Genomic DNA, 144179 nt, shown 5'->3' on the forward strand with positions numbered 1-144179 from the left:
TCAGAAAGCTGCGCCACTTCAAAGTATACCGCACAGCCCATAAAACCGGCTTGTAATTGGCGATTTAGAGCTGTTAATTGATCGTTAAAATAGTCTACCGCTGGGAAACGGAAAATTTTCTAATGTTATAATATATCTACCATCGGCGGGCGAAACTCTTTCCAAATTCTTTCTGCCTCCTCTACTTTGTTGGTTGAACCATCCGTACGTTCACTGCTTATTGGAATCGACACAGTAATCAACAGACTCGGCGGTGGTCAGTTTCATGCCTTCTGCTTTCCAGTCGGCGGAAACATGTTTACATCTTCATTCTAAATGGATTGCGGAGAAGTTAGTTTTTATTACTTGTGTGCACTCATGGCTATTTTGGAATTCATAGGATCGGGTTTATATTATAAGTAGCTTTTTGGAAAATATTATTTATCATAAAATTCCAAATATAAATTTATTGAAATGTTTGATTGAATGTAAACATTAAACAAATAAATTGTGCAAATCGTAACGAATCATGCATTCTCATATTTCAGCATCATAAGTAGCAATTATACGTCCCTTCGAGTTAAAATTTTCTTCATAATCCCGCGGGAATTGTTTATCGTCAAAACATGCACAGCAGCAAAAAAGTAATTTCAGTTGATCTCCTTAAAAGGAATTCGTAACTTTGAAAACACAGAAGAACTTCCCTTTGATTGAACAACGCACATAAAAAAACAGTTTCCCAATGTCAATCCGAAGCGTACACCAATGCCATATCTCAACTGGGCATTTATGCTTTTTGCCACCGGAGAAAAAAAAAACAAAATCTCGGTGATTTTCATTCTTTCTTATGCTCGCTCATGAAAAAATACCACTGACAAAAAGGTAAACTTTTGGGGCCATCCATTTCAGTTGCTTTTTACCGGCAATCAAAAAATTCGTTTTATACCACTCCACTTGCGGGAATAGGGATCAACCACAACGAATCACAACGGGCCAGCGGCCAGCAGTGGGAAAAAGTTCACCGATGAACTTTTTGCTCGGGTTCCATATTATTTATCTCCGTTTCATTTGTTTATTTTTTTCCCCGGATCAGCTTGACTGTCCGTCCAGTTGCTGGGCTGGCTGGCGTGATCTCTCCAAATGTATCCTCCTTCCCTTCCGTTTCTGTTCTCTAAGGGCAAAGTGGAACCGTGAATGGGAATCAACGCCACTAAGTTAACATGCCCGGTCTGGGTTGAAGTCAAGATACTTTAGGATTTTATGGTAGCGTCTTTCCAAGTTGACATTATTAACAGGTCATATTAACCCTGATAAACTTGCAGCATTAGGCCTACTCGAATTGTTTCTTGGAATGTAATACAACGTCAATTCGTTGCTGTTGTGCTATCTTATGGCAAGCGCCATTTAGCACATTTCGAGAAAAACGATTTTTAAAGTTTGAAGTTGTATATCTCGAAACTTATAAATGGTAGATACAATTCAAAGAAGACAATTGACGCTTCCATCTATTCTGTATCAATCTCTCAAATATTACGAAGATCGGTTCACTATGTTGCGAATTTTTATTATAAATGTAAACAAAAGTCGCACTCACACGTGTCATAGGTGTGTATTGATAACAAAATTTGTATGGCGTGTCATAATCATAATGCATGGTAAATTTTCCATAGAAAAATATCATCAATTACTAACTTTACTAGCTTCATTTGGTCTATTAACAATCTGCAACGCATTTTGAAGAAAATGATTCAGGTCACTATTTCAATACTGTCAACATCTATATTCGTTGGGATGCTATATAAAATGTCATTACATTTGACGAGGTATTTCAAGTTGTTCTGCAAAGCGAATGATTCTGCTTGACTAATGTTTTGAACATAATCAGTAGGGGAGAGTGGGTACACTTGATCCCATTTTTGTTTTTTTCTCATAAATTTTCAATGAAATATAAATTTTAATTGAAAAAATCGCCATGTTGTAGTCAATTCGAATTGTAAGAGCTATGAATAATGTGCAAATCCGAATACCATGTCCTGTCAGTAATACGAACATTTTTTAAAATCATGCCAAAACGAGGTTTTTGTAAAAACGTGTGGTAACTTGATCCCCTGCCTACTAGGACTAAAGAAACAAATCACACTATAGACACGAAAGTTCAGCTAACCACCTAACCTGGCAAATTAATTAATAAGACTACCTTTTTACAACAAAATTTAACCACAGTAGAAAGTCAAGACAAGTATTTGCGGTAAATCAGTGCTGTTTAACTGGCTTTTCCAATCATTAATAGCTTATACCATGATTTGTTCACGGAAAAAAACATTTTAGATCAAATAATAGTGTCAGGTACTTTATGAAAATGATGTTTTTCTCTTCCTATACATTTTGAAAGTGTTTGTGAGAACTAATGATAGGGATCAAAACTACCCAGTGTTACAGGGATCAAAGATACCTGTTATATGAGGTAAACAAAATTTAAATTTTTTATGCGTGTTGTAAAACTTTTTATTTGAAAAACGTGTTTTTCGAGACAAAAGCCTTTAGAAAGTAATCGTACTTGAAAATATTCATAAATAATTAGATCGACGATCTCATGCAACCATTCAAAAAATTTGTAAAAAGATCTTCGGGATGGATTTAACCCATTCATGCCTATGTTGTTTGTGGATAACAACGTTAAACAGCTATAACTTTCGATTGAGACAAGATTCGCTCACAAAAATAAGTAAGGCTAATAAATATGATTATTACCTTTCATTTGAGTACTAATAGTTACAAGGATCAGCTCTAGAACTGAAGTTATTGCAGTTTATCAGATTGGATTCCAATGGAGCAGTGCTGCCAGAGACAGTAAACGTTGAAGACGAAAAATGATTTTTTCATATATCTTCGTTATGTTGCAATATTATTGAAAACTGATCAATTTTATCAATTTAGAGTGTCTCAGGCTACGTTTTCTACGCAAGTGGACTATTGTAAATATTCTAGGAGAATTGTATTGAGCATTGGAAGGTAAAAAATGAGCAGCTTCTAGCACTGCGAGGGAAGCACCTATCTTTATAAAAAAAATGGCTTTTCGTGTTCCTTGAACCCACCGTTTCCAAGGAAAAATAGTTTTGGAATCTTACATGCGCTAGAAAAAAGTTGGGCATGAAAGGGTTAAACACATATTTTCTAAAATATTACATAACTTTTCCAAACCAAATACAATACATCAGATTTGTTTTTTAAACATCATAAACGAGCAAATACTTCATTTTCTTTTTATATTTTAATAACTTTATGCGTATAAATTATGAGATATGGCCAGGGAATCAAATATCCCCAAGGATCAAGTACCGTCATTCTCCCCTACCGCATGACGTAAATGGTGGAATTGCACCGCATTAACTTCTGCTACGTTGGGCTTCATGTTCACTTTCAACATTTGTTCCACTTCACGAATGGATGGTCTTACCGGGTATTTCGAGTAGTCAACAGCAACACAGTTTGCCCGCAACGGGTCATACTCATTGGCGTGCGCACGGGAAAGTTAGGGGGGCTATAGCCCACTCCTAATGTTTTGCAATTTTTCGATAATTTTAATAGGTATGATTACAATGTTGCAGACATACGAGAAACATGTGAAACTACTTGCATATCTCATTTTGTTTAAGCATGCCATAAAATCTTAAAACGACTCGATAAAAACAACAGTTGGCGTAAGTTCGTTGAAATCAAGAATCTCTACCGATAACAAGATAAGGTTGCTGAGAGAATGCGGTAACTGCAGCAAAGATTCGGTTACCGACTTAAACATACAACAGTGCTGGTGATCAATTTCATTTTTTGCTTTGCATTAAAATTGTAAACTTTTTATTGCAAATGATTAATGCAGTCGATAAAGACATATGTGGCGGTTCCAAGATGTATTACATGGAAAGCGATAACAAAAGAAACTTTTAACTTTCTTCTAAAATTTAAAAGTAATATAACCTTAGAAAAACTTTTGGAATTATATAGATGTTATTTTTTTTTCCTTTCAACGGCGTTAAATCAGCTAGAGATTAATAAGTAGAAAAACCTGTTTTAATCCACCTAGCGGTGCAATTGTGTCTTTCTCAATCATGAACACGAGAATGTTTGCGTTGTTTATATTCATTAAAAGATTTCAAATGCATATATTACATTTCATTATTATACATGACATGAAAAATATACAAGAAAAGAAATCATTATTCGAGTTCTAAAATTTTGTAAAGGAAAAAACAAGTGAGCTGCGTACAATGCAATCGATTTACCAACTACGCTATGCCCGCCACCAAAACACGATTTTCTTTTTTTCTAATTGATTCTCAGAGTTGCTCAGAAGTTGTTCAGAAGTTTTCGTTTGTTTTCATTTTTTTATAAAATCCATTAGAGATTCACCAGATTTCTTTTTATGAATTGAAAAAGTAATTTCTTTTGGTGAAAATCTCGGTCAGAATTCACATATTATTCTGAAAAATATATATAAAAAACTGAAATTTAAAAAATTCAAAGTGAAATAAAAATTGTTTTTAAACCTAAAGTCTGCAGTTGAAAAATGTATCACAAATAATAGAAATCCATTGACCGATAGCAAAGGCCATCCATATTTTGTAATGCACTATAATCTACATCATCAGTGGCCATAATCCATTACCAAATCCTGGTGAGATACCGAGACAAAAAATATATTTCGTGAATATTTTGACCTGATTACGCAAAGTCAGATTTTAGTTTTTTTTATATTTTTCCACCTTTCGAATTCAGTTCATAATACTTTTTTTTATTTATTTTATTTATTTTTTCTTTCTTTGTTTAGTTGTAAAACGTTAAATTTAATTGGTCCTATAACAACTGAAGCAAGATAATTTTATAGCAGGCGGCCCACAGTGGCGGATTTTCCTAAAAATCTAGCCAAAAGTCGAAAATGGTTTTCATTGACCTGCTATGGTACATACCGTGGTTTTTTTTGGGGCGCCGATTACGATTTTGATGTCAGATTTTCAAAATTCAAAATGGCGGATACAAAATGGCCGACATTTAAATCTAAATATAAGTGAATTTTCACGAATGAAGATTTAATGGTTCCAGTGTATGCCAATAACGTTTATAATGTATCGAATTTTAAATGGTGTGTAGTTAAATGATAGAATTTGCATTGAGAGGTTTGGGTGTCTAGGAGATGTTGCTTTTATGAGAATTGATGTTATTAGGCCATTTCAAACTATGTATTTTGAAATATTATACAACATAGTTACATAAACTTGTAAACTATCTGTACAATTATTATTCACTCCTTACGATTATTATTCAATTACTGTCCGACGCGTATAATTCTCAAAGAGCGAAAAATAGTAGGGGAACCCGGGACTATTCGGACCTACTTAAGCAAATCGCCCTTTTAGGTGGATAGATGTGAAAAACGTTACCGGTCAAAATTGTTAGTTTGAAACATTTTAGTGCCATAAAAGGTTAATTTGCACCACTCAATGGCAGCGCTATGTGACGATTTGTGAACCTCTGCGTTTTTCCATCCTTTTACAATGTAGGGGTAATTCGGACCTCCCTACGGGGCAATTCAGACCGTAATTTTTTCTTTAATTTTTTTTACAATGGAATTATGTTTATCTATGAATTAATTACAAGAGACACTCCTTAAAAGGCAAAAAAATAAATTGCTTTACAAAAACTTAATCTGGTATGTTGTTGTAGCGTGTGCAATGGTGTGCGCAGCCGCAAGGCGTTGAACGGTAGTTGACGGAATAGGGGGTTCGAATAGCCCCGGACGCTCATATCGCACAAAAGTGGTGAGCGTCTCGAAAATATCTCTGTTTTCACACAAATAAAAATCATTCCACAAAATAGGAGCCTCAAGCTTTCCCAAACACTTACAATTTATTTTTTCACTTTTATTTGATGCTTTAATCACGGTTTTGCCTTTCTCATATAGAAAGGTTATGCAATCACTCTGAAAAACGTCAACCTAATCCCGGTGGCCCGGAGGGCCGAGTGTCATATCCCATTCGACTCATAATAACGACAAATAATGTCACTCATTTTTCTTAGAGATGGCTGGACCGATTTGCCCAAACTTAGTCTCAAATGAAAGGTGCAACCTTCCCATTGGCTGCTATTGAATTTTGGATCGATCGGATTTCTGGTCCGGAATTACGTGCGAATTAAGAGTGCGGCCACACAGAAATTTCTAAAAAATTTAGAATTTTTATTTTTGATGCTAAATGTCTTCAAGGTGCATGAAACGTCGAGATTTGATGCAAATTCGAAAAAAAATTTGACGACGATTCACTTTTTTGGATTTTGGCACATTTTTGCTTTTCTCATATAGAAAGGTTATGCAATCACTCTGAAAAACGTCAACCTAATTTTTTTGACTCGCGTAAGGTTTCTGGATTTTAACAGAGGCGTAGTTGATGGTTTAAGGAGAGGGGTTACACCCCCCCCCCCTCTACTGTTCACTCCCCTCCCTTAAAAATCTTCTTAAATCACCCTTCAGACCACCACCCCATCCAGCTCTCATACCTCTCCCCTTCAACCCCATCATCTTTAAACCACCTCAAAGCATACCAATTTAAGCTGGGGAGTCGTTCGTTCATGGGACTTTCGCCCTCCTCACATACCCACCCCCGCATGACAAAATGAGTTAGCAAGCAGATAACATTGATCTAATGCTGATTAGGCTAATGAAGTACGATATTTTTTTGTTTCAAGTGTTTCACCGTCGACACGTAGCTCATCAAGTTCGTGGCTGGCAAGCCATTGTGTATAAGTGCAAAGTGTACTAAGAATGTAATGGACATTTCCACAATTATGTTGAACATAAACAGCCTCCGTGCCATAGTTTAGAGAAATGAGAAAGGCACAATTGCACCGCTAGGTGGATTAAAACAGGTTTTTCTATTATAATGATTTTTTGTTTTGAGAATGGCAAAACAACGAAACATGTTGTATCTCCTTTCTACAAAGAACAAAGAATCAACTTCAGCTCTCAAAATTAATGTTTTCAGAATAGCGGTTCCACGATTATGTACGATAGTCAGAACGTCTTGCTATTTTCTGAGAAATTGAGGGGATCCGAATTACCCCCACTGTCTTGATAGCCCCGGGTTCCCCTATAATTCTAAATTATAGAAAATAAGCCGATTATGCGACGGTATACATGGAGTGGAAATTGACAACAAGTTTGCTTGCAAATTGCAGTAACTAAAAATGAATATGACAAAAACACGAAAAAAGCGAAATTCACTAAGATTCGTAGTTTTATTTAAATTGTTAGACCAATAGTTTGTCCAAAGTCCATTACTACGATGATGCGTCCATTTAAATCCATGCATTATACTTGGTCAAAACATGCGTGTACTACTTCCTGGTATAGTTTTGATCAACAACCTCTTGTTGTCATGCTTGCTGACATACTACGACTAACAACCTTCTCACAAACAAATTTGCCAATCTGGAGTGTACGCCAAGGTGAGTTTTTTGGTCAAATCACGACTTGAGATCCCAGTATTCTTTTGTACTACTTTACTGATTTTCGCTCGTGGTATTCAGTCATATATTCCACCTTTAAATTTGTTTTGCTTTGCATGATCAAACGTTATAGTTTTCCAGTAACGTTTCAGCGTAGAATTCATAATCGATTTTTGAAATTTGAAACTTTTGGCGATCACTTCTGTGGACCTCGTTGGTTTTCAATATGAATGACCAAAATAACCAAAGTTAGTTACGTCTTTTGCGTTCCATTTTTGATAACTTATGAACATGTTTATGAATCTCGATGAAATTTTCACCACTAACTACACAATTCTTCCTGATCAAAATGCAGTATTGTGCAACTAGCTACGACAACCGGAGGCGCAGCAATTATTAAAAGTACGAGTCCAAATTTTAAACTGAAAATCTTCTAATCCGTCACCGTCTCTAGTTAATCAAAGATTACTCAAAAACGTGTGTTGAAACCGTCTGCTACAAAAGCGTGAAAGTTATTGACATGTTTTATAGACAAACAAAATAATATCTTATGACATCAATACATATAAATAAAGTACAATCCGTCAGTATAACTTTCCATTGTTTGAAATATGAAACCGGAGCTTTTATCAAAATCTAGTTACACTTGAATAATACTGATATTTTTGTTACAAGGTACAAACAAATTTCAAGTAATGTTTGTCTGCTGCCTTGACGGTGCCATCGTGTCATCGCAGCGATACCGGAAACTGCGTCAGAGCTTCATGAGAGACTTTTAAAGCTAATACAGGACTTTCAGGTATGGATGTGGAAAGTTTTATTCTAGTATAGGGCTATCATGCAATCGAACTGGACCGTAAAGCAAAACATTACGGCCAAAATCGCTGGTCTGAAAGAGGTATGATCAGGATCTGAACAAATTCAATAAATTCATCTGAAGGGATGATGAAACGTATGTCAAATTTGACTTTAAACAGCTTCCGGGACAGAAGATTAATGTTGGCAAAGATTTCAGAAGTATAAAATTGTTGTTGCAGACAACTTTGCTGGAAAAATTTATAATCTGGCAGTAAATTTGCTGTTATGGCCGTAAGACTCTGATTTTCATTACACCTAACAATATGAACCGAGTTATACATTAAGGATTGTCTGAAAACCGCCAAGTGGTTAATTAGGTCTTAATGGGGCCCTCCCTAGTCTTCGCCAGATTTGGCGAGTAGCTACTACAGTAAGAATGCGCAATAGGGATCTTTGGGGGTGTGCGGGTTAAGGCATATTATGATGCAGATTAGTACCGTGAGTTATTATCTCAGTCCATTTCCAGTTTTTAGGCCCGAAACTATTGAGAAAAACATTTTTTAGTTTGTTTCCTTTTAGGACAATAACACATCCAAACCCGTGCGACTTGCACGACTCTATAGGTTGCCTTATCAGATCTACCATAGTTTGCAGATGAAACTTGGGATGGCAGGCTGCTAGCGGATTGACAAAGTACCAGATCATGCTGTGTGGGGTGCTGTCCCGGTTAACAATGAGGCGAACGAGTTATTTGCAGTTACGTCATTTAGTCGGACAACTGTCAGTTTGTTGGTTGAATTTAATTTGTTTTTTTTTTTAATTTAAAAATCAGAAAAGAATAATTAAGGTTTAAGAATGATATGAGTGCACTTGTAAGGACCCCTGATATCAATAAATACGAAAAACTGGCACAATTTTTGCAAATTAAAGATCGCTATAGCGGTACCGAGATAATGACGTCAACGTCCTTGAGAATGGAATGAACTCCCTAATCTGCTCGAAGTATACAGGAAATGCACCCAATCCAAACCTATAATTCTATAAATATTTAGAATGGAAACATCGCTAAGAATGCTATTTCAATGACCAGATGCTAGAAAAAAGTAACCGGTGATGTTGATCAGCAGCTTGTGCAGAAAATTAAGGCAGGTATCAAGCCAATATTTCAAATTTTTATTCGAGAGGGATAAAAACCACAAAAACCCACAATGTATCTAGAATAAATACATAAAATTTTCTTCTAATAACGTTTTATGCTAAATTATACTTCCAATGTAGCGATGCGTAAATGCATAGCGGTTTCAAATTGGCTTTACTTTTTGCAGGATACATAATTCAAATGATACAAATTTTTTTTTAAATAGTTTCCTGTCAGCTTATACGAAAACACAATTTTAATTATTTGAAAACAATTTTCATGCATCCATAGTTTACGAGTTATCTGGGATTGAAAAACTGTCAATTTTGTAAACTTCAAATAAATCGTACTGCAAAAAAGTGAGGATTATTTTATATTGAAGTCCACGAGAAATTTTTTTCGAGGAAATTGAAAATGTTTTGTGTTAGTTTTCAAGCCTTATTAAAATAGGAAGATAGCAAGATAAATACTTTGGTTGCCTTTTTTTAAGAAACCAGTTTGTAGATTTAGGAAATAAATAAAACAACATAAATTTCAATCACAAAATAAAATAACTGTTTTACAATCGAATCTCTAGCAGAAATCTAACTGATAAGGCTTAATATAACTGAAAGTTTTCAAGCTGTTAGCACCACACCCCCCTTTAATGGGAAAGGCAGCGCACGCCTATGGTCATACTCTTGCTTTGTATTGTCACTCATTGTTTGTTCACGTTTCACATACTAGGTACATAGAAGGAATCATTTTTTTCCTTTGCAATTAGACCAAGCTGTGCGCGGGTAAATTTGATTACTTGCCCTGCTATAGCAGCGGAGCGATTTCTCGCGTCTCGGGCGTTATTAATTGTAATCTCCAGGAAAATCAGCGGTCTCTAGAAATGAAAATGCAAAAATGTAGGTTTACCCATACTAATCTACACATGAATTTCAAACGCAATGCCAACTACATCCCTTTCTCCCCTTTTATGTTGTCATTGACAATCCATTTAAAGCAGAGACAAAATTTTCCAACAGGTTGAAATTGTAATTCTAAATGTTTTTTTTTCGTTTATCGCCTTCAGTGGATTCTGCTGCTTTTTTCCTCTTCCTTTGGGGGTTTGTACGAGCAACATTGGGTCGTGTGACCCAGCCAGACATGCGGAGATAACTGTTTAAAATCGCTGATGGTCACTAGCTTGTGGCCCTACGGATGATCTTCCTCCACTGCCTTACAAAACTGCACGGTATAGGTAGGTATATGCGAGTTTTTGTACGAGGATCCGCCGGATATTTTTTTTCTTTGACCAGAACTCTTCGCGCAAAATGTACACAAAGAAAATTTGGTGATCAGTCAGACTTTTTCCTTTCTCATGACACGGCGGGAGCTGGCGAAACTCGAGGGGACAAGATTTATGGGCACTTTGATAAAAAGAATATCTCGTTGAAATTTATTTGCAGTTTAATGGATCATCCTGAAGGGAAAACAGAGCATTTTCGGGTAAGAACAACTTTTTCGCATAGGAAAGTCCGAGATTCAAAAGTTTAGTTCACTTCTAAGCTGAAACCAGCACAGCACTTTTTCTACATTTTCCAGAACATTGCGCTTAAATAACACCGAGGTTGCCTCAGATTTGAGGGTGTCTCTTAATCTGTAAGCATCGGCAGAAGAACGAGGTCACAACGTTCCAGCGAAGGCGTTTAACAAACATTAAACACCAGATCTGCTACGGTAAGCGCGCGTAACTCTCCGTGGATGCCATCATAAATCGTTCACGTGTACATCTCCACTATGACAGATTATGTCTCATGTTCCGAGCTTTACGCAGTAAATGATGGAAGTTATGTTCGTACGCACCATTTGCTGTAGTGAAATGCGAGAGGTACACTTACAGCCAAAAGATTGAATCTATTTAAATTAAAATTGTGTCACCGTCTTGTCAATTAAGTTCTGCGCACTCGTTGTTATTGTCTAGATAATAATTGGATCCGGTTTAGCTAGGTTCGGTTATTTTGACAGTAGTCGAAACATATAAGGATAAGATTCGTTTAATTTTTGACAGAACTGCCAGACTTTGGAGTTAACTGAGTTTATGAAAACTGCTGAATTTTTTAACGCATTATTAATTATATCGTTTAAAGTTAAAAAGAAAAAAAAACTTAATAGCAATTTGACAACTAAAGACATTCACCATGCAAAGAAAAGATAGATACAATAGTCAATATTTTGACTGACCGTGTTAATATGTTTATGTAATGAATAGATAAAGGCGTAGGCGTGCTCACAACTACAAGCGTACCGTGTACTTTCGTATCTCAAAAAGTGCGCTCTACGAGGTATTAGAAGAAATGCATTTTTATGAGCAACCATATATTCACACTGAACTTGATGTCGAGAATGTTTATGTTTGCCGAAAAATTAAACTGCTTCTTGCTCTGGTATAGCAACCCAATGCTGGTTCACCTACGCCAAGTTTTGCCTCTGGTTCAATTTGACCTCTGCGATCCGGCAAACAGGTCATTGGTGTGATTTAATGACTTTTCAAACAAGGTATTATACGTTTTCGGAAGCGGGGTAAATATATATTGATTCGAAAGATCAAACGAACTGTTCATTCAATCCATGCGATTAATGCTAGGAAAGTTTTCAGAAATTGTACTCTTGAACTAGATTTACGTGGCAGCAATTCAACTACTGTGATATGGAGTAATGTTGGACTCGTGAATATTTTACCTTTTTTACATTTTCGCAAACACCAACGTTGGACCATATAGACAAACGAGAAAGAGTGATTTCCGTGATAAGTGGATTCCAGTAAAGTGACTCAGATACTATCTTTGAAACCGTAAATTTTTGTTTTAGGACTTAACTTCATCCAACCTAGACTGACCATATCAGGTGAGTAAATACCAAGGACAGTCGTAGAGGGACATCTCCAGCTGGCCGATGCAAAGTAATTCACGGTACTACTCGTTCGAACCTGGTAGATTTTTCCCCCCAGGTAGTAAACAATTTCGCGTTCAATTTCTGCAGATAGTTAAAAACAACCGAAGATCTCTTGCGTGTAAATGAGATCACCGAGCACTTCTTCAGATTACCCCAACTGGAGCTCTTCTATATCAATCAACAAAAACTGGATGCTGATGTTGGAGAAATCTTCAATTTTGAATTGAGCGAATCATACGAAATATCTTGAGATCATCCACGACGGACAGTCTAGATGTACATCATTAAAGTACAGCAGAAATATCAACAGCACCAGGTGCCTTCCTTGGGGTATTTGTTGACGTTGAAGTAAATGTGGGTACCTGGCAATCCCTTTTCCTCGATACGTGAGGTAGGATCAAAGTTACTACAGAACTTGTTATTGATTTAATATATCTGCATTTTAAAGATCGTTATATCGTAGTTCATTTTATCAAATGTGGTGCATTGGTTGGTGTAAATAACATCAAATTAATGGTGACATTGCATACTCTCTATTATGTAGGATATTGTAGGATGTTAGGCACAGAAGGTTAATCGCTGTCAAACGTCCAGACATGAAGTAATATTGATCATGACCATAATATTGCTGGCATTGAGCCTAAAAAGGTTCATCGAGTTTTGTTATGAACTTCTGATCGATATACCACTGATAAGAGATGCTCGAAACAAGGGAGTCGCCAAAACGTCGATGTGATTTTTAAAGTTGTTAAGAAAATCCACGGGATCTAGGATTAAAAGACGGTTTAAACCAAGAAGAAGCTCAAATAATTATCGTTTCATTTAATCGATAGCGCTCAGAGTTTGGCCCACGTTCTAAACCGGTTCGACTTGTTTACATTGCGACCAGAATGAATCAAGCGAACACTCGAAGACTTTTCTATATCCTTTCGAATAATAGTAATTACGAGGTGATCTTTGTAAATACATACACCTGTTCACGTATTCATAAAGATACACTTTTTCAAACATAGTATGTGTTCCTATATAATTTTGGTGTATCTCAAATTGGTTAAAATTTCAATATTTTAAGACCGATAGGAGTTTGTGGATCAGACAAGATCGGAAGAGTTCGAATGTTTTTTGGATCAGGAATTAGGAATCAGTAGCGACTGGTTCAACCGACACATTTCCCATGATAATCGGAGATTTTTGCCTTGCTATGATTTGTCTTTTCTTCATTTCCCTTATGGGCAGAATTGAGAAAGTGGTATGGTTAGGGATAAGGAAAAAACGACATTGAAAACATAGACAATATGGAAATATTCTTCGCTCCCAATGGAAAAAAAACACTTCTCGATAAGCGGATATATCAACAGTGTTGATTCAACACCCCCGAGGGGATATTGTGATAACAGAACGACAACACCCCCGAAGAGATATTGCACAACTTATCTTTGTTTTGACATCTCGATTTCGTAGACAGAAGCTACAGCGTCTCCATTTTCTTAACACATGCTCTATTTCCGGAAAGTCGAGCTCATGTCATGAAGTTTGACATGCCGCTAGGTGGGTTTTATAACCGGTCGAAAAGTGTCCTTTTTGACGGAGGAACCAGGTTCCCGGAATACCCTGGGGTGTGGCCAATTCGACCAAAATCCTCAGAATGTTTTCCAGTGCATTTGTTTTGCAAAATCATAAAGTTTTATTTGTCACAAGACGGGTTTGAACACCGGTATGCATGTTTTTCGTTTTTCGGAAAGGGGGATAATCCCAGTACTCCCAACAATATATCCGGAACTACGGTCATTTCCGGAAAGATGGTCTTGGTTCCAAAAACTAGATAAATTTTGTGATCGTTTCTAAAAAACCGCATCCAGTTTGGTTGGAACCCGGCTGAGTACCATTATTTTGAAATTTAATATTTTTAATGAAATGGGGGCTGGGGACGTAAGAGCTAAACCGATTTTGTTTTAAAAACTATCGTCGTGACATTTGGAAGCCATAATTCAGTTTACAACCCTTTTTCGGCAGAAAATTTAGAGAACCTTTGTCGACACTTGAAAAATACTGCTGTACTTTCTCTGTACCCGACTTGATTCTTCGAACTTCCTATCAAACTGCCCACCAACCAGGATTATGGAACTCTAGCCTCATCAAAACATCAGTACTCTCCAAACATTTCCTGGGATTCCACGGAAGGTAAAGGTAGGTATTTCTCTAGTGAAGGATCTATGGCTCGACCAGAGCTCAAAAAAATTTACATCCCTGCGTGAACTTGAACGAAAACGAAATTCAATTCATGCCCGCTGCGATAAATGAAATTTTTGGTTCGTTTCCCTCGTCATTCGTTCTCCCGACGCAGCGCATTCAGGTTCGGACATGTTCGGTTTCAGAAACAAAGTGAATTTTGTTTCAACGCTAGCTCTGAGAGGGATTATTGAGAAAAAGTGCACCAGATATAGATTATGCAGTTCACTTATGCTCGAAAATGTAAAAGATGCTAACTTCTGCCTTCATACTGTCGACATAATAACAAATGCATGCTTTGGTTGGCGAATTTTTTATCTCCTCTGCACTTAAGCATTCGATTCTGCAATAAAATTTCAGTCAGTTGGAAAGTGAATGAATGAGGGAGCGTTGAGTCTGAATGTCGGTTTCGGTAAATGCAAGCAGAAATAGGTAACAGATTTTGAAATTTCGTTGCGCTGGGTTCGACAATAAAACGGAAGTCCCTGCCTTCTCACTTATCTCTTCCAGGTCAGCTTTGTTCGTTAGCCGGAGAGAACCAACAATACCATACCTAGCCTAACTCACTGAAACTGGGGGTGAATGAGTTAGGAGGGATTGAAAGGAGACACTCATGAAGATCTTGTACCAATAGTTGCAGTAGTGGGTTATACGCCTAACTAAGGTACCAACCATCAACAAATATTTTTTGATCGATTCATCGCACTGAAATTATGCGACAATAAAACAGTTATCCTTGAAATTTGCTCAACTAACTATAGAAAAAATGATTTTCTTTGAATTTTGAGCTCCCTTGCACCTATAGTTGATATAGTGTACCTATAGTTGCAAGTCCCATAAGAAATCAATGGGATTTGCAACAATAGGAACCGAAATTAACGCTTGTACCACTATTGGTACATGTGTTCCTATAATGGTACAAGCGGTTTTGAATACATAAATTGGTTATTAAACCATATTTATATTTTTCCTATGAAGTAGGGATTGAAAACTTTCGTTTAATGTATTAACATTAACCATAGGTCTATTCATCGATTTTTTAGCAAAAGTTTTCCTTAAGTATGCGACTATTGGTACATCCACCCTACCGCGTTTGTTCTAGATTATCATGACATGCAAAAAACACTCATTTTTGAAATCTCAAAGGCCTCCTATTGTGACAAATAGCAAAGTAAGCTCAGATGCCAAATTTCATATCACTTGTACAATTTTAGACCTCCGCCACTTTGCTTGAAGTTTGTGATATTGGTTTCATGGGAAAATACAGTGTGTCCCACATTTATACGTTCACCCTAATTTCTCTTAATAACATTTTTTCTATTCAAACAAACTGCACCATTTTTACGTTTGTTTTGAAGCTTAATCAACGATGTTTCTCGAAATTTAGAAGTCCTGGTGCATTTTGTTCGTTTGTTATAGTAGTTTAAGTGAAACAAGTGATGTCCCACATTCAAAAGTTCACCTTGCTTTTTTGACTTTCTTATATAGAAAGGTTATGCAATTAATCTGAACATCGTCAACCTAATCCCGGTCTATCCCCACATCACACACCATCCGTCCCTAAACCCACCTTCCCTCATCAGTTAACCCCCCCCCCCCCAGAAGAAAATTTTAGTTCGTCCTAAATAAACTTCCTTATTAATATGGTCGCTAGCAGCTGGACATTTCATAAAACAGTGAATGGAATAAAAAAGATTCCACGAATAATTCTCCAAATTTTGTGAAACAATTCACGGGGAAATTTCATTATCATGTTGCATGAAATTGTACATTAGACATCTCCACATTTTGAAAAAGTTTTGAAATATGCATCGGTCAGCTCAACTTCTTGTTCTAGGTGTGAATTTAAGAACTTTTGCCAAAAATGGCTTAATTTGGACATGATTTAGAGGTGTCTCCAAACAAAAATCGTGTTTTTGATATGTTTCTATAGAAAGATCACTTACACTCTGATTTAATAGGCCATACATGCCCACATATCATCAAAGGTTGTTCCTTAGACATATCTTAACATGTTTTAACAGGTGAACATAGCTCTAATCGCACTAAAAAATTTGTTAACTGGATTTTTATATAGGAAAGTATATCAAAACCAAAGAAATTTGGTAGCATTTTTTCTTGATTTTGGTATTCTTTTCTATATAAAAATCCAATTAACAAATTTTCTATTGCGATTAGAGCTATGTTCACCTGTTAAAACATGTTAAGATATGTCTATGGAACAGTCTTTGACAACATATGGGCTTGTAAGACCTATTAAATCAGAGTGTAAGTGGTCTTCCTATGAAAACATCAAAAACACGATTTTTGATTGGAGACACCTCTAAATCATGTCCAAATTAAGCCATTTTTGGCGAAAGTTCTTAAATTCACACCTAGAAGAAGAATTTGAGCTGACCGATGTATATTTCAAAACTTGTGGAAAGGTCTATTGTACATGATTAGCGATATCTTCTACATATCACCAGCACACAAAATAGATTGTTAATCATGTACTAGGCATCATGAACCATGAATGAAACCACGAAAACATGAATAACATTTAATGATTTCGTGAACTATTTCACAAAAATGAAAGTGAGTTGTGAATTATACTAGATATCATGAACCAGTTCACGAATACCTGAATTATATGTCATAATTTCGTGAACTATTTCACGAGCAAAATGTGGAAAGGTCTATTGTACATGATTAGCGATATCTTCTACATATCACCAGCACACAAAATAGATTGTTAAAATGTGGAAAGGTCTATTGTACATGATTAGCGATATCTTCTACATATCACCAGCACACAAAATAGATTGTTAATCATGTACTAGGCATCATGAACCATGAATGAAACCACGAAAAGATGAATAACATTTAATGATTTCGTGAACTATTTCACAAAAATGAAGGTGAGTTGTGAATTATACTAGATATCATGAACCAGTTCACGAATACCTGAATTATATGTCATAATTTCGTGAACTATTTCACGAGCACGGATATTATCCAGAATATTTTAATTTTATGAATATTTTAATTTTGTGAACTAAGGCTCCCTACTATATCTATGAAAATCATTATGAGTCAACCTTTGGTTTTATGAATAATGGTCATAAAGTTGTGAACTAGCTCGCGTACTGAAAAACGCATTAGAAATAACTTGGCGGAAACCGTGTCTGAAGTTCACAAAACAAAACAAATAGTTGCACTAAAATAAGCGTTATGCGGGCGTTATTGAAGGGAAATTGAACATAATTATAAAACACATGATTTTTGTTCATGGTCCTGTTTTCATAACGTAAAAACGTGATTGTTCCAGGATTCATGGCACTTTATTCACAATTTTGAGAACATATCTTTTCCGTGTAGTTTGGATTAATGAGAAAGGCACAATTGCACCGCTAGGTGGATTAAAACAGGTTTTTTTTTCATAAAAATCACTAAAAGAATGTTACTTTGTGAGCCACAAGTTTCTAAATTTGGTGACTACACGACTGAGGATAAATTGGACAAATTGTAGAGCTGAATTGAGTGTGTAGTTCATCTTTTAACTCCAACCAAACTGTCAACATTGTAGATGCCTTGTTGGCCGAAAAAATTGTTGTCAATTGTTCGCCTCAACAATTAGTCTTCATACACGGCACTAACTAAATAATACCTACAGAGTAGTAGGGTAAATATGTAAACACAAACTTCGGGCAGCCGCGAGGAAGTTTGAAGGAAACATTTCGAAAGCAAAACGCATCGTACCGATCCGATGTGTATACCGGCTGATGTCCTTCACTTTGTCAACCAATGACAAACGGACCCCACCAGACGGTAATACCAACCGGACCCTCCGATTTGCGTGCGCGCAAAACCGAATCCCCGAATGATTTACGCATCAGCGCTCCTCGGTGTAAAATGCTATTAAAAAAAACCTTTGCCAAAAAGTTCGCCATTCGTGCATTCGCATGCGCTATCTTTGCGGGGGATGTCCATCAGGCCGGCGGCGCGTCCATATAGCCTGAATCAGCGCAGAAACAAGTCGGCAACACAGGCCCGAAAAAAGGGAGCAGCAATAATGTTGCTAGTGGCGCAGATGCGCGAAGAACTGTTTGCTGTTTGCCGCTGCAGCTGAGAGCCACTAGTAGTGTTTGAAGATCTGCCGCCGCCGCCGCCGACGTTGCTGCTGCTGCTGCTGTTGCTGAGGCTGCCGTTGCCGACGGATGTGGAGCGAAACTTTAGAAGGAAGCAACCTGAACCCGGGACGGTGTACAACATCCACATATAGTTTGCTGGTGGGTTCTCGTGAAGAGAGAGTGTGTTTCCTGGTGCTGAGAGCGCCGATTTTACTCCGCCGCGCGTCGAATGAAAATAAACCGCAGTCAGATAAAATCCGAAAGATAATTAGTATTTAGTTCGGGAAGTGTGCTTGAACCGGCCAAATGTACTACGCGATATTTCTCGGGAACGGCTGTGTGCAGTGATCTGACGCGAGAACTCCGCGCGCGTGAAAGTTTTTCCGCCCCAGAAAATACGCCGTCCGGCGTTTCGGGGTCAAGTGAAATCCACCACTCGCCGAGGTGGTCCCTTTCGCGCAAATGGTGGTCTCCAGGTGGTGATCCGACCGCAACCGGGGCCGGGGAAACTCCTCGGGTTAGTTCACACGCAAGTGTCTCCCGGCCTCCGAAATTAATGTCTTCTTTTTCACCGAAAATGACTTCCAAAGTGAATAATTACTCATTGACACAGAGCGATTGGTGGTGGGTTGTAATCATAATTAAGGCCAGCAGCGAAACCACGGTTGTTCCTCGATCGCACAGACAACAGGTCCAACTGATCCTGAACACGGAAACGCAGCATCACCATCAGCGGCAGCAGTTCGTGTGATATTAGCCGGAGGGTACGAATTTCGGGAAAAAAATACTTTTGCTCTTCAGTCTGAAAAGTCCAGTGCCTGTCGTAATTGATTACTTAGGCAAGTGACGCTTTGAAACTCGGAACGAACAGAAAAAGAAAACAAACTTCGACCGGATCACGACTTAATTAAAATTCAATAAAACCAATAAAAAGGAAAAGTGCAGTGAAAAGCTCAGGTGTCCAAGTGAATCCAACGGCAGCTCACGTGAAAGTACTCGCTGATCCGTTGCTGCAGGGGCGCTCTGACGGTGGTCATTGATTGTTTGTGGAACCAGTCGCCCGTTCGGGTCGGGTCGGGTTGGGAAACGGTGACGCTGGCCGCGGTGGTGGGGAGTAGTCGCTATAATCGCTTTTTATAGGCTGTGATATTTGCTGCCAAGGGGCGGCAAGTTGTGCGGTAGCACACAAGCAGAATCCTCCCGTGACATACAACCGCGTACTCGTCGTCGTCGTCGTCGTCGCCAACGGAGCACTTGGTAGCACTACAGAGTAGCAACATGCGTTTTGTGCTGATTGCAATTTATTTGATATTAATTATGCCCATCACTGGATCATGGTGGTAAGTATGGTGAAATATACGATCTTGGGGTGGAAATTTATGGACGGCATGGGTTTCATTTGTTTTTTGTCAGCTTACAATAAAAAATGTCATATTTTGCAATGAAGAATTTTAAATCATTCTGAGGTTTCATTCGTTATGCTCGAGTTGGTACGAACTGTTGTCGGATCGACCTTGGCCGCAATTAAGCAGATTTTTTATTCCGACATTCATCAAGGCACAGTTTATCGGTATCCACAACTAATCCTAATTGTTTTCCACTGCGTTATTGGTTTTCAATATAATTTTGAATTTTTTCGGAGAAAATTAAAGAATTCAGGATTGTTATTTAAAACATTACTCACTGTGAAATAAAATTACACGACATTAAAGTTTCGCAGAATTTCGAAACGTTCTTCGTCTTTAATTGATTTATAAAAATATGTATTATATTTGGTTTTTCCATGGCAGTGCCAGATAAAGGAGTGTATCCCTAATTCTATTATCTAGAAAAATAGACTCAATTATTTGAACAGGACTCTTCAAATGCTGCACTTCACTATTTGACATACTCATCGCCTTTTTAGCAAGAAATATAAAGAGTTCAAACTATCACTCGTAGAATGCAGATAGTAAGTAAGAAATTTCAAGTTTTGTTCAACTAGAATGTTTTGTATCTAATCAATGAGGGATTCCATGAGAAACCGATCGACCGCAAAATATGACCATCATCGATTCGAACGAAACTTTCGGTTTATGAACTTCCATGATTTTTTCAGGCAACTGCAATGTTTTGATGCAAGAGCAACTTTTCAAAAGAGCGTAGACGTTTCTACGCGCTTTATTTTCCAAAAAAATAGGTCGTTTATTCTATTTTATAAAGCAAAACTATCTGAGAACGAGTTACCGGAAACGAATACTTCTTTACGAAAAAATATATGCACTGAAAAAAATGTCGTGTCATGTCAAAAACTTTCAAAATGCGATAGTTTTCGAGATATTTGGACATTTCCTATAACTTTCCCTTTGACATCAAGGCGATATTGTAAACTATTTGAAAACTACATGAGCACAACCAAAATATGATTCCACTATATAGCTTAAGGGGTTACACGACAGTAGAACTTTAAAAAATAGATTTTCTATTGTTAGTGCTTTAGGGTGTTAAAAATGATATTCCAAAACATGTTCAAATTTCCAATTCAGCCGCAACGCCTCTAATATATATCCGGAGTGCACTGAAAATTTTAACCGCGTTTTTCTCGAAACCACTTTTTTCGAGCTGGCCGGAAACGTAGCTCGAACAAATGATTTTTTATCGCTTTGAAATTTTCACAGTATATTCAAAATTGATTTCTCCAGCGACGTACTTAGGATTTTATTTTTTTTATTTCTTAACTTTTTTTAATTAACAATTTTGTGTAGGTTTTGATGACATTTTTGGCGTTTTTTCACGTAAGGGGTTATATACAAAGTTGTGGCGAAAAATTGAGATAGGTTCGTCATTTTTTAAAGCGCTTTGTGCAAATTTTATTTGAAAAAGCTAAAGACAGATCGTTGGTAGCACTATCGAAGATAGAGAAAATAAGTTGAATTAAAAAAAAATATTGAAGGTTGACGGAGTTATGGCCGATCCCCCGAAGCGTGTTCTTTAGCAGAGGGTTGCGGTGAACGCTCTCCAAGCCGAACCACTCAACTGAAATCCAAAAACTAAAAATATTATTGAAGTAAAATGTCTTGTGGTGCACTTGAACGGATCGATCTCCCAATAAATTTCTTTTTCTTTGCGAATAAAAAATGTTGACCAAAAAATTGAGGTTTGTAATGTTCAAAATTTTATCCTTTTTTATTTCGACTATGTTAGTCACATTTTCTTTTTTTACATTTTAACGACATTCAATTAGCTAGAGATTACTGGGCAGAGAAAGTTATGAAACTTAGAGCCATAGTACTCAAGTGAGAGCAAGGATGTGAAGTAAACAGATCGGAAAACTAGAAGTGGCAGGGTCATTAGAACAGGCTTAATATCGTACGGGCTTAATATTTGTCTTCTGTTAATGAGGGTCGAGATTAGGCAGAATAACTACGAATCACCCGAGTTCACTAACATGTGTCCTGATAAAGGTAGACGTGTCTATCTTTACCGTGACAACCGACGGTAAAGATAGACGTCGTGCACAAACGTACCTTCCCCTCTTCCTTTTCCACTGATCATCTGTTTCAGGCCCGTAGCCAGGATTTTGTTTCGGGAGGGGCTTAAAACTTGTTGCATAAATGTGTTAATTCTGGTGACTTGAGATAGTCACTTCAAACTGAATATAATTTTGAAAATTTCTTAGTGAAACCAGTTCCAAAACTAAGGTAATAGACAATATGTTGTCTGATACAAGAAATGGTATAGTGCATCAACGAATTCTTGCTTTTGAATTTGGTTTTTATTCTTCATTATAAGCTACCATTTTCACCGCTGGAATTTGCAAACTGGTCTGGTGGTAGCCCCCATCATACAACTTGAAGCCAAAGAAGTGAGGCTGTCCAGCGCAGATTCATACGATGTGCATTACGTCAATTGCCTTGAAACGATACGCTGAACCTGAAACATACGACGATCGTTGTCGATTATTAGGACTACACAGTTTAGAAGATCGTAGATCCGCATCGTAAACTACTTTCGTGTCTAAGCTTCTTATGGCTGAATATGATGTTCCCGATCTTCTATCACAAATTAACCTCTACGCACCACCCGAGCAAACGAAAAGCCCATAATACCCCCATGCTCATGGGGTTTGTCATGGGTGTTTGAAATGGGTTCAACCCATGAAAACACCATCACCATGGTCCGGTAGATCCCATATAAAATACCATATGTTGGTGTATTTATGGGTTATTGAGACCATTTTATGGTGTGTTGATGGTTGTGAATTTTGGCACGGACCATGTTTAAGTTCTTTCCAAGGGGCTATATGGTGTTTGAACCCATGAGTATTTGCTCGGGCAACCCGTGTCCTTTGTTCTCGAACATTGCTGCACTTAGAAATGCACAACACTAACTACGCTGCCAACAACCGATATTATAAATGACCCGTGGCTTCAACGATTTTACCGTATCTTCGACGTCGTCATCAGTTCTGCGCAAGCCACTTTAGGTCATTTCTTTTTATTATAGCTCATTAAGACTCAACTATTTAAATAAAAATACAAATACAGGAGAATGTCGAAATTCGCTCAAAGTCTTCTGATTAGGCAGGCGATTTGTAGATGCGCAGAAACGGTTCAACTCCTATTCAACTCAAATTTATAATAATTTTCAATTTAAATGATGATACAAGATTATTTTCAGACAAGTGAGAACAACTAATTATTTAGACAAGTGAGAACAACTAATTAAACTAATTATTTATTTAATTTAATTTATTTTCTAGGCAATTCTTCTATTAGATCCTTGAAACTATGGCAAAAGACAGACTAGTAATTTTGTTTGTTGACATGTAAAAAGCGTACAAAAAATACTACTGATTTCTCTACAATACTATAGCTATATACTAAAGCTGTATTTTCCCAGATTAAGCAAATATTATATTTGAGTACACGAAGCTTCCAGGTTTCATTACGGAATTCATGGATTTTTGGACAATACAAAAGAGATGTTTCAATGAATTAATTTACTAAACTAGCCGGAATTTTATCTACTATAGGACTGTTCACTAATCGAAAGGAAATCCCCTGATTACTGTTATCTTGCAATTTACATAAATTTTGTTGAATGTAACAAGAGCTTGAAATAATTGACATCCCTGCGTGAACTTGAAAGAGAACCGAAATTCAATTCCTGCCCGCCGCGATGAATGAAATGTTTGGTTCGTTTCCCTCGTCATTCATGCTCCCGACATAGCGCATTCGGGTTCGCATATGTTCGGTTTCAGAAGCAAACTGAATTTTGTTTCTATGCTAGCTCTGAGAGGAATTATTGAGCGAAAATGCACTAGACACAGATTACGCAGCTCACTAATGCTCGAACTGTCCACATAATATCAAATGAATGTATTTGTTTGGTGAAAGAAATTTATATTTCCTCTGCACTCAAACATTCGATTCTGCATGGAATTTCAGTCAGTAGGAAAGTTAATGAATGACCGAGGCGTTGAATCTGAATGTCAGTTTCGATAAGCAGAAATAGTTAACTAATTTTGAAATTTCAAAGCACTGAATGTAACATTGGTGACACCACTGGAATTAATCGAAACTATAAATATGGGCGGGCTAAATAATTTTAGGATCACACTTGCTTCCGACAAATCAAAGAAAACACATCGCACTTGCTTCTCCGGTGCCGAAGACACTTTCTTTCAAATTTCTATGTTTTTAATTTGTTGTAATTTATCCGATTTCAGTGAACCTTTTGCAAATTTTTTTTGTCAGCGGCAGTTTTCGTGATGCGAAGATGCCTTCAGTTACACTTTCTAAGTCAATTCAAACAATCTGCTCAGTAATTGTTTCGTTTTTAATTAGCTCAAGTTTTTTACAATCATCATCAAGATTGGAAGAGATACATGATTATTTGAAGAAAGCTGTAATGCTTTTTGATTACAGGTTTGTTTTACCAAAATTTAGGAAACAATTTCAATTAACGTTGTTCCACCTAACATTGAATGTTGTGCGTATAACGAAGACATAATGTGTTTTCGAAAATGCCGTTTTATTCAAACCGAATTGAAAGGATCAGAGCGAAATTCCGAAAGCACTCGTTCTTAGTGCATAGAAAAGATAGAAGAGGTGCTCTTGAGGCTTCTTAGATTATCTGATTCTTTTTTCCTCCTCCGAGATTTCTGATCATCTGTCATTTTAGTCCAAAACGAATAAAAAACAGACCATGAGACTGCTAAATACTGAAGACATAAAATCGAAATTATTGGATTAATAGATTCAACCAGTCACAACATTTTAGTCGCAACAAAATTTTTAAATAATTCATAAGTGAACTCGGTTCAATGCTTTAGTCAATCGAAACAGTGGCTCTGTTATCTAGTTATATCTATTTCCAACAATGAAAATAATAAAATGAGTTTTACCAGTTGTCCACCAAATCTCACGCAAGCTCTTAACCATTGCACGTAGATACCTGCTTACGAAGCAGGGAAATATTTTTTCCGCACAAACTGCGTATAGGGTGTCGTTCATATCTATCTCGCTATTGAACACTTCCGTGTCATAATCGTGGTTGCTGCCTTTATGTTCGCAAACATGCTTGGTTGTTGCCTTTATGATTGTGAATTTCCTCAATGACTGTGCTGGCTGTAGATTTTGAGATATTGACGCAGCTTTTGTCGTTGTCAATATTACCTGAACGTGTACCAAATATTTGGTAATTGTTTGTGTTCAGCGGTAAATAAATCGTAATGTGATGTTTTTTCACTGGAACGTACTAGTTTGCCTTTGATATGTGCAAAGAATACTATGTGTAATTACTATCGCATTATGTTTTGTACTGCATTTCTCCCATATGTGATCTGTGATATATATCTGCAAGTAAGCGGTATCCGATCTTGTAACCGAACATTGATTCTCTCACCGTCCATTTATATGAAGATCTTAATTACAGCATTGTCACACACAACCATTAAAATTTAATGGCTTTAAATCATTCAAAATCAGTGATTTTGCCTGATCCAATTTGTTGAACGCTATGAGAGCAGAATACTGGTAGAACTCAATAAAGGTGGCTATCATATTTTCACCTTCAGAAAATGTTCCTCATCACAAATACTCGGTCTTATGCGAATCACGACTAATCACAGTATTTGGCAGGTGCACCACTTCTTGCTTCTGCAACTCACTCATCTCGACAGATTACTAGGGCATAGTATAGTAGAAGTTTCCTTTGTTCTTCAGACAAGGAACACAACATAAAAGTAACTTTATTTGTCGTTTGCTTCACACCGGTTCACTCTGAGGAAACTCGGCATCGTTTTTTTTTTGTTTGTCGTAAAATTTTCATGTCGTCGGCGAAAAAAAGGCGGGGTCCTTGTAATTTCAGATTGACGTCATTAAAGTAGAGGAGGAATATTACTGGACCGAGGTGGCTTCCTTGTGGGATGCGGGAGATGTAGTGAAGAATGGTGCAGATAGACAGTCCTTAATGCTGATTAGGAATTGCCTTTCATCAAGGTAGGAACGAAAACAGCGCAGGAGTTGTCCCTGAATACCGAGTTTGTCCAGCTTCGCTATTGCGATATAATGGTTGACTTTGTCGAAGGCCGCCGATAGATCCATGTAAATAGCACCGGTTTGCAATCCGTCAGTGAATCCATCGAATGCGTATGTTGTGAACGAGAGCAGGTTGGTCGTTGTCGATCGTTTAGGCATAAAACTGTGTTCTTGAAATGTAGTGTTGGCAGTGATTTCTGATACTGAACCTAAACACGAGATTCCCCGATAATTATCAATGTTCGATTTGTTTCATTTTTTGTGCGCTGCTTTCCAGCAGGAAGGGAATGTTCCAGTAGTGAGTGATAGCACGAAGACTCGCTGAAGTGGTTCAAGAAGCCATGTGATGCACTTTTTAACAAAAATCGAGGGAATGTCATCAGGGCCCGGGCAACTTGATGCTTTTAGCTTGAAATTTACTGCAAGAGTGGCAGCTTTATCGACGCTAATTTGGTTGATGGTTCGTCCTAAAGAAAGAGTCTCAAGGATTTCCAATTTTTGTACATTTGTTACTAATATTTTAGAAAATATGGGCTCACTTAAATGGAAACAATACTTTAATTAAATTCCACTGCTAATTTCAGGAAAATTGTTAAATAAACGGGTTTCAAACTTAACGATTTGTACTTAACGAGTCGTTGAGTTTATTCCGAAAATGGCCATCGTCAGACGTATTTGAAGGAGCCTGATCAAAAAATAACAATTAATCCTCCGGAAATCGCGCATATGGCAACCTGAACGAGCAGCCACCGATGCTCTAAGACGATTTCGCTAGCTTTTCAGAGCAGCGTGCACTCGGTGCACTAGCGCGACTACCGGAAGATTAATTGCGAGTTTTGCTCTGATCTGGTATATGAGCAATGAGCATAGCTGTCTACGAAAATCTATCCAAGATCGCCTAAAACAACTCATAAAATTAAGATCGTCGCTGTTGTGCTATCTTATGACAAACGCCATTTTGGTAAACTTAGTTAAATGTGCCACATTACTTATCTGAAAATTCTCTACAAAGTGGCGTTTTCAAATTTTTCAAAAATTCTACATGGTTACGTAGATATAGCGAGAAACATGATGAGAAATCATGAGGTTTTTGCTTCAAATCACTGTATCTAGGGATTTGCTCAAATTATAGAAGTTTTATATGTTTTATTTGTAAAAATGTCTGAGGAACACAAAGGCATAAAAATTTTCAAAAGAAAAATACATGAGTTGTGAGGGAAATACAGTTTAAGTTTTAAACTGGAAATATATTATATTTGGAAAAACTGCAACCAAATATAACTATTTTTCTAGATTTCCTGACTAATTTCCTTCAAAATGCATCTCACCGATTGTTTATAGACCAAATGAAGCCAAAGATATGAATTTTATTTATGATTTTTTTCTATGGAAAATTTTCCATTCACGGTTATGACACGTCATACAAATTTTGTCATCAATACACGTCTATGACACGTGTGAGTGCGATTTTTGTTTACATTCATAGTAAAAACTCGCAACATAGTCAACCGATCTTCGTAATATTTGAAAGATTATAACATAATAGATAGAAGCATCAATTGTCTTCTTTAGATTGTTTATTCCATTTATACGTTTCAAGTTACTCAATCTAAAACTTTAAAAATCGTTTTTCACGAAATGTGCTAAATGGCGCTTGACATAAGATGGCACAATAGCGACGAGATAGTAAGCAGTTGACTATTTTTTTCTGACAATAGCGAGACTCGATTTCTTGGTCAGGGCTCGTGGAATGTGTGGGTAGTATGAGTAGTACTACCTACTCGAAAATTACCGAGGGGGGAATTACCGACTCGAAAGTTTCGAACAAACCAAAACCTAAGATTAACCACGTATGTGTCTTGCGCACACAATTCTTGCGTTGGAAATCCTCGATCTAAAACAATTGCATATTTTTATTCAGATACAAATTTCTTTGCATTACATTTTATTTTTTGAGAATATGGAGTAATAATTAAGTTTTTTTTTTGAAATTTGGAATTATTTTTTATATTTATACTCATGGGAATACATTTTGACACATCTACATCTTAAAACAAGGAGTTCAGATTGGTAGACAAAAAATATTAATCCAACTTTATTCAGACTATGGGATGCAGTTAGAAATATTTTTAAGCACAATATATACAATTTGTAATGTTGTAACATGAACAATCATTTGGTTAATAATTGGAACAAGACGAAATAATAACTAGACAATTAGTAGACTTTTTATAAGGAAAGCAAAAGATTGTTAATTCCAACATCAGTAGCAGAGAGAGCGAGGAGAGGGCGGACAAAAATAACAGGGATAAAAAGAAATTAAACTTGTAGCTTTGTAGCAAACGGAAGATCACTATCAGGACATCATGAACCGGATCGCCGACTGGCCTCCTTGGATCCGCTGGGAACTCTTGGGACCACATTTCCAGGTAGCTGTTTAGCAAGTCAACCAAAAGAGAAGATATAAATAAATTTGGATGATAGCCAGCACATCTCGAACTAGAACCAGATCGAAGGGATTCGTCTACCGGAGATCTGGCGCTACAGACATAGAAAAAATCGTGTAAGTTTACGTCTCCTGACCATGATATATACGAGCATCAAAAATTACAAAGCTTTACGTTTGATTTTAATTTTACATGTCGTTGAATTTTGCAAGTCACGTAATTTTACTCCACATATGAAGTTTGTTTAAAATGTCGAGGAGTGTAATTTTATGGCACTGCGCATGGAAAATGCATCTTTCTTGTAAAATTAAACAGAACACGGTTATATTTCGTCATTTCGTCAATTACGGTTTGTTAGATTGTGGCATGTTTGGGATTACCTCAACGGTAAAATTCAGATTTTTTTGGTGTGTAGAACGCGTAGGCGTACGACCAGACAACATGTTTAATGTCGCGATAGCTGTCATCGCAAGCGCAGATAATACTCTCCACCACCCCAATACACCGGAGATGCGCATTCAACGTATAATGATTGCCACCCGAAGGAAGTCACGACCTTCCTATTTAACCAAGGTTGGTTGATGCCTCTGGGATTCCTAAACTTCCATTATCCCACGAAATTTGCCAATTTTCGAGCGTCCGCTGATAAGAAATACTAAAAAAATCGTTAAAGCTGTGCGATCGTTCATAAATATTACCTTCTAATGCCTAAGTGTCCGCCTTCTCATTACCATTCTAATCTAAGTGCCACTTTTCTCATTACCCGGAATATAACAATGGGAATGAACTCAAACTAATATTTGTATCAGGCAATCAGGAACGATTTTAACATAAAGAATCAAGGAACGCCCATATTTTCTGCAGGAAAATAAAGAGTACTTTCCATGCACCATCGGTCGAAGCGCCTACTTGGAACTGTAACGATATGGACATGGTCCTATAAAACCATAAGTTTTGTGGGAAGAATGCTAAGCGCGATTATCTTGCTGTCAGATAAATTTGTGTATTTGAAGAACAAATATTACGTTTATTTCATTATAATATTTTGATCGCGAAACGTTTATCATTTGAATGTGAACCTTCGTAGAATGCTGTTGTCGCCGATAAAAGATTCTTAGTTCCATGTATTCCGAACAAAGACCGAATCGAGTACACAGCGTAGGGCCCAACTGTCAGACGAAATATTGTTTCTCTCGTTAATCCGTTGACAAACCGGTGCCAATAACCACGTCTTTCAGTTTTCATCAGGTTTTTTATTAGCGTTTCTAACGTCGCGAGCATTCGAAAAAAAATTGGGCGATCCGACGTTCAAAAAGTCCTCATAGGACCTTATCGCATACAATTCTGAGCACTCTCTGACAATAACGGAGTGGGAAACCGTCCACGGTTGTTAGCGCCGGATATTCGTTTTGTCTGACCTTTAGTCGCAGTGTAGAGAAACCAGCCAGTCAAAATGTTGGACGCTTACACCAGAGGAATTTCTTATTTTGATTCGATTGTTTCGGATATAGTGGACGCGTTGCTCTTTCGATCAATGACCACACTAATGAGGTAGAGTACAACGATAAATCTAACGTGCTTGGCCGCGCTAGTATGCATTCGTTTTATTTCCACTGTATGCAAGATGGTCATATCGAAATTGTCGCGAATATCACGCAGTAAGATAGATCGGTTATCAGAATGAAGACAACCCCATGACATAGCGTGGCAGTTGAAGTCTTCTAAAACCAGCTGAGGTCCAATGTATATTGAAACAATATCAATAAATTTTTGTCTATGGTTCGGTTTTAACAAGCGACATTTTCCACACCGCACTTTCCACACCGTACTTTATTTGCAACGACGGCAGTCCATGCCGGCAGTACAAAAAGGCGATCAAATAGTTGAGCCCTGTTCAAAAGAACAAATTTTGGAAGAACAAATCCGGCGAAAGGCTCGAAATGAGGCTGATGGAAAATGAGTTTTCATTTATTTACTCCTCGATTTTTGCTGAACGCAATTGCTTGCATTCCAGAATTTTCACTGACTGAAGCACAGGGATCAGGAAGGAGCACTCCCCATTTCGCAATTAAGGCCCTTCTCGGAGACTACACCATCAGTCTCTACTTCCCGGGCGGGTACGTCGACAAAATACTTTTTCGTACACGGTCGAGTGTTGTTTAGTTAGATCACGCGATATATCGATGATGTTAAATGGCTTGTCTTTGGTTCGGAAGTGGACCATCCAGGAGCCGGTTGTATTAGATATAATTGGCATCGCAAATTAGGCTTATCGGCATTATTTTTGCCATCGGAGAAATATTCAAAACGACCTCCACTACCTTCCCATTAGTCAACACTATCATGCAGGCTTCAGTACCCGCGAAAGGAAGGTTTTATAGCAGGAAACGGAAAATCAATGCAACGAAACTTAATAGAATGGAGTAATTGGTACTTAGTTGTGGAACATTTGTAGAATCTGTATTCTACAAACACATTTTCGTTGAGCCGTCAGACATACAGCCCTGTTAACAAAAGGTGTTTCCAAATAGTCATGAGATATCAGGGAATTTTAATTTTCACTGACACACGCCTTAGCTGCACTTTCGTCAATACGGGGAGAAATCACGCTAAATCTTACTACCCACTCGGGAAAAAGGTGTTCCGCCGGCCCTGTTCTCGGTACCCTCTTTAATTGTAGTGCTCTGCCATATGGGCCCTGCGTGCCCCTTGTCAAGTTGTGCTGTAATACGAGGTGATACTTGTTGAAGTATCTCATCATTGCCTCCGTTGACGAGACGTGTCTACTACACCGGTTAGGGTATAATAATAATAGTGATGATAATGATGATGGTGATGATGATGATGATCAGCATCATGTGATGACCAAGATCCACCATACAGACTGTTTATGTTTACGCTAGTTGAGCCGAGCAAACAAGACCGAGATTGCGCGCAGCAGCCCCAGTTTGTTCAGAGGGGAACTCTTATCACAACGTCATCGTTAATGATATAACCTGGGCAAGGTAGTCAGTTTGTAATATTTATAATCTCGATGTTTTCCGAACTGATCGCAGCTCACGTAACAGTCTCAAGGCTACCGGCGGCGGGGTACTTGTGGCTATCCATCGTCGATTGAAAGCGCAACTGATTGACGATACTTTGGGGGTCTGTGTCGAGCAGGTGTGGGTGCGAATCAAACTGGCTGGCTACGCACTTTTTCTTTGCGTGGTTTATCTTCCACCGGACCGCACTCGCGATTCGACATTGATTGATTCACATACTGAGTCACTGGAACGGATTTCCACTCAAGCAAGCCCGGTTGATGAGATCCTGATTGTTGGTGATTTCAATTTCTCCGGATTAAAATGGCGCTCTGCTTCTGACGGATTTATGTTCGCTGATCCCGAATTGTCATCTTTTCATGCTGGTATCACCAGTTTGCTTGACTGCTACAGTCTAAATCTGCTACGCCAAACGAATAATGTGGTGAACGAGAACAACAGAATCCTTGATCTCTGTTTTTCGAGCAAATCTGACTACGCGCCAAAAGTTACCGCAGCACCGTTCCCCCTGGTAAAGACTGTTAGACATCACCCTCCCCTGCATATATTGCTTGAAGCGATTCGAGTGAAGCATGACTGCAATGCTTCTGACACCGTCAGCTATAATTTTAGAAAAGCCAACTATAATAGCATTATTGACTTCCTGTCGAATATCCACTGGACTGAAATTCTCGACAATGATGATGTCAACGTTGCAGTGCAGACCTTCTCCAATGTTATGAGCTATGCTATCGATCGCTATGTACCCAAAAGAAGTGGCCTTCAATCTAAGCACCCAGCGTGGTACACTGCCGAGCTGAGACGGTTAAAAGCGACTAAAAGAACCGCTCTGAAGAAGTACTCCAAGTTTGGGGGCTACGTGCTGCGACAACACTACGTTCATGTTAACCAAGTCTATAAAAAGACATCGAAGCGTTGCCATGCCGATTACTTGCGAAACGTGCAACGTAAGTTGAAGTCCGAACCTAAAACATTCTGGAAGCATGTAAACGAGCAAAGAAAGGAATCCGGGTTGCCTTCAACGATGAGCTATGGAGGACGTATGAGCTCTAGTTTACAGGAGATCTGCCAACTATTCTCTGAAAAGTTCGCGAGTGTTTTCTCCAACGAGAAACTGACACCGACCCAGGCTTCACGCGCGGCTCTCAATGTACCTCAATCATACCAGTCTTTGAACTCTATCAATATCGACAATAATATGGTACAACTGGCGATTAGCAAAATGAAGGCTTCAACCTCGGCAGGCCCAGATGGTATACCAACTATTATTCTAAAAAAATGCTCTGCCGGTCTAATTGAACCTCTTTGTCATCTGTTTCAATTGTCGCTATCAACCGGAGTATTTCCCGAACTCTGGAAATCCTCCTTCATGTTTCCAGTTCACAAAAAAGGTGATAAAAAGGTAGTTGACAATTACCGTGGTATTACAACGCTAAGCGCAGTTCCTAAGCTGTTTGAAATGGCTGTGTTGGAACCCATCTCCAGCCACTGCAAACAGTATATCTCCGAGACTCAGCATGGATTTATGCCGAAACGTTCAACATCTACGAATCTTCTGTCGTTCACAACATATGTTACAGATGCTATGTCGGACGGCCTTCAAACTGACGTTATCTACACGGATCTTTCAGCTGCTTTTGACAAGATAAATCACGCTATTGCAGTGGCAAAATTGGATAGACTTGGCTTTGGTACTAATATTCTCCGTTGGATGCAATCGTATCTCAGTGATCGTCGTCTAGCAGTCAAGATAGGTGATTGTGTATCCGAAGAGTTCTTTGCTTCATCTGGTATTCCGCAAGGCAGCCATCTCGGTCCATTGATTTTTCTTCTGTATTTCAACGACGTTAACTTTTGTTTAGAAGGGCCACGGTTGTCTTTCGCCGACGACCTCAAGTTATACCATAGAATACGGAATACTGATGATGCAGCTTTCCTTCAACGCCAACTGGAAACCTTTGCGGAATGGTGCGAGATCAACCGAATGACCCTAAACCCCAAGAAATGTACGGTCATTACGTTCTCGAGGAAAAAAACGCCAATTCGATTCAACTACTGTCTAGCTGAATCCACAATCGACAGAGCGAATTGCGTCAAAGATCTCGGAGTTTTTCTCGATGAACAACTGACGTTTAAACAGCATATCAGCTATATAGTCGCAAAGGCATCACGCTGTTTGGGGTTCATAATGAGAATATCTAAGCACTTTTCAGATATTTACTGCTTGAAATCTCTCTACTGCTCACTCGTTCGATCAACTCTGGAATATTGTTCAGTTGTGTGGAACCCTCAATATCTCAACGGTGTCCATCGAATTGAGACAGTACAGCGCAGATTTGTTCGGTTTGCCCTTCGTCGATTGCCTTGGAGCAACCCTCACCAGCTGCCAAGTTATGAAAGCCGGGGTTTGCTTATTGGACTCGATACATTGCAAGTGCGACGGGATCTATTCCGTGCTATGACAATTTCGGATATTTTGCAAGATCGAATTGACTGCCCCGAGCTTCTCAGTGCGATAAATATGAATGTTCGCCCTCGCGCCCTTCGCAATAATTTATTCCTCCGATTACCTCTTCGCCGGACTAACTATGGAGTAAACGGTGCCATCATTGGTTTGCAGCGGACCTTCAACAGAGTGTCATCCGAGTTCGATCTTCACATTCCACGTAGCAGATTACATGTTGACTTTTTAAATAGATTAAGAAATTATCATTAGGACCACACTGTGTCTGTTGATATTAATTAATTATAAATAAATTATAAATAAACATTTGTAGAATCTGTATTCTACAAACACATTTTCGTTGAGCCGTCAGACATACAGCCCTGTTAACAAAAGGTGTTTCCAAATAGTCATGAGATATCAGGGAATTTTAATTTTCACTGACACACGCCTTAGCTGCACTTTCGTCAATACGGGGAGAAATCACGCTAAATCTTACTACCCACTCGGGAAAAAGGTGTTCCGCCGGCCCTGTTCTCGGTACCCTCTTTAATTGTAGTGCTCTGCCATATGGGCCCTGCGTGCCCCTTGTCAAGTTGTGCTGTAATACGAGGTGATACTTGTTGAAGTATCTCATCATTGCCTCCGTTGACGAGACGTGTCTACTACACCGGTTAGGGTATAATAATAATAGTGATGATAATGATGATGGTGATGATGATGATGATCAGCATCATGTGATGACCAAGATCCACCATACAGACTGTTTATGTTTACGCTAGTTGAGCCGAGCAAACAAGACCGAGATTGCGCGCAGCAGCCCCAGTTTGTTCAGAGGGGAACTCTTATCACAACGTCATCGTTAATGATATAACCTGGGCAAGGTAGTCAGTTTGTAATATTTATAATCTCGATGTTTTCCGAACTGATCGCAGCTCACGTAACAGTCTCAAGGCTACCGGCGGCGGGGTACTTGTGGCTATCCATCGTCGATTGAAAGCGCAACTGATTGACGATACTTTGGGGGTCTGTGTCGAGCAGGTGTGGGTGCGAATCAAACTGGCTGGCTACGCACTTTTTCTTTGCGTGGTTTATCTTCCACCGGACCGCACTCGCGATTCGACATTGATTGATTCACATACTGAGTCACTGGAACGGATTTCCACTCAAGCAAGCCCGGTTGATGAGATCCTGATTGTTGGTGATTTCAATTTCTCCGGATTAAAATGGCGCTCTGCTTCTGACGGATTTATGTTCGCTGATCCCGAATTGTCATCTTTTCATGCTGGTATCACCAGTTTGCTTGACTGCTACAGTCTAAATCTGCTACGCCAAACGAATAATGTGGTGAACGAGAACAACAGAATCCTTGATCTCTGTTTTTCGAGCAAATCTGACTACGCGCCAAAAGTTACCGCAGCACCGTTCCCCCTGGTAAAGACTGTTAGACATCACCCTCCCCTGCATATATTGCTTGAAGCGATTCGAGTGAAGCATGACTGCAATGCTTCTGACACCGTCAGCTATAATTTTAGAAAAGCCAACTATAATAGCATTATTGACTTCCTGTCGAATATCCACTGGACTGAAATTCTCGACAATGATGATGTCAACGTTGCAGTGCAGACCTTCTCCAATGTTATGAGCTATGCTATCGATCGCTATGTACCCAAAAGAAGTGGCCTTCAATCTAAGCACCCAGCGTGGTACACTGCCGAGCTGAGACGGTTAAAAGCGACTAAAAGAACCGCTCTGAAGAAGTACTCCAAGTTTGGGGGCTACGTGCTGCGACAACACTACGTTCATGTTAACCAAGTCTATAAAAAGACATCGAAGCGTTGCCATGCCGATTACTTGCGAAACGTGCAACGTAAGTTGAAGTCCGAACCTAAAACATTCTGGAAGCATGTAAACGAGCAAAGAAAGGAATCCGGGTTGCCTTCAACGATGAGCTATGGAGGACGTATGAGCTCTAGTTTACAGGAGATCTGCCAACTATTCTCTGAAAAGTTCGCGAGTGTTTTCTCCAACGAGAAACTGACACCGACCCAGGCTTCACGCGCGGCTCTCAATGTACCTCAATCATACCAGTCTTTGAACTCTATCAATATCGACAATAATATGGTACAACTGGCGATTAGCAAAATGAAGGCTTCAACCTCGGCAGGCCCAGATGGTATACCAACTATTATTCTAAAAAAATGCTCTGCCGGTCTAATTGAACCTCTTTGTCATCTGTTTCAATTGTCGCTATCAACCGGAGTATTTCCCGAACTCTGGAAATCCTCCTTCATGTTTCCAGTTCACAAAAAAGGTGATAAAAAGGTAGTTGACAATTACCGTGGTATTACAACGCTAAGCGCAGTTCCTAAGCTGTTTGAAATGGCTGTGTTGGAACCCATCTCCAGCCACTGCAAACAGTATATCTCCGAGACTCAGCATGGATTTATGCCGAAACGTTCAACATCTACGAATCTTCTGTCGTTCACAACATATGTTACAGATGCTATGTCGGACGGCCTTCAAACTGACGTTATCTACACGGATCTTTCAGCTGCTTTTGACAAGATAAATCACGCTATTGCAGTGGCAAAATTGGATAGACTTGGCTTTGGTACTAATATTCTCCGTTGGATGCAATCGTATCTCAGTGATCGTCGTCTAGCAGTCAAGATAGGTGATTGTGTATCCGAAGAGTTCTTTGCTTCATCTGGTATTCCGCAAGGCAGCCATCTCGGTCCATTGATTTTTCTTCTGTATTTCAACGACGTTAACTTTTGTTTAGAAGGGCCACGGTTGTCTTTCGCCGACGACCTCAAGTTATACCATAGAATACGGAATACTGATGATGCAGCTTTCCTTCAACGCCAACTGGAAACCTTTGCGGAATGGTGCGAGATCAACCGAATGACCCTAAACCCCAAGAAATGTACGGTCATTACGTTCTCGAGGAAAAAAACGCCAATTCGATTCAACTACTGTCTAGCTGAATCCACAATCGACAGAGCGAATTGCGTCAAAGATCTCGGAGTTTTTCTCGATGAACAACTGACGTTTAAACAGCATATCAGCTATATAGTCGCAAAGGCATCACGCTGTTTGGGGTTCATAATGAGAATATCTAAGCACTTTTCAGATATTTACTGCTTGAAATCTCTCTACTGCTCACTCGTTCGATCAACTCTGGAATATTGTTCAGTTGTGTGGAACCCTCAATATCTCAACGGTGTCCATCGAATTGAGACAGTACAGCGCAGATTTGTTCGGTTTGCCCTTCGTCGATTGCCTTGGAGCAACCCTCACCAGCTGCCAAGTTATGAAAGCCGGGGTTTGCTTATTGGACTCGATACATTGCAAGTGCGACGGGATCTATTCCGTGCTATGACAATTTCGGATATTTTGCAAGATCGAATTGACTGCCCCGAGCTTCTCAGTGCGATAAATATGAATGTTCGCCCTCGCGCCCTTCGCAATAATTTATTCCTCCGATTACCTCTTCGCCGGACTAACTATGGAGTAAACGGTGCCATCATTGGTTTGCAGCGGACCTTCAACAGAGTGTCATCCGAGTTCGATCTTCACATTCCACGTAGCAGATTACATGTTGACTTTTTAAATAGATTAAGAAATTATCATTAGGACCACACTGTGTCTGTTGATATTAATTAATTATAAATAAATTATAAATAAACATTTGTAGAATCTGTATTCTACAAACACATTTTCGTTGAGCCGTCAGACATACAGCCCTGTTAACAAAAGGTGTTTCCAAATAGTCATGAGATATCAGGGAATTTTAATTTTCACTGACACACGCCTTAGCTGCACTTTCGTCAATACGGGGAGAAATCACGCTAAATCTTACTACCCACTCGGGAAAAAGGTGTTCCGCCGGCCCTGTTCTCGGTACCCTCTTTAATTGTAGTGCTCTGCCATATGGGCCCTGCGTGCCCCTTGTCAAGTTGTGCTGTAATACGAGGTGATACTTGTTGAAGTATCTCATCATTGCCTCCGTTGACGAGACGTGTCTACTACACCGGTTAGGGTATAATAATAATAGTGATGATAATGATGATGGTGATGATGATGATGATCAGCATCATGTGATGACCAAGATCCACCATACAGACTGTTTATGTTTACGCTAGTTGAGCCGAGCAAACAAGACCGAGATTGCGCGCAGCAGCCCCAGTTTGTTCAGAGGGGAACTCTTATCACAACGTCATCGTTAATGATATAACCTGGGCAAGGTAGTCAGTTTGTAATATTTATAATCTCATCTGGAAGCGTAAATGCCATTAAGGATGCATTTAATGACTACTGGTTGAGGTTGTGTGTCTTCGATGCAATATGTCTTTTTATCACAGTGCAAGCGCATTATTTCGAAGAGGCATATGCAACACTGTATGAAAGCTACAAACTAGGTATGGTTTGTACGAGCGCAAGACGAGATAAACTAATAGCCAGTCGTGTGGTGGTAGCTAAGGAGCGATGCAATTTTACTGCCATAAAATGGTTAATTATGAAATTATTAAGATAAAGTGTTGGATTTATTAGTCCCAATGAACTGGCGCTGCGCATCTTGTGCTCTCTGAAGCGATAGTAATTTAATGAATCATAACTGGGAGCCCCGTTATCGGGACAGGAGAAATCCGGGGACCATAAGAACTGCTAGCCAGCCAGTTTCTTCGTCTCGTTTGACCATTCCGGGTAATGCTGATGACGATGAGTTAAAAGCTTTTTGCTGTTTCAGTTGATTTACTTCCGAGCGTTGACTCATTCGACACAACTCATTAGCCATGGGAAAATAGTGCGTCAGATATTGTCCGTGATCTGACAGGTAATTTCAAACCCATTCAAAGAAACGGCCTGACCTGTTCCCGCGAATAGTTTAGACACTGATTCTCAAGAAATGACTAATTGGTTGGAATCTTGTCTGATTCCCCTTATTATTGCATGCAAACCAAAACTCAATTAACTGAGCCTGCGATAATTAAACCTTCGGCGGCGATGACAACAGAAACAAACAGTGACATTCCAAGTCTATAAATAACATTTCCACTTGCGAATGATATAGTGGCGCATTTCCATTTCCATATTCGCACTCCCTGTCACTGACGATAGGCCGCATGCTCGGTTCTGAATGCACCATTCAGAAAATTAAACAGACAATCTACCTCCCGCAGGTATTTCCGTCTCGCCAAACACCTCCCAGCAGCATCAAACATGCATCGGGTGATAGTTTCCAACAGCTTTGCAAACTGGTTGAAAATCCCGGTAGCAACAGGTGGTAGCCACGTTTCTAACTGACAGCTGACGGGCTTCGCCGTTAGCTGGAACGAGGTGTGCATGCCTCCAGTCGCGATCGTCAAACTGCTCTAATTTGTAATAATTAATTGTGAAGCGTGCCCCTCGAACCAACACCGTTAGTGTATCCGAATCGCGTCCGGATAAAAATCAAGTGTTAATTGATCAAATTGAGTGATACTAAAAAAAGCCAGGGAACCTGATTCGTTAATACACGATCGATAAACTATAAAATCAACATCTTTATGATCCGCGGGCTGACCGTTGCTTGCTGCCACTGGCAGGTAGGCTTGAATGACTAATTTATGTCTTTATTAGCGACCACTTCGGGGTGTTCTCCCGGGGCGGCGAAGCCACCGAGAAGCCAACTCTAACAACCGCTCTATGCTCGTAGAAACGAACCAGTGCGAATGAAATTTGAATTTTTAATTTTCTTTCCATCCAGCTCCAGCTTCGTTACAGATTCCAAAGATTACCGGTATCGGTTGAACTGGAACCGCGACCGAGCCTTCGCTCGCTAGAGTCCTATAAACACGGTGATTAGGAAATTAATTTCCAGCGATCATTTTGATGAGATAAGATTGATTTTATATCGATGGCGCAGCAACTGGATTGTCGTGATTACGCACCGATGTTGTTGTCCGTTCCATCTCCGGGTAGTCGTGATTAATTGGTCGTTCAATCCTAATGGTGATCTGTTTGACAATTCGCAGTTAAGTGTACCGGTATATTTTCAATTTCTTCAGCTCAACTTGATATCAATGCCCAGATAGTTATGTGTTTATTAAACCAACGTTTAGTGATATTCAAATTCCAGTTTTGAAAAACATTGAAATCTGCAAAACGCATCCGGGTTTCCTGTCGAACTAATGACTTTCAGTTTACTTTTTACTGCTGCCCAAGGCAAAACTAGAACCGAGCAAAGTGAACGATATCTCGTGTGAATTGTCTCAAGAACAACAGTAATATTATATTGATCGTTGCCGTCATGAGTGAAGTTGACGAAAAAGGTCTGCTGCGAACAAACTGCGCGAACGTTGACGTCAAGTTTTGTTCGTTACAAGCAATCCTTCGTGAAGTTGATTGTTTTTTGCCAATGGAGCTGAGGCTTACGGAAGTCCTATCTTCAGTAGAGGAGACCGCGGTGGGTTGAAACAATTTTTTTTATTAGATAATTCTTCAAGAAACTATCATTCATTAAATTTGATTATTGTGCCGGTAGACCTTTGTTTCAACTCTTTTATTTCCAAGGTAAGTTGGATGAGGATCAAGGTGAAAATTGTGATTAATTTTTATAAATTTGGGTGTAGCGAATTGATCCAAACTTTAGTACATTAAAATGTATCATTCAAATAACTTTGAAATAAATCCGTTAAATAGTTTTTGAATAAGAGATTACACCGTAAACCGTGTTTTTTCAGATACGTTTTACAAGAAGCCTCGTCACCGAGTCGCCTGCGGGTATTTTCGCATAGTAAAATTACAGAATGTTATTGAAATGAAACATTATAATGTACAAAAGTTTTGATCAATTCACTTCAGCCAAGTTTCTAAAAAAATCACAAAAAGTGTTTTGGTTGTACCAACTTGAAAAATATTACTTGTAAAAACACCAAAAAATCCAGTTTCCGAAATACTATTTGACTGTCGCTCAATCCAACCGACGATGTTGAGATTCGTGAAATCAGTCTATTCAGTAGCCTTTGTATCAAGGACAGAATATTGAGGAGACCATTTTTAAGATTTTTAAGGTTGGTGAATTATTGGTTATGGTTTACATCACTGCATTAGAATTACAAGTCCAAATGCAGTCACGATATTTCACAACAACCGAGTAAAATAACGATGCTTTCATGTTCTGCCACTTTTAAGGGTGTTGGCACATTTTTTACCATTTGCTATAGGTAACATTCAGTCATACACACAGAAGTTTCAAGTGACACCATTTTAGCTTTACTATTTCTTGATTCATCTTTTAGTCTCCTGGAAAAGATCCAGCTGTTGGTAAAATGGTTGTCGAACAAGCTCGTCATCGAAGACTCTGACTACTTGTAACAAATCATACACATAGAACTAAGTCGAACTATATCTGATCTTTTTCAGATCAAAAATAATCCGCTAATTATTTCAAACATTTCAAAGATATACTCAGCATTATAATGTCCTATCAAAAGCAGTCAAATGGCATTCCTGGCGACAAGTATTTTATAAAAGACCTACATGCCTCTACATGCCCGCACATAAAGTTGAGATAGACGGCGTGATAACCGATTGCCGTCACCCCTTCGCGGGATTTGCTGTTTCAAGGATCCCTTGCTCCAGCAAGCGAAGATTTTTTTTGTTACATGCTAGGGAAGATAGAAAAATTTGTGACAATCTGTCGCAAGAAAAGAGGAAGGAATCAATTTTGGGCAATTTTCGCTTTACGCTATTTATAAATATTGCCTAAGGAAGAGTGCAACTCTGTTATCACCTTGTGGGGACATATGCTACTGTACCTGAAACCAATAGGGAGATGGGATTCTTTGAAAAGATTAAAAATTTTCTCTTGAGAAAACACCAATTATAGCTCGAGAAAGTGTTGATACAAAGCCTAAACAAAGAGCCTCTAACATTTCGTGGAACACCAAAAATTTTAAGTGACTCAATATTCTTCCAACTTAGGGTAGGAGTTGGATGACTTAGGTTGGGCATCTGTAACTTAGTGTTATTGCACAACTGCTCTCGGAACCGAGAAGGCTTCAATTCTCACAAAACGGGCATTCTCAATTTTTTTTTTCATTTCAATCATAGAAACTATAACGATATGGTTACTCGCCTCTTTCTTCGGGTTAAAAAAATTTGCAAAGAAAGCACTCTAACCCTATGTACGCTACGGTTGGGAATCGAACCCAACTGAGCTGTGTACAAGGCAATCGATTTACCAACCATGCTAGGCCCGTATTTTGGCTTCTCGATGCTAATCGATTTAGCGGACTCCACGATTTTTGCTATAGTTGTAATGACCGCTTTGCTGCCCTTTAATGTCGTCTGTCCCATATATGATTCTATAAAATTGAGAAAGCGAGCGATAAATTATGTAACGATTTTCGCAATTTTTCAATTTGAAGTTTTCGCATTTGAAAATTTTGTGTCGCGAATTTCAATCAAGAGTTATTTATCTACTTCAAATTTGAGAAAACTATTTATTATGAACAAATCCAAATCGTCGCTGTTGTGCTATCTTATAGCAAGCGCCATTTTGCACATTTCGACAAAAAGGATTTTTAAAGTTTGAGATTGAATATCTTGAAACTTATTTATTTATTTGTTCGATCTTCGGTAGATACCGTAGAGATTATTAAAAAATAGAACATACTTTCTAAATTAATTAAAAATTCCTAATAGCTAACTTATAACTAGATTTGGTGACATTAAAGTCGAACAGATGTGAAGTTTCGTTGAATTTGTAGCAACATCTATCCACAGGATTGTTTTGACCGTAAACAGTACGATGTCTAGGAATCCACAAAAGAGGACGGTTCCTTAGAGCGCGAGGAGGTACAAACACATTAATCCGTGCAAGAATATCTGGGCAGTTAATGTTATTACACAACATATCAAATATAAACATTCTTTGCAAGAATGTGCGGCGGAGTTCTAACGTCGGTAACTCAAGCAGCATGCATCTATCGTTGTAAGGTGGTAGATGGGCAGGGTCGTTCCACGGCAAATTTCTTAGAGCGTATCGCACGAAACATCTTTGTACGCATTCTTATCGGTTTATTTGGACGTTGTGATGTTTATTTGGACGTTGTAATTGTTCAATATTAAGTACATCATCTTGAAGTGCAGCAGAGTCAAGTCCAGAAGCAATGGAACGAAAAATCTTCAAATCGTCAACAGAGGGGACCAAGATGCTAGTGTACATCATCAAATTTGAAGTTTTAGAACGTTGCTTCACAAATCCATGCTGACATTCGTCGATGATGTGAGAAGCAGCAGCGTGCATCTCATTGCAAACAAATTTTTCAAGGACTTTAGCAAAACAGTTCAAAAGTGAGATTCCTCTGTAATTTTCAACATTATGAATGTCTCCAGCCTTGTGAATTGGAAATATAGCCGCTTGTTTCCATGCACTCGGGAAGACGCTTTCAGTGATTGAGTGGTTAAAAATAATGCTGACCAGCAATGACAATGATCGTGCACATCCTTTTATGAATATCGGAGGCAAACAATCCGGGCCTAGTCCTTTCGATGATTCGACACTGGATAGAGCTTTCAACACGTCTGCTTCAGTCATATTCAAGCTAGGGAGACTGATATTGTATGATGGTAATGTGTCTATATACTCTTGTGACGGTGAGATAGCTGGGTTGGTGAATACCCCACGAAAATGTTCTGCAAAAAGGTCTACGGATTCGGCTGTGGATTGCGCACTGGCATCTCCAAGATAAACATTTACGGGAATGCCACCAGCGCGTTTTCTGCTGTTCACAAACTTCCAAAACGTCGAGGGGTTGTTCCGAAGGTTGCTTTGGACCTGACTTATATACTCGCCGAATGAACTATTCCGGACTGTTTCGTATTGAAGTTCGGTTCGGCGAAGAACAGCTTTGTTTTCGTCGGTCTTATGACGGAAGTAACGCTTGCGATGTTTTCGGAGAATGTTGCGTAGACGACGAAGCTCGGAATTCCACCACGTCCGTCTTTCTGTTGACACCTTTTCTTAGGAACTATGCGGCGTAGTATCTCGTATAGAGTTCCGTAAAACACCGCGACAGCATGATCCAGATCGTTTCCACTTAACAGATCGAATCAGTCAACAGCATCGAAGGCCGGAGACACTTCTTCAAAATTGCAGCGATTGAAGTCAAAATTGAGACCATCGACGGATTCGGCAAAAGCGTCTTCTGTTTCAACTTGCATGTTAAACCTCAGCACGAAGGGTTTATGGTGAGCGTCCACTTTGAGTATAGAGGTCGGAGGCTCGAGAAGTTCGACTAAATCGTTGTAGTTTACGAATGCCAGATCGAGCGTCCGTCCATTTGCGTTAGTGAGCGAGTTGATTTGACACAGTCCCCCAGCGACTATCGTTTCCGTGATAGCTATCTCTTGTTCGGTTGTAGCATTTTCAGGCAGGTAACATTTGAGATCATTGTCGAATATCCATCTGAGATGGGGAAGGTTGTAATCACCTACAATAAGTACACTGTCTGAGCTACTAGCTTTATCCAGAATTTGTTGAACTGCAGAGGAGTGGGCATTGTACAGGTCTGGACTGCTGTTCGGCCGCAGATATATACAACAAATATATAGAGCGCTATTTGGTAGTGAAATGCGCACAATAACTAGTTCCAAACATTCAAAACCAGGCATTTTTATTACAGTGCCGGTGAGATTATTTTTTAGCGCAATAAGAACACCACCCCCGCGACGTAGTTGACTAGAGGAAGAGTTGCGATCGCAACGATCGATTGTGTAGTTCATTGAAAGTTCTGAGTTATGTATGTCAGCACGCAGCCAGGTTTCTGTGAGAACAATAATATCATAATCGCAAGAGGAAAGCATCAGCAAGAAGTCCTGAGTATAAACAAATTAAAGAAGACAATCGATGCTTCTATCTATTATGCAATAAGCCCTCAAATATTACGAAGATCAGTTGACTATGTTGCGAGTTTTTACTACAAATGTAAACAAAAGTCGCACTCACACGTGTCATAGGTATCTATGGATGACAAAATTTGTATGGCGTATCATAATCGTGCATGGAAAATTTTCCATAGAAAAAAATCATCAATTAATCGGTAAGATGAATTTTGAAGGAATCTAGAAAAATTGCTATTTTTGGTTACAGTGTTGCCAAATTCGCTATATTTCCAGTTTAAAACTTAAATTACATTTTTCTTACAATTCGTGCATTTTTGTTTTAAAAATGATTATGCCATTGTGCTTCTCAAAAAAAAAATTAAAAAAATTCATCGGAAAAACCGCCTCACGAAATTTTACACGCAGTTACTCAGCAAATCGTATTCTATCGTAGTCAAAGACGAATTTCGATATCTTCATGATTAGGATTATATCTGCGACCAAATTTACCGTACAAGAAGCTGTTGGAGTTAGTAATATTTGATTTGTGGATATGGAGAAACGACTACTACTAGTTCACGGCAGCATCACGCCAATATGCCGCTAATTCAATGTTATGATATTTTAAACTTATAAATAGGACTACATTTTAGACAAATCGAGCAAAACAATAATGTTACACTCAATTATTTTTAGCTTTCGCATGGGATGATAATATTGCGTCAGTCTACTTTCTACTTCTGTCGGAATTAGACCTTCAATCAAGCCAAGTGATCGACAGCTAGCAGCCTTTCGATCTAGTCTGCATTATCTCGAGAACAAAAGAAACGTTGTATTTATTCTTACCATCATGCGTAAAGTTGATGAAAAAGCTCTGTTCCACAAAAAAATGCATCTTAATCTTACGGACGTCGCCTACCTTCAGTACCATCATCTCCGCAATGCATTATATATCATTGAACATGTTAGCGCGAGCCGAACGATTTGTTTTTCAGAACGACCTAAAATACGTGGTTGAAAGTAGTAATGTTGGAATTAAGATTCCCGTGTATATAAAAAATGACTATAGAGGTAGGGCTAGATGGCCTATCACCGCGTACCCCTCTTGAGCTAATTGCAAAATGTATACCGCAATACGGAGAAGTAGAATCCGTTTTACCTGATATTTGGAGAAACTTCTTCCCGGATATTCTTAACGGTGTTCTTGTAGTGAGTATGCGGGTCGAAAGACCTATTCCCTCCTATGTGACTATAAAACTCAAAACTTACGGAACTACTATTAAACAAACTACGCTATGCAGCCATGTGAGGCAAACTCCTACGTGCAAATATTGTAATCAGACAGCGCACCAATGACTTGACTTTACCTGACAAAACTTTTTTGTGTTAAAGATTAAGGCCTTCGAAGCGGTAGTATTAGGAGAAGTATAGTTATTGTCACATGAAATCCGCGATCAAAACGCCATATCATCATATTGAAAACAAAGTGGTCGTTCTTTCTACCATCGAATACCAATACCTGAATCATAAACGGTTGCCAAATTTGTTGCACCTGTCCAGGCCATAATGATTACCGCAGAAGATCATCCAGCAGCCCAAAACCAACTGAAAGCAATATCGACGAGGAAGTTCATTACGATGACGACGGGTTTACACTGGTCACCCGAAAGTGCGGGAAGAACAGCAGATTGCGGGCACCAAGACAGCTTTAACCTTTTTAGGTGTTAACTTTTTGTAACGAATAAGGTGTTAGCGGGTCATATTGACCCCGATTTTGAACTCAGTTTTCAAACAAATCTATATGAACTGGTACTTAAATTGTTTGTTCGAGTTTCAATTTTCAGTTTCTGGTAAATATTACCTTTTTTCACCTGGTTGATCAGTGGGAATCGGTATCGAATGGGGTCATTAGAGTGGGACATGGACATATGAAAAAAAATCGCTCCGAGTAACTTTTTGGGTCCCATTTAGCTCCCAGAACAACTCTGCAAATTTTAAGCTCGATCGGTGAAACTATATTTTTGCGCCCACTGTTTAAAGCTGACATGGGATTTCGTATGGGGAAATCGTCTTTTGCAAAATAATTCGTCCAAGAGTCGCCCGTTTTCTCCTAAAAATAAATAGATGTCTGATTTTAATAGGAAATTTGTTAAGGAAACAAAGTCTAGAAGACTGTGAAACGATCTGATGCTTGTGGAAAAAATTATTAAGAAAAAACCGATTGATGCCCTGAAGATCGACGAAAATTTCACTTTGAATAGCATCACTGCTGCTGACGATAAAATTATATGCAAATTTTCAAACTTTCTCTAATTATGTACAAAAGAAGCCTCAATTTATCCCTCAAACTTCTTGTGAAATGGACAAATAGTACAGATAATTGATTTAGACACATTTGGAGAACATCAAAACCAAATTTCAAATAATTAGACAACCAACAGCAGTGGTGCTAGAAAAATGAATATTTTATCAATCGTCAAACGATCAATCGGTTTCTGCTTAATAACTTTTTTCTCAAGCGTCAGATCGCTTCGTGGTTTTCGAGACATTGTTTCTATTTAAATTTCCTATAAAAACCACATAACGATTTATTTTTAGGACGCAGTGGGCGACTCCTGGAGGAATTATTTTGTGAAAGTTCATTTTCCCATACAAAATCCCATGTAGACTTTAAACAGTGGGCGCAAAAATATAGTTTCAGGGATCGATCTAAGACTTTGCACAGTTGTTCTAGGATCCAAAAGTTGCTCGGAGCTGAAATCTATTTTTTGTCCCATCCTAGGGGTCATGTTTGGCCTATTCCGGCGGTATACTATTGTACTCCCGGAATCGGCATCGAAATCATAATCCGGGACATCCAAGATCTGTCGTATCATGTACAAATTTAATAATACATTTTCATTTTTGTTTTATTTGTGTTTATTATCAGTATTCTGTCAATAAACTAGTGATTTATGAAGATGGTTCTGAATCCATCTATGGATGCCAAACATGACCCCATTCGGTACCGATTCCCAATGACCTACTAGGTGAAAAAAGGTAATATTTACCAGAAACTGAAAATTGAAACTCAAATAAACAATTTAAGTACCAGGTCATATAGATTTGGTTGAAAATGTATATCAAAACTGAGTTCGAAATCGGAGTCAATATGACCCGCTAACGCCTTATTCGTAACTTTTTTTGTACAGCCCTTCAGGAATGAGCGAAAATTGAAAATCGTTGCTCTCCATCAAAGTAGAAAAGTAAAAAAATTCTAAACTTCTAGGTGCAAAACTTAAAAAGTTATCGCATTTTGAATGTTCATTTGGAGTCATATGTTAATGACGATGAGCTTGACATGAAAAAATATATTTCTTCGTTGTGCATGGATAAACATTGTTCCAGAATTCGTGATAGTTTTTACTTTACGAAAACATAATCACGAACAAACTCATGTGTTTTACAATAAGTTTCAATTCCCCTTCAGCAACGCCTGCATAACGCTTTTATTTGTAGAGGTATTAGTTTTTGTTTTGTAATCTTTAGTCACGGTTGACGCCATATCAGTACCTAGCATATCGATTTTTTGTACGTGAACTAGTTCACGTGAGCTTGAGCTAGCGTGAGCACCACTAGCTGCTACTCCGTTATTGGTCGGGACTAGCTAAAATGGCACAGAGAATCAATAGATGATAATGCTTCGGAGTAACAAAGCCTCCTTCAATGTACAACTCCTGGTAATCCCAAATTGTTTATTGATCATTGAGCCTGCCAGGCCCGAACGTAGATCACAGTAGGGAAACAAAGGAATGTTGGTCCGACACTTGCTTTTACTAAAGGCCCTATATTCTACTGCGTACTCCACAAGTGTAACGGGAGGAAATTGATTGTTAGTAAAGATACGGATTGGAAATTATGCTGAAGTGCGCGTCCGACATAAGAATTTAGGAGTCTCTGGGCAGCCGGACACCAGGAGACTCTTTAGTAGCCTAAATTACATTTTAGGAATATCCTAATGTCGGACAGTGAGACAATATTTAAAATTGTACTTAATAATGTAATATCATTTTAACAAAAGACAAGCCAACAAAACGAAAAGCAATAATAGGAAAAAAATAAGAGTGGAAACCGAAATAGGGCTAAACTGAGAAATATTGATTATTTTTGCGAAAAGGATATGAAAAATTTTTGATCGGTGCAAAAATAACTGAACTAAAAACCTTACTTTTTTGTCATCCCAACTACTAGAGAGAGATGCAAATAGGTTCATCACGACTTGGAAAGAAGAATGATCAGAATGAATATACTAATTCACTACGAAATCACAAGAGAGAATGCCTGTGCCTGCCACTCCGTTACCGACCAGAATCAATTGAATCCACAAAACATTCATTGGACAATTTATTAATTTGGTGCAATAAACTAGAAAGTTTAAAAGATGGAGTATAGAGAGGCTTGTTTTTGTCACTTCTTACGACATGGAAGCAGAAAAAACTAAACATGTATAAGGTTTAAGAATTGACAATTCGCAAGAAGGATCGAAAACCAGTTACCAATTTCCTTTAGTCATATCAGGACGAGGAATATCATTCCACTCAGACAAGACCATGCGTTTTCCCTATGCACATTGAATGTCTGTGAATTAGTTTCCTAGTTGGTCAAATAAACACTAAACAAACACAGAAATTAGTTTACTCAGTACAAAGAAATATCAGCTCGATTAGCATCACCCGGCGGACAACGAACATCTAAAATTACTTTCGACAAAATATGTGCAATTTAGAAAATAATAGAATCAAGACTCATACTTATTTGCAATAAAATAAGAAAGGAGAAAAATAGATGCATAACAAATGTGGCTCATTTTCAAAGATGGCACTGCACAGTGGTCGGAAACGCCAAAACCGTGAACTTAATTCACTAGAGGCCAAACCATCGAATATATTCAAAGGGTGCCTTTGAAAGAATTGTTGGTATGAATATTCTTCACAATCTGATAACAATTGAAATTAGACATGGCTTACTACGATCGAACTCAAATTATTAACTTTTTATACTGACGAGATAGAAGTTGGTGTCTTCGACAAAGTTTTAAAAATGCTCATAGGTAAGAATTTTGTTGAAGAACGTGAGCTTGTAGGATTAAAGGTTATCATTTATAAGGCGTTTTCTATGACAACCCCCTTAAATCTAGTTTTTTTAATATAACTTTTTTCATTGTGACTTCTCGTGTAAACTATGTTCAAAACAAATGGGTAGGTATCAAAACTACATAATTTTGTCGAAGACTATGTGTTAAAATACTCATTCGTTTCAAAGTTATTGAGGATTTTTACATTTTGTTACACCAACTTCAACTACGTATAAGAAAGAAAGGTGCAAACCAAAATGCACGAACAGGCACTTTTTGTCACTGTCTAAGCTATGCACAATAAAACTAAGAAGGTTTGGTGCAAGGCACTCCATAACCCTATGAATAGGGTAAGCTTACTTTATCATGTTTTTTGACTTTTTCCATACAAAAATCAGCAAAAAATTTTTTTTTATTTTTCCCGTAAAATTTAGTAATTAATGGTAAGACATTCTTTTGTAAGCATTAAATTCATTATGACATATAAATTTGAGTATATAGTAGTTTGGGATCTCCAATGATATTAAAACTTCACATTTTTGCTCCCACGTTTATAAAATCTGAAATATTCAGGTATAAGTGAAAATAATACTTGTAATTGAATATCAAACCAAGAATTTCAAAAAATTGGGGCAAAAAAACTCAAAAAAATTTTTTTTGCCTATTTTTATATGGAAAAAGTAAAAAAACATGATAAAGTAAGCTTACCCTATTCATAGGGTTATAAAGGGCCATGCACCAAACCTTCTTAGCTTTATTGTGCATAGTTTAGGCAGTTAAAAAAGTGCCTGTTCGTGCATTTTGGTTTGCACCTTTCTTTCTTATACGTAGTTGAAGTTGGTGTAACAAAATGTAAAAATCCTCAATAACTTTGAAACGAATGAGTATTTTAACACATAGTCTTCGACAAAATTATGTAGTTTTGATACCTACCCATTTGTTTTGAACATAGTTTACACGAGAAGTCACAATAAAAAAAGTTAAAAAAACTAGATTTAAGGGGGTTGTCATAGAAAACGCCTTATAAATGATAACCTTTAATCCTACAAGCTCACGTTCTTCAACAAAATTCTTACCTATGAGCATTTTTAAAACTTTGTCGAAGACACCAACTTCTACCTCCTCAATATTAAAGGTTAATAATTTTAGTTCCATCGTAGTAAGCCATGCCTAATTTCAATTATTATCAGATTGTGGGGAATATTCGTACGAACAATTCCTCCAAAGACAACCTGTGAATAAATTCGATGGTTTGGCCTCTAGTGAATTAAGTTCACGTTTTTGGCGTTTCCGACCACTGTACACTGTTGACGAATCACCCAATAAAATAGGTGATATGCGGACGAAAATAGCTGACCATTGCCTAGTTCACAACTGTATGAACATTAATCATGAACCCAAAGTTGACTCGTAGTTTTATTCATAGATACAGGAACATTATTCAAAGTCCAAATATACGACGCGAACTGATTCGTGGTTTATGACACCTGAACCCTCTGCTGCCCAACCCCGTCGTTTGGCGGGTTGCAGCAGATTTAAATTTATTTCATAATGAACAATTAATCATAAAGACTACAAACTGAAGAGATAGAGTCGAAACCTTTAACCCCACCTTACTAATTTTTCAATGCAACCAGTCACAACATTTTAGTCGCTATGTATGATTTTCTATTGATATCTCTTCGCTGTTTCGCATCTGTACACTTACATACATAGGTAATCATTGGCAATCATAGAAAGTAACTAAAATGCTGCTGTTGGTTGCGATACCGCTAAAAACACAGCTCAGTGAAACTAACACATAGACCCATGAATAAATAAATAGGGGAACATGGGGAGACTTGACCAGGTTTTCAGCTAAACCTGCATAAATCTCTAAAAAAGTTTACAATTGTTCCAAAGTCATTGAGATATAATGAGCAAAGGTATTGTGCGCGTTCATGATTTTGTTGGAGAATTTTGAATTTACTTTTTAAAAGTTATAAAAAAATTTCTGCGATCATTTGTTTTGGTGAAGTCTCCCCACTGCGAGGAGACTTGACCAAGGCCTGGGGAGACTTAACCAAGAGAATTTCAGATCAAAAAATCATGCCGTAAAACAAACTGTAATCCTTTTTTCCATATTGTTGAGATTATTTGGTATCAGTAAAAAATATGAAAGGGGTGAAGCCATGAATTTCGCCTGTTTTTGATGCATTTCCTTTTAAGGATTAACTGTACTGATTACATTGCATGTTCACACATCACACAATCAGCCATATTACTGCTAACTTTGTTTACTAGTACTAAAAGATATAGACTAGTATTTGAAGCAGGATTTTTTTTGTGATGTGATTAACATTAAAAGTAGGTACCACAGCATAGTAAATATCAGAATTTTTTTATCTTTCTTCAGCGTATTGCCACTTGGTCATGTCTCCCCAATATAAGTTATTGCGTTCACGTTCAATGTCGTGCAAATTTTTGTAATAACTATTTCCGATTTATGTAAAATCATTGCACTAGCACATAAAGAACAAAATAATGTATGAGTACTCTAAAAGTAATTATTAGTCGAATAGTTACAAAGTTTGACAAATAATTACATCAATTAATGCAAATTTATTAATTACGGAATATTTTCTATAAGGAAAGGATTTTTCATTCCAATCTTCCAAAATTACCTTAAGGGACCGAAACAAGCATAAATATATTTTTGAAATAATTTTATGAACCTAATAGAACACGTCATAGCCAATAATAGAATTCTGCGCTTGGTCAAGTCTCACTATGTAACAGTAAACAGTGCTTTTAAATTGAGCCATCAAATTCTTTACTAATGAATTAAAGGAATTAAATATATTTAGCATTCTAATGAAGCATTCAAGTCTATTTAACAAAGATTAATTTCATACTGGCAGTACTCTGAACTATCGATCAACGTAAGACAACGATGACATTCGCAACCTGACTGTACACCTCCCCTACCACTTGAAAACACTACTGTATATCAGAATCCATTCAGAACTAATTTCATATTTCCTTTTATCGTGTTCTCCAAACATTGCTATCGAATGTAGAATTTACGAAATATCTGCCCATTTCCGTCCAACATCAACGTTTCTCCTTCTTCTTCACCTGAAACGCAAGTTTTTTTAGCTGAACGTAACCCTTTGTTTTCGATTTCAACAGGAATTTAAATCATACTAATCTTCAGTCTATCGCTGCTTTTTTTTCGCTCCATGGACCAGATCACGTCAACCACCATGTTTTTAGCTAAACCTTATCCTACTCCAAGAGCTCGAACACAGCAGCACCGATCACCACACGCAGACGGTAAGTGGCCTTCCGCTAGGTCATTCAGAGCGGGCTTTTGTTGTGATCGTCCAACTGCAGACCGTCGAAGATGATCAGAGACACAAACAGCAACGGACCAATCCTTCCGACTGACTTCCGATGAAAAGCCCGTCTGACCGTTTGAGCAGCAGACTTGCAACACAAAGGGTCAACGGATTAGGCGGGGGGTCATTGATTTGCCTGCAGTTTTGTAACCTGCTAAAATTATTTCTTCTGGTGGTGCAATCTCCAGCACAGCACCAGCGAAATAAAAATGGTGCGCGTTTATTGCAAACAAGATGTGTTAATATGTTCAACAAAATCCTAATTTATTTTAATTACCATCGAATGACTCTTCGGGGGCCTCATCTCAATCCAGCGCAGCGGTTCACCTTCGCTGGTATGTTGACTCATTGATGAGTGAGAACAGAAACGAACGGGGAAGCAAATAAACAGAACGGTTGAGCAAACGAACGAATAAACATTATTGCGGTGTCAATAAAAAGCGCCGAGGTGGTTTTTCACTAATTCAAATTTGCTTCGTTAATTGATTCATTTGAGGTCCCCTCTTTTTTCTGCTTCGTTGTGTTTTGAGGGTACCATGGTCAGGACGATCACACTGTTGAAAACAAGCTTCATGATACATTTACATATGTTGCAAATTTATTGCTGCTTGATATAGCTGTATAATACTCGAAATCCCAGTATTTACTATTCACATATGATACAATTACCAATATTCCTACTAGTAGGCAATTGTGATGGCATGCTGACGGGGAGTAGAGCATTCCTCTGGGAGGGCTCATCACGGGCCTCTTTGCTTAGATTAGCTCAAAACAGCGTCCAACTCGAAGCGGGCGACTGAAGAAGAAAAGCGGAGTTGTCCAAGGTGACAGCTCCATTTCGAGTTCCCGAAACTTGCTCGAACCCTTGACGTAGGACTACGTTGAATCTGAATTGAGCCACCAAACCAATTATTAAAAAAAAAACTATTTCAAACATCTACTTCCAACTTTGACAAGAGTACCAAAATTGTTGATAATTTTCAGATCTTTCTATTCAAGAATCATTCCAGTACGCTATAAACGTATTATTTATATATAGAGAGTTTTTTCATAGTCTAAAAGAACCAATTTTGGAAAAAAAAAAAAAAAAGCAATTTATTATATATCTGCCACTCAGTTATCATTATGAGGAAGACTACGACAACAGTTGTTATGCAATGTAACATTTATTGAAATTAAACTGGGTTATTTCCATCATCGTTGGCCTGCCTTCGCCTTTCTGATCGTAGGGTATTTAAACCCGCTTGTCGTCTGAACGTTCCCGATCTCGGGTATGCAGATCATGCACCATGGTAGCTTCCTGCAGTCCCGAGCAACGTGCTCCTTTTCCTCCGCACTTTTTGCACAATCGAAATCTTGAAGATTCTCGCCTGATGTCCAACAGTTCAAATACTAGAAATGGTTTGCGCGGAATTTCGCACGGAATCTCGCACGGAATTTCGCACGAAATTTTGACCGAAATTTCGCACGGAATTGCGGACGGAATTTTGCAAGGCATTTCACACGGAATTTCGCACAGAATTTCGCACGGAATCTCGCGCTGAATTTCGCACGGAATTTCGAACAGAATTTCGTACGACATTTCGCACGGAATTTCGCGCGGATTTTATAACGAAATTTCGCACGGAATTTCGCACGGAATTTCACACGAAATTTCGCACGAAACTTCGAAATTTCGCACGGAATTTCGCACGAAATTTCGCACGGAATTTCGCGCGGAATTTCGCGCGGAATTTTGCGTGGAATTTCGCACGGAATTTCGCACGAAATTTCGCACAAAATTTCGCACGGAATTTCGCATGGAATTTTGCGCGGAATTTCGCAAGGAATTTCGCGCGGAATTTCGCACGGAATTTCGCACGGAATTTCGCACGGAATTTCGCACGGAATTTCGCACGGAATTTCGCACGGAAATTCGCACAAAATTTGGCACGAAATTTCGCACGGAATTTCGTACGGAATTTCGTACGGAATTTCGCACGAAACTTCGCACAAAATTTCGCACGGAATTTCGCACGGAATTTCGCACGAAATTTCGCGCGGAATTTCGCACGGAATTTCGCATGGAATTTCGCACGAAATTTCCCATGGAATTTCGCACGAAATTTCGCACGGAACTTTCGCACGGAATTTCGCACGAAATTTCGCACGGAATTTCGCACGAAATTTCGCACGGAATTTCGCGCGGAATTTCGCACGGAATTTCGCACGGAATTTCGCATGAAGTTTCGCACGGAATTTCGGAATTTCGCACGGAATTTCGCCCGGAATTTCGCACATAACTTCGCACGGAATTTCGCACGAAATTTCGCACGAAATTTCGCACGGAATCTCGCGCGAAATTTCCCACGGAATTTCACGCGGAATTTCGCGCGGAATTCCGCGCGGAATTCCGCACGGAATTTCGCACGGAATTTCGCGCTGAATTTCGCGCGGAATTTCGCACGGAATTTCGCACGGAATTTCGCACGAAATTTCGCGCGGAATTTCGCTCGAAATTTCGCACGGAATTTCGCACGGAATTTCGCTCGCAATTTCGCATGAAATTTCGCACAGAATTTCGCACGGACTTTCGCACGAAATTTCGCGCGGACTTTCGCACGGAATTTCGCGCGGAATTTCGCGTGGAATTTCGCACGGAATTTCGCACGGACTTTCGCACGAAATTTCGCGCGGAATTTCACACGGAATTTCGCGCTGAATTTCGCATGGAATTTCGCACGGAATTTCGCTCGAAATTTCACGCGGAATTTCGCACAGAATTTCGCACGAAATTTTTCACGGAATTTCGCACGGAATTTCGCACGGAATATCGCACGAAATTTCGCACGGAATTTTGCACAGAATTTCGCACTGAATTTCGCATGAAATTTCGCACGGAATTTTGCACGGAATTTCGCACGGAATTTCGCACGGAATTTCGCACGGAATTTCGCACGAAATTTCGCACGAGATTTCGCACGGAATTTCGCACGGAATATCGCGCGGAATTTCGCACGAAATATCGCACGGAATTTTGCGGGGCATTTTGCACGGATTTTCGCACGGAATTTCGCTCGAAATTTCACGCGGAATTTCGCACGGAATTTCGCACGAAATTTTTCACGGAATTTCGCACGGAATTTCGCACGACATTTCGCACGGAATTGCGCACGAAATTTCGCATAGAACTTCGGGCGAAATTTGGCACGAAATTTCGCATGAAATTTCGCACGGAATTTCGCATAGAACTTCGGGCGAAATTTGGCAGGAAATTTCGCATGAAATTTCGCACGGAATTTCGCACGACATTTCGCACGGAATTTCGCACGGAATTTCGCACGAAATTTCGCACGGAATTTCGCACGAAATTTCGCACAAAATTTCGCACGGACTTGCGCACGAAATTTCGCACTGAATTTCGCACGAAATTTCGAACGGAATTTCGCACGGAACTTCGCACGGAATTTTGCACGGAATTTCACACGGAATCTCGCACGGAATATTGCACGAAATTTCGCGCGAAATTTCGCACGCAATTTCGCACGGAATTTCGCACGAAATTTTGCACGGAATTTCGCACGGAATTTCGCAAGGAATTTCGCACGGAATTTCGCACGGAATTTCAAACGGAATTTTGCGCGGAATTTCGTAAGGAATTTTTCGCGCGAAAATTTGGAATTTCGCAAGTTATTTTATTTGGGGCTATATGTGCGAAAATCGAGTCAGATATTTTTGAGAAGCAGATGCAGATGATTCCCGAAGCTTCCGGTTTCGCCTAAGGTGGGTTTAATTGGGCATCAGTGAGCCGATTTTCAGTGTGATTGTATAGTCTTTCTATAGGAGAAAGGCAAAAAGGTTTCCAAGTGAAAAAAACAAAAAAATCATTGCTTTATGTATTTACAAAAATTGAAACTTTCGTCAAATGTTTCTTGAAAAACGGTATAAAACCCCTTAAGTCGTCCTAAAAACAAATTGTTCGTTGCCCGCAAGCGATCTTGTGAAATTTTTATACAGCCAATAGATATTTTCAGAACATCTACGTTTTCATGTTTCGTATATTATTTTCTTTCTGAAATAATTAATAGGGTGAAGACCTGGTGAATTTACCGGCCGCCCTATGCTGGGAATTAATCCTGCAAAACCTTCCATAGTGCAGAGATGTATGAGGCATAATTATTAGGCTATGCACAATCCTTTCCTTGACCAAACCAATAGCTGCCCAACATGTTTCATGTAAAACGTTTTAAGAGATTAAAATTGGTTTTGAGAGAATAGAAATGATTAACCAAGTGACTTAAATGAATTCCGCATATAACATTATAATAGTGATAAAATTTCAGCAGTTTAATTGCAGGACTTTGTACTATACACACCCAAATATAGTAACAAATGAATTTAGAGATTCTATTATACGGTTGTGAACTCTATTTATCTAAATTGATCAATTGCGATCAATGAAGCAAAATTTCACCTCACCCGCCATATTCGAGCCTACATCTCGACCTGTCAGTTGAGCCAAAAAAAAAAGAACGCACCAACCACAACCTGCGGCTGAAGCATCCAGGAAGACATAAAAGATCAATATTTCACTTGACCACGCAAACACACATTTTCGCCCTGTCTTTACGGGCACTAACGAGGCGGAAAACCGTCGCACTTTTCTTTGATCGCCGCCCTGTCGGTGTAATGTTTTACCGGTGCGGTGAAAAGGGACACTCCGTCGTGGTGTTTAACCATGAGCCGAAGAAAACTGAAAGACAACAAGCAGTAAAGTTATACACCTCATCGAGGGCCTGATGGCGGAGATAGGGCGGGATGGAAAAATGCATCTGAGGATGCTTGCCTATTTATTCGCCGTCAACCTGAAGTACTCTTCGAAAGTTTGTTTTTTCGTCTTTCTCGCCCTCCAAAGTGCATCGAAACATCACCATCATCAAATATTTTAATGCTCAAGTGGACTCATCTTTCTCATTCAACAAAAAAATACGACAATGGACAACGCCAGAATGATCACCATACCTGCACGCCTGGAGAGGTATAGCTTTTCAAATAAAGTCACCGAAGCGAGTAATTTTGAGTAGTTGACCATGCGCAAATATTAATCCAATAAGCAGTTGGGATCATCTGGGATCGTGTGGAGCAAAATCAATCATCTCCTGGCTGGCCGTGTCTATCAGGAGCCTCTTGGCCGATCGTGGAACGACGGTGACAAAGGAATGTCCTCCCCGGCGTGTATTTTTGCAACCAATGAACAAACCACCCCACACCGTAGTAGTAGTAAGATGCAGCCACGATGGCCAAGATCTGTACCGACTCGAAGGCACGCATTCCATCGCCGAAGGGTCTCGATTGGTAATCCGATACTTTTGCTCTTCAGTTACTGTTACTGATCGATACGTTGTCAGCCGGCAGCGCAAAGGCAGAACGGAACCGATACTCTTGAGAAACATGACATGCCTCGGAGCCTTTGATGGGCCTACACTAATAGGCGGGACGATGCGACGATCGAAAGTCAATTACTGGCCATGTCAGAAAGTTTACATAACAAGACTCCCTGAACTACTGCTGAGGAAGGATTGTTCGAATTCTTTGCACTTTGCAGTCCGACTGTCACTGGCGCAGGGAAAAGTTTGGAATTGTTTATTCCGTTGGCGAAGGTTGTTGAATGTAGCACCGTTGAAATAAGCTAGTTAAAATCCATTCTAACTCTACTATCGAGAAATCTGCATTAAATTTTGCCCAACTATTTGACCCATTGTTTCGATGGCTGCATCTACTCATGGAACTGGAACGAGATTTAAATCATTCTCATTAACCTCTGGCGCTTGATTTCTTCCAGCTGGCTACCGCCAATAGTTGCTTTATAAATGCATTCCGTTGCACGGTACAACCAGACTCGCTAAATTGCGATCAGATGCGTTTTCCCACAAAACCACACTAGCTGGCGTCGGAATCGCGAAACTGATTTATTTCCCAGCGTAAGTATTTTTGTTTTCGCTTAATGAATTCGAAAATTGATATCGTATCGCCTACATGGATCTCTCATTAAAGAGTCAATCGATTGAGGCAATGCTATTACTGTAAGGCGTTCGGTAACAGTTGATATCACATCTGGCTGGATAAAGTTCTCTCTCTCTTTTTTTAGGGACACAATCGCAGTTGATTTATGAAACAATAGCGGATCAGATGTAGTACACTCTATTATGCTACATATAACGAGTTGGAATAATGAATCGGGTGATTAAATTTGCGTAGGTAGAAGACACTCATCCTTGCACCCTAATTTCTTCGGAGGAAATACGTTCACTACCTGAACAAGAGAGCATAACAAAATAGTTGAGCGTTTGTTTCATTCTTACCTTATTTGTTTTATAAACAAACAGGTATACAAAAGCCCCCATGGTGTTGGTGTTAATATTAAGGGGGGCGTATGGTGTATGGTGCTTTTGAAGGCAAGGCAACAATGGATCTTTTGTGTAATGTCAAAATATATTTATACATTCATTGTGTACGATAAAAAAATATTTGTGGTCAGACGGAGCAACACATACGAACATTCCAAGAATAGATGTCCAACTATTTCCAGCGCCGTGGCGAACACGATAACTAATAAATTGTCTGAAACCGGAAATTTGATAAAATGTGTAATGCTTTGACTTCGAGTTACTCAATGAACCAAAAAATAGAAAAAAGTTCGAGATTCGGAAAATGGCTTCATGGAAAATGACAAACCGAAAAATTTCATATTATATAGCAAAATTCGCTCACTTTTCTTCAAAATAATAGGGAGACAATACTTTTTATTCAGCTACAGCTACACTGGCTACACATATTATGCATTCCCATCCCCCGAAGTTCGAAAAAAACAGATTGAATTAAAAAATATTCAAGAAATCAAAAAGTAAAAAGATTATTGAAGAAAAATGTATTGTAGTGTACTTGAACGGATTGGTTTCCCAATAAAAAAAATTTCCGATAAAAAAACATGTTGACCAAAAAATTGAGTTTTTTGGTGTTTAAAATTTTAAACAAAAATTCATGGCGATGAATCGAAAATTTTTGGATGAAAAAGGAACAGGTAAGTACACGAGAATATTAATACAAACAATTCAAAAAAATTATGAAGATCGGATGAATTGTTTTTGAGATATCACGTTCACTGCAACGGTACTTTTCAAAAAACTTAATTCCGAGATAATTGCGTAAGTTTTGTGTTAACTTCACTCATGGAAGAACCTGCGCGCTGCGAACGGCTGTATTTCGCACAGATATTTTCAAAAATGTGTACTTTCAGAATATCTAATAAAACAATTTTCGGTTGTTTGTATATAACCCCTCAATTTTATTTCTAACAATCAAGCCGCACACAAAAATAATGGTCATTCAATAATGTAGCTAAGAGATCTCTTAAAAAGTCTAAAAATCGCACGACCGTTTTTACGTTAACGAGGGCGATCGCTTAAGAAGTCAAAAAATCGTAGAATCAGAGTTTGTCAAGAAATGTTAGAATCGGAAGCTGAAGTGACCTAGTTAAAAAAATTTCGTGGACCAGTGATTGCTCCATGCATACCATGTCGGAATGGTAATCGGTACGGTTTGAATTCTCTCCGCCGTTCGCCGTTATTGTAGTTTGGACCCCACATTTCAGGGTAATATTCTATAATTATCGTGATAAAGAGCAGTACAGTGATTTGATACAATAAATATCCATAAAATGGTGTTGTTTAAACATAGTTGAGAATCCAGAATCACTCCCAGATCCCTCACGTAACTGACGCGTTCGATTTTTGCTTCTAGTAGAGGGTAATTGAAATAAATCATACTCATCTTCCGTGAAAAAAGTATTACCGAGCACTTCTTCGGCTTTACACATATGCGGTTCGTAATACAACGATCAGCGACATGAAGCTGATATTGAAGAAATTGGCAATCTTCAATTAAACGAGCTAGACGAAAAGTTTGAGATCATCCACGAAGGATAAACATGGAGCCTTCAGAACAGGATGTATATCATTGAAGTATATCAGAAGCATCAACGGTCCCAAGTGGCTTCCTTGTGCTATTCCTGACGTAGGAGTGAATATGGGAGCCTGGCTATACCCTATGACAACCGCTATCTCTCGTTCTGTGACATAGAATAGGAACCACTGCAAAACACTACCATTTATTTCAACTCTCTCCAGTTTTGCTATTGCGATATCTTGGTTTATCTTATCGAAAGCGCGACGTTCTCTACTCTTTGCTACGGATGATATTAAACATAACAGTTTAGACGCAGTTGACCGTCCAGACGTGAAGCGGTGTATATCATCACTTAGGCCCTGCTTACAGTAGACCTGGATAAAGCTGTGAAGAAGCGGAGTAACCAAAGCTAGGATATGGATTTTTAAAATAACGGAGGAATTGAGGGATGACTTAAGCCAATAGAAAGCTCTTGTAATATTGTTGTGTCAACATCAGGTCCATACGCAAGGGGAGGGTGTTAGGAATTCAAACCCCTCCCAGGAGGGTTTTGAATTATTTTTATACATTTTTAACTTCCTATTTTGGAAAAAAATTATACTGCTGGCCGTTTTGACACATATAATGTCATCTAAGTTCTGTCACTCTAGAAACAAGTCGGTGAAGAAACCTTGCGAGGGTTGCTGAAAAGGAATGTAAGTCAAGTTAGTCTAGATCGATTCATGCTCTTCGCAGGTTTCAATATTGGCAATAGTTGTAAGTAGACCAGTTACACAGCACAGGTTGGTGGGCGGGAGCTTAGAAGGAAAACACAAAGTGGGAGAAAATTGTTATATCGTAGTCTGGAGATATTTTATCTCCGTCGGAGTTGCTGACAGCTAGATGAATCGCGAAAATGGGCATCGGTATCAGGAGAAATACCGTCGCCGACAAACTCTCAGCAGATAAATAAGAACATGTAGCGCCAAGAAGGATAAGAAACCCTGCAAAGGTGGTTTTAAAGAGATATGATTCATTATGGTCGACACATCCGGATCGGTTTGTGTCTCAACAGGAGGTGTATTTGCAGCAGACTTGAGAAGCAGGGATGCCACATTGAAATCAATGTTTCGATCAAAAAATCTCTTGATGTGGTAGCTGTGTTCTCATTGAGAATCACAGACGACAGGAATCTAGATTCTTTGTGCTACTCATTCACAAGTTTCCAGAAACGTTTAAGATGCGACTTAAGATTACGCTGAATACTTTGCTGATATCAAAATAAACAGTGTTGGCTGGTTTACTCGTTTGAAGGCCGCTTGGCCAATAGTGAGCTTTCTTCGTGCCTGGCAATAACGTATACCAGAACGTTGGGAAAAGTTTGAACAGCGGTTTCAACATTTCCGTGGTCCAAGATATTTTCCCAATCGATGGTGGCAAAAGAGTCTGCGATGCTACGATGTTTAGCTTTATAGAAATCGTAAGACTCTGTTTCCTACGATTGGCTAACGACTTTACTAGAGGAGACTGTCGATGTGGCGTAAACCTGATCAATCGATGTAGCAGTCTTTGACAATAGAACTGATTTGTAGTAACAAGCTGAGCTATAACTGTCAAGTAGTCTCACTGCACCTGAGTGGAAAACGGAATTATTGGAGCTCGAATAAAGAAATCCATTGCTGGAAGGTTTTCATGAAATGCTGCGGAAATTGAAACCATGATCTCATCAACTGCGTTAGCGTCTTCGAGGATAGTAAAAACCGAGCTGCAGTGTGCTTCGACATATTTGAAATAACGAGCGTGATCGGGTGAAACATAGAACGCATACAAGTGGATTCAAGAAATGTTTTCGACAATTCTTGTCTTCAAGCTGGAATTAACTACTACTAAAACGCCACCTCAGATCGATTTTCCGCAATTCTTAAGGTTCTGGTCACAACGAAACACCTCGTATTTAATACGTTAAGGATCGCGAAAGGTTTAAGCGTATCGTATGGTAACGTGTTTGTCTCATGTGCTCGTGTGTGTGCGACCACGCGGGTATAAATTCGATTTTATAATCGTGTGGCCATTCGCATATTCGCGTGTGTTCTTGGATGATCACGTAGATCGTCATTCTGATATTTAGTTTTCGGTTCAGATTCTGACAGGGAGTGAGTTGCCCCATATCACTAGAGTTTCCGGTCATGTCGTCATGGAACGTTTTCTAGTAGGATATGAGAGCTTTTTATTAAAATTGGTCCAAACTTCTGGTACCGGGGTAGAGCCTCCTCGCAGTGAACGATTCATGTTCGCGCGAGCGCGGGAGCTTGCAGGTTCACGCTTGAGACTACGCTTGAAAAAAAATTTCAATTTAAAAATCGTATTGACGTTCACCTAGTCACCGGAATGTTATCATGTTTGCGAGAACGCGGGTGTAACTTGCGTGGATGATCGCGAAGGTCTCAAGCATTTGTATGTTAACGTGTTTGTGTATGTGATTGTTTTCGTATAGCTTTCAAATGGTTTACAATATCGCCTTGATGTCAAAGGAGAAGTTACAGGAAATATTATGGGTCTTTTGAAAAACCTATTGTTGTTGATGGAGACACGCGAATAACTTCCGAAAAAGTCATAATAAAATAAAATATTTGTGTTGTTAAAATAAAATTTAAAATATCTCAAGAACTACTACATTTCAGAAATTTTTTGTTATTAGCATTTTGATTTAAAATGGCGTTTAAAATCATATTCAAAAAGAAAATTGTATTTTTGACTGCAAATAGTATGAATTATGAAAATATGTCAAAAGTTGTTGTTAGGAAAACTTTTTTATTGCAAGCTTCTTCATAATCCAAATACACTGAAAAAGTTTGTTTTACGTCTATAAAACGATAAATATTATATTTCTGACATTTTATGATGGGGTAACACGAATAACTTTTAAAAAGGACATAATCAGTCGATTTAGCTGTTTTCGTTGGAACAAAATTCCAAATATCTCGGAAACTATCGCGTTTTGATGTTTATTAAATGCATTTTGATGTTTATTAAATGCATTTTGATTTAAAACGATATTTAGAATTACATTCAGAAAAAACATTACAGTTTTGTATATCAATTAGTATGAAATTTAAAAACATATATAAGTTATTGTAAGAAAAACTTTTTTGCCGAAAAGTTGTCCATCATACAATCACATCAAAAATGTTTCTTTTATCTTTAGGTTTTTGTTGACAAAATAAAAAAATTAGAAAAAATGGGTTTTTTTACAATTTAAATTTTTAACACAAATTTCTGTTTTTGTGAAAAATGGCACAACATTTTTTTCAGTGCATATTTTTTCAAACGAAAATATTCATCCCTTGTAACTCAGAAAGTTTTGCTGTGTAAAATACAGTGATAGTGCGAAAAAATTGAAATTATAGCACGTAGAAATGTTTATGCTCTTGTATGAAAATATTGCAATTGTTAGAGAAAATAAACCGAACACAACTTCAAAGCTTCGTTTGAATCGACGATGGCTATATTTTGTGGTCGGGGTGTTTCTCATGGAATCCCTCTATCCTTACCTACTCTGCGTTTCTTAGAAGAATTTTCTTTGTTTATATTTCTTTGATAAAGTGAATTTAAACTCAATGCGTTTTCAATTTACTGATAGGAGAAATAGTTTTCTGTTTGATGTCGTAGGACAATTTTTCTGCTCTCCATTTTGATCTTTCAACCGTTAAAACGATAACAACCTGAGAAATCATTTGCCGAACATCACAGCATCAAGTTTAGTTTTCAATTTATTATTGATCATCTGCTCGGGATCCTCCCCTTAAAAAAAATCAACACATAAAAAGGAAAAATGGCACTTTTGGGTTGATAGCTTCGAACAATTTTTCTTTCGGATCCCTTCTGTACATTTTTTATTAAGTTATAAGTTTTTTGTTAAGTAAAAATGCCTTGAAAAATTATTTTGATCAGGTTTACTGTATTAAATCAATAGTAATTCTTCAAAAGGGCTAATGAGATTTTTGTTAACAAACTTATTTTGCTAATTATTCCGCTACCGAGTTGCATTTCATGAAAAATATACATGAATCCACATCTTTACCCTTGGTAAAATCAGTTCCACATGTTTTCTGTGTTAAAATGATAACAAATTAAGAGAAATCAGCAAAACAAAAGTTTGTTTACAAATCCTATTAGCCCTATTCAAAAGTTGATATGGAAATGCTCTACTCTGCGCTGTACGTGTACAACACCCACTCGACTATAGCTACTTGCCTAGTGCTTCACAATTAACACAAATCGCAAAACATTATTTTAACAGGGTTCGCTTTCTCTGAATTTCCGAGAATCTCAAAACACACATCCCAGAGCGCCACGTGACGATCGCGTTTAATGGACATGTCGCGTCGGTGGACGCTTATGGCCCATAAAATTATATTCCACCAAAAAAACACGCACATACACCCGCACAAACGAATCATCGCTCGGCATAACAGTGAGTTCGCTTCCCTTCCAGAGGCATTACCTGGACAGAACGATATATTTTTTATCTAAATCTTTATTATTTTTATTATGAAATAAAAGGAATAACACCATTAAGCATGGGAAGAGATGTGATCACGGAAAGCATAAACCCGCAGAGTAGAACAGAGCGCATCAGTCGGTAAGATTACGCATCTCAACAGGCCAGGGTTTGTTACTGAATGGAATCGGGATAACCACCGTTCAAAAGCTGTGTTCTGGCTACAATGTTGTCCGCAGCGGTTACGCAAAACCTCGCCGAGCACGTTGCTTCCGTGATCCATGGGTCAAGTGCGAGAACCGAATCAACATTCAACCGCGACTTGTTTTGCATATCTAATTATGTTACCATAAAAATGTTAATATCTTGATTTTTTTTCTCTCCATGATGTGATTCGGTGAACCCAAGCGAAACGCTTGGAATCATTTGTTCGAATCAGAACCTGAGTCCTCGAAACTTTACTTCACTGAACACACAAAAACAATTCACTTGTTGAGATCGTTTCCCTCCTCCATGACTTAATTATGATCTCTGGACTATGTACAGAACCTACTTAAATTGAAATTATTTATTGTAAACAAACAAAAAATAGAGTTTTACGACTATTTACCTTCCCGCCGTTTCAACGCAAGTTCAATTTTTATTTTCCTCCAATCTTGGAACGATTTCTGGCAATGATCGACAATTGTTCCATTCGGTATAATATTCTGCTACTCTTTCTCTCTATCTCTCTCTCAGAATATTTCAGCTCCAATCAGCATCGGAGCACGAGGAGCAGTAATTGAGATTTTATAGCTGCAATTTTACGATTATGAGCGCACTTATTTTTAGACGTTATTACCTTGATTTTCGAAATATACCCTGCGCATCTGCGGTCTGATTATTTTCACTTTTTTTTCGGTTTTATTCCTGTCAGGGCCGAAGGCAGCAACATTCTTCTGGATCCAGCGCAGGTTTGCGAGAATAAGCACAAAAAAACGAAACGGCTCACCGGGAAGCTGGCCGACATCTGCAAGAATGATACCTCACTGATGAAGGAAATCAAACGGGGAATTCATCTAGGCTTCCGGGAGTGCGAGAACCAATTCCGGAACAATATGTGGAACTGCTCGTGGACAATTAAGCGCAGCATGCGAAGAATACTGACGAGGGGTAAGCCGTTTGCTAACGTTTGCTTTGATTGCTCAGTTTATAAAATGTATTATTATTAATAATAGAAACATGATTCTAACAAATTTCAAGCATTGTAATTACTATTGGTCCAATTCTCAAAAATGCATTATATTACAAGGCAGAGAAACAACGCACAAAACAACATTGTTGTTAATAAAATCCCACCTCTGTTTACTGATAGTAGGTACCGTAAACCGGGGTGACATTGATCACTTTTCGAAGTAATCATTGCATATTTTTAGATGCAACACATTTTTTTCAAGTTTAATATTTTTAAACCATGTACCATGTATGGAGAACAAGATTGGATGGTTTTACCTAAAATTGTCCGCTTACAGGCATTTTTCCAAAAATGATTTCAAGTTGATGTCCGTTTTCGTATTCCGGGGTGACTTTGATAACCTGCATGTTCACCAACATTAAGTTATTGATGTCAATTTTTCATTCAAATGTTTGTTTAAACTAATTGTGGAAAGATACTCATTATTAAATAGATGTTAATTGGTATTATACAAAGTATTCAATGTACTGTAAAATTCGAGTAACCAAAATTCGTATAATTTGTGTCCAACTAGAATAAAAGATTCTGAAAACCTTTAAAACTGCTAAAATTGTTCTATTTCAGTACTTTATCAATGTACAAAATGTTTCATCCATTATAACACGTTAGAATATTGAACAATAAAAAAAAGTTGCGAGTTTTAGCTTAAAAAAATTTGAAATAATTGCCAGTTAGTTTCACAAAAAATTGTATTTAAAATAAACAAACTCTTAAAAATACATTTGGTGCATCCCACTCTAAAGGAAAATAAAATCTCGCTTGTAATTTATTACTCTTGCTCAAATCTGAGATTTATTTGTCTTATAAAAAAAATAGACACTTTTCTGAAGCTTCGTAAAAATCAGGTAAAGTCAAATTTCGGTTTTTTGTAGTTTTTGTAATTAAAAACCGAACAATATACTCAAAAAGTATAACAAATCAGTATTTTATAAGTTTAGAGTAAAAATCAATTCAAACTAAAATGATTCGGTAGACTATTCTAGTTTAATAAGCGATCTACGAAAAAAGTTTCGAGTGATCAAAGTCACCCCGATGATCAAAGTCACCCCGGTTTACGGTATGTGACTGAAATTGAATCGACAATCGCTCAGAAGGCAGGCGCGAGAGGATGGAGTCATAGCGTCACACAGTTGTTTGGTCGTAAAATGAGTGACATAAACATCCCTTCAATGTATTGGTTATTACAATCTATCCGATTGGCATTTTGATACAGCTTCGAAAATCTTCAGTGGTGCGATAGATGATTATATTTGGCTAAAAAAACCTATCATACATATCAAATCTCAACCTTTACAGAGGTATAGGATTTTTGATAAACAACATTATAATATTTAGAAACTTAACTTTCAAAAGATTGCTTTAGCTTGAGCTTGCGAGATTGTGCGACCACCCCTGGTTTCAATTCCGTTAGTGATTGGAGCTAACTTAAATTGCACAGAGAATCAATAGATGATGACGCCTAGTAGAAACACCATTCTCAAATGCACAGGTCCTGGTAATCCCAAGTTATTTATTGATCAATACCGACGCTTGTTACGCCCGAATGTAGATCGCAGTAGGACATGAAAGGAATGTTAGTCCGAGACTTGTAGTTGCTACTGTTGCAATTGGCACACGATTTTAGGAATTTTTGACTATCTGGCCGCCAGAAGACTCATTAAGTACCTAAAATATGTTTTTAGCAGATTTTTCGATAAATGCAAGTGGAGTTAGATTAATATTTTGCTCTGTTGTTCCCTAACGTGACATTTTGACATTAAAAATGTCTTACTCCACTATCTGGGGCTAGGTGTCATTCTAAAATCTAAACTATCTCCCATGTAACGAAACTATGTAAGGTTTGCACGCGTATAACTCCGATATTACTAGATGGATTTTAATCATTCATACACCAACCGATTCAGAAACACCTAACTTAAATATTGATAATAATTTAATATCTCCCCAATAAAAGTAGACTTTTGGAATTTGGTAAAATTAAAAAGTTCACGAAAAACGGGAAAATTACCATTCGTGAGGCAGATTTCTCAGACACAGCCGTCAAGAGAGGGCAGCTTAGTTGCTCAATGAAACACGAAAAGTCATAAATAGAAGCAACGCATGTCCGTTTAAATCAGTTGTTCTTATCCCATATGAGCAACATCGTCTCCGGGCGATGCAATAAGCGCTATCGATTTTCGGTAACGTTGGCATTTGCACACACTCGCACCTAAGTGACTAAACCATATAGGGTGATGAGCCTATTTGCGCCATGTTTCTATTATCACCCTACCCATTTGAAGCCGTTGGTTAGAGCAGTGTCTGCCATCTTTGTTCAACGCATTGAGTCAAATGGTAGCGCAACAATAGGGGCACTCGATTCGAGTTTTCATTGTGCTCAAACACGAGAATTTTACTGTTTTCAATGCATTTGTGTTATTATATTGGTTCTTAACAACGAAGCAAAGCGGTTGATGTCCATTTTTACGCATTCCATTGATTGTAAGGCAAGAAATTACCGAATTAGTGAGGCACCTTGCTTAGTATGGTGAAAATAGGCTCATCACCCTAGGTTAGTTTATAAATAAAGGTGACGCGTACCCGTTTGAATCAGTTTTTGTTCTTATGTCGAACGGGTAAGATCATGGCTGCAGCGTCTGGGCACTACAATAAGCGGTAGACGCTATGCATTTTCGGCAGCGGTGGCCGTGTGCGGATTTTTCGGCTACCAGCGCGGTGTCACAGAATGATTTGCAAAGTGGGTGGGAGGGGTGGTTTGGATTTAATTCTATACGGTGTGTGCTGCTTAACAGTGTTGCGTGTGAAAAAAATATATTTATTTTTATGCATGCGTGTGCGTTGTAACTTGTTAATCCATCTTTACGGCGCTTTGTAGCTGCGTAGGGTAAAGAGCCTATTGGTTTTCATGTTTCATATTTCGGTTATATGTTTATTATCAGTAAGGCATCTGACAACGTGCTTCTGTAGTTATTGCACTGTTCAGCAGCGTAGTATTTTATATAGGAGAGTACACTCAGGTTTTTTACGCGGATTTTGAAATTTACGCGGCTTTCATTAACGCGTTTTTTTAAATTTACGCGGTTTTCATTTACACGGGCTGTATCCCCTGCGTGAAAAATCTGAGTGTAATTGCAGCGGAAACAATCACATTCCCAGCAGAACTTTTTGTTTTATAATTTCAAACGCTTTGTTTCGTACTGCACACAACGGAAAATTTTAAAACAGAACTTACCGTCCCAGCAGCATTTGAAGCGGGTGTTCTTTTTCGATTCAAATTCAAGCCATGTCTTAAGCGTTACTGGACTTAAAATTGTTTTCCCAGTTTATCCAGTCAGAATATCTGTCCTACCCTATGTATTTAAAACACAGTTCTAATTGCGTTTTAAAGTATACAACAAATAGAACGGTTGGGTATACTAATTTAAATTTTAAAATAAATGTTTTAAATTATGAAACAAACCGCTGTACTGAAAATATAATTATGTCAGTCCTATTACCACATAAAACACCTATATAACATAAAACGCTGCAGAATTGGTTTAATAATACAATGTTTACACTACAGAGTTATAACACGTTTTAATAATTAGCAACAAGAAAAATGTCACCAAGATAGCATAAAAACCTGTTTTAACTGGTAACTGGTGCGAACGTTGCATAACAATGTAATTTATCAAATAATTTCATTTTTTCCACCACTAATCGATCAAGAAATACTTAAACTTTAGATTGCTTACTTAAGTTCATTAGTACATTATTGAAAATTTAAATGGAAAATGAAATTTCATATATCATGGAGAATCTGTATATTTCCGTTGGCGGGCGTGGGCTTCCTCATCACAGCTCTCAATATGGAACTTTTCTTTTGAATATATTTTCTGGACAGACCAGCCTATTTTTACTAGATGGATCAGCCAAATAATGCCAATCACCTAGTGAGATACTTGATTAATTAATAGATTACCGTTAAAAGACCTTCAATAAATTATGTTTTGATGGGGAGGGTATATAGCAAATTGTAACATATGAAAACAGGCGAGTGAACAAGAACGTGAGTCGATATATGTGATAGATAAATTTCATTTGCACGCTCTTGAAAAATGCTACATTTTTAATGTCACCGTGGTCGTGTCGTGTACACAACCCTTTAATTTTTTTACCCCTCAGAATGGGTTGACAGCCGGGAAAACAATGAACATATAATATAAATGTTTTGTTAGTGTTTTTAAAATATTCCATGAAGTTTTTTGAGTGCATATCATAGTAATTAAAAAAAACGACGAGAACTTGTGTGTGGCGTTCAAACGTTTTCCCCTAACGGTGAAATTTGCCGAAAGAAAAGCAAGGTTTTTATCTATTTACCAAAACGAATGGTACTTTTTTGGACCCAGAGGAAGTTCAATGGACAAAAATGTTTGATTTTTATATATAGGGCCTAGACAAGAGTGCGAAGAAAAATATGGCACCTGTCAGACCACCCCATGAGTCGATTCCTAGTCCCTCCAGGAGTATTTGCTCCAAATCGGATAAGTCTAGCTACCAGGTCAAAATGTTCGTAAATTGTATGAGATTTTTCGACAAGAACGTGAAGAAACCCCACTAACTTACATTGTCAGCACTAGACGGCGCAGTATGCATCATTTTATTACTGCAAGTGAACAAAGAAAGATAATTTCATTATCTACAACTTTGTCGAAGACTGCAAATCAATACAACTTCCTTAGGAGAAGTTATTAAACTTTGAATTAAGTGATGTTTCCATCAATTTTATAAAGGTCCTAACAGCAGGTGGTGAATTCGTAGTCAATTCCGACGAACTTTATTTTTTGCGAATCTATGTTACCATCACCGGCAGCCCGTTATACAGTGCTATGGAAGTCCCAGGGTGCTCCGACGCAGTCGTGGTAGCAACCAGTGACCAGTTTAGTTGTCCCGGGTCTGCACCCCTCACGAGGGTCTTCCGAACTCCCTTCTCAGGCGAGTATTCTGCTTAAGATGGTCACTAGGGTGGGACAAAAAATAGATTCCAGCTCCGAGCAACTCTTTGGATACCATTTGGGTCCTAGAACATCTGTGCAAATTAGCTCGATCCCTGAAACTATATTTTTGCGCCCACTGTTAAAGGTTTACATGGAATTTTATATGGGAAAATTAAGTTTCACAAAGTAATACCTCCAGGATTCGCCCATTGCTTCCTAAAAATAATCCGTTATATGGCTTTTGTAGGAAATTTTACAAAGAAACAAAGTCTCGAAAACTACGAAACGATCTGACGCTTGGGGCCGTACACAAATGACGTAGCTCTTTTTCGACGATTTTCGACCCCTCCCTCCCCCTCGTAGCATTTGGTCACAAAACTCAAACCTCTCCCTTGTAAATAACGTAGCATTTCCCTACACCTCCTTGCGCAATGCGGCCAGGAGATGAAAAAAGTACATGTTTTTCAATTCTTTTATATACATGTCCTTACAAAATGTTTGACGACATTTTCATTATAACAGCAAATTGCGTACAAAATAAGCCCATTTCATGACAAATAAGTGTTTGTAGTTTTGTTGTGAATGGAGCATTAAAATGCATTATGTCATGGAGCATTAAAAGAAGTTCTCTCAGTTAAAAATCCTTCAGCTGCCAATGACTCTAAGAAGCTTACATTCATCTAAATTACTAAATTTTGTTTGGTTGAATCCGAAGAGAAAATTTAATTCAGCTAACAAGCTAAGTCTACTAGTAAGCAAAATAAGATAACTAATGTTGTAAGTTAAATCTGCATACAAAATGTTTCGTTTTTTTTGCGAGCTTGCAACTACGGGAATCGTAAAATTTACCACATCAAAAACCGCGTGAAAAGTAACTTGTGTGAATTTAAATTTATTTCTTTTAGGAATGGAGGGAAATTAAGTTGTTTTCTCTACGCAATGCGTTTTGTTTCTCTTAAAAAAAGAAACTTAATGCTATGTCGCACAACTTCTGACCCTACCCTCCCCCACGTCACACTTCGTCACAAATTCGGTATACCGCCCCCCTACCCCCTAAAATGCTACGTCATTTATGCATGGCCCATTGAGAAGTTATTAAGCTGAAACCAATTGATGCTTTGACGATTGATAAAATATTGATTTTTTCTAGCACCACTGTTGTTGGTTGTCCAATTATATGCAATTTTGTTTTGATCTTCTCTTAATGTGTCTAAATCATTCATCTATACTGTTTGGCCACTTCGCAGGAGTTTTGAGGGATACATTGAGTTTTCTTTTGTACATAATAAGAGAAAGTTAAAGATTTTGTATATAATCCGACTGTCAGCAGCAGTGATGCGATGAAAAGTGAAATTTTCATCAATCTTCAGGGCATCAATCGGTTATTCCTTAATAACTTTTTTCACAAGCATCAGATCGTTTCGTGGTCTTCTAGACTTTGTTTCTTTGAAAAATTTCCTATAAAAATCATTTTTAGGACGTAACGGGCGACTCTTGGAAGAGTTAATTTGCAAATGACGTTTTCACCATACGAAATCCCATGCAAACTTTACACCGTGGGCACAAAAATATAGTTTCACCGATCGAACTAAAAATTTGCAGAGTTGTTCTGGGAGCTAAATGGGACCCAAAAACTTACGCGAATTTTTTTTTTTTCATATAACCGTGTTCCACTCAGCCGCTTCTTGACAACCTTTTTGGTTTACACCGCGGCACCGGGCGCAACACATGATTTCTTGTCCGTTTATTACCAGAACGTTCGTGGAATGAGAACAAAAACTCACTATCTTGCTTGCACTCACCTCTTGCGACAACGAAATTGTTGTTCTTATCGAAACTTGGCTACGCTGATATATTAAACTCCGAGCATAAGGCGAACTACGTCAACCGCTATCCCTCAAGGAAGTCACCTAGCGCCACTTATATTCGAGTTTCGATTCAGCTGTGCTCCAAGAGGATAGAGTCCAATATTGAGGAGTGGTGCTCGTAGAATGGAACGTCTATAAATGTATGTTGAAAAGTTTTGGACGCTCGACAATTCTAAGGCATTACGAATATACTCTTCAAGCTTGTGTCATCAAAAGGGTGGATTCTACCGTGACCTGGAAGTGTTATTTTGCAGAAAGCTTTGCTTCACCTGAACGCATTACAGCGACCACGGCTGAGATTTTTGCTTTTTGAAACGAAACACGACTGATTTCGAGAATTTATACGTACTGAAATCTAGTTTAGAGTATTTGGAAAAACGCCGTACAAGTATTGGTATGAGTATCATCTACCAATCGACTCACCTCGACAAATTGGAATAATTTTTTATCGCGGAAAAGCTTCAAAAGAGACGTCTACCAACATGGCCATGGTAGTGTCGAATTCTTGCTGTAGCACTTTTTCCAGCTATCCAAAACCTCTTGTATCTCTTTGTTCTCTTCCTCCCGGGACCACCGTTGGATAGTACTTCAGGTGAGGATTGTGCTCTTACCTTTCCTAGAGCCTCTTGGCTCATCGAATGCGCCTGTTCGCTGTGTGGGTGTTTTCTTTTTTCTTTTTTTATTATTATTGTTTTATTTGTCTATTTATTTATTTGTTCATTTATTTATTTATTTATTTATTTATTTATTTATTTATTTATTTATTTATTTATTTATTTATTTATTTATTTATTTATTTATTTATTTATTTATTTATTTATTTATTTATTTATTTATTTATTTATTTATTTATTTATTTATTTATTTATTTATTTATTTATTTATTTATTTATTTATTTATTTATTTATTCATTTTTTATTTGTTTACTTATTGTTATTTCCTGTTTAGTCTTCTATTATTTCTTCTTTTTTCTACCCATGTAGAGCCAACGTTGGAGCTCGTCGAGATGTGAACCGATCCTGAGGAGCCAAAAAATCTGGCTTGCGTCCCTTCGCGGCGACACTCGCATGGATTATGTCCAACTTCATCCACTCGCCCATATCTTAATGTGAACATTGTTCTTGTTCTTCTTTATCTCGTAGAGCTCCTTCGTTTTCTTCTTGAGCTCCGCCGTGTTGGTCGTCCCAAGCTACAGTCCTACTTGGGGTGTGCTACACTGGAACCTCCATTTACGAACCAAACCGGGGGTTCGCAAATTGAATTAGTTCGTAAAAAAAAGTGTTCGTAAAAAAAGTTTGCTTCACATTCTTATTAAAATTCGTTGGTTGAGCCATATTCTCGATAACCATAACAATATGGATATTTTTGGAACGGGTTTGATAAGTAGGTGATGCAAATGGACAAGTGGAACCCGTTTGAAATCCAAGATGGCGACTTCCGGTTGAGAAAAATTCCCGATAACCATAGCAATATGGGTATTTTTGGAACGGGCTTGACAAGAAGATGAAAATGGATAATTGGAATCTTTTTGAAATTCAAGATGGCGACTTTCGATTGAAAAAAAATTTCGATGGCTATAACATAATAGATATTTTTGGAACTGGCTTGACAAGTAGATGATGAAAATAGACAATTGGAACCTTTTTGAAATCCAAGATGGCGACTTCCGGTTGAAAAAAATTCTCGATAACCCTAATTTAAGGGTATTTTTGGAACGGGCTAGACAAGTAGATGAAAATGGACAATTGGAACCTTTTTGAAATCCAAGATGGCGACATCCTGTTCAGAAAAATTATCGATAACCCTAACAATGTGAATATTTTTGGAATGGGAATGACAAGCAGATGATGAAAATGGACATTTTTTTAATTTTTGCATTTCTTCTCAAAATAAGTAGAGATGTGCCCCATTTTATCAGCCTAAAATTCACAAAGGGGCTGATAAAAAAGGTTTTCACTGTAGTTATGTTTGCAACGGGCTTGACAAAGAAATGATGGAAATCTAGGAATGACGTAATTTTTTGGCCCAGATCAGCTACCGGTTGAGCAAGAGTTTCTATAAACATATCATCACTAATTACTATATCTATGTCAACTCTATAATTATGCAATGCCGAAAATGCCCATGTTGTTTAGGTTATAGAGAATTTATCTAAACCGGTAGTCGCCATCTTGCAGTACAAATTGGCTCAAGACATCGATTTCTATCTAGTACTCGTCAACCCCATTCCGAAAATACCAATATTGTTGAGGTTAAATAGAATTGATCTAAACCGGAAATCGTCATCTTGGATTACGAAAGACATCGATTTCCGTCATGTACTCGTCAACTCCATTCCGAAAATACCCATACTGTTGATGTTATAGAGAATTTATCTAAATGGGAAGTCACCATCTTGGATTACGAAATGGCCAAAGACATCGATTTCTGTCATATACTCATCAACCCCATTCCACAAATACCCATAGTTTTGAGGCTATAAAGAATTTATCTAAACCGAAAGTCGCCATCTTGGATTACGAAATGGCTCCAGACATCGATTTCCGTTATGTAGTCGTCAACCCCATTCCGAAAATACCCAACTTTTATTAGTAACAGAGCTAAGAATACGTGAAACTTCATACTGTACTGAACAACCTTAAACTTTTTTACGAACTTGGTTCATAAAAAAAGAGTTCGTTATTTCGAATTTAGTTCGTAAAAAAAGTTACGTAAATCGAATATTACGTAAAAAAGAGTTCGTAAATGGAGGTTTCAGTGTATTTAGTGTAAACGTCTGGTTCAGCATAAGGCCTATAGCTCCTTGGCTGCATTTCGTGGCGCTCTTCACTAGTCGAACTCGAAGCGGCCACCTGGTTCAATACTGGCGATTTCGCAAGTTTTCCGTTCCATGCGAACACAATCGCCTCTCCGCAATGCAGTGATCATCGCTATTTTTTGCATTTTTTTTTAATTTTAGTTGTGTTTGTTTTCGATCTTTTCTCTCCGTTGTTCTCCATTTTGTCGGTCCCAAATCCGGGTTTCTTTGAATTCTCAAAGCCCCCCCCCCCCCCTCTCATTGTGACAAACATCAAAGTAAGCTCAGATGCCAAATTTCACATCATTTGGATAATTTTAGACCCCCGCCCACCTCGATTGACATTTTTGAACTTGGTACTATGGAAAAATACGGAGGAAAAATATATTAAATGCTATAACTTTTGAAGTAGTACTCAGAAAATTACAATTCATACACCTTTTTAATGGAAATAACCTTCTGATTTGATTTGAGACATTTCTGTTTGCACGAGAAAATGATAAAATTCAATATGAATAGTAAAAGGCCATATAACCTCAACTTCTAGTATTCGGATAAAGGTCAAAAAGGTTCCGTTCGATTGCTGAGATTTTTTCACATCAGAAAAATTGCAAAATATGTAAAATTTGCATCACGGAGCAGAAAAATTAATAAAAATAAGGGATTTTGGGGACAAAATTACCCAGTACCCATCTTTCCAGTATTTTCAGAGAAACAGAAATATCTCCATTCAAATACTAAGGTTATTTTCTTTAAAATGAGGTATGACATGTAATTATCTGAGCTCCACTTCAAAAGTTATAGCATTTAGTATATATTTCCTCCATATTTCTCCATATTTCTCCATAGCACAAATTTCAAGCGAAGTAGACGGGGGTCTAGAATTGTCCAAATGATGTGAAATTTGGCATCTGAGCTAACTTCGCCATTTGTCACAATATGAGACCCCCTTTGAGAATCAAAAAAAAAATGCAATGCCCTACTGTGGTCATTAGACTGGTTCGATTTTTGACTTTTAGCTCCAGCAGGCTCTACTGATTCCTTTTATGGCACTTAGTAATTGTGCAAATTTTGGTACTGATAGGTTGTGTCTACGGACCTTCCAAAAATTTCAAAGTTTGTATGGAAGTTTGTATGGAAAATCGGTTAACATTGAAAATAAATTCTTAAAAAATCACCTCATTAATAAACTAAAAAAATTATCGGAACATTATTTATTTCTAAAGGTATTCATCTACTGAACACATTCGGGGAACATTGTAAGTTTATGAAAATTAGCTGAGAAAAGTTATTAACAAAAGAAGCATCATGTCTTCAAAACAAGTGGATAGCAAGGTATAGCAAGAGATTAACTAATTCTATTTAACTGCAAAATCACAAGGAGCTTTGGCTCGAGTAACTGCGAGAGATGCAAACATCAATTGCAAGTGATTGTCGCTTGCACTTGACGTGAGAGATGTTTGTTTTGGGACACCAGACGCAATCGTTGTAATTACGTAGTCGGTACCTACTTGCAGTTGATTGTGTTTAATCAGTTGATAGCGAAGGATGATTGTTGCAATGTTTATGTAGCAGATTAGTTATTCTTAGTAACTTCAACACATGGCTTCCTGTACTTGTGTCGTCTTCTTACAGAACTGACAATTAGGAATCCGACTGCGGTATCAGGAATCAGGAATCAGAATATATTGGTTTAAATGTCACGTTCCCCGGATGTAGTCGGGGATTTGAGTCTGGCCGTGTGTTTTCATCATTTCCTGAGCGGGAAGAAAGGAGAAGGAGGTGTGGGGAAGTAGAATTGGAAGGGTGGGGAAAAAACAGCACAAGAACAAAAACAAACAGCAGATAATCTAACAAGTAGTTCAACTCGCCTGCGAGTAAGCCTAAAGCTCTTTGCCACATTGGATAAGAAACTTTAGAATGTCTCTGAGTTTTAGTCGTCCAAACATGGTGTCGTCTATGTAAGGACGGCCGAAAACTCGAAATGCGCTACTGCTGAACAGTTGCATTTCAGATGATATGAGGTTCCGTAGTCAGATTCACAAAGATCACATGAAAAAGACTCAGCGCGCTAAATAGTTGCCACGTGATAATTGAGTTTGCAGTGGCCGGTTAAAGCCCTGGTCAGCATGCCGCAGTTAAGCTTCGAAAAAATGTAGGAGATTTTTCGAAATCACTGGGCACGGTACGGAAACGCCTTTGTTTGGCGACACGTTGGTAGATTTCTCCAAGAATTACGGTGAAGCCCAGGACCGTATTTTTCCCCTTATCCAACTTGTCAAAATTGGCAGGATGGACTCAGGACCAACGAAGTCAATCGTTGAAACTGTGCTGGCCAATTTGTCAGCCCATTCATTTCCAGTAATACCAGAATGTCCGGGCACCCAGACAAGGTAGATGGTGTTGACAATGCTTAGTTCTTCGATTTGGATTCGGCACGCGATCACTTGCTTGCACCGTGGTTTGTCTGAGCTAAGGGCCTTGATTGCAGCCTGACTATCGGAGCAGAAGTTTATAGCTCTGCCGGACAAACTCAGTTGAAGGGCCGATTTAACCCCGCACATAATCGCAAAGATTTCTGCTGCTACAGTACAGTATATACCTAGTGAGTGAGATGGTTCCAATCTCATTTCACGACAGTAGACACCAGCACCAGCACATCCATCAGAGAACCGTCAGTGTAACAGACTACTGCGTTTGTTGTTGTCTTTCCATATAGCCAGAAAACCACTCCCCTCGAGAGGGAATCTTCACATGGACAGCTCCTAATGTTTGTTGGGTAATGTACCGCAGGCTTATTCACAAGGGAAAAGTTTTGGGGGTTCAAACCCCTCCCATGACAGTTTGGAATATTTATTTAAATTTCTTAACTTACTGATCAGGAATAAAAATTTTATACTGTGAGCCGTTTGGACATACAATGTAACTTGAGTTCGGTCATTCTAGAAACAAGTTTTTGAAGAACCTGTGTGGATGGCTGTAAAAGGATGTAAGTCAAATTGGTCGCCAGAGCTGCTTATAACTAAATGGCTCACGAAAACGGGCATGAGTATCAAGAGAAATTCCGCCGCCGGCAATCTCTCAGCATCAGCTAGTAGATAAGTAGGAACGAGTATGGCCAAGAAGGATAAGAAACCCTGCGAAGATAGTTGTGAAGATAGTTGTAAGTCGTTATGTTCGGCCTCTATGTATCGGTACTCGTCTCGGCAGTTGAGGGTATTTGCAGCTGACGTTAGCAGGCCAGTTATACCACGAATGTTGGAAAGCAAGCAAGAAACATCGTCAATGGAAAAAAACACAGGAACGATTAACACCAAATAAAAAGAGCAAGAGCACAATTCTTCCTGAAGTAATGCCTAACTGTGGTCCGAAAGGATGATTGGAAGGAACAAGAAGTTTTGGTTTAGTCGGTAGGCTCACCACAAACCACAGTAAGAATCCGACACTAACATGAACCAGCAGACGGTGGTGTCTAATCAAGATGCTTCTCGAAAACAGACATAGTCGGAATTTGTTGAACCAAGTCGACACAAGATTCAACCTTTCGGGACTCCCTAAATAAGAAACGAAAAAAATTAGAACCCCTCCCTTTTCTGCGCACGGGCCCATGCATCAAAAAAGTCTTACGTCAGTCTCTTCCTATGATTGTTCTATGGAATTAAAAAAAACTTGCTCTACGCCGGTTTAGACGACACAGCGTTTTCGTCACAATAACCAGTTAGGTTAAATTATCGTAAACCATTAAATTGTGTTCGAGTTTGTCCTCACCTTCATGATTTTCTCAAGAAACTTAGAAACCACAACACCATGTAAAGGTGTCATTAACGAAATTCTTGGCTCTGGAACCAATCACGTCAAAAACTTGACACGAATTATTCAGGCGTTACAAAACATGCTGAAGCTATATACACCTCCAAGCAACAGTTTTCTAACCAAATGGAAACACACTCGCGACACTAATTTATGTCCATTTGCGGAGACACGACAAACGCTCCGTCCTATGACCACAAACCCCAATCGACTTCTCGCATAGCTGTCAATCGTTGGCAAACGCGCACGCAAAACGCAACAAATTTGATCAAGTTTCAGCCTCGTGTCAACCAGTCAATTCAGCCGTCAGTAATCCGTCGTCGTCTGTGTCTATCTCGGACTAAATTGATTGCAGAACTCAGTAGCCAAAGTTCCCTAACAGCCCGGCCAATGATGGCAACCGACGGTGGTAGCAGAAGCCACTGCTGGCTCAGTCGATTGGTGATTGGCGTGTCGTGTCCGCACAAAATAGGATCAAGCAAAACCACCACCACAAACTGTACGGACTTGCTGGGACTCGAATCCGACGGTTGCTGCTGTGGTGTGTTGTAACGTCGATTGCTGAAACAGCTCTCCTAGCCCTTGCTGATCGACCAGGTGGAGACAATTTACCTGTCAATTTGTGAATACCTTAAATTAACTTTATGCGATCGAATCACGGTTAATGTACATTGAATTTAAGTGATGTAATCTTGACAATTTCAATGAGATTGTTTATCTTCAAATATAGAGTCCCGGTCGAATGGTGCGGGGTGAAAAATGCACACACACAGAGCTATGGCAAAGCTGATGGTAGCGCTTGAGCTCCTTCTTGCGGTTGGCGGATAGAATGCGCTCACTCAGCAGCCAGACCAGCAGCGCTTGAAATGGTCGCGGTAGCGAGCTGGCAAGCGGGTGAAGGTGATCCAAACACGACATGCGCGGTCAATTTTCACTGCAACATGACTACCGGAGAGAGATCATCCCCGAGCCGGGCGAACCATTTCGGTCCTGGGAGTTCGTGGTTTGGGAAGTAATTTTGATAAAACTTTGTCATGCACTACGCTTGCACACAGGAAATACATTCTGCTTTATTTTTTTGTTTTTATGTGATCTGGGGTGATTTTTACACACTATTTCTCAATCATGCTTCACTCATTTGTTTCGTTGGACACTACCAATCTAATTTTTTTTTCCTTTTTCATCTTAACCTATTTGTATGTATCCGTTCCATTTCCACATCCGTTTAGGTTTAGGTGAGGCGGATATTTTTGAAAAGTGCATTCATAATTGGCAAAAATTACATGTGCGTAGTGAACATAAAATGACAATAATTACGAAAGTGTGAACATGATAAAATATTCTGTAGGACTTTAATAAGATACAAATCAAAACCCTGTCATGGACCCTGTGCAAAGTTATTTAACCCTTTAAACGAAGAACTGAACGAAAAAACTAAAAACAAACTGTGTTCATGATCACGTATATCAGAATCGAAAGGGTTACGGATCCATCCCACGAAAGCCACATATATGCAGATGGACGGGTGAGAATGCACTGATAATCCTCGCCGCTCAATATTGCATTCATTTATTATAATGATCATGCGGTCCCTCTGTTCGACCTCGGCCGATCACACAGTGCCGGCCGTTCATCCAGATTCCGCCCAAAATGGCTTGATCGAGGCAGCGTGGAACTCCCTCGCTTCGGTTCAGGGCAAAAGAGCGCGAACGACAACATTCATCTTACCAGGTCCTGATGTAAAGGAGAAAATTGCCCGCTGGCTGTCTAGCTGACCCCCACCCCTCCGCTACCGTTCCTCGTGCAATTTGACATGACAGCTGCAGTCAGTGCAGCAGTGGCAGGGGACATAAAAACAATAACAGACCTCGGCTACTGAGACAAGGTAGGCTGTTTGTTTGTTTTATTGATCCGATCGCTAACAAATCTCCGACCGCTCCTGGGTCAGGGCTTTTCACAGTAGATACAGTGTGTCACGTTGTTGCATCGCACTGCCCCTCAGTCCTCCGACCAGCGATTCCCTGACGACTGTCACTAATAAAGGGCAAGCTCATGATGGTAGTCTTTTTTTTCGGCATTTCCCATCCCGACCTGATCGACGACGAAGGGCACGATGCGATCATTGACTTGGCATACAGGTTCATGTACGTAGCCGTACCCACTGTAGCGTACGATCGGTGGGATTCCGTCAAAAAATAATCGCATTCAATCGGGGGCCAGCGCGCGACCCACAATGGCTCCCATGCTGCAGGGTAGGTACCGCAAGTTTGGATGAATGTTATTTATTGCGATGACAATATCGTTACATTCGATTTAAATTTTTCAATTCAAGAAAAAGACTCCAGTCGGAAATGTCGGCGACTGGACGGGGGTGATGCTTTAACGAAATCAGGATCGATGCGGATAGCTGATTTCGGCCGTCAATTATCGGTAATTTAATTTGAAACATTGGGGCATTTTTCAATTCGATTGTGTATGAAATGAGAGAGTAAAATTACCTAATTTATTTTCGTTGGTTCCTGGAAATTCTGAAGTATTCTTATGAAAAGTTCAACGGAATTAATATAATTAGTTTAGGGCGAGTTTAAAGTTGCATCGAATTTTTGCGCGACGGTCAATCGATTTGATTTTCTTACACATGGTCCAATTTTGTAAAATTTGAAAGGCTTTACTCGACTGTCTGCGCGGTTGGGTGTATTCCTAGAATTTCAATATCAGTTAGCGCCACGAAATTGAATTATCTTTTAAAAATGAATAAGTTGGTCATTTGTTAGAGGATTTTCTGTAAAGTTGATCGGAAATAAAATTTGATAATTTGTAATTTCCATAACAAAGTTCGCTAAATTCTCCTATAATTTTAAATAAATATGTTAAAATTATTAAATAGATTTCCATCATTCAAGAATTTATTAAATAATTACAACTGAAATATTATTGGCAACTTTACTGTACTTTGCTATATTTTTCGCATAGGAAAAAAATTCAAATTCCTTTAACTTTTGTGAAGCCTCACTTACACGATACGGCATATTGTACTGCTTTCGGTACGATAGGTCGTACAGACTGTTCAAACGACTTGTAGTGCGACCAATTCGTTTTAACTTTGAACCTTCCGGCAGTCGCGCTAGTGCACTGAGTGCACGCTGCGCTGAAAATCTAGCCAAATCGTCTTAGGGCCGATTTCTTCACCCTCGCTTAACTATTAAACCAGATTCACCAGTAAGTTTAAACCTGGCTTAAGCGCTAAGCGAGGATGAAGAAATCGGCCCTTAAAGCAGCTTCGGCTGCTGGTTCAGTGGGCCATTTGCGCGACTTTCGGTGGTTTAAGAATGTTACACTTCTTCAACGAAACAAGAATTCCTGAGGGATGGACGTAGCGTAGTTGGTAAATCGATTGCCTTGTACGCAGCGCACCTTGATTCGAGTCCCGATCCCGCACATAGGGTTAGAAATTTTTCATAAGAGATTTTTTTAACCCGAAGAGGCGAATGACCTTTAAGGTGTTAAAACCTCTATAATAGAATTTAAAAAAAAGAATTCCTGTTTGTGTTTCTGTGATCACTTTGGACAAAACTCACACACAAATATTTTAGTTTAAATACATATTTTTATGGAAATCAACAGTCTCAGTTATTCTCTCTAGTAAAAGTAGCCATGATTGTGATTCGATATGTTATTTCTTATTTAATAAACGATGCGTTTATTATTGCGATAATCTTATTTGTTTGTCAAAACAATGTTGGATATACTTTGCATCGACTTTTTTTTCAATCTGTTTATTTGATAAGGCACGGTACCGTTAACCCTTTCATGCCCAACTTTTTTCTAGGGCAGATAGGGTTTCAAAATTATTTTTTCTTGAAAACGGTGGGGTCAAGAAACACGAAAAGCCTTTTTCATAAAGATAGGTGCTACCCTCGCAGTGCTAGAAGCTGCTCAATTTTTACCTTCCAATGCTCAAAACAATTTATCTAGAATATTTACAATAGTCCACTTTCGTGGAAAACGTAGCCAAAGACAGCCTAAATTGATAGGTTTTATCAGTTTTCAATAATATTGTAACATAACGAAGATATATGAAAAATTCATTTTCCCTCATCAACATAAACTGTCCCTGGCAGCACTGCTCCATCGGAATCCAATCAGACCAATTACAATAGCTTCAGTTTTAGAGCTGATCCTTGAAACTGTTACTGAAAGGCAATAGTGACATTTTTTAGCCTTACTTGTTTTTGTGAGCAAATCTTGCTTCAATCAAAAGTTATAGCTGTTTAAAAAAGTTGTTGTCCACAAACAACATGGGCATGAATGGGTTAAAGTATGAAGGTGCAAATTTTTGCGTTCTACATTTTCAATTCTTCAAAGTTAGGGGGTTACCATATGATATTATTTAAAGACTAAATTGAAGAATTAAGTAACAATTTTAAACTATCTTAAAAATCAAGAATAATTTATAAAATAATAAACTAAGTATACAGTACATTACACATGAGGGATCAATAAAAATTGTGCTACGACTAAAGAGTGGAAGGTCTTAAAGTGTAGAAATACACCCTGTCTAATTGTTTTATTGAAAAAAAATGTAATTTAATGGTGTAAAAATATGGAAACAAATTCAAATTTGCTTTATATTAGCAGGGTCTATTAGCTTGAGAGAGACCTTTTTAGGGGAGAGGTTCCATTCCAGCATCGAGTTCAAAGCAGTATCACGTACGGAGGTGAAAGAGTGGATATCGATGACAGAGAAAAGAAGAACATCAGCTTGCAGTTTGTGGTCAACGGGAAACGGTCAACGGGCATGCACAATGTGCCGTCTGGTCTTCTTCGGACCCGCAGTGAATTCATCAAATGGGTTGATATACGCATCCTTGGTGAGAGTGAGGGCGTTCACGTAGTAGCGCACTTCTGCGAGTTAGCACGTAGTAGTACAGGGGCGTCTGATAATGAGAAAAAAAGAAAGAGGGACTAAATTATTATATTGAAGGATTTAAGCAAGAGATAGTTGATAGACATATAGGGTAGATCGCGGCGTGCCATTACATCTCAAATCGAATCGTTAAGCGATCTTCCTGGGGCCGAAAGAAATCCATTTGTTGAGACCTACCAGAACGATACTCGGCTCACGCCCAGACAATATGTTCGATGTCGTGATAGCCGGCGCCATAAGAACAGACACAGCTATTTACGAGCTTAATACGTCGTAGATGTGCTTCCAGCGTGTAATGATTTTACATGAGTCGGGACATCTCACACACAAAAAAAAATAATGAAAATTAAACGACATGTAAATCAATACGAATGTAACTATACAAAGCTTTAATCAAAAATTTGATTGAAAATTAAGTAGAATTCGATGCACTCAACGAGAGCATCAGAAAGCATGTGATTTTACACTTTTGTTCCTGAAATATTACATGTTATTTATTTTACAGCAATATGGGATTAAAAATACATTCAAAATTCAAAAATGTTTGCCGTTTAACGAAACTGTAATTTCCAATCAACGTGTAAAATTACGATAAATATCGCTGAAAAAAGCATGACAAGTTGTGTGTATTTGTGCTGGAATTTAATTTTACATTTATATTCATGCTCCAAATATGTGCATGAAAATAAATTTAAAATAACAAAATATTTTTTTCTGTGCGCGAATGAACTCTTGACCCACATTCTTCCCTTTGAACCAGGGTTTTGTCGATACCTTCGGGACTATCGGGAACTTCATAATTCCCCATTGCTCTACCTAATTTGTCAACTTTCGAGAGTACTTTGACGAATAATACTGAAAACTTGGTTGAACCAAATTGGTCTTTTATGTCTGACACCTTCTAAAGCAGCCATCATAGCGAAACAGTTCGTTCTCTCATTGCCCGGAATGATGCAATCAGAAGAGACTCACACCAAGGTAATCTGCACAGATTTAAAACTTCATGTAAAACTATGCTAACTATACTGCACATAAATAGCGTAAAATCATGCGTCTGTTTAATTTTACATTGGCCCCAAATCGTGCTATAAATCACGTTCCTATGTGTTGGTGACCATACCGACATCAAATAAAAATCACCGTAAAATAATACCAAGACTTGAACCGACAATCATTGACTCACCAGACACCCCCTTACTGACTGAGCTAAAGCGACACATAACAACGTGACTGCAAAGTGGCGTACATAAGCTTCGCTTGGGCGTTTACGATTCAAGCGCATTGAGTTGCGGCTCGTGCATGTATGGGTACAACGCGGTCAGTTTTTCTCTCTGCTAAACACCGTTTCGTGTAAAATCGTGTAAAAATAAAATATTATGGCTGAACGTTGAATGAATAGCGCGCAAGTTTCGAGCAGAGTAAAGCAAATTTTTATAGGCCCATACAGATTTGCATGATTTTCAGGATTCATTTTATGTGCATGATATATAGCGAAAATTTATTCGTGAAACATAATTACACGAATAGTTTGTCTGGGATATTTTGAAATTCGGTTAAATTAATTTTCAATTCACGGAAACATTTGTTTTTGCTCTGTGAACTTCAGTCACGGTTTCCGCCATTTCATTACCAAATCGATGAACATTCTTCATAAAACCAAAGGTTGACTCATGATGGTATTGACAGATTTAGGAACATTATTTCACATATTCTAAACATTCTGAATATTTTCTCATGAACTATTTCACGAAATTCGGAATTCATGAATCTATCAATCCTCGTGAAATAATTTATTATTCCTAATATATTAGTCACGATCCAATATCCGTGCTCATGAAATCGTTCAGAAAATCATGAAATATTATTCACATATTCGTGTAAAAAAATAAAATATAAAATGTTCATGTATTCGTACTAGTTCAAGATTATTATTACAGTAGTCACGCCTGACCATTCGTGCTCGACAAATAGTGCACAAAATCATGAAATCTTATTCGTGGATTCGTGAACTAGCTCACGATTTACGCTCTATTTTGTGTGCTTGTAATATTTAGAATATATTCCTTATCATTTTCAACATGGTAATGAAATTTTTACGTGAACTTTTCCACAAAATTTGGGGTATTAATCGTGGAGTCATTTTTGTTCTATGCACTTTTTATGAAAATTAAAATATCAAAAATCGCGGCCAAGACCCTGAGATCATCACCATGAATCACTCTACTTATTTGACTAAAATATGGCTAAAAAGTGAATAGAAATTACGAAATTCGCGAGTAAGATCCTGAAATCATGATCATATATCCCACCAGTCTGACAGAAAAATCCGATAGTAAACTGATGAATTAAATAGTGCGGTAACGTGTGTGAAATCACAAAAATCGCGAAGAGCTCCTGAAATCATGAACATCGTTTGACTGTCGGCTGAGTATTCCAAAATTGTGAACGAGAGTCATAACAAAAACTAAACATGTTCAAGAGACAACAACAGTAACCCAACCAAACATTCAGATGTAACGCCATGCATATATTCGGGGCGAACTAGTGGTTTGGCTGGTAAATGGCGGGTAACGCGATTACAGACCTCTCTAATGGTCCTTAGCCTCTGCCCTGCAACTCCTATCCCTACCTCTTCGCAGAGTCGGCTGGGGTATGAGCAACCTTAGGGAAGATCGGTGGGAACTTTGGTCATACGCTGACAGGGAAGGGGGGGTTTGCATCTGCAAACCTGATCGAGCGTTTGTTCTCCAGGCTAGGAGCGGCCCACAGCAGCGTCTGTTCCTCATGTTAGAGGCGGCTGATCATCGTCCGAGTACCAGCGAGGGACTCTAAGCAAAACTGTGCATAAACAGCGTCTGTTTTGGTATCCAGCGGCTGAACATGAAATGCTCTCCCCGGAGCTATATCCAAGATAGCAGCCCCATCACGATGTGATAGGGATCCTTAGGCTAACCACCTACTGTTCCCGAAATTTCAAAAACCGTTATAGAAACCGAAAAAGAAATATTTCAAACTGATTTAACGGCAACGACTTTTAGCATGAAACAAACGGACACGAATTGGAACTTGGAATGTATTAACCCTAGCCCAGCAGGGTAAATTGGCACAACTTGCCAATGAACCTAGGACTGAGCGAAGTCCGTTAGCCGAACTTTGGAGAACACAGATTGCCGTCGGGTCAAATTCTGCTATACTGTGGTCTACGAGGTGAACACGCTCCTCGTCACCGTGGCTTCCTGCTCAGCGCGCACGCCTACACTGCGCTAATGAGAGAATAATGATTGCCAGATTCAGAGCACAGGTTCGAAACCTAACCATGATCCAATGTTACGCGCCAACTGATGCTGCCAAAATGCAAGAAAAGGAGAACTTTTACAGTCAACTGAATGCTGTCGTGGATAAAATTCCGAAAGGTGATATCAAGATCTACATGGGCGACTTCAACGCGAAGGTGGGCTCCGATAACTCGGACTATGAGCACGTCATGCGACGTCATGGCCTCGGAGAAATGAGAAAAAACGGAGAGCTGCTTACAGAGTTTTGTGGCAACAATGACATGGTAATTGGGGGATCGCTCTTCCCCCATCGGCCAGTATACAAAGTGACATGGGTTTCCCGTGATGGCTTCACGGAGAATCAAATCGACCACATCTGCATCAGCCGAATGTGGAGAAGGAGCCTCCTTGATGTGCGTAACAAGCGTAGCGCCGATATAGCGCCCGACCACCATCTCCTAATCGACGAGATCCGGCTGCGTATTGCAAGGATTCATCGACAGGAGGAGAAAATCGGTCGTCGGTTTTACACACGTCGTCTGGAAGATGCTGCGGTAAGAAGGTCCTTCGTCGAGGAGCTGGAGAACCATACTGCAGATATTCCGGAAGAATAATCTGGGTGAGCTACGTGAAAACAGTGGATCACAGATGACATCTGGAAGAAGATAGAGGAACGAAGGGACGCCAAAGCCGCGATTGAGCGAGCTAAAACACGAGGATCCAAAGCCGCAGCCCGTCAGCGCTATTCGGCTCTAGAGAAGGAAGTGAAACGCTCATGTAGAAGGGACAAAAGAGCGTGGACAGACTCCCTAGCCAATGAAGGTGAGAAAGCCGCAAACACTGGCGACATCCGTCTCCTCTACGATATCTCACGCCGCCTTAGTGGGACAAAGATCAATGCTACGATGCCCGTGAAAGACACGTCTGGACAGTTGTTAACCGACCGCGCTGACCAGCTGAAACGCTGGTTCGAACACTTTGAAAACCTTTTTCAAGTGTCGGCCACGCCACCGACAACTCGGCATGATCCGTCAAGGGTTCGATGTATTACCCGCGTCAACACCGGAGCTTCATCATTGCAAGAGATAGAAGCAGTCATCCGGAGCATGAAATCGAACAGAGCCCCAGGGGTCGATCGCATATCAGCAGAGATGCTCAAAGCTGACCCCGTAGCAGCTGCACAACTGTTGCATCAATTATTCTATAATATCTCGGACATCGCGACTTTTCCGGCCGACTGGATGCAAGGCGTCTTAGTGAATGTACCCAAAAAGGGTGACCTGACTGTATGCGATAATTGGCGGGGCATCATGTTACTGTGTATCGTTCTCAAAGTTCTCTGCAAAGTGATCCTGAACCGAATACAGGAGAAGATTGACGAAACTCTCCGACGGCAACAGGCGTGATTCCGTGCCGGACGATCCTGTGCGGACCATATTGTCACGCTCCGTATCATCCTGGAGCAAGTCAATGAATTCCAAGAGTCTCTCTACTTAGTGTTGATCGACTACGAAAAATCTTTCGACCGTCTCAATCACGAAAATATGTGGGGAGCCCTGAGGCGCAAGGGAGTCCCTGAGAAAATCATCGATCTAATTGAAGCACAGTACGAGGCATTTTCGTGCAGAATATTGCACGATGGTGTCTTGTCTGACCCCGTCCGAGTCGTGGCTGGCGTTAGGCAAGGATGTATTCTATCACCGCTGCTGTTCCTTATCGTAATCGACGAGATCCTGGTAGGAGCGATTGACCGTGAACCAAACCGTGGGTTGCTGTGGCAACCTATTACTATGGAGCATCTGAATTATTTTGAATTGGCTGATGACGTTGCTCTCCTAGCACAACGGTGCTCTGACATGCAGAGTAAGCTTGATGATCTTGTCGATCGCTCCTCAGCGGCAAGTCTCAAAATCAACGTCAACAAGACCAAATCGTTGGATATAAACACGGTCAACCCTTCTAGCTTTACGGTAGCTGGGCAAGCAGTGGAGAATGTCGAAAGCTTCCAATATCTTGGTTAGGGCATTGCAAAAAAATTTTTTTTTGAATTCTCAAAGGCCCCCCTCTCATATTGTGACAAATATCAAAGTAAGCTCAGATGCCAAATTTCACATCCTTTGGACAATTCTAGACCCCCGCCACTTCGCTTGAAATTTTTGAAATTGGGGCTATGGGAAAATGTGGAGAAAAAATATATTAAATGCTATAACTTTTGAAATAGCAATCAGAAAATTACAATTTATATCTCTTTTTAAAGGAAATAACCTTAGTATTGGAATAGTGATATTTCTGTTTCTAGAAAAATACGGGATTGTGGGGTACTAGGTCATTTTGACCCCAAAATCCCCCATTTTTTTGAATTTTTCTGCTCCGTGGTGCAAACCATACATATTTTGCAGTTTTTCTAATGTGAAAAAATCTCAGAAATCGAACGGAACCTTTTAGACCTTTGTCCGAATACGAGAGGTTGGGGTTATAGGGCCTTTTGTCAACTGTATTAAATTTTATCATTTTCTCGTGCATATATCTCTATTATTCTTCATTCAATTTTAATAAATTGTACCTTGTTGAACGTGGAAAATTCTTAGAAATACAACAAAAATAGATTTGTTTGCGTTAAAATTCAAAAACATCAAAATTTTTGACATTAACTCTAAAAACCACTTTTTTCATTAAATGTCCTAATACCTCAACTTCACCTATTTTTCCAGCTATGAAACTTTTCTCGTGTGATTCTTAAGTGCATTTTTCACTATAAATTATAAATTAAATAAGAATTTTGTTGTTAAATGGAGTTAATATGTGCGATTTTAAGATATAAATGTGAAATCGAGACTATATGTCAGATAATTTGATGTTTCTAAATTTTACCGGTAACGAAACTATTTTTCTTTTGTTCCTAAGGATTTTCCACGTCGAACTAGGTACAATTTATGAAAATTGAATGAAGAGATATATGCACGAGAAAATGATAATATATAATATAAATGACAAAAGGCCCTATAACCTCAACTTCTCGTATTCGGACAAAGGTCTAAAAGGTTCCGTTCGATTTCTGAGATTTTTTCACATTAGAAAAACATCAAAATATGTATGGTTTGCACAACGGAGCAGAAAAATTCAAAAAATAGGGGATTTTGGGGTCAAAATAACCCAGGACCCCACTTTCCCGTATTTTTATAGAAACAGGAATATCTCAATTCCAATACTAAGGTTATTTCCTTTAAAAAGAGATATAAATTGTAATTTTCTGAATGCTACTTCATAAGTTATAGCATTTAATATATTTTTCCTCCACATTTTCCCATAGCACCAATTTCAAAAATTTCAAGCGAGGTGGGCGGGGGTCTAGGATTGTCCAAATGATGTGAAATTTGGCATCTGAGCTTACTTTGACATTTGTCACAATATGAGAGGGGGGGCCTTTGAGAATTCAAAAAAAAAATTTTTTGCAATGCCCTAATCTTGGTAGCCAAATGGCGTTTGATGGAGGCACCAAGATCGACATAGGAGCACGGATCAAGAAGGTGAGGGCTCCTTTGCGAGTTTAATTGAAATATCTGTAAAAACAATCAGATTAGTCGACACACCAAAACCCGAATATTCAACTCGAACGTGAAATCTGTACTACTATATGCCAGTGAAACCTGGTGCGTATCAGTGGAGAACACGCAACAGCTGCAGGTTTTCATCAATAGATGCCTGCGGTATATAATTCGTATATGGTGGCCACACAACTGGATCTCTAATGCTGAGCTCCATCGTCGATGTCATCAGAAGCCGATAGCGACAGAAATTCGGGAACGAAAGTGGAGGGGGGTCGGCCACACTCTGCGTAGGGGCGGAAACGAAATCTGAAAGCAAGCGTTAGACTGGAACCCAGCAGGACATCGCAGCAGTGGCAGACCCAGAGGCTCATGGAGGCGCAGCCTCAACAAGGAAATAACAAAAGTCGACGAAAGTTTGACCTGGCAGCAGGTCAAGGCGATGGCGGGCAATCACCCAGGATGGCGATCTTTCACAACGGCCCTTTGCACCACCAGGGGTGCGCAGGAATAAAAGCGAACTAGTTTTTTTGAAATACAAATAGTTTCATGAATACGAGGAATATTATTTCCAATTTTAGGAACTTGGTTACGATTTTCGTAAATCGTTAAATTCACGAAACGTTAATGAATTTATGAAGGATTTTTTTCCGTGTGGCGGTGCAGGGTTACAGGGAGTATCAGCTATTTATATGTATTGTGTGTATTTTTTTGTATTTTATACATAGAATGTGTATGCAAAGTTTGAAATAAAAGTTTTTGAAAGTCAGATAACATCGCAAATCGGGTTTTTTCCAGATACGTTCTACAAAAAGCTTCGTTTTCGAGGGGCTTGTCGATATTTCAGCGTTGAAAAATTACAGAATGTTATTGAAACGATACATTACATTGTACAAAAGTTTTGATAAATTCGCTACACCAAAATTTCGAACAAAATCGCAAAGAAAGTGAATTTTTTCATACTCAAGCATTTCTTGATCTTATAAGATGAGCAGCACACGTTCTCGTTTCAAGCGGCTCGCTCTTTTTATACGAACAGGCACACGAGCTCACCTCATTCACAGCACTTCTCGCGAGCTAGGTAAGAACAGGCACGAGAGCAGAACATGCTCTGGGACATCACTGTGTATTCATCGCACCCATTTGAACGCACTAGTCCAAAAGATGACTGCTATCTCTAACCAAAGCATTATCTCAAATCCTAGGATGAATAAGGATACGTTGTACTCGACATTTCGCTTGGCTCAAAAGCAAGTATTTTACATTTTGCAAGCCATATTTTATGGCCCTATTTTTTAGAAACGAAGCAAAGATTTTGATACATATTTAACCCTTTCATGCCCAACTTTTTTCTAATGCATGTAGGATTTCAAAACTATTTTTTCTTGAAGACGGTGGGATCAAGATACACGAAAGGGCGTTTTTCATAAAGATAGGTGCTTCCCTTGCAGTTCTAGAAGCTACTCAATTTTTACATTCCTATGCATAATACAATTCTCCAAGAATATTTACAACAGTTCAATTGCATGGAAAACGTAGCCAAAGACAGTTTAAATTGATAAATTTTATCAGTTTTCAAAAATATTGCACCATAACGAAGATATATGAAAAATTCGTTTTCCGTTATCAACGTAAACTGTTCCTGGCAGCACTGCTCAATCGGAATCCAATCAGACTAATTGCAATAACTTCAGTTTTAAGGCCGATTCTTGTAACTGTTAATGCTCAAATGAAAGGCAATAGTCACATTTGTTAGCCTTACTTGTTTTTGCGAGCAAATCTTGCCTCAATCAAAAGTTATAGCTGTTTAAAAACGTTGTTGTCCAAAAACAACATGGTCATGAATGGGTTAAGCAGAATTTAATCACCTGTAATCCGAGGTATCAACAAAATAGTGTCAAATCCTGAAATGGACAATAAAAAATATTTTCTATACAAATTTAATAAAATTTCAAGTAAAGAGTTCAATAAAGATAATGATCTTTTAATGCTAGACACATAAAGATTCTAATCTTAGATTTGATTATACAAACAAAAAATACCACCCTAACGTGTACGTGTAACATATAGACACAGAAAAGTTCCGTTTGTCCCAACTGCGAGTGAAATGGGTGAATCACAAAAAAATTTCGCTCATTACGGGAGAACACAATTACGATGAACTTTTTAGACCGCTAGGTGGATCAAAGTGAAAATTCGCCTACACGATTTGGCACAGCATACTAGTACGGATTATATCAAAAGATTAATGTCTAAGTGTGGAGAAGTGGAATCTGTTATACACGATACTTGGAGAAACTTTTTTCCTGGCATTCTCAACGGTGTTCGGGTGGTGTGAATGCGACTGAACCAACCTATACCGTCTTACTTGACTTTCGAGAGCAGATCATCTCAAAATGTCAACTACATACAAAGAATCCTATGCACATACCCTGAGCAGACCACGTGCCAGTTCTTTTAACAGACGGCACCCTACAGTAAGCCAGGTACTAAAACAACTAAAGAAAATTCAACTACTACAACCAACACCATCAAACAGCCTTCGACATCTGTTGATAGACCCCAGACAGGCGGCCAAAAAATTTATCCCGGCAAAAAATATTCCACGGTAGCTCCAAGCCAATAGTTAACATACCTAAGGAAGAAACAAACAAAAAAACATGACGTCTATACCGGAGTTACTCTAAAAAACAAAAAGCACAAACATATAATAGCGAAAATCAAAGCTCTAACAACGACGACGTGTACACAAACACAAGCGAAGGAGAGAGCAGACGGAATGATCAGCAAGCGGCAGAGAGTAAACCTGACCACTACTCTCCACAAGTAAGAAAATTAACACAAGAAGTGGGAAGCATTACGCCCATGATAGTCGACAGAAATTATTTATTTATTTTTATCTATTTTGAATAGTATTGTATTTTTGAAATATATATATGATTTTCAAAAAGGCGAATGACCATCGAGATTAAAGCTTAATAATGCTAATCGGCTTCATCTAGATGTCTGGCTATAAATTTTATTGCAATTTTGAATAACTTTGCTAAAAAGTATAAACAATTAGTAGAACGCATCGCATTTACCGGCACGAACTTGGAAACATGGTTTTTGAAAGTTTATTCATATACCGGATTATTACCGGACGTAGGAATGTTGCGTTGCATTGCGTTGCGTAAGCACGGTATACTTCGTAGATTGCAGACTGACAACTCTCATTTCCAGCCAGACTACTTGAGGAGCATTGTTTGGGAATAACAATTGATCCAGTCCGAGCGAGATTTTCGCTTGAGAGCCACCATTGCGGGCCACGACCATCTTTACCATAACTTGGGATGAGAAAGGAAGTGTTGATGTGGTACTTACTTAACGGAAGGCCCCGACTCAGTGACACTCCCATAAGTACCACGGATAAGGTAGTGGGTGGGTTGTTAGTCAGGATTCGCTTCAAGCAAGCGATGCGACTGAGAATATATTTTCGTGCATGTTTGAATAGTTTATTGACTGTAGGATACGTAAATCTTCTAGGCGTTTAAATTTTGGCTAATCGTTTATCGAGATTGTTTCATCGAAAACAACTTGAACTTCGGACAGCCGACTGTCGTGAGTGTTGTCGACAATATAAAATGAACCGTAAACAATGAGTTTAAAAGTGGTATGGTGGAACATTCAAAAATTATGCCACGCTAAGATTACCCAATACTAACTAACTCTCTATCATATTACCACGTTATTTTTCCCCTTGGTCTAATACGAATCAAATTCTTTTTTTTTCCTTCATTTTGTAGTAGAATTTCCTATATACATGGCGCAATCGTGCGTAAAACGGCCGATTTCATCAAAGCACATGACGTGCTCTCCTCCCATTTATGTCACAACTAGTCATATCTCTTTCTCCTAAGAGCGTGGCAGCATTTATAAATGGTCCTTATTGGTATAATCACAAGCATATTGAGATCCATATAATATAAATGCTGCGTTCCTAGACGATATTAACATCATGCACGAATCAAACGTTTCCAAATAGTACGTAGATATTCTTAGCTCAATATAATTGACTGACGAGTTAATGGACTAAAAGTAAAGCATTAAATATGACCACAAAACATTTGTTACTCGTGCTGAAATGATTGCCGCAAATTGGTAATTGGATTTGAAATGATCTTGCGAATTGTCAATTCTCCACCTTCATACATAATTCAAAATTCATTCACTCAGACAAGACCATGCGTATTTCCCACACGCATTAAAGACCCAGTGGATTCGTTTCCTTGTTGGTCAAATAAATTAGTTTGCTCAGTCTAAAGAAATGTCAGCTCGATTGGTATCAACCGGCGGTGTTCCCTTACAATGCCATCAAATGAAAGTACATTTAAAATTACATGCGACAAAATATGTGCAATTCAGAATATAACAAAATGAAGATTGCTTAATTATTAGCATTTAAAAAAAAAGATCGGAAAAAATTAGTTGCATAACCAAGGTGGTTCATTTTCAAAGATAGCACTGCTGACGAATCACTGTATAAAAATCGGTGATAAGGGACGCGGACGAAAATAGCTGACCACCGCCTATTACCGGATGTAGGAATGTTGCACAGAAAAACTAAAATCTCATTTCTAGTATATCGTAACCCTTCTAAAATAAAGGATTATCATGTAATTGTTTATTCGTTATTATTGTAAAATTCTAAAAAATGGTATTGATTGGAAAAAAAATCTTTTGTGGTCAATATTGCCCCTAAGTTCGAATTGGGCATGTTTTGCACATGACCCTTTATTTTTGTAAATTCTAATCATTATCAAACTACCTTCACTCTAAAACATATAACGATAAAATTAAGAGTTTTACAAGCAATCCGGTCACTAGTAGACGAAGTAGCTAGCTAGCCAGCTCACTAAAGGGTGTTCAATGAAATTCGAAGACGAAAGACTAATAAATAAATAGCTAATTTCTTGCTGAAAGATGACCGATTTTCCATCTCAAACCATATTGCAGCAATGCACACCGGCTGAGCGTGGTTGTTTGTTGATTTTCTGGTTAAGTAATTTACATACCATTACTACACGCCTGGCGCCTCCATCACCTACGCCCAGACGATGATGAATTGCTTTTCTGCGAACCTATCCTCTGTTTGTGGGCCCAAAATATGATTCAACCATTTTAAGATATTTTCATCTTTCGGCTAGAGAAACAAAAATATCTTCCCGTCGACCTCTATTTGTTCGATGATGAAGCTGTAAACACCTTTACTGCCTTAACGGCTACGGTTAGAGCTTTGTGACGGTGATGGGGGCCACCTCCCAAAAATTGCTAGTAGCTGGTTGTGCGGCGCAAATATTAGCCGTTCGGAATTGACTGCTTTTGGTCAGCTGACGGTGGGATGGCTGCAAGTTATCATCTCAACTTTAACTAGTCAGCGCAGTGGCAGCGGCAGCGTTTAGCAGATGCAAATGATGTTGGTGATCGGTTGCGTATTTTGAAATCAATTAGCGCCACCCGCGAGTGAGCGCAGGCAAAACCGTCCTTTCGCTGCGGTATTTATTTATGCTAATTTAGAGATCTCTCTCAGGTTGGCTGTCGGGGCGATGCCGTGGCGCTCGTCTCGCAAAGCGGCGTTGGCAGCACGTAATTAAATTAAACGATATTTATTTTATCAATTTCCTTCAAGTCGAATTTTATATTGACTTTCAGTTTTGGTCAGGCAAGTCTTATCGCTTTGGCAGGTTTCGAGCTCGGTTCACACGCTATTTGTTTGACTTACGTGGTTCGTTGTTTCCCATTTCAGATACTCGTGAGACGGCGTTCGTACACGCAATCACAGCCGCCGGGATTACGTACGCCGTTACGAAGGCCTGCACAATGGGTGATCTGGTGGAATGTTCCTGCCAGAACCACGTGAAAAAGGCCATCCAGAGCTATGCCGATGGTGGAGCTGAGACTGGCGTCGCTGCTATGCCTCTGGCTGGAATCGAAGAAGTTGGACCGGGTGCCGTTGTTGGCTTGGGGCAAACTAATGGCGGTCGAAGAGCCAAGAACGGCCGAAAAATGAACACACGCAATACAATGCTGATCACTTCGTACCGGAACGTCAATAGTAATTTCAAAAACTACAACAGTATAACGTCTTCGTCGGGGACTGGCAAGAAGGAGGCGATCAAATCATTGCAAAACCAAAAATCGAAGTCTACCGGGCAGGATGGTAGCTGGGAATGGGGAGGCTGTGATGATAACGTCAACTTTGGGTTCAGAAAATCGAAGGATTTTTTGGACGCGCGGTTACGCAAGAAGAGCGACATCCGGACGCTGGTCAAACTACATAATAACAACGCTGGGAGATTGGTGAGTAATGTGATTCTGTTCCTATTTCCGTCTAATTCATTACTTCGTTGAAGAAGTCAAACGCATGGAATTCAAATTATGCGCGGGTATATATTAGAGCTCGACAAAACATTACGCAATGTCAGTGATTAACCCTTAAAATGAGGTTTTCCGAAAGGAGCATTGTACTTTGTTGAATCTAGCATCTAGGAAATAAAAGCTCATCGCCTCCGAAGATTCTTATGTTTGATTCGTAATCTTATTACAATATTAGTTATATATAAATGAAATCAAAACACAGTTTGAAGTGGTGTAGCCGAGAATACATAACTTCCGCGAAATTAAGCTCCATGTTGACTTTAACTAGTTATTCCACCTCCTGAACTGTGGGTCTAATCCGAGTTTTCTTAAAGTCGATCGCAATTGTGTTATCTCGTAGCACGGGCACTTTTGTTTTCTTTAGCAGACTCATTTCACGGCGAAACCGGGGACAATGACACAATACTGTTTGTGCACTGGATATAAAACAAAGCGCTGACTTGCTTAACTGGTGCCCAAAGCGTTGCGATTATTTGCTTCTGCTTTGTGCGAGGTCAGAAGATAGACTGATGTGTAGTCTTCTTCAGTATTTGTATCAGTCTACAGGAAAGTTTATATTTGACAAACCAAGAGAACATTAGAAATTCGGTTCAAAGAGCACATTGCGGAAACAGCAAAAGCTTCTAGGGAATCTGATAAAGGTTAACCATTCCGCTTCAAATGCAAGATAGCGGTAAAGTGAAGTGTAAGTTTATTTAGCTACAAATAAACATAGTGGAATAAAATGGTAGAAAACCTGTGTAAAGCGTTACGTCCACTCCTCTAAGACCTCCGTTCACGTATATATTGTGATGTGGTGCTCTGATGAGATATAGACTGTGATGTAGATGTTCCGGGTTTATATTTCGACTTAGCAGTCTACGGAGGGTTTTTTAGAACGGAAAACGTTTTACTTTGTCCGACATTTCGATACGGGTTAGCATCATCTTCAGGGGATAAATCATTTATCCCCTGAAGATGATGCTAACCTGTTTCGAAACGTCGGACAAAGAAAAACGTTTTTCGTTCTAAAAATCCTCCGTAGACGGCTAAGCTGAAATATAAACCCGGAACTTTAGCATAAATGTACAGTAACTATGAATCTATCCGGCCTTATGCCTGATGTAAAATCTGTCATAGCAGCGTACTATAAACTGACTTGGGAACTTCTGACAGCAGAATTCGCGATATTTATACTGTCAGAGTCAATGTGTCAGGAAACACGACTATTGCTCGGCATATTTGCATATAATTTTAAAAGAGTTGTATCGTACCATGGCACAAACGGGTTTCGACAGTGATCCAAAATGGCCGTCACATAGGTAGCTCAGAAATAAATTTTAGGGGCATTGATGGAAAACATGAGCAACACAAGCATTTATTATTGGTAATCGTCAAACAATCTGGCAGGGAATAACTTTTATATGCGACTCTCTGCTCCGACAGCATTACGCACTAGTTCGTAAAAAGGTTCATACCCAACGATCTTGAACTCTCGTTATCTGTTCATGAATGCATCATCCTTGATCATTTAAATGTCTCACAAGATACCGTCAATTTTCACATTCTCAACTCTACGAACTGAGACATCTATGAAAATAGGTTAGCAAGTGGGTATCTTCCAACGATTAAATCTCCAAGTGACTTGGATGAGGTCGGAGACAAAAGAAACTCACTCATAGTAGCAGCATAAAACGAGGCTTGTCCGATTTGAGTTATACCTGCTTTCACGTTAACCCCCTGGTGAAAGGCTGAACTGGCTATATTCAAAAAGTTATGCAGAAGAGCATAGGATTGCCGACACTGAAACGGGTCGGTGGCATTTAAGTCGGCTCAATAAGCTTACCCACGAGAGAAGACGTGCAGAGCCTTAGACCGATCATTCTTATATTCTTCCTTCTCAAATCAGTGGAATGCGTTTTTGACCACTGCATTCTTAAAATCAATTAAACTAGGAAGTTTTTCTAATTATTGAAGTGCGTTTGACATATTGTCTTTCGAATCCACTTTGGAAGCTACACGAAGCCGTGGAGAAACTTTACACATTTCGAACTGGATACACGCAATGCTTAGCAACCGACATCTGTGATCAACCTTAAGACAAGTAAAGATTGGGAAACTGAATGTCAGTGGATGTCCTCAGTGTGGTGTGCTGTCACCGCTTTTATGGAACCTTGTCGACGATGGTTTTCGGGGAAACTCAATGAACTTGGATTTTTGACCTATAATAATGTGGTTCAATAGTGTTTTTAGTAACACACTTTTCGATTTGATGCAGCAAGCCTTATATGTTGTTGAGCAATCGTTGCACTCTCAGTTAATCCAAAAATCCAAGTTTTCTTCTCCAGATAAGCCGTGCTTGCGTAGCCGGACACCTTGCATTCGGCAGCTTGCAGACGTTAATTATCAGAGGTCCGGGCAAAATAAACTGCTTCAGAACCATCAGCAACTCACAGCGTGTTCAACTTCTTCGACAATGTCGAGCCTCCTTCATTGAACAAGTTTGCGGTTATACAAGTGACATTGAGTTCTACAAGATGACGACACGAATGAACTCATGATGAACGAAGTTCATGTTTGACAATTCTCGGTGGTTTGTTTTCTTTGTAAGGTGCGTGAGTACGAGTGCAACGGGTGCTCATCTGTTACATTCGAACTCACGTAACTACCATCTAAACAAACCACCGAGAATTGTCAAACGAAGTTCATCTGGCTCATTTTGTGTGGTTATGTCGTTTGGTGTAAAACCTAGTTTTGCATGGTTAGAGAAGCAGAATGCAAATGCCAGTCTCCACACACACACACACACATTGAAACATTCATTGGGATTCTGGGTATTTCCTCCAGTGCACCGCTGTAGCAAATATTCTGCACAAAGAGCCACGTACACGGGTTTGATAACATATTGAACGTTCCCTTCAAGAGAATGGTCGTGTTTGAATAAAACCAGTTCGCCTTTTGCCTCCGCCGCATGCCACTTGCACCAGTTGTTGACACCTTTTGGACACTTCGTATGCTGCGGATCCTTGTCAATTTAACACTTGTAGAAAAATGTTGCCTCTAGCATCCTTCATGTTCGATAAAGAGTCGATGTGCCTTCTGATCGCCAGTCCATAGTATGTCTTCAAATCCGCTGCTTGTCCGTCAGCTTACCCGCGTTTTCCTCCGAGTCCCTTGGTTCCTTTCTTCGCCGCTCGCAGTCGGCTGCCCATTCTCTTTTGCACATGACCTACGACGAATTCCTTTTTATCAGAGTGACGTCTTCGTATGGGTTCAAGTCCAACAGAACTTTGAAGGTTTTCGAATCGCCATCACCGATGTAATTGGCATATTTCAAGCCTAGAAATTCCTCGCAACGCGCGAACATTTCACCTCCATTTTCCCTGCACAGCCATGATGATTCGCAGCGCAGCTTTTGCCATGCAAGTTAAGCCATTCCTTGTATACTGCCATCCCATTCTTCGACGCCCATTCAACGTAAGATTGACAGAATAAAGATTTTAGAGCGAAATCCAAGACATTGCCGGAGTACTTCCCAATCGATGATGGAATCCCAGAAAGAGTCGAAAACCTTCGTTTCTTCCAAGAAACGTTTCTAGAAACGCTCAAGTGCATTTCTTTAATGCCTCATTCCATCGTCAACATCCTACTTCTAAATCACTTCAAAAACTGATTTTTTCGGCAGTTTAAGGTGTAGTGAGAAAACTGTAGTAAATGTTGTTACTAAAAGTGCATGGTACGTCCATCAATCCGCAAAAGTCTTCAAGTTTTGTAGCCCGACCCCCAGCATGCGCATAGCGAACATGAAACGGTGGTTTTCTTCATACAAACTGCCAATAGTGGGATTCGAACCCACGTACCGCTGGTTGCACTGGCACTTCACCACGAGTTTGAAAGCTAATCCTGCTCCAGATACACGGTTGGATGTCGCGTCTCCACCGCAGGACTTGCAAGCTAAGCACTCACTTAAGTAGCTGAAGATAGTGACGAAGTTGCAAACCACATAACTGATTCCCTGGTCCAGTTTAATGTCCTCGTAACTCGCAATTTTCCATTTCTTAGCGAATCTGCTCACGTATTCGGTGTCGGCTTTGAACTGATTCCCCTGGAATACCTTCGATAAGGGTCGACTACTGAGCCTTTTACTGCCGCGAGTGCTCTTTTTCAACAAATTCGACACGTTTACGAGAGACAAAACATGCGCACGTGACAGGCTTGCATGGAAATTACCGGAATACTAACAATTCCGATACGCTACAAGCAGGCGCAGTTCAGCCGCGACAGTAATGGCGCCCTCTTAAAATCAAAGCGTGAAATTCGTTTCCAAGAGTGAAATACACACGTACAGTGCAAGCATTTGGGAACGTGCACAATGCCATCAAAAGGTTTCTACCTGAGGCGCGCGTCTCCAGTTGAGAGCGTCCCTCTTCTTCGATACAATGCGCGTGTTAAAAGCAACGGTTTCTCTATGGTTTCTCTAAATGCTTAATAAATAGAGAGAGTTTCTTTTTTCACGTTTAGTTATGATTCTGGAAGCAATGGAAAGCGATATTTCATTTTTATTCAATAAATTCAAAAGACTCGTGACTGTACATATATTGCTTCAAGGTGACGTATTTATTACGTGTTCACTATCCAGTAAAAAGGTAAAACATCTCCATTCAGGGCCGGCGAAGCACTTTTTTCCCGAGTGGGTAGTAAGATTCGGAGTGATTTCTACTAATAGTGACGAAAGTTCAGACATGGTGTATGTAAGTGAAAGTTAAAATTTCCGGATAATACCTGGTTGCTATTTGGAAATACACTTTGTTAACGTGTTGTGTGACCGACCGCTCGGCGAAAATGTGTTTGTTGATTACTGATACTACGAATGTTACACAGCAAAGTACCAATTACTCTATTCTTTTAAATTTCGTTGCATTAATTTTTTGTTTCCTCCTATAAAACCTTTGCGCGGGTACCGCAGCCCGCATGATAGTTTTGATTAATGGGAAGGTATCTCCGGCAATAGACAGCCCCTCTGGCTTAATGGAGGTCGATTTGAATATTTATTCAATGGCAAAGTAATACCGATAAATCTCCTTTTCGATATAAATTATATTCATCTAATACAACAGGCCCCTGGAAGGTCTACACACGGACCGAATATAACTCGATATATCGCCTAAACCAACTAAATAACACTCGGCCTTGTACGAAGAAGTATCTTGTCTACGTATCCGCCTAGGAAGTTGAGATTGGTGGTGTAGTCTCCGACAGGGGCCTTAATTGCGAAATATGGGGTTGGCTCCTTCCAGAACCCTTTGCTTCAGTCAGTGAAAATTCTGGTTTGCAAGCAAATGCGTTCAGCATAAATCGAGGAGAATATGAACTTATTTTCAATCCGTCTAATGTCGAGCCTTTCGCCGGATCTACTCTTCCAAAATTTTGTTCTACCTTTTCGCCTTTTTGTACCACAGGGCATACCGTCATTGCGAATAATTGGATCATACAGTTACCCAATGTTGAAAAGTAGAAACCACGACTAATTTCTACGCTCCCTGGCCCACTAAAGAGCGACAGTCTGACAATCCCACTGAGAAAATATGTTCTAATGTGCCTATACATTTAAAAAAAAAAAAAAAGAAAATCCTTTCCTCTTCTAAGCTGCCTCGTAAAGGCATGAGAGTGTCCTTTGATGGGTGCTATTACAAAGGCGAAGTAAGTGGCTCCTCGTCTCGGAAATCTTCAAAACTAACACAAATTTCCTCATGGGACATCAAAAACCCCAAGTGTCCCTATGTTTCATTCTCATGAACTTCCGACGTAGATCTTCCATACTTTTAACATTATTCGCCAGGACCGAGTCAATCCTCGGTACCAGATATTGAAGTTGTCGTCGATTGCCAAGTCGGAATCAAAGACAGATATTGTTCCGCTATACATCGCAGCTCAGCTGGTTCAAGAAGACTTCAACTCCCACGGTAGGGCGGTCTTTACGTTGATAACTGATCTATCTTACTGTATGATATTCGCGATAATTGCAATATGATCATGACTCCAATCGAATCAAAACAAGGAATTCCTCCGGTGGAAGCATACAAGGTTTTAGCTGGCTTGATTATCGACACTGCGATTAAAGGTCAGACGAAACGAGATCCGGCGCAAACAGCAGTGGACGGTCTCCCACTTCGTGGTGGGTAGAGAGCGCTCAGAATATCCTATAAGGACTTTCTGAATGTCGGATCGCACGATTTTTTCCGAATATACGCAACGTTAGAAACGCAAATGAAAAACTTAATGAATACTGAAAACGCTGTTATTGGCACCGGTTTGTCGACGGATTAACGAAAGAAATAATGTTTCATCTGGTGGATAGGTCCTACGTTGTGTAATCTATTCAACCGTTGATCGGAAGACACGGAACCAAGAATCCTTTTTCGGCGACAACAGCATTCCATATAGATCAACACTACACACTCAAATTGGATTTCGCTGTTCGGTAATTTTTTTGACGGAAATTTCGGCAAAGTCCGAAAGATAACTGATTTATCGGTAAACACGGTTTATTTGACAGAATATATGTCAAACTTTACCGAACGGTCTGTTGTATACAAATGGTTTTACCAAAATCTGTAATTAAAAGTACAATTCGTACAGTAATATCGCATTATTCCCGTATCCGGTAAAAAAATGCCCAATAAATGGTAAAAAATTACTGTTCATTACCGAATTTTGGAAAATTCGATTGTCCGTGAAAATTAACTGTCAAACCGCAGTCATTTGCAATTTTGAAAGTGTTCTGCAGACCGTTGTTTAGTTTAATATTTAGTAGTCGTGTTCGCGAATGAAAGCTGTCTACTGATGGAAATTTTCGGTAGGCATTTATTTGGCTAAATGCAATGCAGCGGAAAGTCATATCTATAGTGGCCAATTACACGCTATATACATCTGCCACCTCTGACATCACGATACTTTGCGGCACGTACATCTTTATTGACCGCAGCTAAAAACCATTTTAGGTTCTTTCCCGTTATATGTTTTCACTACCGGATAGCTGCGCTGCTTTTTAAATACAATGAAAGTGCCAAAGATTAAAACCATAATAAAAGTTATCCATTTGTTGTTTTTATATATAAATCCGAAATATTTTTATACAATTGATTAAAAAATGAATGTTCCGAAAACGTCCGTTAACATCTGTATTAAAATTACCGAACTATTCGGTAATTTTTGACAGATCAGAAAAAATTGATTACCGAACGTTCTGTAACTTGTTCAATTACCGAACTGGTTACCGAACGTTCAGCTGTTGAAAGTTCAGTAAAACATTACCGAATACTGCAAATATTTCTAAGTGTGTAGATGGTCGGGTTTCAATTATTTCGACCCCGAACCCAAAAGCTTGAAAATTGAAAAACACGAACCCGACCCGAGCCGAAATATTAAAATTTGAAAAACCCGAACCCGACCCCAGCCCGAACATTTTAAAATTGCAAAATCCGAACCCGACCAGAACCCGAAAATAAAAATTTTGTAAAACCCGAGCCCGACCCGAACCCGATATTTTCAAAATTTAAAAACCCGACCCGAGCCAAAAAATTTATAATTCGAAAAACCCGATCTGAACCGTACTTGTTAATACGGATAATCAACCAAAGATCACGAAAATTTTTAAATTTAGGTATCCGAGCTGCATCCAAGGATCATCCAAAAGTATCGTCCAAAGCTCATCCAAAATAGTTATAGAATCACTCGAACCTGAAGTAGCACCATACGCGTCCAGTTATATCTATCTGTGGCAAAACGAATTACTGGCAAGAGAAATTTATTTTTAGTATTATTGGACGTCGCATTTGTAATGTTCTGAGAAACTTATAAATCGTCGATATCTTAATCAGAAAGTAGGATAAATCGGCTAACGCATGGGGAAACAAGAGGCATAATGAAAACCGATTCAAACAACCCTCATCGAAAACCATTCCTGCAAGAGTAGTTTTGTATAATTTATTACATGTATTAAATTAAGCACTGTCAATTGGCATGTAGTACTCGACAGTTTACACAACGTCACCCGCGTTACTGGTTGGTACGGTCAAACTTAAACTTGTGTCGAAGGGTGTCAATCAAGATTCTCTGTTGCGTTCTTGATATCATATCAATAGCTAGCAGAGTATGCGTGCCAGTAGAGATCTCCAATGGAGTTCTCGGAACGACTCCAAACTTCTACAAATCCGCTCGTGACTTGAACAAAGCACACACTATTTTTATATTAATTCCTTAAAATGTAGTGGAAATTCTAGTGTATTTTCATGAAGGAATCCGAATCATGCAACGGCCTAGCCCGGGGACAATCTGGCAGAAAGTGCTTGTTTCATATGTGTACCACTGATATGATAGTGACGCTAGCATACCATTACCATATGAGTGCCATCGATGATAGATTGTCTCTACTTATCGTAGATTCTTCTTGCTGGTACCAATATATTTTCCGAAAAATTGACTTTGACTTGGTTTATTAATGATTATCACGAAAAGTAAATCGCATAAAGATTTTAGACGCGATTGTTAAATGCTCTCTCTCTCTCTCTCTCTCTCTCTCTCTCTCTCTCTCTCTCTCTCTCTCTTTCTCTCTCTCTCTCTCTCTCTCTCTCTCTCTCTCTCTTGAATACTCGTTTAAAAAAGAAAATAATTCGGACAGTTTGTGAATCTGAAGAGAAGAAATTTGATACATGAATAAAAAATGCAATAGTTGAGCATCAGAAAATATAACGAATTCTAGCGATTTAAAAAAAATAGTGCGGCTATATATGTCATCCATTCGAATCACGAAGTAAAGTAAAATAAATAAAGTTAATACTACAAAAAGAGATTGGGTGTTTTATGTAGACGCAAACAGCGTCAAAAAATGGTGATTTGTTCAAAAACCCGAACCCGACCCGAATTCGAAAATTTTAAATTCGAAAAACCCGAACCCGACCCGAACCCGAAAGTTTAAAATTTCAAAAACCCGGGCCCGACCAGAATCCGAGAAATTGAAATTTGAAAACCCAGAACCCGACCCGAACCTGAGAAGTTTAAATTTACAAAACATGAACCCGACCCGAAACCCGTCGGGTTCGGTTCGGGTCCGGGTTTCGGGTTCAAAAACCCGAACCCGACCATCTCTAATCTACATTCAAACAATTAATGTTTCGCGATGAAATGATAATACTTAATTTAAACTTAATGATAATACTTAATTTAAACTTAAAACCTGTGATCCACTCGTTTACTCGGATTATTCAAACATATGGGCTCTCAATTAGCTTAAGTCCTAGGCGGCAATTTTATTTTTTATTCCATGCAATCAGTAAATATGTTGCTTGAAATGAGATTTAAATATGCTAAACATTTTAATTATAAATTTTAAAAAAATTTAAAAAAGTCACCCTTCATGGAAAACTGATCATTCTTTTTATTTCCAACCACTTCATCTATAACTCTCTTTGGTTTATTCGGTCTAATGGCCATTCAGACTTTTGCCTTCGGATGAATGACTATTCGGCTTAATGACTCAGTATGACTATTATGACAGTAGTGGTGAGGGTAATCACGAAAGATGCTGCATTCTCCCCACAAAACTGATGGTTTTATATTTACCCCTAACAGCTACGTGGAAATCTGGTCTCAAAAGAGTTTACAGTTTACGGGTCCAAGGTTCATGATGTCCTGTAGTATTCTTCCGTTTACCAAAAAGCTGCAAATTTTGACTTTTTTCTTTCCCTAACATTGTTGTCACTTTCCCAGATACAGCCTCTGCTACTCTGATGCTGAAATCAATTGCTCTTGTATATATTGCCTTCCATATAATAAGCCTAATAGTGTTTCTCCTTGTTTCCGTTGCTAATCGAATTATAGTTCGTGCTAAAAATAACAAATTGTATATCCCGTCTTTGAAAATATTTCTACCTACATCCTTTAGTCTGAATAAAAATGCACTAATATTCTTTCTGCATATCGATCTGAATTCCTTGTTTTAAGATGTATATGTGTTTAGAATTTTAGGTTTTAGTTTGTTCTAAACTTTCGAGTGGGTATTTCGGGTATTTTCGAGTAGGTAGTACTACCCATACTATCCACGGTATCCACCGGCCCTATCTCCATTAGGGTGTCCCAAAATGACATCATGTTAAAAAAAAGTCATTGGGCTCACTTCTTATTAGGACCACTTTCTTCTTCGGAGTGAATTTGCTAAAACGCTCGAATTTTGATTTTTTTAAAAATCGGCCGATATTGGATAAAATTTCAAATTTATACCTGTTGAAGTGGTCCTAAACTGTCTTAGATTTTTTTTCAGCATTTTTTATTTTTCTGGAGATCCAAGTTGAGAAGTTTGGTTAGTTAGTTTGTACAAATTTTGAATTATAAGAGCGGCAGAGCCATTAAAACTTAGTAAAAAGCAAATTTTTTGGTGTTTTTCGGTATATTCTTTAAAACTGGGTATCTACAAAATTTTAAAAGTATAGAAAACACTTTATATAGTTGAGCCAAATACAGGGGCGTAATTTTGCTGAAGAAAGTGTATAGCTGCTGCTAATGGGGTATGAGTTATTTAACTTTTTGTTAGATAACCTTTGACATTTTTTGGCAATTCATCAAAAATAATGCTATTCCAAAAAGTAAATCAGTTCAAATGTGCTTTGACAACACATTGTTTTTCGGAAAATAAAAGGAAAATGATGAAAAATGACGTTTTATGCACGTCTTTAATATGCCAGGACGAGGTTGAATGAGCATCTGATGATTTTTTTGTAACTAAAATTGTAAAAATAATGATAACTTTGCTAATGACGCCCAGTCTCTAATTATTTTTGAAGAGGCAATTCTTCATAATTACTTCTAGGAGGTATCTTCAACAAAATAATTGTGTCAGAAGATGTGCTGTATTCTGATGTAAAACTTTTTCAAGGATATTTGCCCCAAATGTGATTATTTCGGAATTATGTTATCTAAACAGTAAATAACAGTTTTTCAACACTCACCTCACTCTTTTGCATTTTTCTCCACTTTGAAGTTCCTAACATGGAAATAAGGCCTTATATACAAAATATGAATACGCCAATCAATTCAGCCTTCAAATTTACGCCATACCTTGCCATTAAATCGACATATTTGTTTAATTTTAGTGATTTTCAAACCCGCTAGGTGGCAATTAGCATACAAAATAATTTTACAAAAAATCGTCAAATGCTCATAAAAACCGATTCTGATTGACTAGAGACAAGTGAAAAACGCCATTTTTCATCATTTTCCTTCTATTTTCCGAAAAATAATATGCGGACTAAGCACACCTAAGTTGTTTTATTTTGTAGAACAGTGTTATTTTTGATGAATATTATAAAATGTCAAAAGGTTATTTAACAAAAACTTAAATAACTCATTCCCCATTAACCGTAGCTATGCACGCCCCTGTTACGGCTCAACTATATAAAGTGTTTTCTATACTTTTAAAACTTTGTAGATACCCAGTTATGAAGAATAAATACTGAAAAACACCAAAAATTTTACTTTTTATTAAGTTTTAATGGCTCTGCCGCTCTTATAATTCAAAATTTGTACAAACTAACTAACCAAACTTCTCAACTTGGATCTCCAGAAAAATAAAAAATGCTGAAAAAAAAATCTAAGACAGTTTAGGAGCACATCAAGAGGCATGCATTTGATATTTTATCGGCCCATTTTTCAAAAAATCGAAGTTCGCCACCAGTAGGGAGTAATTTAGCAAATTCACTCCGAAGAAGAAAGTTCTCCTAATACCCTAACCTTTCATTTAAGAAGTGAGCCCGATGACTTTTTTGACGTGATGTCATTTTGGGATACCCTAATCTCCATTCACGAAAAAAAAATTCTGGAAGCATATTGTAGTTTATGAGTTAATGTTAGTTTGTACATCACACCAAAAAATAATGAAATTTAAACGACATGTAAATCAATACGAATGCAAACATACAACGATTGAATCAAAAATTTGATTGAAAATTACGTTAAAATCAATTGGAGCATCAAACAGCATACAATTTTACACTTTCATTCATGTAATATTACATGTCATTCATTTTACGGCAGTATTCGAGTAAAAATACATTGAAGTGCATTGGTTTTCCGTTTAAAGAAACTGTAATTTTCAATCCACTTGTAAAATTATAATAAAATTAGTTGAAGAAAGCACGACAAGTCGTGTGTATTTGTGGTGGAACTCAATTTTACATTTATATTCATGTTCCAAATATGTGCATGAAAATAAACTTAAAATTACCAAATATTTTTTTCTGTGATCTTATAATAAATACCTCCTTAATTCGCAGGAAAATATTTTATTACACACTTAATAAAACTTATTTTCCTTCTCTCCCAACCATCAGGCCGTCAAGCAGTTCATGCGGATGGAGTGCAAGTGTCACGGGCTGTCCGGTTCCTGCACCATGCGAACTTGCTGGATGAAGATGCCCCCCTTCACCGAGGTAGGAATTCGGCTGAAGGAACACTTTGACGGGGCAACGAAGGTGATAGCGAGAAATGACGGACACAGCTTCATGCCGGACGATCCGTCGATCAAGCTGCCGACGAAACGGGATCTGGTGTACACCGAAGATTCGGACGAATTCTGCGAACCGAATCCGAAGACGGGTTCGCTGGGCACGAAAGGCCGGGAATGCAACATCACTTCCAACGGGGTCGACGGATGTAATTTGATGTGTTGCGAGAGGGGACAAACGAGGAAACAGGTTGAGGTTAAGCGGAACTGTAAGTGCAGCTTCAAGTGGTGCTGTGAAGTTACCTGCAGCACGTGTATCGATGTGAAGGAAGTTTACAGCTGTAAATAGCGGTGATTGATCGGAGGTGATGTAGGTTGTAGGGTAGATAGATGATTGTAGTTGCTGCATTTGTTTCTAGTTGGCAGATACTTTTTTTAAAGCTACTCTCAAAGTGAACCCGGCAAGACTGATCGAAGTGACAACGGTGAATGAAGAAGTTTCTATTGAAAATTCGGTTGACATGTCTGTATAGATTGAAATGTTTAGGAATTGGAATCAAATTGATTGAAATAAAAAAATGTTGTGTTATAGCAGTGTAACTTACCAGATCTTTGACTAAGCTTTAATCAATCCGTAGGTATGTAAAGCTTCCAAGAAAGCAGCGCTAATAAGTAGAGTATGTTTGCAATATTTATTGTTAAGTGTGGATAAATCTGGGCTTGTAAAACTAGTTTCCGTTCAATCATTCAACGAAAGAACCCCTCCTCCTCCTCCTGAACTACTTATACTCCTCTGAACACTCGAATAAAACATTAATAATATCGCGTGATAGCAGCTGCGGTGGTGCAATTAAACCATTAATATCATTTTTATGTGATTCTGTCTTCACTCAGATAGAGACCACCATAAAAAGTGGTTCCCTTTCGCCACACCTTCACTTCTCCGCGCTCATTTTCCCAGCATTAATTTAGTTGTAAATTTGTTCTCTCTGCAGATTTGTTCCAGTCTTGTTTTCGTTTGCCGTGGCGTCTCTCGTGATCACAATTTATGGTCGTAATATGCTGCTGGGTTGGGAAAAAATGATCTTCGATTCTGCCTGCTGCAGCCACCCGCACTCCGCATTGGCAATCGAACCCTATCGAAAAATCATATATCAAACCGTTGAAAGCCCTCCGCACGGTATCGTGGGTTGATGGCGGTAGAAGACCTCGAAGTTGAAACCACCAAAGTTGGGGGGTTATTAATTAAAATTCCACGTCACGATACCTGGCTGCGTGTGGGGTTCATTGTAGCGAAGGTGCATAACAGTCAGTCACCAACCAGTCGCGCACTGTCATTAGCATCAAAAGCCAATTAATCAATGCCAAACCGAAGTGCTTTCGGTATTAAATTTTTATCATTAATAATTTCCCACCGATGCTGACCCGGAAAAGGACATGCGAATTCCTAATTTACACTATGGCTTGTTTTGGAAAGGTCGATCTACGGAGTAGCAAACCGTGTTGCCGAAGTGAAATGTTTGATTTTTCCTCCACAACGAATTCGGTTTGGACCGGCCTCTCTCTGGTCGCCTTGCACAATCGCCATATGTACATCATTCTCAGTTGAGCATATCATGCAAAGTGGGGAGTCTGTCCCGAAGTCGCATCCTGATGCTTTATTTGGAATGATTTCGGAAAATCGTTTAGAGTTATTCTAAAATTATTGACCTTACATTGTTTTTGATTGTTTAGAATTATCTGCTCTTCTATTCACATTAATTCATATTATAGCGATATCTTCGAATGAGCTTTTTGTTTGTAGTGGGTTGACCAACATTTTGTCTACTAGAGATACAAAACAGATTTTGCTCGACATTGCTGTATCAAAAAATATAGAAAAAAGAATTTTTGAACACATTAAAGAACCAACCGGAAGCTCTCTACAAACCACGTGACAATGTTGGACCTGCGGATATATTTCGGAAATACAACTTGAATGTTCTTCATTTTATTGTGGATTTCAGATCAGCGTACTATTCTGTGAAATGAGATTAGCGGCCGTACACTAATTACGTAAAGCTTTTTTAGAGCTTGTCAACCTCCCCCTCCCCCCAGATAATAGTTCGTAAGATTTTGGTGAACTCCCCCTCCCCTTACAATAAGATCTTATCATGGTTATCGTAATTAAAAAAATCAAATTGTTAATTCATCAAATAATAAGATAGCGAAAACGATATGTATAGAATTATTACAAGAAAACTCATGACAAAATTTAACTGTAATCATCTGCAGAATTTTAATTGCATGCCAATCTCGCCCAGTAGAAAGAATAACTGTTGTCAGATATTCAGTAACTCCAATTTGGTCCATATGATCTGCTTTGCTATATTCCACTTTTTTTTGGAGACGAACCACTGAGACCAGTATTTATATCTATGTGTTATATTCCACTTCCATTGAATCTATTTTCTTGTGATGTAGAATTTAAAAGAGATTATAACCTCTTCTGGCATGAATTTATTCTGAGTTCCAGTTGTGACGCTTATCGTACACATAGCTCCGAGTTAACCATCTTCGAATTTTCTTGAATTAAAATACAGTTCACACTCTGGAAATATTCGACATTCAAGATCTTTGACAATCGCATGTTAGAACATTTTCCAGATACTTTGCTTCTTAACTTGTAAGACATATTGTGACTCCAGTTCCCGAACAGAACAATGTACAACCAAGAGCCAAAAAATTACTCATATTGTTTGATATACAAGGATTATATGGTACAAATGAAAATAGTTCCCTTTTCTCATTTAGAATATTTTCCTTATGGATTTAATTTTTTAAACTTGTTTTATAATATTACGTAAGAAAGGACAAAACCTCCCTCCCCCTCAGATAAGAATTTGTAATATATTTTGAAACTCCCCCTCCCCCCATACGCCCTTACGTAATTAGTGCATGGCCCCTTAACTGTGGTTGACAGGCCCGATGAGATGAGGGCGGGGGTCGACCGGGGCAATTTTCCCAGGCTCTGGGTCCTATTTGTAGGCCCATATTTTTGCTCGAAAGTAAAACTGAATGGACGCCCAAGCAACACGGTATGTTGATAAGCTGTTTTTACAACACCAATGTCACACATTAATTTGTGAAAATATTACTGCAGCAAGCGTTATTCAACTGTTATGCAATTAAAAAAGCGCAAGAGGCGGAGCATATAGGCAACCTGTTCATTTGTTCCGAATGATGTACCAAGAATCATAATAACAACAAAGATTGTTGCAATAATGCTAGCGTTTGCTTTGAAAACAACTTTGTCGAAATGAAATGAAACTTAATGTGTTACATGAAATTGTTATGCAAACAAAGTATAAATATTATGTTCACATTCAAATATGACAATATCATTAATGTGGGTGAAAATGTTTAACCAACAAAATTGAATCGAGTAATTTTTGAAAATACTTTGATATTTTTAAAGGGCCTTAAAACAACGTTGATATAAACTCAATAAATTTTGTACCTATTTTGTGAATTATTTATCGTACGCAAAGAACTGTGCTCAAATATGCTTTTTTCGAGAGTAATCAAAAATTTGAAGCATATTAATGATGAAAATTTTGGGTTCCGATCAAAAAATCTATGCATATTAACTGTTCGTCAGCAACTTATATCGAGAAAGAATTCATTCTATCAATGAATATGGCGGTTGTTTTTATTTCTACTATGTTGCAAACTGAAGTTGAGTAAAAGTTTTATAAGTGTATCCGGAATCAAATTTGCGGACAAGTTGAATAATAATGTCATCTCCAGTTTACGCGATGATGCTTGCAACAAAATTGTTTTAGCTGTGCAGTAGAGTCACAAACACGTTGCAAAAACATCAATAATATGTGTCAAAGTTGATTGTTTCAAAAATCATAAGCACCACAAATAAATAACTAAGATGTAACGTGCAGCAGCTGTGTTTCACACATGCAACAGTCATGCTTTTTGCAATTCTGTTGTCATTGTAATGCAACATATAACATTTGTTGTTTTTCTAGAACATGTTGCAAGTGCTGCTTGGGCGGAAGGTGGGTGACGTTTGTTAAAATAAACGTTCTTAAGGGAGTTGGCTACTATATGTACAAGACCAAAAAGTTTTTATAGCACGAACCGATAGAATAAACTATGAACTTTTCAGAAGCCAATTCAAAGTATTTTCGAAGAAAGCAATAAAGCGTGAAACAGGAATGCGAGCGCACGGACGAACATATCCGTCCTCTTCTGGATTCTTTGCCGGTGGTACCGGTTGTTGATTTGGAAACACTGGGTGCTATTGTTGTTGAGTGATCATTTGTAGATATTGATTTCGTAGTCATTTGCGTTTGACATAAAAGAACGGTGTGCTTCTGCACAAAGTTTTGCCGTGATGCGGTATCTTTTTGCAGAGTTTGCACATAGGAATCTGCCATGGGGACATGACCAGTATTTGTTACTATGTTTTAATTACCGCAAGGTTCTACTGTATCGATTTGGTGGGCTATTTTCGGCAAATTTGAGACTAAGAGAAACGAAAGCAATGAAATTGAAAGACGGATAGGTATTCTAGAGCGAATCGATTATAAACTTAGAACGGAAAACTAGAACTAGGCAGGCTCATATGGGCATGATCGAAAGTAAATGTGAAGAATTCTTTGCCTTCTGCAGAGTAGGAGTTGGGCGTTGCACCCAAGTCCACCGCATGGTCTATGGTAGAACATAACTCATCATCATGTTTTACCGCCGACGCCGGCTAAAACATGATGATGAGTTATGTTCTACCATAGACCATGCGGTAGACTTGGGTGCAACGCCCAACTCCTACTCTGCAGAAGGCAAAGAATCGCATCTGCCCGTCCGTGTACTCGGGGGACCGAGTCTTCTTCCGACAGATGATGTCCTCCATCTTGAGGGTTCGGTGAATCAAGGTATGGGAGCAGTGATATTTTCGGCCGGCGTCAGACAAACTCGTTCCGTCCTTGTTCTTCTTCGTCATTATCTTCGCCAAACGGGCGCTAGCGGCCTTCCCCTTCACGCTCAGGGATCCAGTAAACTGTACACACGGACATGTTTTCGTCTCGAAAGTGGTCTACCTTAAACTTTTTTCCACGATGACCATGCGTTTCATAAAACCGTACAAAACGCTCGCGGAGTGCTTGTTGTTTCGACGCCATCTTCGGTTGAACTGACAGCACCCGAGCGATAAGAAATACGCCACCCATTTTTAAGGAGTCCAGAGAGCAATTCTTCAAGAGAGAAAAAAAATTTACCCACTTTAATTTAATTACAAAAAAAGGTATTGAAATCTCATTTTTGTTGAACACCCGTTACTGTGTCGAACGTGAACAAAAATTAGTAACTATTACAAGCAGAAATGGGCCATATTGTGGTCAAACTGTATTCCTGTTCACTTTAAGAGATGTCAAAAAAAATCTTCCATTCTAAAAGTGAAAAAACCTGTTTTAATCCACCTAGAGGTGCAATTGTGCCTTTCTCATTTCTACAAACTATGATTTAATAGCTGGTTCGTACAATATAACATTATGAAAATGTCTTTCATTCTTATTACACTTGGTAAGTATATATAATAGCACCTTTTTGCATTCATCGCGGTATCGGTTTGAATCGGAGTTTTCTATGTGATCGCACTCCACAACCCGTAACACCGGACCGGAAGTCGGATGGAGATGGAATTTAATATCAGTTTCCGGAAACGCAACACCTTTCATTTGAGACTAAGTTGATCAAATCGGTTCTGCCATTTTCGAGAAACCAATATAACCGTTATTCTGAATTTGGATGCTTCCGGATCCGTCGATGGTGTGTGGCCAGTGGCCAGTGTGGCCAAAGAGACTTTGAATGACTGTTGGTGACCTAGATCTACAAATTCAACACTTGTGTTTACATTTTGGAAAAAATTTCACCTTTTTACATTCATCGCAGAATCAGGATTTGCTGCGTGATCGTACGTATCACCCTGTAATTCAGGAACCAGAACTCGGATCCACACAAAATTCAACAGCAGCTGATGGACCTTTCATTTAAAATCAAGTTTGTCAAAATCGGTTCAGAAAATTCCGAGAAATTGATGTGGACAAATCAACAAATTTTGTTTTGTAACCATACTCTTCAACTCGTAATCCGGAACAAGATGTCGGTTGAAAATAAAATTCAGTAGCAACCTATGGGAATATTATACCTTTCATTTGAATCTTAGTTTGTCAAAATCGGTTCAGCCATCTCCGAGAAACCGATGTGGACATTTTGTTAACAAATCCGCACATACACACACATACATACATACATACATACATACATACATACATACATACATACATACACACATACATACACACATACATACACACAGATATTTTGCGATCTCGGCGAACTGAGTCGAATGAGTCGAATGTTATATGAGACTCGGCCCTCCGGGCCTCGGTTAAAAAGTCGGTTTTTGGAGCAATTGCATAACTTTCTATATGAGAATGGCAAAAGAATAATATTTAATTAGCTTAATCAGCATAAGTTCAATGTTATATTCATGTGATAACATTTTGAAATGTTGGTGGAATGGGTTTGAAAGTGGAGGGAATGGGGGGTTAGTAGAATGGGAGTGGAGGATGCGTCAGAAATCGTTCATCTTATTTCGGTATACGGGGTGGATGAAGGAAATGCGGGCGTGAGGGTGGTCCAAGGGGAGGGGAGTGATGAAGGAGGAAGGTGTAAGGGCAAGGCGGGGTGAGGGGCGGCGACGCAATACTCAACTGCATATTTTGCCTTCCATTTGAGACTTGGTTTGAGAAAATCGGTTCAGTCATCACCGAAGAACCGATGTGACTTTAATTGTGGAATATGCCCGAAATTCCGGACTTCCGGAATCGTCGATAGTGGACAATATATTCAAAGAATGTTTGATTGGCAATCAGTGATCTAGATCTGCGATTAGAAGTTATTTGGTGACCATTTCAATAGTTTTTAGCCTCTGAGGTATTACGATTGTACAGATTTATATGGGAAATTCCAATGTATCCTTACTAACACCCCTGTAACTCCGGAAGCAAGGGTCAGAACCGAATGAAATTCAGCAGCAGTCAACGGTATTACTGTATCTTTCATTTAAAATCAAGTTTGTAAAAATCGGTAGAGAATTCGATGGGGAATGAGTGTGATATTAGCTTAGGAACTTGGCGGGTTCCCCGGGGGCGTCATGAACCGTCATAGGTGACCAATGTGGTCAAAGCTGCTTTAATTGATCATTAGTGATCCAGACCCGCAAACTAGAGTAATGTTACATCAATTTTAATATGTTTTACATCATTTTAACATCATGGTGGTACCAGTTTATATGGGAATTTGCTGTGTGACCGCACTCTTCAACCCGTAACTCCGGAACCGGAAGTCGGATCAACTAAAAATTCAATAGCAGCTTATGGGAGCGTTATACCTTTCAGATGAAACTAAGTTTACGAAAATCGGTTCAGCCATCTCTGAGAAAATTGTGTGAGTTTAAATGACAAACACACACATACACACACACACATACACACACACACATACATACACACACAGACATTTGCCGATCTCGACGAACTGAATCGAATGGTGTATGACACTCGGCCCTCCGGGCCTCGGTTAAAAAGTCGATTTTTACAGTGATTGCATAGCCTTTCTTTATATGAGAAAGGCAAAAACATCAAAATTACAATTGGAGTTAAAGATTTGACACTTAATCTTTTTCACACTTTACAATTTCACCATGTTAGTCATAACGTATTGATTATGTTCCAGATCCTTAATCAAGCAAAAACGTTTGTTTCGCGAAACGAAATATATAGTTTAATATAGCATCATACAGTCAGTAAATTGACGATGACACAATCGATATACGATCACATAAATTAGCACCGTGCATCTTTTATCACGTCCTTAACCATTCAGCAAGGATAGAATGCAGCTCAGAGCAAATAAAGAGAAAAATAAAAACACTCTTTTCACTTTTCATGCGAACCACTGCTCTTCTCTTTTGTAATAAACCTCTTTACTCCGATGTGTGTTGCTCCCATGTATGCATTATACTTCATGGCTGCACACACAAAAGAGTAGAAATAAAGAGACTCTTTAGTATGTATCGTGGTCCCATGTGCATGGAAACAGGAAAGGCAACCAAAAACATCAAAAACGTTGTTCTGATCAAACTTTATCTGAATTGTAGTTAGATTTGCCTTTCTCTCTGTGTGCCACTGTAAGAAGACACAAAAAGGTGGCTCTTCGAGGCGACTCTTTGTGCGAAATTGTGCATCTCTTGGTGCACAGCTTTTTCTTTTTCGTTTTCAAGTTTCTCTTTATGCGCGTGATATGCACATCACAGTATTTATATGCTGCTCTATTTTCGCTGTATATCGCTCATTGTGCACACTGTGTGAGCAAATAACAAACCTGCCGTTCAGTTTACTTTTGACAGGCCGAAAGAATAACCTGCAAATTGAAAAACTCGTAAATATGGCAATTTTAGCCTATTTGGATACCACGTAATAAGAAGCTGTCTGACACGCTATCTGAGGATGTGGCAATATGAGTCAACCAGAGTTTAATAGAGACGACAGACTCACGAGTTTCCCATGGCTCAAGAAGTGCTAACTCATGTTATACCAGAAGTTCTCTCGAAAAGTCAAAAGAAAAAAAAATGCGTTGGTGATCGAAGATTTAATGTGTGTTGATTTTTATTTTGGTAACTAGTCATCGGTTGTTTATTTTGAACAGCATGTTATGTTGTATAGTTCTTATGCTGATTTCGTTTTTAGATCAGAGTTGCTCTAGGTTCGCTCGGAGCTGTCACTTTTGTATGGAAACTGTAAACATTAGAGCGAACCTAGGGAGACTCGATTCTAAAACCGAAAACAGCATTAGTAACTAGTATGCAAGTTTCGATAAATCTTAGATTGAAAGTTTTGACGGAATATCTATGAAATGGTCCACGGCAGCATGATTTTGAGAGTACGATATCTGCTCAAGACCGTTTCGAATTCTTTGGTGCAATTTAATTCAAAAGCATTCATTGTTTCGGATATAATAGTGCATACTAACTGCTGAGCTTGTGTTTTTATGTGTTGTGATCTGACACATTAGATCTCAAAACACATGCTCAGAATAAAATGCTTAGAACTACCAGGCATGTTCCAAATCCCACTTCACACATCTTCGAACCATTTTTTCTAGACGGTTGAACCGAACATAGGTGAAAACTGCAAAACATTTCGAAACAACAACAAAAGCATGCAGAAACGAGCCTAGCAACGATCAATATTTACGAGCTCGAAAAAAGCAGATCATAAGATTGGTTCGTCAAGATTGGCAGAATTGAAGGGACCGTTCTCTCTAGAGTAGAGATAGCTCTCTCTACTACTTTAAAAGATCTAGTAATGCTGATCCATTGTGTCTCAGATATGTAAATACAAAAACACTAATATTATATTTCTTATAAAATTCGCTCAATCTTTCAAGATTTCTTCCCAGGCCCGGAGAACCGTGCCTTATATAACCACCGACTCAGCTCGTCGAGATCGGGAAATAGCGGTTTTTATATTGAATGGTTTAAAAGCTTCAAAAGCCTGGCCTGTAGTGTATTGCCACTGTGTAGGACTCATAACTCACTTTCATAACGAACCACGAAAAACACGGCTTCCTTTTTTCGGCCTTCTTTCCACGAAACTACATCAAAGTATTACTGCGTTAGGGGGGGGGGGGCTCGTTGTGCTTCCTTGGCGTTTTTTTTTCTGTTGCTCACGAATTTTCCGCAGCCATGTTGGAGCTTCACTTGATCCCTGAAAGGGCTCAACCTTTGAGCCATTTAGCTCTCGACTATTCTCTTGCTTTTGTCTTCATTTACACCATCTGAGAGTTCCCCAAGGGAGGATTTTTTCTGACACCGATACACGCTTTCTTGAGCTATTTAGCTCCCAGCTATATCGACTTATACTCGAATATTATCCGGTGGTGAAACTACCCTACTCCAACTGAGAGTACCCCGATGGCGGAATTTCTCTCGGTCCTATGTCTGTTTCGTAGGCTATTTACTCTCAGCCAATTAGAATTAACTCTACTGTGAATTCCGCGGCAGTGGATTTATTCTGATGGTTGCTTTCATGAGCCATTAAACTCCCCGCCTCGTCACGATCTACTAGATCTAATCCCCGGTGGTAGACTTAACATACTCCACGGCCTAGCCAGTAGATGCTGAGGTCTGTTCAGCAATTTCGGAGCTTCCGGTGCACTGGCACCCCACCGACCAGTTGCTAGCTTTTCGTCACGATCTACTCAAACTAGTCCCAGACATTGGATCTAGCCTACTTACGAGCTACTCGCTAAGATATCGAGAACCCGGTGCTACGGCGTGTACACGGCGGGAGAATTTTTCTCGACCCCGATTTGTTGTTTCAAGGCGGTTTTCTAGTCAGCGGTGCTGCTTTTTTAGTCCCTTCGCCACTTCCTCCGCCATTCGGAGAGTATACTCGACGCTACTCTGTTGACCGCGTCCTAGATATGCTTATCATGGCACATTTGCGGGGATATTTCAACTGTCACACCAGACATACCCCTTCGCACTTCATCGAACCTAGGGCTTTTGAAGACAATGTATTCCGGCGACTCTTGCACGCTGCAGGCACTTCCGGAAGCATCCGTGCCCGGACAAAAACTTCGTGAAATGGAAGTTCACCTCTTCCTGCTTCCTATGCACCCACGCCGACACGTTTGGGATGAGTCGGTGGGTCCACCTTCCTTCCTTTCTTCGCGTTGTCCCACTCTTGCTGCCACTTAGAAACGCGTTGTCCCACTCTTAGGCCGAAGTGGTCACTAGGCCGAAAGCCATTTGCCCGAACAGGTCATTAGGCCGAATGAGTCATTAGGCCGAATGGGTCAGTAGGCCGAACTGAAAACTTTCAATGAAGGGTGATTTTTTAAGATTTTTTTACGATTTTGTTTTCACGATTTTTTTAAACATGGAATAATAATGTTTGGAATATTTATGACACATTTCTCGTTGCATATTTGCCGCTGTAATGAAATAAATAAATATCAGCGACGCCTAATGTGGCTTCGCCACATCGCGTCATATCAAGTGCTGTCCGACATCGCTCTGTTCCGTCTGACTTAAACTAATTTAAGCCCCCAAGTTTGAGTAATCCGGGGAAAGGAGTGGATCAAAGGTTTGCTTGCGAGAGGACGCCACTTCCGATTTCACATATTATAAGCAGAATCGTTTTTTTAAGGAAAACTCTTCCACATTATATTTTCTGGTGAATGTTTTAGCTAAAAGTTATACAACCACGTTGGACTCCATCTGATTGCAGTAAACATCGTAAATAGAACTAGTGGATATTTATATTGTATTTCGGGAATGATTAATCAGTTGAATAAGTTTGCTACAATAGAAGTAATATAATCCTTAATTGCTTAGGTATTAAATTGTTAGCGACTTTGCGGAGTAGTTCATTCTTCTGAGCGTATTCATTCCTCTGTGAGGCTCTTCCTCCAACAAGAAACACTTTCGCCCGCGCACTACCAGCTTTCTATGCCAAACCAAGATCGTCAATCATCCTCCATGTTCCCACATGTGTGGTCCAACAAGTTTTGACAACCGGCTATGCCACGACACGATCTGGTTTGTTCTTCTTGGCCCATTCGGCCTAATATTCGGCCTAATGACCCATTCGGCCTAATGACCCAGTCGGCCTAATGACCTATTCGGTCTAATGGCATTCGGCCAAATGATCTATTCGGCCTAATGACATTCGGCTTTATGACCCATTCGGCCGAATGGCGTTCTGCCTTGCAGCATTCGGCCTAATGGCCCGACACCAATAATCGGGAACAAACGCAAGAGTAAAAGAACAAATTTTGGTTACAGCCCGAAATATTATTCCCCATAGAGGTGTGCGCCGCGCCGCCGATTTCAGGTAAAGGTCGGCGGCGCGCCGGCGTCACGCCGATGTGCTTACTATTTTTACATGCAACCGTCGGCGCGGCGCGGCGGCGGCGGCGTAGTGCACACCTCTAATTCCCCATTCTCCCATTGGGCCACATCCCATTATCACAATTGTTATTGTCAGCACTGCATGTTCTGAATTGAAGTCATATTCGAGCGCCGAACCAGATGGAATACCATCCATAGTGCTAAAGAAATGCATAAGCAGTCTCCTCGTACCATTGGTAATACTGTTCAATACCTCTTTGCGTTCGGGAATTTTTTTTGATTCATGGAAAAATTCTTTTATTTTCCCTGTATTTAAAAAGGGAACGTATGCCTTATATCAAACTATCGCGGAATAGCTGCGTTATGTGCAGTATATAAGCTATTAAACATTATTGCGCTCCCCTTCATCACTCACAACTGCTCTAGATACATATCTGTTACCCAGCATAGTTTTATGCCTAAACTTCAACAAATCTTATTTGCTACACACTTCTCATTGTCAAGTCCGTGGAAGAACGACTTCAGGTTGAACCTATATATACCAATTTCTCCGCTGCTTTCGATAAAATAAATCACCAGATAGTAATTGCTAAGTTTGGCATGCTTGGGTTCAACCCAAATAGCATTTAAAGTTTTATAGTATGCTACAAGTGCAATCTAAGTTTTAAGAGGCTCTTTACGAGTGCCTTAAAACCACAGTTGTTACTTGGGAACGGTTCACTTCTGGATTGGATCCTGCCATATCTGATTAGTCGTATCGTGACTGTGAAAATTGGAGATTGTTCAACCATGCTATTCGAGGTGACCCCTGGGATCCCCCAGGGAAGCCATCTCGGACCCTTTATATACCAACTCTATCTAAATGATTTAAACTTTTCATTGGAATCCTTTAAGTTATCATTCGCCGACGACTAATCTAATCAAGGATCATGAAGACCCCCATTTTTTGCATACACAGTTGGGTATTTTTTCAAATTGGTGCAACGTCAATAGGGTGGTATTTAACCCTTCAAAATGTCCCATTATCTGTTTCTACTGCGAACGCACTATAGTGAAATATGACTACAAGATTTCGTAAACTGTTCTCCAGAGGAATTCATTCGTAAAAGAATTGGGGATTCTACTAAACTCTTACCAGTATTTTAAAGATCATATAAATTATACAATTTCCAAGGCCTCTAAGCTACTGGAGTTTATTTTTCGTGTTTCGAAAAACTTCGACGATATACACTGTTTAAAGGCCCGTTCCTGTGCTCTGGTTCATTCGACACTGGAATATGGCGCTGTTATTTGGGCACCATATTACCCAATCGATGTCCAGCGCATCGAAGCTACACACCAAAAAAGTCTGAATTTTATCATTAACGTAATTCGAAATTTACCACAATCTAACAAACCGTAATTGACGAAATATAACCGTGTTCTGTTTAATTTTTCATGAAAGATGTACTTTTCATGCGCAGTGCCATAAAATTGCACCCTTCAACATTTTAAGCAAACGCCACATGTTGAGTAAAATTATATGATTCGCAAAATTCAACGACAAGTAAAACTAAAATCAAACGCAAAACCATGTCATTTTTGATGCTCGTATGTGTCATGGTCAGGAGACGTAAATTAACACGATTTTTTCTAGGTGTATATTCAGTGCAAATTTGTTCGTTTCGCTCTTCGTCGACTTCCTTGGAGAGATCATTTAAACCTCCCGATCTACCAGGACCGTAGTGTTAGCTTGTAAGCGTGAATATTGTACCCGTAGTATTAGTTATAGTGAATCGTTTATATGTTTCTGTGAATGTACAAATTAGATGTTTGTAATCTGCTGGTGCAAAAGATGAAGAGGTTTCATGCCTGCTGGAGAGCGAGATTGAAAGAATTCCAGCTCTAGCAGGTTTTTTCCTGATTCCGGATAAAGCAAACAAAACAAATCTAAAGAAAATTTTCAATAGGACGTAAGTAACAGCCTCTCTTTGTTTACTTTCTCTTTCGTTTATTACGACGTCATTACAACACTTTGTACTAATTTTCCAGTACATATCGAAAGCCGACGGTTTTTACTACAATATTATGCAAAGAGTACAGTAGTAAATGTTGAAATGGCCGAGTAATGAGCAGAAGAGAAAGACCGCAAAGAGAATCTCTCATTGTTACTTACGTCCTATTGCGTTGCGTTGCGTTGCGTTGCGTTGCGTTGTGACGATGATTTTGGCGGATTGCACACTGACTTCATCATGTTTGACTGCTGATTATCTAATAAGAGTTGCTTAGGAAGTGGTAAGTAGGAATTCATACCAATCCGACCCATATTAAAACCTCAACAGCATGATAGCCATCATTGCCGGCCGCCCCCATCTCCATCGTTCACGGGGAAGGATAAAGGATAAGGTAGACAGGAAGTGTTGATGCTCCACCTACTTAACGGAAGGACGACGATTCATCAGACTCTTCCATAGGTGTCGCGGAGTTGGTGGTTTGGAAGGGTATCAGGTCTAGGATTCGCTCCAAGCAAACGATGCGACCTGTAAAGCATATTTTATTAGGTAGTTGTTTAGTTAGTCTTCGAGTGCACGATCACTCGAAAAAGAGATGATCTTGTTTAGTTTTTGGTTATTTTTAAACTCTGGGCAGCCGGCTACCGAGAGTATACTATGTTCCCTAAACAAAAACAATTTGAACTCCACACAGCCGATCGTGGGAGTATTGCCTGGAAAAGCTAATCTTATCTGCGTAATGGGCCGGATCACTATTTATTGCAACAGTATTTGGACAGAACTCGCTACTTCTTCTCTACGATATATTTATTGGCTTGAAAACTACCAAGTGACAGCATATTATACTGGCAAAAATAGCGCGAGATGTTATAAATCAAGGAAAGTATTTCTTATTTTCCATATCGGATTGTTTGTGGAATACAAGTATACGAGCGATAATACCGAACACTGAAGGGAAATATAAAGGATTGTTAATCTGATGCACGGGCTTGTTAGCAATAACGGAGCTTTAAATTAGGTTCATAAAAACAGACGCGGCGAATTTTCAATACGTATTGAGCCGTGTTCATAGATACTAGTCAGATTAGTCGTATTGGGGCTAATTTCCGATCAACTATTCATTTTTACGGCAATGTTTTCTCGACTAGATCTGTTCGCACCCTCTCATTCTGTTCGCACCCTCTCATTCTGCGGTCTAAGGACCAAATGTCATCAATAGACTTAGAATCGCGTGGAGGCATGAGATAGGAAACTTGTAAGAATTTTGCTATCCCACCGTTTGACTACCAGAATGGATGGGAGAACAGTAATACTAGCAAATACCGACTACCATAAGAGCGGTGCAAATTTGAACGAGTGACGTAGAGTACTGCACTGAAAAAAGGACCAGGAGTGCGATTTTACGAAGTTTTAGCTTCCGATGGCCCTACATTTTCTGACAAAGTGAAGTTCTTGAATGTTGAGATTTTTATTACTGTTTAGAAAAGCAAAAGTATCATAAAGCTAGTGTCAGGCCTTCATGAGACCTCAAGAAGTCACTTTTGGAGGTATTCGTAAATGTAGATTTGTCGGTAGACGGTTCCAAATATAATAGAAAAATACCTAATTTAACACAACTACAGATCACTTGCAACATAAAAAGCTTTTTGTGAAATTCGACAGCTCCATCTTAGGCCAATTCAATAAATTTCCTGCATGAAAGTTTCCATTTTTTAAAAACGGTTTTTAAGCCAAAGCTTTGGAAGTTAAACCTTGGCGTGGAAGTGCCGGTATATTAATATATTCTGTTACTTAGTGTAGAATTAGATTTCGTCATTTACGGCTAATATACAACCGCCAGAAGAAACTTAAAACGTTGGTACACAATCAAGAAAGGCGAATCAGAAAAGGTATATGTCAGTGATTCACTAAATACAGACTGGAAAGAGGGTAATATGGAAAACCTTAAGGTCCGCCCAGATTAAGTCTTCGGTACGGAACAAAACCTCGGCCTAGGAACTCCTAGCATGTTGTTAGTCGCCTCTTACGACATGGGAGCAGTTCCCAGAGGTTCTATTCTTGGTTGAAATAGTGCAAAAAGATTTCAGCCCGCCGGACACCACACGGCTTATCTCTCATTGTTACTTACGTCCTATTGAAAATTTTCTCTAGAAATAAAATAAGTTTACTCAATACTGTGTACAATTTCGTCAGTTAAAACGATCCCATTCTGGATCATTAATAGGTATATAAACACCAAGAGAAAATCGGGCAAATGTACATCTTCTGACCCTGACATATCCGAGTATCAAAATTATTTACTTTCACATTTGATTTGGATTTTACTTAAGGTTGAATTTCGCAAATAACATAATTTAACTCCACAATGACGTTTGCTTTAAATGTGGATAAAAGCAGTATTATGGCACATGGAAAGTAACTTTCAAGCAAATTAAAGAAACCCCGATTATTTCACGCGAAAAAAGCAATCGTCTTTACTAACAGCAAGAAAGTATCATCACAATGTTCGTCTTAGAGAGCTCCGAAAATGGCACTCGTTCTATAAATCTGGTAAACTATCCCTCAAAAAATATTCCATTGTTGCTGCCAACACTGCTACACTCGGTCATCAAAACAAAGTGTCATTCCTGTCGCTGTCAACGTAAAAAGTGGCAAGCTCCCGATTTATAACACCAAAACCGTATTCAAAGTTACGATAGCCGTACTACGTCTCCATAATAACTCCGGTTATATACAACCAAAGCGCAGCCAATAAACAATAACTCTCCCCTCCTCCCACAGCCAATACATATATCACGATCGGAACCGCAAAAAAAAGTGAATTTATAATAACGACATATTAATTTCCCATTCGATACACCTTTCCGCAAATGCTGTCAGCGACTTCCAGGTAGCGCGCAAATATGGTCTCACCGGTGCTGGCCACTTGCTCTGTCCGGAGCCTTCAAACCACACTCCGGGTGGATGTCCCAGCATAATAACCAGTCCGTATACAGCTCTGTCAATAAAAGTGATGCCCGCGGTCGGTGGCTACATTTGGTCAAATGGGCTCCCGGGACCCGCGTGACGTTGGGGACCGGTCGCCGTGCCTCGCTTATATAGCCCTCCTCAGCGGGACACTTTTTAATTTCATTACGCTCACTTTTGTTAATAATTTTTATGATTCTTCTCGCGCAGCAGCAGCTGATCGATTTTGTCGTTTTTCTCCTCGTAAAAATCACTTTTTGTCGACCAGCGGACCGACCTCCGACGTTGAAGGACTGGCCGCAGCATAGCTCTCTGCTTGGGTGCTTTGTTCGTCTATGCTAGGAAAATGGATTACAGACTTTAATTACAATGTTTTGCGCAACCGGGCACACATTCTCCAAATGTGATACTTTTTCCGCGAGTTCCAGTCAGCAATTTTTTACCACTTACCAATCCTTCTCGATGAATCCATTCGTCAACGTTTTTCGTCGGAGCGAACCGTCACTTCATCGGTCCCGCGCGGTTATTGATATTGATGGATATGACTGCGCTTTTAATCTTTGACGCCACACGTAGCCCGCAACGGGATCCAACTGGGCAGCGCGCGGTTTTTCTCCCTGCTTATCTTTCCATTCGATCCACCGTGCGTGGTGGTGAGATGGGAGGACGGTGAGAACCGGCAGATAGAGTGGGACCTGATGCTGAGCGAGTTCAATCTCCCAGGGGACCGTCAGCAGTGGAGCGATACTAACCTGGGACGACAGCCACCGCCACCAGTGCAGTGGCCCAGGTTGATGATATCGAGTGAATCGGCAGACCTTCGGTTGGAGCATCTGTTGGGAGCGGACCTAGAGGCTGGGGAATAACATTTTGTTTGTTTCATTGGCAATATGGTTTTACAAATGGGAGTGAAAAACAGTGTTTTGTTTCTAGCGGTAATTGGAGCTGATGAAGTATATTTTGGTCAAATGGCTTACATTTGATACTTGTAAATATTCTACAAATGTCAGTGTATTCGCTTATTTGTTTAAGTTTAAACAAAATTTATTTGAAATCCTAAGAAATCTTTCAAATCCATTACGATGATCAGTGACTAACTTTTCTCATCTGCTTCAACAGACTTTAATTTTTTAAGGGCTCTTCATTACTCATAATAGCTATGCATTTTTATGTTTGGCGAAGCTACGTCGAATTTCGTCGGTTTACCTATTTTGCACAAGATTCACGTTGTTGGATTGTTACCATTCCAACACGCTGGGGGAGCCGGAATCCGTGTCACTTCACCCGTGCTCAGAATGGTCATATTGAAGTTGTCGCAAAGGTCGTGGAGTGAGGTAGATCGATTATCGTCGTGAAGGCAACCCCATGTCGTACCGTGGGAGTTAAGGTTGGACAGAGAAAGCGCAAAATTGAAAACGAAAAAAGCAGTTTTTTTCCACATCGTGTGCTAGATCTTCATAAAAATCAATCAGCTTATGTAGAATGTTGTTACAGTACTGCTGATTTATTTTTATGAAGATCTAAAACACGGTGTGGAAAAAAACTGCTTTTTTCGTTTTCGATTTTTGCACTTTCTCTGTTCAACCTCGGCGCGGGAAGGAGTTCTGCCGTTGCCGTTGGTGGTCAACGGAGGCTCTAGGGGGGATGTAGGTGGAAACAATGCAAAGGTCTTTGCCTTTAATGCTGGTTTGTGTCGAGGGGATTGAAAAAATAGCGCTTTTTGATCTCCAAAAGTACTCCTCCGTAAGAGTCTTCTTGATCTAAGCGAACAGTATTAAAATCGTGGAAGTGGAGGTCTATTTCTGGAGTAAGCAATGTTTCGCATAATGCAAAAGCATCGCATTTCTAATTATTTATTAACATTTTTACAGAATCGATTTTCGGGATAATGCTTCTGCAATTCCGCTGTAGAACAGTTATCAGATCCTTGACCTCGTTTGATGAATTAGCCATCGATGGATGCAATCGCTAAGAGAAGGGGCTATTTTGCAGTGAACTGCTTCAAGAATACTTTTACTGCGAGGAGAAAGCTTATCAAGATGCTTTTAAGAGGGTCGGAAATATTTAAAGCTTGCCTCGGTTTTACACCAGTACTTCCTCGAATAGTTATTTTTGAAGGACTGTGAAGAGGTACCCTCTGGCCTTTACAACGGAGCTAAGGAGAGAAAATATTCCTCCTTTTTCCGTTGCTTCTAAGCACAGCAGAAGACGTTCCCTCGTGGGCTTCATCACAGTCGCATTCGACAGAGGACAAGTTAGTATAGATGTTTGTAGAGATCAGTGGCGTAGCTATCTTTAGCTGCGACTGATGCTGAATTCAAACGTTTACACTTCAGTATCTTCGCTGGCTGGAGCATGAGGTCTTTAAAATAGTCAACTCTATGTGTCAGCAGATTCTTGCAATTCAAACTCGAATAGGAGAAGACCCCGCAGACTTCAACCCGATTTGCTGGTACATATACTCGGGACTCATTTGTAAAAGGCCCGTAGAGCACCACATGAAGCTTATTAGGGAGTGTTTTCGATATTGATGTCACCGCCGAATATCGTTTTGTCAGAACTCGAGAAATCTTCAATAAATTCAAACACTTTTTGTCTTTGGTTCTGAAGAAGATCACAGAAGGCCCGGTGGATGAGCATGGATAAACTTTGAGCCGGGGAGCCGATTTTGTTTCGACGTCCTTCTCACCTTGAAGTAAACCACTGTCAGTGAAAGTCATTTTTGCACGGACCAATTGCCCAATGCATGTTAGGAGAACCAAAAATGGAGAATGTAAAATAATAGCGGTATCCAGGTAGTTCTGAAGAGGCGAAATACTGCTACTGCTGTGCTGATTGACTAACGGTTAATGCGCGCACTCAAAAGAAGAAAAAAATCCAGAAACTCAACAGGCGGAGAAAGCACGAGATAATTTTGAAAACGGATTAGCATTATTATTAATCATCATGCACTATGCGGACTGGAAAGATCGACCTCTCGCTCCGGGAGTCACCGTACGAATGAATTATTGATATTTGTTTTGGGCGGATTTTCTTCAAAAATGACTAAAACAAATACTTTTTCACTATGTTTAAGAGGTTCTATTAATGATATAAACACTTTTTATAAAAAAACTACTACTAGCCCTATGGGGTTCGGACAACTCGTTGAACCTCCGAACCATTGCGATGACAAGACTGTTGGCAGTATAGTCAGTTGGTCTCATTTCACGAATAAGCATAACTCTTTGGCGACGAGTACGAGATGGCGCATAGCAATGCATTTGTGCTAGTAGGTCAGGTACATCGTATTCATCCAGCAGTATTTTTTCCACAAGGACTGCATGCAAGGTCATTCTCTTTTCAGCCAGGGTATGCAAGCCCAGCAAACGACAGCGATCTTCATATGGCGGCAGGTTTTGCGGATCACTCCATGGCAAGAAACGCAGAGCATATCTGACAAACCGTCTCTGAACGCCTTCGATCCTACTGATCCAAACAGCATGGTAAAGATTCCAAATGACATTGTCAAATTCTAGCATCGAACGCACTAATGAACAGTAAAGAGCTTTAAAACACAAAGGATCACGAAATTCGTTGGATATCTTAAACATGAATTCCAGTTGTCGACCTTGTCGATTGTAGCAGAGAAGTGACAATGGTAAGTTAGCTTATAATCCAGTATCACTCCAAGGTTTGATGTAGTCAAAACGTTGTAGCTGATTTCCAGAAATATTATAATCAAAAGGGATGGTGTTCCTAGTGCAATGAAAGCTGATGACACTGCATTTGGGAATGCACAAAACCATCATATTCCGCACACACCAGAGCACACATCGTTAAGAGTATCCAGAGCGGCTTGCAGTACCGGGCAATCGGACTGATCACGAATTACGTAATATAGTTTAACATCGTCAGCGAAAAATAGTTTGCCACCAGGATTTAAAATACTAGCAACGTAATTAATAAACAGCGAAAATAGCAGCGGTCCGAGTGTACTACCTTGAGGAACTCCAGAGCTGTTCGAAAAGCAATCAGACTGAGCAGTGCCAATACAAACAGCAACTTGACGAAGAACGAGATACGATCGAAGCCACTCACAAAACCTAGTCTTGTAGCCAAGTTATTTCAGTTTGGCAATCAGGATATCGTGATCCACTTTGTCAAAGGCGGATGTATATATCGCATCCACTTGAAGTCTTTTGCCCATATTATCCATAAAAAATGACGTAAAGCTCACTAGATTGGTCTCCACCGAACGGCCGGGATACAAATCATGCTGACAAGTGCTAATATAGCGTCGACAGGAAGCAAATAGTGTTTCGTCAACCAGTGACTCAATCAGTTTTGATTCAACTCCAAGCGAAGTAATTGCTCGGTAATTTTCAACGTTACGCTTGTCGCCTTTTTTGAAAACTGGGATTAGAGTCGAACATTTCCAGTACACTGTAAACGTTTGCTGCTTAAGCTACATATTGAAAAGTTGCGCGAGTGGTGTAGCCAAGATGTCCGAGCATTTTTTCAATACAGCTGCAGGCATAATACTCGGACCGGGATCGAAGGACGCCTTTGTCTTCTGGATAGCTGAACGAACCATTTCATCGTCGATGACGAAAACGTCCATGCTGATAATGTCAGAAGGGACGTCTCGAACCTTAGATGATTCCGAATCTTGAGAGAAGACGCTCGAAAAGTGCCGTGCAAAACAGCTGCACTTATCTTCAGCAGAGAAAGCTGCATCGTTGTCAAGAAACATTTCAGATGGGAGACCAGTTTCCTTCCTCTTAGTGTTAACAAACGACCAGAATACCTTGGGGTTCCGACGTAAGCTCAGTTGTATTCGATTTACGTAACGTCTATAGAGAAACTTGTTATAACAGCGGTAATCGTTACTATAGCGAAAAAAATCGCTTCGATAAACGACATCGTCGATTAGTCGCAAGCGTTTTAGTCTGCGTAGAGTTCCATTAGACCATGGTGGCTACTTGGCATTTTAGGACTGAAGCTGCAACACATTCCAGAAGTAAACAGTTGTAGTGAGTTACAGCATCGTCGACATTTGCAAAACGTTGCAACTCATTCCAGTTGATCCGCATTAGAGAGCGTCGAAGAGCGGAATAATCTGTCTTGCGAAAATAGAATTTATCAAGAGTCGGTTCGTCCTCGTAACGAAGACATCGCACAGAGGAGTAACTAGAACAAATTCCTGGCCAATAACCATTTTTTTCGATTTTCTCCTTCGTTATATTTTTGTACACCCCTAAAAACCTGTTAAATGACGTGCTAAAGTTAGGAGTATGTCAAAAATTGTTAAAGATTTTTTTGCATGGATGAAAAATAGTGATATTTTGAAGGGTTTTTCTATCATTTAAATTATATATCCAGCAATATCGCTTTCTAGTGAAGATGACTGTATTAATAAAGACAATATTATTACAAATGTAGTTGAACACAGCCATTTGTATAACTTTAGGCTAAAACCGACTCAAAATAGTAGTGTTGTTGTGCATTGCACCAACCTTAAAATATACGTTTTTTAAACATTTTATTCCAAACTTGAATGATAAAAAAGTTACATTATACGGCGAGATCCGCCAAAGTTACTGAAGCAGTATTACAAAACCAGATTCCAGCTATCCGAAAACATTCGAACTCTTCCGATCTTGTCCGATCTAGAAATTCCAAGCGATTTGAAAATATTGAAATTTTTAGTAATTTGAAGTACACCGAAATGCTGTAGGGCCACATACTATGTTTTTAAAAATGAATCTCTATGACAATATGCACAGGCGTCTTTTTTCTTCCCCCTTTTCAACTGGAAAAAACCAATGTATTCGCAAAGTTCACCTCGAAATTACTAGTATTCGAAAGGATATAGAAAATTTACCTCTGTCCTGGTAAGTTGATAGATGCCAAATTCTTCCAAAAACTAGTTATTGTTTATTTTTTGTTCATATTAAGGCATAATAAAAGCAATAGCAGCAACGGCGGAACTTTTGCAAAACTTCCAAAGCAGGATGGTGATTGTCAAGGGGTACTAAAATTTCGGGCGCCTCGACAACAGAACATTCACGTACTGCACTTTCATTGACAAAAACTACAAGGGGCAGCCCTATGGGGTTGCACGAGCTGTAGACGTAGAACTATGCTACTTAATGTAAAATATTTATTTTCTTAGTACATTTATAGTAATAATAAATCAAATATATTTCTTACGTATGGTTTAATCACAACCAATCAACATCGAATATTACATATTGAACCAAAACTTCTTGGTTATCAGGTCATTTCATCGTGTCGTGATCGAATCCGATTAAACTTATTTAAGAAGATCTGAAGAAAGAGGACAGAACACTGTGACCGAACTAATATACATTTCATGTATAGACCAAGCATTCTAGTTATATTTTGCCATTATTGTAACTTTCCTAAAGTACGCATACAAATATAGCGAATGGTCTTAATCATATATCGAATCTATAAATATACAAGAATCGAAAACATTTTTATATATGGACAAGATGCGTTTCTGCAACGGTTTTTCAAGTGGCAGTGTATTCATTCATAAATAGGCATTGTAGTATGTACCTATTAGTAGAATCAAAGCACAACACAAAAGATAGAATAGTGTTTGAACGGACAAGCTCAGTCGCATTCGTTGGGTAGCGTACCTCCACAGGCAGTGTAACGGACTTCTAACTCAGCTACACTGGCTGTGAAAACACACAGCGAAGTGATCTGCTTCGTCTGCCGTTCAACAGGCAACTGAACTGGTCCGGCGAAATCCGTCCGTTTAAATAGTCGATGATGACGTCATTCATAGAAGCGTAGCGCGCTAGGTACACAAATCTGTCGTGCTGGACTAGGGAAGCGCTATCTTCTGTGTGTAAATGCGTGATATTTTGACTAGGTTGTTCATTATTTAAGTTTTTAATGCCATGATATCAAAAATCTTTGGGTTTATTTATTGGAATCTATTCTTAGAAGTATTTTGGGGCGATATGCGCAAAAAATTTGAAAATTTATCGTGAGATGGCTGAATTATATGCGTTTAAAATTGGACCACTTTTCGTTACATACCATTTTTGTAGAATTTGCAACGTGCACCCCTATATCGAAAACAAAGACGTAGTCCTACGTCAAAACTAGGTCCAAAAAGCGAGACCGATGATTGGAAATTAGACTAACCTCAGTCCGTGAAAGACTATTCCGTCAATTAGGAGACGACTCGCAGGAGTGGTGGTCGAAGCTGTCGGATCGGGGAATGCAAAATCGTGACCAGATGTAGTCCAAATGAGCCCGGGCTGGTTGAAATCTTCAAACAGCAACAATTCGTCACTCGAATCTACGATAGAACAGATGTATTCCACGGCATGAAGATGAAACTGCACAATATCACAGTCATGTTGCTTTTCCGGAGGTATGTAGGCAGCTCCAATGAAACATTTTCTAGATGCTCTGCTTAGTTTTACCCAGTCACTCTCAATGGAAGAGAATCTTCCTTCCGCAATACGAGAAGAGACAAGAATGTTCGAAACAGCCACACGACCCCACCGCCACGCGAGCGGGTACTGTTAGTGTTATTGCGATCAACTCGGTACACAGTGAATGAATCGCCGAATAACTGCACAGAGTTAATCTTATAATTCAACCAGGTTTCAGTTAGAACATAAATGTCATAATTTCCATCCATAACCGCCAAATATACATAGTCGACCTTTGTTCCTAGTCTTCTCGTATTTTGATAATACACTCGTATCATATTGTTTGCATCAACCGCGCTTGGTGCACGTTGTCCGGGGACGGTGGAAGTAACGAGGCAGGGAACAGCTAACCCGGCCGAGGGAGTCAGTTTTTTGGCTGCAAAATGTATTCACGGAACCGCATTCCAGCAGGCCATGACGCAGGATTCAATGCTAAATCCTTCAGACCGGGATCAAGCCCAACTTTGTAGGACACAAATGTCAGGTTGGTGATATCTTTTCCTTTGGGAACCAAGCGAACAACGACAGCAGGGTCCGACGAGTTTAGGCAACGTAATACCACCTGCTGTATATCACTGTCGGTAATTAGCGGGTTTAAACCGGACAGATACAACCAGAACTTTTCCGGTCAAGCAGCTTGCACGATAGACGGCACTGACAAATCGCATAGATCGATTGGCTTAGTTCCGCTTGCAGCAGGTGTCACAATATCTGGCCTGCGGTCTTCTCGACGGCGTTTTACACACAGTCGGGGCCAAGCTGGCGGTCCAGAGATAGTTTTTACCGATTGGTACTTACCAGCAAAATCATCGATTTTCCTGCTCAATTCAACATCAAAAGGCTGCTGCACTTGCCCAGGTAAATCAGCTAGCGGCGGTTGATCATTATTGGTGTCGGCAATATAAGACCGAATTGAACGGCCGTTCAACTCTGTCCTACATGGAGGGCAAATAAACAGTGCCTAACCTACACAAATAAACAAACAATATACGGGGGAAGCTAACTCTGCCTCTCACTAAACTCAACTACCAATTTGTCATATTGTAATTCGATAATAAACACAATGTGACCAATCAATGAAACTAATCCCAACATTTTGTAATATTCTAGAATGCTTACATTAAATCTCATCTAAAATGATGTTGATAAATGAACTTAAATATTGACCCTGGATCAGGGGCGGATCCAGAAAAAAGTAGGAAGAGACGGGGGTGTTCGGGGTAGGCGTCTTAAAAATTTGATTTGAGATTGAATATTGTGCAATAAGCAATCCGTAATAACCTTATTTAATGAAAATCAGTTTTGGTGATCAAATTTGGTTTGAAATGCTACGTGCTACGCAAGATCTGGGACATCCGTTTAACTGTTCAATTCATGAATCTAGTCCTAAAACGCGAGTTTTCTCAAAAATATGGCTTTGAGTTGTATTACCATGAATTCGTAGTTATGAGTAGGAAATGGACCCTATTGGTCAGATACCATACCATACCATGATCAATTCATAAGTTTGTCTTAGAGCCCCGTATGTTTTGAATACGCATTTGCATGATTTCATACTTGACCTAGACATGCTTTTGGGCTACATATTCATCTTCCGGAAGATCTTCATGATGGTGGTTTGAAAATATCTCAGAACTTTAGGACAAGGTTCATGAAGTGATGTTTCAGATCTTCGACTCATAACTACGATTTTATGCCAATCTAACCACTAATTTAGGAGAAACTTTGGGATTCTTAGGACTAGATTCATGAATTGTCAAGTTAAAAGGATGTTCCGGATCTTAAAAGAGATCAATCACGAGGTTTCAACTAAGAATTGTACGGTCATCGTGCTATATTAGGGAGGCAATCATTTTTTTGTTGAAATTGTATCTATCGCCGGTCAAAACATGAATTAATTGAGAGAAATTGGACCGTATTACCAAATGCCCTAGAGTTTTGTATGGGAAATACAACAATATAAGAAAAACCCGAACTCTTAACATTTTTGTAATTCAATATTTTTTTAAACTTTTATTAAAGCTCCGTTTAAAATCTTGCACCAAAACGGAAAAAAATTTTTTCGATCGTTTCGAAAAATGGTATACATTTTCAAATAAAACGTATCAAAAATACATGTATTTGCCATACAAAGCTTCAATCGCTTTGGGACACGTGTTAATATGGTCCAATTGTGCTCAAATCTTGGCAAAAAAAAAATTATGCATTGATTCATTTTTTGACCGTCGATGGACAAAATTACAACATCGTAAAAATAACTGTCACCCGACTCATCTGAAAACTGAACAACATCAACCGAGGCAGAGGGAGGGGTGCTTTTTAGTTATGAAGGAAGAGTAAGAGGGGATGGATATCCTAAAATCGATTAGTATAATTTATGGGCGGTAATAAATCGGCTATTTAACCCATTATATCCTAGCGTATGAAATTTCATACGCAGAACTATCCATCGTTTAACGCGTATTTACTGCAGAATTTTGGCATCTAGCTGCTTTATTATTGCACTAATGGGATCATTGCACCTCATATTTCATTGTGAAATAAGAGAACTGCTATTTTTTATAATTTTGTTTACATTTTAGAACCGTGTATAGTTGGGGCAAATGGCGGCTGAAAAGTAAGCAATACAGTTAATTGAATTTTATTGTTGGAATTCGTGCTAATAATTCCATTATGTGACAAAACGTTCCTACAGATGTAAAAGAAGTGTTGTCTATCAGAAAATCCGAAGCATTATGTCAAGCAACTTAAAATTTGTTGTTTTTATTTAAGCGTACGAAATTTTTTGCACGAGATATTTTCATTCTCAAAACCATTTTGTGCGGCGATTTTATTTTCCCCATAATCTTTGATACATTTTTTTGTGGAATTGAAGATATCACTGCATTTGGCTCACTTTTTGAAACCCCTGGGTTATAATGGGTTAATCAGTACGCACTTTGGCCTGTGCTATGCGCACTCTTGCCCCGACCATGGGGCAAAAGTGCGCATTTGAGTATTCATAAGAAAATAATTATTTCTCGGATTACAAGCAAAACCAAGAGATATCTAGTATTACGTTTTGAGGATGTGTGATGAGAGTATTAATTTGTAATCAAGCCGATTTTCTAGTGCTTTTCTACCAATAGGTACACCAGATCATGATTAATTCGCAGACAACCCCCCCCCCTCCATATAGTGTATATATTCAGTATGATATAGGAAAATTTTTCACGCTCATTTTTAAATTCCAACCTTTGGATGAGATCTAATCTAACATTGTTAGTAAAATATATCCAGAAGAGTCTGGATAAATAACACGGCCATAGATTGATCCCAAACTTTTTATTCTTTGACGATATTTCAATTTAGTCTATTTACAGTCGTATTTAAACATTTCTTAAACATTAATTAAACATTCTATTGAACAAACCCTAGAAAAGTTGAGAACGAAACGGTTCAATATTGTTTCAAAGATGGAAATAATCTAATATTTCTGAAGTTCAAAATTTACTAGTTACAGACGATAAATACTAGAACAAAGTTTTGTAATCGATGAGCTTTAACCGCTCGATATCGAATAAAAATGTTTCTTAACATCGGGATTCAGCAACTTATCCAGTTTTACTGAAATTTAAAACTGTACATTCATATGTCAAAATACACCCAGCCCAAAAAAATACTCTGTGGTTGCAACAAATCTAGCACATTCAGAACCATGCACATTTTTGCCCATATCCTCTCATTGAAAATGTTCGATCATACAGCCTTCTGATACGCCAACAAACAACGCTTCTTACCGCATAATATTTGTAATTATCTACCTTGGTGTTCCTCGCACCTCAAAACCTTAAAACCGCGCAGGTTAAAGCGTGAACCAAGGTGAAGAAGCGATACCCAGCATCTTCCGCTCGAAGGTAGGCATCGAAAGGATTCCATTGTTCCCGAGTGGAATGTTGTCCGGCCGAGTGATCCACTACCGAACGAACAGCAACTCTCCCTGCCCTCATCCTGCCATGGTCCGGCTATTTCGCAAAAGGCCATGTTTTGAATAATTAGGAGCGCTTTGGTGTTTTGGTCGTAAATTTCATATATTCGAAAAGATATTCGAAAAAGCATGAAACTGGTTTTGGGACGTGGAATGGCAGCACCGCCACGCTGAAATTGAGGAAGGTCCAGTGGAAGGAAGATTCAAACCAAAGGTATAAAATCGTGGTGTAGGTACCGGGAAAATGAAATATAAAGGGCAGAGTATAAAACAATAATAACATAATACGGCCAGAATCGGTGCGAAAGCAAGACTAATAACCCTTATTTAGATACGTTTAATGGTCACGAAACGTCTTTATTTAGCCGGAGACCTCCGGAACGCAGAGTTTCGTTTGGCCGCCGTGGAGCACACTGCGTTGATATTAGGGTGGTCTGATCAACCGACCGAATGGTTAGTGGTAGCCTAGAAATGTATCTCTTAAAGCCCTGCCAATTTACAATCGGTAGGGGAGAGTGGGTACGCTTCCTCCTTCTGTATTTTGCTCCTATAACATTTTAATAAAGTAAAAAATATTATCGCTAAATTTGCTATTTGCAGTCAAATATTGTAGTAACTAGGAATTTAGGAATTTATTATTAATTATTAATAATAATTAATTATTTAATTTAATCAAAATTAATTTAGGAACATTAGGTCACAAAATCAAAACATTCTGGATATTTTCTCGTGCACTATTTTACGAAACTCGGAATTTTATTCATGAATCCAATCAATCCTAAAATTGTTCACAAAATCGTGAAATATTGTTCATGTATTCGTAAACTGGTTCATGAATCCTAGTATAATAGTCACGACTTACCGTGAAACAGTTCACAAAAGTATCAAATATTATTCATGTATCCGTGAACTAGTTCATGATTTCTCTTATATTAGTCACGATCCAATATCATGAAATATTATTCATGTATTCATGAACGTGTTCATGATACCTTGTATGTATAATAGTAACGATTTACCACTCTTGCTTGTGAAATAGTTCACGAAATCATAAAATATTATTTATGTATTCGTGAACTGGATCATGAATCACTTGGAATCATGGATCATGATTCCAAGTGATTTACGATCTGTTTTGCGTACTGGTGATAGTTAAAAGATTTCCTTTATCAATTTCAATTTCATGCAACATGGTAATGAAATGTTCACGTAAACTTTTTCAATGAATTGTCCAGCTGCTAGCGACCAGTGGTACGACCAGTAGATATAAGAAGACTTTCAAGGCCTTGAACATCGTTATTAATTTGACAAGGTTTAGTGTGATGCCTGGACATAAAACGAGAACAGCGCTGTGCACCACAAATCAAGATATAGTTCACTGAACATCGCGAATCACTCATACTTTTTAATCCATCCATTATATTGTCACGTTACTCCGAGTAAAAACGCCGATAGTATTCAAAAAAATAACAGATATCAATAAGATGATGAAAAATTACTAATACCATGAAAAAACTGCTGATACCATTAACATGAGTCACATTACGCCACGTGTCAAATTCGAAAGTAAGCTCTGGAATAAAATATTACGATAACCTGAATAGAAATTACGAACATCTTGACCATGATCCTGAAATCATGAACTCAAGTCACACAACTCGTGACAAAAATATCAAATATCGTGACTAAGATCCTGAAATCATGAACAGAAATAAACAAAAATCTCTACTCGTGACTAAAATATCACGAAAACGTAAATCGAAATTATGAAAATCATGACAGAGGTCCTGAAATCATAAGCATAAAATACATTACCTTTAATTAAAATATGAAAAATCGTGACTAACGTCCTAAAATCATGAACATGAATTACTCAACCTATGACTAAAATTATCACGATAACGTGAATAGAAAACAAATTACGAAAATCGCGACTAAGATATTGAAATCATGAACATAAATCCTGCTAGTCTGACCGAAAAAACCGATAGCAAATTCATGAACAAAATAGCACGGAAACGTGGTGAAAAATCGCAAAAATCGCGATTAAGCTCCTGGGATCATGAACATCGTTTGACTGTCGGCTGTGTATTCCCAACTCATGAACAAGAATCATAACAAAAACTAAACATGTTCAGGGAACAACAACAGTAACTCAACCAAACATTCGAATGTAGCGCCATGTATATATGCGGGACGAACCAGTTTTTTGAAAACATAACTAGTTTAATAAATACGAGGTTTATTATTCTTAATTTCAGGCACTTGGTCACGGTTTCCGAAATCGTTCAGTTCACGAAATCGTGATCTTTTGTACATGAATTTATGAACGGATTTTGTCCGTGTAGTCGAATATTATACGGAATTGTATACAAAATTGCTGCACATATTTATGATCAGATAGCGAAAAAATTAGGCATTCCGTTCAGTACAACAAATACATTCGTATTTAACCCTTTCATGCCCAACTTTTTTCTGGTTCAGGTAGGGTTTCAAAACTATTTTTCCTTGAAAACGGTGGGGTCAAGTAACACGAAATGCCTTTTTTCATAAAGATAGGTGCTTCCCTCGCAGTGTTAGAAGCTGCTCAATTTTTACCATCCAATGCTCAATACACTTCTCCAAGAATACTTACAATAGCCTAATTGCATGGAAAACGTAGCGGAAGACAATCTAAATTGATAAGATTTATCAGTTTTCAATAATATTGTAACATAACGAAGATATATGAAAAATTCATTTTCCGTCATCAACTTCACTGGCAGCACTGCTCTGTCGGAATCCAATCAGACTAATTGAAATAACAGTTCTAGAGCTGATCCTTGTAACTGTTAATACTCCAATGAAAGGCAATAATCACATTAATGAGCCTTACTTGTTTTTGTGAGCAAATGTCGCCTCAATCAAAAGTTATAGCTGTTTAAAAACGTTGTTGTCCACAAACAATATGGGCATGAATGGGTTAAAAACTGGGAAACAGTTTCAGTAGAAAATGACAATTGAAAAGATTCCTTTTATTGGAGTAAACTCGATCTGAAAGATGTGCAATAGAGTGACAGGAAAAAAATGACCCCTATCGGCCCACCCCTGAGTCGATTTCTAGTCCCACCAGGAGTACTTGTTCCAAATTTGAGGCAAATCGGACAAGTCTAGCTACCGGACCAATATGCCTGAAGTTTGTATGAGGTTTTTCGACAGTTTACATGGAGAAAAGCCACTTGCTCACATTTTCGCCGCTAGGTGGAACTGTTCGCATCGTATTATCACTGTAAGTGAAAATAAGAAAGATAATTCAATTGTCTACAACTTTGTCGAAGACTGCTAGTGAATCCGGCTTTATTAAAAGAAGTTATCAAACTTTTAGCGACGTGATGTCTGAGTCAGTTTTGCATGGGGCTTAGCAGTGCATGGTTGTGTATCAGTACTCGATTCGCACGAACTAAACATTTTTGTGAAATAAACGTTAGTTTTAGCTCAATAGTATAATCAGAAGAGTTGTAGTAAATAATAGGAGTCATGTTTTGGTTAGAAAATTTTAGTTCCACATTGTACCGCATAGAAGGCGCCAACACTAACTTTTCAACGGAGAGAGATAGAAATTAGATGTCTTCTACAAAGTTGTAGAACAGGAATTTTGCAATAATTCTCCCGAACATTTCGATATTCTATCTCTCTTCTATGAAAAGTTAGTGTTGGCGCCCTCTATGCAGTCACAGTTGGAACCAAAATTTTCCAACCAAGACATAACTCATATTATGTGGTATAATTCTTCTGAACATACCATTGAGCCAAACCTAACGATTATTTCACAAAAATGTATAGTTCATGGGAATCGAGTACTGATACACAACCATGCACTGCTAGGCCCCATGGAAAACTGACTCAGACATCACTTCGTTAAAATTTTAATAACTTCTTTTACCAAAGCCGGATTGACTTGCAGTCTTCGACAAAGTTGTAGACAATTAAGTTATCTTTCTTATTTTTACTTACAGTGTTAATACGATGCATGCAGTGCTACCTAGCGGCAAAAATGCGAGTTAGTGGGTTTTCTCCATGTAAATTGTCCAAAAATCTCATACAAAATTTAGGCACGTTGGTCCGGTAGCTAGACTTGTCCGATTTGCTTCAAATTTGGTGCAAGAACTCCTGGTGGGACTAAGAATCGAATCAGGGGTGGGCCGATCATGTTTTCAAAAATTTATTATTTTTCTGGGCAGTCTAATGTCCAATATGCGAAAGTTTGGGATCAAAATTAAGGACATGTAAAGTAAAACCAAAGGAAATTTCCAAAACGTCGAAATTAAATACACGTCCAAACGAGGACAAAATTATCCTGAAGATCCGTTGATTTCAATCTTCCGTCTAGTAAATCCCTTGAAATGTTAAATTTCCGTAGATGTACAGAAAAGTACGATGTCTTGACATCACTGGATAGTGGTTAATAAAATCTTTAAAATGCTCTTACAGTTTTATAAAATTTCGTCGACATAATTGGGATAGAGGGAAATTAATATGTTTTTGTCTCAATTTGTTCCATTAGAGTTTTTGTATGAAAACATTTTTCA

At 38.9% G+C, this 144179-nt stretch overlaps 1 protein-coding gene across 1 annotated transcript; it reads left to right on the forward strand.

Annotated features, from left to right (window-relative positions):
* The first annotated feature begins 18667 nt into the window (after positions 1–18667).
* LOC131684825 (protein Wnt-6) lies at positions 18668–111962 on the forward strand. The gene is made up of 4 exons (XM_058968015.1): positions 18668–20012; positions 66838–67073; positions 98143–98696; positions 111137–111962. Exons 1-4 carry the CDS (start codon positions 19951–19953, stop codon positions 111596–111598), a joined length of 1314 nt encoding a protein of 437 aa, XP_058823998.1. The 5' UTR covers positions 18668–19950; the 3' UTR covers positions 111599–111962.
* Positions 111963–144179: the final 32217 nt, after the last annotated feature.

Source organism: Topomyia yanbarensis, chromosome 2 (assembly GCF_030247195.1).
Source record: "Topomyia yanbarensis strain Yona2022 chromosome 2, ASM3024719v1, whole genome shotgun sequence".
Lineage (NCBI taxonomy): Eukaryota > Metazoa > Arthropoda > Insecta > Diptera > Culicidae > Topomyia > Topomyia yanbarensis.

What these genes read in the sequence shown, in the direction of transcription:
- LOC131684825 (XM_058968015.1), top strand. Translation starts at nt 19,951, where the DNA reads ATGCGTTTTGTGCTGATTGCAATTTATTTGATATTAATTATGCCCATC. An exon ending in CCCATCACTGGATCATGGTG is followed by an intron (nt 20,013 to 66,837) that starts GTAAGTATGGTG and finishes TATTCCTGTCAG; the next exon opens with GGCCGAAGGCAGCAACATTC. An exon ending in ATAACAACGCTGGGAGATTG is followed by an intron (nt 98,697 to 111,136) that starts GTGAGTAATGTG and finishes CCCAACCATCAG; the next exon opens with GCCGTCAAGCAGTTCATGCG.